General features: G+C 44.2%; 1 protein-coding gene across 4 annotated transcripts; it reads left to right on the top strand.

Moving 5' to 3' along the window:
• Window positions 1-24,792: 24,792 nt before the first annotated feature.
• On the top strand, window positions 24,793-139,870 carry GLCE (glucuronic acid epimerase). Of its 4 annotated transcripts, none has more exons than XM_075896834.1 (5): window positions 24,793-24,912; window positions 71,864-71,966; window positions 124,245-124,840; window positions 129,364-129,609; window positions 134,778-139,870. In XM_075896834.1, the coding sequence occupies exons 3-5, from the start codon at window positions 124,258-124,260 to the stop codon at window positions 135,800-135,802; spliced, it is 1,854 nt and encodes a 617-aa protein (XP_075752949.1). In that variant the 5' UTR covers window positions 24,793-24,912; window positions 71,864-71,966; window positions 124,245-124,257; the 3' UTR covers window positions 135,803-139,870. The 4 variants fall into 4 exon arrangements, with proteins under 4 accessions (XP_075752949.1, XP_075752948.1, XP_025044987.2 ...); XM_075896833.1 differs by lacking the exon at window positions 24,793-24,912 and adding an exon at window positions 25,293-25,410; XM_025189202.2 differs by lacking the exon at window positions 24,793-24,912 and adding an exon at window positions 48,985-49,082.
• Window positions 139,871-144,179: the final 4,309 nt, after the last annotated feature.

Genomic DNA, 144,179 nt, shown 5'->3' with positions numbered 1-144,179 from the left:
TGTCGACATCAAAGGCATTTGTCGACCACCCAGGTATGGTGGGGAGGGGAATGGCTCAGGGTGAGGGGATGGGCATGTGGATAGAAAGTTTGTCATAGCCGTTCTGGTTCCATTGCAGGCGTATCGTACTAAGAGCTGTATTATTTCTTTATTCTCTGGCGCCGATGGCAGGAGTTCCTGTCTATACAATCAAACAGAAGGCAGGAGTTTTTTATGGCCACACAATCAATTTAGCGACTTTCCACCATGAAAGAACAGCCCAGCCGTGTAGCCACAGTCGGTTTTTGTGCCTGGCAAGCTGCTGCTTTGTAGTTTCTCAGTGTGATGTTTGACAGGAGGGAGAGAATTTGCTGCATGACCCTCTCCCTGCAGCAGCTTCATAGCATGGTGTCGGGGCAGGAAAGCAGGTCTCCGTTTGCAGCACACATGTACTGTTTTTCTCCAAGGAGCCATTCTTTCCGGCAGCGTGCAGCGTGCAGGCTGGCAAATGTACAGCCTCGACTGCTCCCGGCAGGGCCCCGAAGCCCAACAGAGTCTCTAGGTTGTGTAGAAAATTGGAAACAATCTACCACGCCTCGTGTCACAGCTGTTGTCGCTGCGTCTCACCTGTGGCTCCCGCGGAGACGCGGCACAACATGCCTCTTCATGGCTCAGTTGACAGGAAGGAACGCTGCGGTCCAGATGGCCCGGCCTGCGTCGGCCATTGCGTGGCCTGGAACGCTGGATCTGCTCTCCGCCTGGTGTGCGTGGCTGGCCACGCGGTGTCTTGATCACCTGCCGCACAACAGCACGCCTCTGCACTTGCCCGGGGGGTTGCTCTTCTCCTCGCATGCTGGGCATCACCTTCCTTTGCTGCTCTGCTTTTCTTTTTCCTGCCACACTTTTCCTTTCACTTGGCAGCAACTTAGACACCGGAGAGCTGGCCTGGCTACAGCACTGAATGCTGGGACGTCAGCTAAGTCCACCCACAGCCAGTGCCCAATAGCCACACGACTTCTGGCCCATGACTCCGCGTCTCCCTGAACGAAACGCCTCGACTCAGATCCCTTCGTTTTCTCTTACGGAATTGGCCTCCCGCTGTATTTTCCTCTCTCTGGCCGTGCAGCCTTTCCCCTCGCTGCCAGGAACAGAAATGCCGAGGGGCTTTGGGAGCGAAACGAATCTTTCGTAGGGCGAGCGTCTCCTGCCAACACAGCCCCCGGCTCCGCCTCCCAGAGGTGGGCGCACGATGCCAGTGGCAGCTGTCCCTTCCTCATAGGAGCCGTTTCTCCGAAGCACTAAAACGCGGCAGCGTTTTCAGCACAGGCCTGCTCTAAGGGGGATGGGGACGATTTCAGATGGATGAAAGGCAGTTATGCGCGCACTGAAAGCCAGTGGGACTTGAGCCAATCTCCTTTTGTGCCTTGAAAAGTCTGGCCCAAGAGCTTCTGTGGTTGGCCCTTGAACAGGGGAGCCGACAGCCGAGCCGAGCAAGGGGCGTATACGGGGGGACTCGGCTTTGATGTCCTGGAAGGGGCGGGCCCGGGGCAGCAAGCACGCCACAGCAGCCCACCCCCAGCCCAGAACCCAGCACACCCACAGCTCTCAGTGCCCACCAGAGCAGGCCGTGCCGGACTCCAGGGGCAATTTTAAAGGGACCCGGGCTCTGGGTGCCTCTGCTGCGGTATTGGTGGTAGCGACGGCTAGGAGCTCTTTAAATCACCGGGTCCCAGGGCACTTGCCCACTTTATTCCCTCTCCCCTTGGTGGGCCCGTCCTTGAATATTCAGAAGCAAGAAATGATTGCCCCTCCCGGCTCCCTACCCCTCCCGCTAACAGCCAGGGAAGGGCTTTCAAGTACTGGTCGGCGTCCCCAGAGCCAGATGTGGGTGCCCAGCTGTCTCTTTGCAGGAACTGGCAATGGATAATGTGTCCCATGTTAAGTGGCGCACAGCGCTGCCAGCCGGAGTCCTCGCTGTCGGGGTTAAACATCCTCCCGTGTGCTGCGGGCACCAGATCGGTCTTGCTCCCGGCACTGGGGCAGATGGAGGCATTGGCTGAAGAATGAGGCGCGGGGTGAACTGTCTCTTGCCACTCATTTGTGTTCCCCCACAGAGTTCTAGCCGGGAAGCCGGCGCGCCGTTCCAGCTGAATGTACTTCACGGCCGGGTGCCGTACACGGGTTGTAATCGCTTTATCGATCTTTCAGCGGCTGATTGTCCCGAGTGATCAGCCAGCAACCCTGGACACCCCAGTTTTAATTCCTGGTTTTAGCTACCAGATTGTGCTCTGACCGGCGCTGGCTGGGCTCAGAACCCAGCATCACAGCCGGTCGCCTTTTGCTTTGCATGACCAGGCGTGGGCCGGGGATGACAACTAGCAGCTCCAGCGTGTCTGGTCTGACGTGTGGCCCGAGGGGCTGGGGACACTGGCCTGGCCATTTTAATGAGGTCCTTTTCCAACCTCTGCACTGAGCAACGATTGGCCAGCGAAGCCAGCACAGCGCCGCCGAAAGTTAGTGGGGCCTGGTTAGTGAGCAGACGTCTTTCCCCGCCGCTGGGGCCCAACCCTGCTTCCAGGGAAATAAACAAGCGACTGACGTGAGTGGGGGCAGGATCGGTCCCCATGTGGCCTTGCAAACAACAGGCCAAAGCCTCCATGCTCACACAGTCTGTTGTGCTGCCACTGGGTTCAGGGAGGGGTGATGTGAGGGAGGCCTCCAGGCCTTGGTTTTGGTGGTACAGGGGATTCTCTGATCCAGCAACATCTGTGATCCGGCAGGACCATGGATGTTCCAGGATCAGAGAGTCCCACCGTGCTGCATGGGACTGGAGGATGGGAGCCGGCCCGCAGCTCAGCTGGGCTGCGGGGGGTGGGCAGAGAGCCAGGGTGTGGCTCAGCTGGGCTGTGGGGTGGGGGGCGGGGAGCCAAGGGGTGGGGGCAGCAATAAGGGGCCTGAAATGACCTCCCCTGGTCCGGAAAAGTCCCTCGTGTGGGACCAGTTAGTACCCGAGGATGCCGGACCAGGGAGGTCGAACCCGGACTCAGACTGGTGGCTGACGCGCCGCTCTCCAAACATGGAGCTGCAAGCACTGCAGCTGGGGGCTCGGCTGGTCAGCGCTGAGCCTGCTCTGGCGAGAACTTACACCTGCAGCTGGCTTTTGCATGACCGCCGCCCCGCCCCACAGCCCGATCCCAAATGCCTGGGCTGCGGCCCCACACGAATGGGCCTGGAGAAGGTAGCGGGGAGGGGCCAGGACCCGGGTGTGACTGTGCTCAGGCTGAGATGAGGCATTGAAGCAGGAAGGAGGAGAAGGGGTTCTGGCCCAGTGCCCGGGGGGCCTTGTCGAAGGTCTGTAGCCACCCCAGAAGCCTGGCCGCCCAAAGTGAGGGTCCAGCCCTGAGAGGGGGGAACAGATTTAAAACTAATAAAAGGAAGTTCTTCACACAGTGCAGAGTCAACCTGTGGAACTCCTTGCCAGAGGATGTGGAGAAGGCTAGGACTGTAACAGGATTTAAAAGAGAACTAGATAAATTCATGGAGGTTATGTCCATCAATGGCTATTAGCCAGGATGGGTAAGGAAAGGGGTCCCTGGCCTCTGTTTGTCAGAGGGCGGAGATGGATGGCAGGAGAGAGATCGCTTGATTATTGCCTGTTCGGTTCATTCCCTCTGGGGCACCTGGCATTGGCCACTGTGGGCAGACAGGTTACTGGGCGAAAATGTCAGGCACCTGGCAACCCTACAAACACTCAGCGCTCGGCCTCCTCCCCCCCCCCCCGAAATCCCCCAGCCCCGCAACACCCCAGCCCCCATGCTTACCTGGTTCCCCAAGGCTGCAGGCCTAGGGGAAGCAATGCTTCCCCTGGGTCTTAGTGCTCAACCGCTCCCCTGTTCCTATCCCTGCACTTAGAGGGGACATGCTGTTTTAATGCTGTTGTTTTTTTTTACTCAACAACTTTGGTCTCCTCCCCCGCCCCTTTTTTTCCCTTCAACAGAATTTTTTCCCAGTGTTTTTTTTTTGCGGAGGGGAGAGGGTGTTTGGTATTTTTGTTTGAACCATCTGGCAACCCTATCCACGCCAGCACCAGCATTATGAATTTGTTCTTTTCCCCCATGGAGAGACAAGGGCAAAAACTGCCCCAGCGAAGCCCCAACCTGCAAGGACTGGGGCTGTGTCCAGGAGGAGAGGTAGAGGCCCTGCAGCCTTTCCCGTTCTTGGGTAGGCTGACGGGCGGACACAGGCTACCCTTGCAGGCTTGGAGTCTGTGATCCTTGCTTGGGGAAACATCTGCTTTCACTGGCTGTTTGACTTGAGTAAGGGTGGTCAGGTTGGGCCCTCCGGTAGGGTCACCGGGTGTCCGGTTTTGAACCAGACAGTCCAGTACTTGAGCTTTCTGTTCGGGAAACAGATTGAGAAAATAGAAACGTCCGGTATTTTCTAACTAAGATGGAATGTGGATTGTGGTGTCATGTCAAGTGTGTCCAGGATTTTTGTTGAAACCATCTGGCAACCTACCCTCACGTGACTGGTTCAAACATGCTAGGGGAGCGTTTTTTAAACTATAAAAGTCACATTTTTAAAAAATCCTTGAGTAAACAAATATAAAATAGAGGCAGGCGATTAACAATGGCAATGAGTTAATAACAGTACACTCCTCCTCTCTAAACCGAAAATCAGAAACAGCTATTAAACATCTACTTTCAACATCCTCCTGAAGTGATGGAAACTAAAGACAACTGGATTAGTAGATGAACAGAAAAAACCCTAGTGCCACGTAGACTCACTCCTTCCCTGGCTGGCAGCCAGTAACAACCACAGAGTGCTAAATAATAATAAATCTGAATTATTTATATAAGGTAGAAATTGCTCGTTGTAATCTAGAACGGGTATTTCTCTTACTGGGGGGCTTAAAAGGCCCATGACATCATGTGTCGCCCTGGGTGCTTTCCTTTTTGGCTATTACCGGCAACCGCGCTCGGCAGAAAACCGGAGAGCAGAGAACCCATGGGAGCAGGGGGTGAAAGAAGCTGTCTGTCTGTAAGTGCTGCAGTAATTACAAAAAAGAGGATTGGTGCTTTTTTATGGCTCGGTGCAAAAATAACTTGCTTGTGCTTTGGCGCCAGAGAGATGTGATGTGATCAGACCAAAGGAAGGCTCCGGCGATGGCTGCCGCTCCAAACAGAAGCGCTTTCTCTCCCCCCAGGTGAAATGCTTCAAAGGGCAGCCAAAGGGGAATTTCATAGTCTTGAATCTCCATTCTGCACCAGGGTGCCTCTGCTGATATCAGTGCAGACATGCCAGGACAAGGCTGGCTTAATGGGAGGGAAAGCAGATACCTGGGCCTGAAAAATCTCAAGCAATTTGTAACATGTACGCACACTGGCTAATCTATTGCTCTCCCGCCTACAGGAAACCCTTAATCTCTTCTGATAGACCTGCCGCTGCACCTATATTATCAGTAATCCATCACTGTAGCTTCAAATGCTAGCATGTTAATGAACAGCTCAACATAGGCGAACAGCCACAGAAAACGCATTCGCCTGCCTACATCAAGGCATTAAATGGCATTGATAAGTGAAAACATTGGGATGGACCAGATCCTTGGCTGTGAGTCACATGGAGTGAGACAGATTTACATTGGCTCAGGATTTGACCCATTGCTGGAAAAATCACCTGAGTACGGGGGTAAACAGACAACCCACAAAAATGATTAGGGGAATGAGAACAGCTGCCCTATGTGGAGAGATTAATAAGAGTGGAAGCTTTCAGCTCAGAGAAGAGAAGACTAAGGGGAATAAGATAGAGGTCTATAAAATCATGGCACGTGTGGAGACAGTAAATAAGGAAACATTATTTACTTGTGCCCATAACACAAGAACTAGGGGTCACCAAATGAAATGAATAAGTAGAAAGTTTAAAACAAACAAACAAACGGAAGTTTTTCTTCATACAACACACAGTCAACCTGTGGAACTCCTTGCCACATGATGTTGTAAAGGGCAGGTCTTTAACAGGGTTCAAAAAAGAGCTAGAGAAAGTCTTGGAGGATAGATCCATCACTGGCTATTGGTCAGTGTGGGTAGCAATGGTGTCCCTAGTCTCTGTTCGTCAGAAGCTGGGAATGGGTGGAGTGGTGTGAATCACTAAGGCACTTGGTATTGGCCTCTGTCGGCAGACAGGATGCTGGGCTGAATGGACCTTTGGTCTGACCCAGGATAGCTGCTCTCATGCTCTGCTACTCTTTTGACAGCAGCTGTTTTCTAGGTAACATGTTAATAAAAAAACCCAAACTTTCTGATAGTGGAAATATTAGACCCTAATTTAGAAGAGATTCTGTGATTAATACAAAAATTGCTTGGCTATATGATTCCCATTGGCTAGAAGAACAATAAAATAACCCATCAATAATGTAGAGTGGAGCCATTGAGATAAATAGTAGCACAGTCACAGTAATAAATTCCGAATGAAATAAAATCCTTATTTTCAAGCAATGGTGTAGTAAAAATGCTTTGAAAGATCGTGATTTACTGATATATTACCTGCAAGATCACGGTGTTTGTTTAATGACCTGTGCACCATCCTGTGTAAAACAAGCACGAGGTATGTAAATAGAAGATATTACCACAGCCAAGTCGTCAATATCTCTATTTTGCCCTGTTATCTTGTTTTTCAGTTCTTAAACTACAATACCAGGTTGCTAGTGAAGCGAGAGGACCAGTGCGTTAAATAGAACTTGATCGGAATCCCTCTCTTACTTTGCCCTACTTGCTTCAGGCACAACATAAAGGTTAATAACAGATACAGGACGCAGCGCGTTTAACCACAGTACTGCTACACATCACAGCGTGACAATTAGAAACTCCTGCGGAATACCAATGGCCGCTGATCAAACAGACTTCAGCAAAACCGGTCGACAGCACGTTATCCCTGTTCTTCATTCATCATTTATTTGGCAGGGTACAAAGCTTCTATTGACCGTGAGCGCCGCTCTGTCTCTCTTACCACCCGAAGGATCTACCCTGTCAGAAGAGGGCAGGGAGGGTGGAATGAAATCAGTTTTACTTCAGCAAGCTTTGCCAACACTTTTGAGACGTCAGTCCAGGGGAGAGGAGGCTAATGAGTTTTTCTGGGCTCAGCCAATGCTAACGAGTTTTCTTATCCCCTAGTCATAACTCGGGTCATCTGAAGAAGTGGGCTGTGCCCACGGAAGCTCATGATCCCATCGACGTGGTTTGTTAGTCTATAAAGTGCTACCAGACCATTTGCTTGCTGTTTTTTTCGGCACACCTGTAAGGCTTACTCTGCCGGGAGGGATGGGGAGGGCGAGCTTAAAACGAGAGAGCCGGCCACAGGAAGGGGTGGTGACTATGAAAAGACAGCTGAGGACAGAGACAGGTAAACCATGAAGGTGCCTGTCTCAGGCCTCACTATTTCTAAGACTGCGTGAGCCAGGCAGGAAATACAGTGCTGTAAGAGGAGAGGTGGGAGGCAGGCCCGAACTAAAGAGATCAGCTGACATGCCAAGCCCCAAAGGGGCGACCCCAAACAACTACCTTAGAGTTAGGCCCCCTTTGCTTTCCTTTGGCTTTGATTCCCCCCTCTCTCGTTGGTTATTTTTGGCTTGTAGAAATCAAGTGCTACAAATGGACAGGGATGTGTAAATAACTTGAATTGTGGTCTGATGGGGAATCGGGGGAGCCCCTCTTCCCCCCACCTTGAAATTTGATTTTTAAGGAACTGGCATTACAATCCAGGTGGTTTGTTTTTTTAAAATTAGGATCCGTAACCTCCCTGCACTACAGAAAATGACCGTCGTCTGTGAACAGCACGGACGGACGGTGACTTTCACTCGTTTCCTGCTAACAGAAATCAGACTGCTGCGCTTGGCTGCTAATGGGCCCCATTTTCTTGGCAGCCTGCAGAGCGAACCGGACTCTCAATCACATTGACTTTGCTCTGCGGGTGTCTACAATTACACGCGGCAGGCGGCACCCAAAGCCACCAATGTAGAGAACAGATGGAAACTCACCATGAAATGCATGTGGCAGATAAGTTAATTGCAGAGTAATAACTCCTCACATCCCATTTTGAGCAGCAGCTACTTCTGAAATAAATGAATGGCAGCCATTAGGTACTCAACATTTATTTAATGAGGATGACTATAAAGAGTTGTTATTTTTACTAATTTGGTATTTCTAGCTATCTGTGTTCTTAATTATTCTTCTGCTGTGATGTACCTCTCCTGTCTCCATCCAGCATATGATGCATCCTGCTCAGCCACTTCCATTCTATTATAATTTACGCTAAGCAGCCTGCCCCTATATCCACAGCAGGATGTAAATATCGCTGTCTGTAAAAGCTCCAGAGCTTAAAGCTACCACTGCAATTCAGTCTCCTACTTGAGCTTTGACTGAGAGTAGTGATGTTAACAAAACCCTTGACTGCATGTGTAAGTCAACGTGCAACCTCACTATTTCCTCTGTAGTCTTTCAGGTGTAATATAGGCACCTAACTTGCAAAGCAAAGTTTATTATTATACTATTTGGCTGAGTCTACATTGGCAAGATTTTGCACAAAAGCGATCACTTTTGCGCAAAAACTTGCCGCCTGTCTACACTGGCCGCGAGTTCTTGTGCAAGTACACTGACGTTCTAATGTGTGAAATCAGTGCTTCTTGCGCAAGAACTATGACGCTCCCGCTCAGGAATAAGTCCTCTTCCGCAAGTGTTCTTGTGCAAGAGGCCAGTGTAGACAGGCAACATGAATTTCTTGTGAAAGAAAGCTCGATGGCTAAAATGGCCACCGGAGCTTTCTTGTGCAAGAGAGCGTCTACACTGGCATGGATGCTTTTGCGCAAAAGCACATCTCTTGCACAAAAGCACATGCCAATGTAGACGCTCTCTTGCGCAAATACTTTAATGCAAAAACTCTTGCGTTAAAAGAGTGGGGTGCTTAGAAAATCAGGCCCTTTCTCTCTCTCTTTCCCCCTTTCTGTAGTGGCGATCACAGGACTACCTTGGTCTGTCTTGTCTCTTTGAGCGCTCATTCAGCAAAGCATCCCTCTTCCAGACCACATTTACGCAGATGTTTAACCCTGAGCATGTGCTTTAGTGTTAGCCTGAATTGGGGTTTCGAGTGTAATCTCTCTGGACCAGCGGCTGTCTCTTCATACGTGTACACACATGTACACTTCTTAGTAGCCTGGGGCTAACTTGGAATGCTAGGTGCTGCTCCAAGTCAGTGGGTCTCACCCTTCTCGAGCATACGGACCCCTTTACAATCTACTAAAATTGTACGGACCCCGTAAAACAATACAGCCGCTTTCACACATTCCATTACTTGATCATCATTGAGATGTAGAATAGTTCATGGTAGCTAAACACACCAGCCAGACGTGGGATCAGGGCCTGCCCGAGCCATTCGGCCCCGCCCCGGGCACCCGGCGCACGCATGGTGCCACCCTGGGCACAGGAAGCATGTGCAGTGCCGCCCCCGCGCGGCCCGGCAGCCTCGCACGGCGTCCCCTACAATGGGGCGCCCCAGGTGGTAGCCCAGTCAGCCCGTAGTTTGGGCCAGCTCTGCATGGAATGCAAGTGCTTTCCCCATGCTCCCTTAGCTTCCGGAGATTGGGATCAAAAGCAAGCCACATCCTGGCGTGCATGGCTGCTGCCCCTCCCCTCCCCTGCCATGTTCTGGGAAGGGGGCGGAGAAGAAAAGTAAGGATCGGGCCCACCACAGTGGGCCCGATCCTTACTTTTAAAAACTTTCCGCAGGCCCCCGGGATCCGCAGACCACAGGTTGGGAACCACTGCTGTAAATAACAATCCAATATTTATAACTGACAGTTGTAAGATTTGTTTTTTTCCTATTTGAGATAAATATCAACAGTCACCTAATTCCTATGATTTATTTTTAACAGCTTTGTGGATTTCTCAGCATTATAAATCAAACAAATAAGTGATAAATAGGCCTAATTCTATCTCTGTTGAAGTCAATGGAATTTTTTTCATTGACGTCAACGAGAGCCGGATTGATTCTGTGCATATTCCTCTTGTTGCTGAGATTTTAAAAATGAATTTCCTTTTTTTTTTTCCCTTCGCCAAAGACAGATAGCAGCAGTAGAGGTAGAGGAGTCATCTAATAACCACATATTAATACATGAATCATCACCTTAGAACCCAACTCGGTAAAAGACTGAAAATAAAATGACTGAACTTGATATTCTAGCTGTCTGAAGTAAAGAATTTTACAAATAACGCACAGCAGAGAATCTGTAACAAGATAATAATTGCAGTGTAAATTTCCACTCTAGCTTTGGGGTCACACACGTCCTTTAAATGTTGTTTAAATGCATTATAGCACTTAAGGCTCTACTTGAAAACCCTCTGTGCTTTGCTGAAATCTAAACAGAAAAAATCGGTGAAAACTCTCCCTTGTAAGTATATCTAATCACCTTCTGCAATAGAATTCTCACCCAGCATTTGAAAGTGAATTAGCCGCAACGAGGATAGTTCTCTAAAAGAATCTAATAAAGACAAATATTTCCATTCAAAATTAAGACACTTCCGTGTATGGAAGTTCCAAAATCTGACTTTTCCCTTAATCATCATGGTATTTGTGATACTACCAAAATAAAAAGTATATCCACCAAGGCACAATTGTGCCCGAATTCCAATGCCCCAATCCGCAAGGCAGAGTGTGGTAATGGGGATTCATTTATTCTGTTCCTGTTAAGGCAGGGGAGGGCAAGATACGAGCCTTAGGCTGCCCTGCCAGGACCTTCAGATGCAGAAACTGGTCAATGGGAGCTGAGAAGGCAGCACGCAGCACTTCCCCTTCCCCTCGGCGCCTGGAGCAGAAAGCCACAGGGAGCAGCCAGCCACTTTGAGCAGCCTGGGAAAGTGGCAGGCAGGGAGCCTGTCTCAGGGTCCTGCGACTGCTGGCCAGGAGTTGCCTACGTACGCACCTCTGGGCCAAAACTTGCCTCTGCTGCCCTCACCCTCTCCTTGCCCCAGGTCACCACCCACACCCTATGCACCCTCTTCTTCCAGGTCACAGCTTCCTCCTAGATCTTCCCCCCTCCTACATCTCTCCCCCACAGTAGAATCCTCTCCTGCACCCATACACCCTCCTGGATCCTGCCCCCCAAACCCATGCCCCAGGCCACCAGCCCCTCCTTCACCCAAAAGACCTTTCAGACCCCACATCCTCTCCTGCACCCCAATACCTTGCCCTGAGCTCCTCTCTGCACCCAACCCCTATACTCCTTCCTTAGAAAAGTGCAGCCCTTGACCAATTCGCAAAATCTTGGAGTGTCCTTCCCATCAAAATTATTGCCCACCCTTATGTTAAGGAATCCAGTAGTGTTCTTCTGATGAAGCTGATGATGAAGGACTGTAATCAACAGCAGTCCATGATGACATGCCTTTAAATGTGAGGGTGGCCCAAGACACCCGGCCTGGAGCCAGGTGTTTGAACCTGCCTCAACATCCAAGCTATTTGGATTTGGGGGCCTGTTTCCAATGGTAAGAGAATGGAAGGATCCAACAATGGTTTTCAAGGACCTTCACCAGTTGTGAAGTCATTTAAACTAGGGTTTACAGTAGAACCCCTGTTTTATGCAATCTCATTGGCTACGTCTAGACTGGCACGATTTTCCACAAATGCTTTTAACGGAAAAGTTTTCCGTTAAAAGCATTTGTGGAAAAGAGCGTCTAGATTGCCACGGACGCTTTTCCGCAAAAGCACTTTTTGTGGAAAAGCGTCCGTGCCAATCTAGACGTACTTTTCCGCAAAAAAGCCCCGATCGCCATTTTCGCGATCAGGGCTTTTTTGTGGAAAACAAATCTGAGCTGTCTACACTGGCCCTTTTGCGCAAAAGCTTTGCGCAAAAGGGACTTTTGCCTGAACGGGAGCAGCATAGTATTTCCTCAAGAAGCACTGATTTCTTACAGTAGGAAGTCAGTGCTTTTGCAGAAATTCAAGTGGCCAGTGTAGACAGCTGGCAAGTTTTTCTGGAAAAGCGGCTGATTTTCCGGAAAAACAGCCAGTCTAGACACAGCCCTCGAGGCTTGAGAAATTCATATAATTGAACATATCAAAATAAGAGCAGATAAAGTGCCTAGGTTGCATTTAGGTTGATTGCCTTCTTCTTGTCCTTCAAACCCCACTGCCAATAATTTCCAAAACACTGAAGACTTTGGGCTGCAAAGGGCTTGGTTTTGGTTTTCATCAAACTCACTTCTGTTAGGTGGGTTTTTTTTTAGTTGGGAAAATGGGTTTGTATATTTGGTCACTTGAAAGATTAAAATGTTTATAAAATGAAGGTTCGACAGCATCTGTTTTCTTGAGAGCGTCAATAGCTAGCACCAAGGATAACCTCCATATTTGGTCTCAGGAGACGCTGAAGCTCTAACAACTCCCCCGCAAAAGAACCAACTTGTGGACAAAGAACATTTAACATTTGCAACTACTGTGAAATGTGCATGCTAGAGATCTGACCCAGGCAGACTCTCGGTTGGGTGGATATCATGGGGCACGGCGTGGTTGGCTGAGCACTGTGTGCTAAACAGGAATGGCTGGACTGTAACAGAACGCGTCTCTGAGAAACGTATTTCTCCTTTGTATTTCAGTGTGACGCTGTTGCAAAAAAAGCAAATATGATTCTAGGTTGTATCAACAGGTGTGTTGTAAGCAAAACTCGTGAAGTCATTCTGCCGCTCTACTCTGCACCAGTTAGGCCTCAGCTGGAGTACTGTGTCCAGTTCTGGGTGCCACATTTCAAGAAAGATGTGAAGAAATTGGAAAGGGTACAGAGAAGAGCGACAAGAATGATTAAAGGTTTAGAGAACATGACCTATGAAGCCAGGCTTCATGAACTGGGCTTGTTTAGTTTGGAAAAAAGAAGATTAAGGGGGGACATGATAGCGGTTTTCAAATATCTAAAAGGGTGTCACAAGGAGGAAGGAGAAAATTTGTTCCTCTTGGTTTCTGAGGACAGGATAAGGAGTAATGGGCTTAAAGTGCAGCAGGGGAGGTTTAGATTGGACATTAGGAAAAAATTCCTAACTGTCAGGGTGGTCAAATATTGGAATAAATTGCCCAGGGAGGTGGTGGAATCTCCCTCTCTGGAGATATTTAAGAACGGGTTAGATAGACATCTGTCAGGGATGGTGTAGACGGAGCTTGGTCCTGCCTTGAGGGCGGGGGGCTGGACTCGATGACCTCTTGAGGTCCCTTCCAGTCCTATTATTCTATGATTCTATGATTTCCATGTAGGCCCAATGGTTTTTCATCTTAACTTGCTTCAGCCCTTTTCTTTTGAAATCACCTTGGTTCTTACAAACTCTTGAAAGCTTTATGAAAATCTATTTAATTTACCAAGCGTTTGTCAAATTACATGTTGCATTTTGCACAATTCTTTGCTTCATTTCCCTTCTACACGTTGCACTGAATTGATGCTGGTCTTTAGCTTGTCTAACAGGTTGAATTTCTTTAAAGCAATGACATTTGTCTTCTATGTGCTGATTTTTTGAAACACTCTGCTTAGGAATAATATTCCATTAGCAGACAGGCCAAATGGCGTTACCCTTATTTTAAGTAGTAATTGCAGCATTAAGTACTTTCAGTGTGCCCAGTGGTAGAAGAACTGGGCCTTTAAATGTAAAACTGAAGTCTTATTTTTTATGACTGTATTTTAATGTGGGGAAACTGACAATTTATATTGAACTATATTCCCTGTACAGCACTTTGAGAAGTTCTTACACAAAAGGTGCTAAATATAAGAAATGTATTGTAATAGGTCATATACATCTGCCATAGGCATGTGAGAGCATCATTATGGTTTTGAATTCATTTGCAATTGTGAATTTCTGAAAGTGACTTGCTGTGATGACTAAGGTTATAAGTACCCAGTGTGTTCCTTTTTTAAAAGATGGAAAAATGCAAAAACCTTTCAGAATTCTCTCCTCTCTTTGCATTTTGCATATGAGTCAACAGTGTGCCCTTGTAGCCAAGAAGGCTAATGGCATATTAGGTTGTATTAAGAGGAGAATTGCCAGCAGATCCAGAGATGTCATTGTTCCCCTTTATTCAGCTCTGGTGAGGCCACATCTGGAGTATTGTGTCCAGTTCTGGACCCCCCACTACAAAAAGGATGTGGACGCATTGGAGAGGGTTCAGCAGAGGGCAACCAAAATGATTAGGGGGCTGGAGCATATGACCAATGAGGAGAGGCTGAGGGACTTGGGTCTGTTTAGTCTGCAGAAGCGAAGAGTGAGGGGGGATTTGAGAGCAGCCTTCAACTTCCTGAAGGGAGGTTCCAAAGAGGATGGAGAGAGGCTGTTCTCAGTGGTGACAGATGGCAGAACAAGGAGCAATGGTCTCAAGTTGTGGTGGGAGAGGTCCAGGTTGGATATTAGGAAAAACTATTTCGCTAAGAGGGTGGTGAAGCACTGCAATGGGTTGCCTGGGGAAGTAGTGGAGTCTCCATCCCTAGCGGTGTTTAAGTCTTGGCTTGACAAAGCCCTGGATGGGTTGATCTAGTTGGGATTGATCCTGCCTAGAGCAGGGGGCTGGACTTGATGACCTCCTGAGGTCTCTTTCAGCTCTATGGTTCTATGATTCTACTTTATGCTTCTGACTTCCCAATGTAACTTAAAGAACAAATAATTTACAGGAGGGAGTGGTGAGTGCATTTGACCACGAAAGCGATCTTTGGAAGAAACCTGAAAAATAATTCTATTCGCATTTCCAAACGCCATCAGAATCACAATTTATTTTTAACGCCCTTCAGTTGCATGTGACTTTTGGCATCATTTTAGGTCATATAACAATGGAGCACTGCACGATACTTTTCCCTCTTCCACGATTTATCTAATAGCGAGTAATTAAGATAATGCTTTAATTAAGGCCCTTACTGAGTGTTTTTACACTTGGTTAATTTGAAATCAGTGAAAGGTCAATCTACCATTATCCTCCTGAGTTCATGAAATGCTAGACATACAAAGGGATTTAGGTGCCTCAGTCCAAAATTTAGATTCTCTAATCCCCCCTGCTTAGCTGCTGTCTAACCCTGAGGGCACCTTTGTTTCTGCTGCTACAGTCTCTCCAGTGCTTTCATCTTTGTCTTTAGTGCACTGGCTGATCCCGGTTTCTTGGCTCCCTCAGCGGGGAACAGTGGACGCCTCCAGGCAGCAGCTCAGCTGGGAGTGGGAAGCCAGGGGTAGCTACACTCTAGCCGCCCAGGTTTCTTGTCAATTTCACAGCTCCGGTATGGAGCCCTGAAAGCTGACAAGACAGCCAATGTAGTAACACCGTGGCTGCGTCTAGACTGGCAAGTTTTTCTAGACTGGAAAAACTTGCCAGCTGTCTCCACTGGCCGCTTGAATTTGCGCAAGAACACTGACGATCTCATGTAAGATTGTCAGTGTTCTAGCGCAAATACAATGCTGCTCCCGCTCAGGAAAAGGCCCTCTTGAGCAAATGCTTTTGTGCAAGAGAGCCAATGTAGACAGCTAAAAACTGTTTTGCACAAAAAAGCCCTGATGGCGAAAATGGCGATTGGGGCTTTCTTGCGCAAAACCGCGTCTAGATTGGCACAGACGCTTTTCTGCAAAAAGTGCTTTTGCACAAAAGCGTCCGTGCCAATCTAGATGCTTTTTTCTGCAAATGCTTTTAACGGAAAAACTTTTCCATTAAAAGCATTTGTGGAAAATCCTGCCAGTCTAGACGTAGCCAGTGTCTCTACCTGGGTGGACAATAATTTTTGATACAGGGCCACTCCAAGATTTTGGTAAGTGGTCAAGGGTCACACTTCCCTATGGAGGGCGTGCAGGGTCTGGGACGGAGGTTGGGTGCAGAAGGGAGCTTGAGGTAGTGGAGTAAGGAGTAGGAGAGGTGTGGGGTCTGAAAGAGAGGCAGGCTCTGGCTGGGGGGGTTTTACCGAGGGGGCTATCAGCTGGCAGCCCTGAAGGAACCTGAGGCAGACTTCCTGCCTGCTGCAGTCCCCAGGCTGCTCAAAGCGGCTGACTGCTCCCTGTGGCTCTCTACTCTGGGTGCCTGGAGGGGGGAAAACTGGCCAATGGGAACGTAGAGATTTTGCTGCGAGATGGGGGCAGCATGCAAAGCCTCTCCCTCCCCTCCGTGCCTAGAGCAGAGAGCCACAGGGAGCAGCTAGCTGCCTAAAGTGACATGGGGCTGCTCTGTACTTGAAAGTCCCTTTGGGTGGCCTGCAGGCTTGATCAGTGGCTTGTGTGGGCCATATCTTGTCTGCCCCTAGTCTGTACAGACACTGCATTGCCCTAACTACACTGACAGAAACTCTTGTGGAGTTAAGTTGTCGGTGTGGCAGGGCACTTACACTGACCGGACAAGGCTGTGGTGTAGGCTCTGACATAATTAAGTCAAGATGAGCTGCCTTATGTCAACCTAATACTGTGCCTCAGCTTACTGACTTTTGTACTACTTTTCCGTAGGTACCTAACTCTTCCCTTGGCGTAGGGAGCTGAGGCACGCACCTTGGGGCTATGGATTCCAGAAAGTGGCAGTGTGCTGAAAGGGAAGGATTACAATGGTGAGCCAGAGGGTACATCTACACCGCGGGGGTATCCTGGAAAACTCTGCTGCATTTGCTCTTCCGCCTTTTTTTTTTTTTTTGCACAAGAGCAAAAATGCTCTTTCGGGGAGCCCTGTATACCTCATTCTACAAGGAATACGGGCTCTTCCGAAAGAGGAGGCTTGTCTGCCATTTGGCTCCGTTTAGACAGGGCCTCTTCCAAAAGAGCAATCGGAAAAAGCTACACAAATCGCAGTGTGCAATTTGCGTAGCTTTTTCCAAAATAAGCCCCAAAGTGTAGACCTAGCCTGAGTGATGCAGGAAACACCAGTAACCTGCCAATGGAAGTTCATACAACATGTGAAAGACTTCTGGACCGGAAATATCCAAGTAAGGCTGGATTGAAAGGTTGGGGGCAGTTTTCTCCCTTCCTCCATCAGTGTAAATGCTGAGTTATTGCTGGTGTAATACCAGCAGAAACATGGCAGGAGAGGAGAATCAAGCCAAGGGTCTACTTGTGGGACTGACTAGCAAAGGAGGACTGACCAGACAATAAGCCAGTGAGAATGGAAAGGCAGTGTGCTCAGCAAGCTGTGCTTATTGGGCACCTGGGTAATCCCCCGGCATAGGGAAATCCCCAGACAGCACAGACCCATAGCGCTACTCTCGGTTCCTAGCAGGGCAAAACACACCAGGGCATGGCTGGAGCCCACTGCACTGTGGTTTGGGCATGGAATCATAGAATCATAGAACACTAGGACTGGAAGGGACCTCGAGAGTCATCGAGTCCAGTCCCCTGCCCTCATGGCAGGACCAAATACTGGCTAGACCATCCCTGATAGACATTTATCTAACCTGCTCTTAAATATCTCCAGAGATGGGGATTCCACAACCTCCCTGGGCAATTTATTCCAGTGTTTGACCACCCTGACAGTTAGGAACTTTTTCCTAATGTTCATCCTAAACTTCCCTTTCTGCCGTTTAAGCCCATTGCTTCTTGGTCTATCCTCAGAGGCCAAGATGAACAAGTTTTCTCCCTCCTCCTCATGACACCCTTTTAGATACCTGAAACCGGCAATCATGTCCCCCCCTCTCCAGTCTTCTCTTTTCTAAACTAAACAAACGCAATTCTTTCAGCCTTCCTTCAGAGGTCATGTTCTCTAGACCTTTAATCATTCTTGTTGCTCTTCTCTGGACCCTCTCCAATTTCTCCACATCTTTCTTGAAATGTGGTGCCCAGGACTGGACACAATACTCCAATTGAGGCCTATTCAGTGCAGAGTAGAGCTGAAGAATGATTTCTCGTGTCTTGCTCACAACACACCTGTTAATACATCCCAGAATCATGTTTGCTTTTTTTGCAACAGCATCACACTGCTGACTCATATTCAGCTTGTGGTCCACTATAACCCCTAGATCCCTTTCTGCCGTACTCCTTCCTAGACCGTCGCTTCGCATTCTGTATGTATGAAACTGATTGTTCCTTCCTAAGCGGAGCACTTTGCATTTGTCTTTATTAAACTTCATCCTGTTTACCTCAGACCATTTCTCCAATTTGTCCAGATCATTTTGAATTATGACCCTATCCTCCAGATTAGTCGCAACCCCTCCCAGCTTGGTATCATCTGCAAACTTAATAAGCGTACTTTCTATGCCAATATCTAAATCGTTGATGAAGATATTGAACAGAGCCGGTCCAAAAACAGACCCCTGCAGAACCCCACTTGTTATACCTTTTCAGCAGGATTGTGAACCGTTAATAACTACTCTCTGAGTATGGTTATCCAGCCAGTTATGCACCCACCTTATAGTAGCCCCAACTAAATTGTATTTGCCTAGTTTATTGATTAGAATAGCATGCGAGACTGTATTGAACGCCTTACTAAAGTCTAGGTATGCCACATCCACTGCTTCTCCCTTATCCACAAGACTCGTTATCCTATCAAAGAAAGCTATCAGATTGGTTTGACATGATTTGTTCTTTACAAATCCATGCTGGCTGTTCCCTATCACCTTGCCACCTTCCAAGTGTTTACAGATTATTTCCTTAATTACTTGCTCCATTATCTTCCCTGGCACAGAAGTTAAACTAACTGGTCTGTAGTTTCCTGGGTTGTTCTTATTACCCTTTTTATAAATGGGCACTAGATTTGCCCTTTTCCAGTCTTCTGGAATCTCTCCTGTCTCCCATGATTTTCCAAAGATGATAGCTAGAGGCTCAGATACCTCCTCTATCAGCTCCTTGAGTATTTTAGGCTGCATTTCATCAGGCCCTGGTGACTTGCAGGCAACTAACTTTTCTAGGTGATTTTTAACATGTTCTTTTTTTGTTTTATCTTCTAAACCTACCCCCCTCCTACTAGCATTCACTGTTAGGCATTCCTTCAAACTTCTCGGTGAAGACCGAAATAAAGAAGTCATTGAGCATCTCTGCCATTTCCAAGTTTCCTGTTACCGTTTCTCCCTCCTCACTGACCAGTGGGCCTACCCTGTCCTTGGTCTTCCTCTTGCTTCTAATATATTTATAAAAAGTCTTCTTTTTTCCCTTTATTCCCGTAGCTAGTTTGAGTTCATTTTGTGCCTTTGCCTTTCTAATCTTGCCCCTGCATTCCTGTGTTGTTTGCCTATATTCATCCTTTGTAATTTGTCCTACTTTTTACATGACTCATTTTTTATTTTTAGATCATGCAAGATCTCGTGGTTAAGCCAAGGTGGTCTTTTGCCGTATTTTCCGTGCCATATTTCCTAATGGCCCCTATTAGGATACTGGCCTTGGCCAGAGCCTTATTATCTGGCTGATGAAGTGCTTACTACTACAAAAAGATCTTACACAAAGCAATAGGTTTTCATTCGCAGTAGTGAGCGCTGTTAGCCAGGTGTACAGGAAGGGTGCTGAAGAAATGGGATGAAATGGTGCATATTTCAAGGCAATCATTGTGTGAAAACCTAAAGTTCTGAGCCATGAAGCAGCCCAGATCTAAACTTGTGTTTTTTGCAGAGAAATTTTGCAAAGATTTTGTTGTGCAATTTTCACACTGCACTAACCAAGAATATATCTGTGCTAATCAAATTGAAATGATCATGAATTAAACATACTGAAAGTATCTCAGATTTTGTTTCAATTTATTTTCCTTCTTTCTCCCCCCTTTTAAAGGCTATTAATAGAGAGAGGAAAGAAAAATGTGGCTGTTACATCCCAACATTTGTAATTATGAACCTCTTTATTTTTCCAATAATTCCTCTTGACAAAATAATTAGCACATGTATAGAGTATGGAAGCATAGAATGCTGATCTTTGAGTAGACTCTGAGGGTATGTCTAGACTACATGCCTCTGCCGACAGAGGCATGTAAATTTGGCTACCTGATATAGTCAATGAAGTGGGGATTTAAATAATCCCCGCTTTATTAAAATAAACATGGCCGCCACGCTGTGTGGACGATCAGCTGAGGAAGCCTTTGCCGACTGATCCCTTATGCCATATCCACCACTTCTCCCTTATTCACAAGGCTTGATATCCTATCAAAGAAAGTTCTCAGATTGGTTTGACATGATTTGTTATTTACAAATCCATGCTGGCTGTTACCTATCACCTTATTATCTTCCAGGTGTTTGCAGATTAATTCTTTAATTACTTGCTCCATTAGCTTCCCTGGCATAGAAGTTCAATTCACTGGTCTGTAGTTTCCTGGGTTGTTCTTATTTCTCTTTTTATAGATGGGCACTAGATTTGCCCTTTTCCAGTCTTCTGGTGTGGTATAGACTTTAGTAAGGCATTTGACGCAGTCTTACATGACCTTCTTATCAATAAGCTAGGGAAGTACAACCCAGATGGGGCTACTATAAGGTGGATGCATAACTAGGAAGGAGTACTGCTGAAAGGGATTTAGGGGGTCATCGTGGACCACAAGCTAAATATGAGTCAACAGTGTGACACTGTTGCAAAAAAATCAAACACGATTCTGGGATGCATTAATAGCAGTGTTGTGAGCAAGACACGAGAAGTCATTCTTCCACTCTACTCTGTGCTGATTAGGCCTCAGTTGGAGTATTGTGTCCAGTTCTGGGCATCACATTTCTAGAAAGATGTTGAGAAATTGGAGAAGGTCCAGAGAAGAGCAATAGGAATGATTAAAGATCTAAAGAACATGAGCTATAAGGGAAGACTGAAAGAATTGGTTTCTTTAGTTTAGAAAAGAAAAGACTGAGACATGACAGAGGTTTTCAAGTCTCTAAAAGGGTGTTATAGGAGGAGAGAGAAAAATTGTTCTCTTTGGCTTAAATTGCAGCAAAGCAGGTTTAGGTTTGACATTAGGAAAAACTTCCTGACTGTCAGAGTGGCTAAAGACTGGAATAAATTGCCTAGGGAGGTTCTGGAATCTCCATCACTGGAGATATTTAAGAGCAGGTTGGACAGACATCTATCGAGGATGATCTATACAGTGTTTGGTCCTGCCATGAAAGCAGAGGTGTGGACTTGACCTCTCAAAGTCCCTTCCAGTTCTAGTATTCTATGTTTCTAGTATTTTTAAGCTACACAACTTCAGCTACGTCAATTGCGTAGCTTAAGTCAAAATAGCTTAATTCGGCTTTTGGCGCTGTCTACACAGCAAGAAGTTGAAGGAAGAACACTCTTCTTTTGACTTCCCTTACTCCTTGGCTACGTCTACACTGGCCCCTTTTTTGAAAGGGGCATGCTAATTTTAAACTTCGGAATAGGGAAATCCACGGGGGATTTAAATATCCCCCGCGGGATTTAAATAAAGATGTCCGCCGCTTTTTTCCGGCTTGGGAAAAAGCTGGAAAAAAGCGTCTAGACTGGCCCGATCCTCCGGAATAAAGCCCTATTCCGGAGGATCTCTTATTCCTCAAAGTAGGAATAAGAGATCCTCCGGAATAGGGCTTTATTCCGGAGGATCGGGCCAGTCTAGACGCTTTTTTCCGGCTTTTCCCCAAGCCGGAAAAAAGCGGCGGACATCTTTATTTAAATCCCACGGGGGATATTTAAATCCCCCACGGATTTCCCTATTCCGAAGTTTAAAATTAGCATACCCCTTTCGAAAAAGGGGCCAGTGTAGACATAGCCCTTGTGAAATTACAGTGACCATGAGTTGGAACAAGAAGTCCTCCAGCTCGACATTATTTCAAAATAAAGGCTTGTAGTGTAGACATGTCAATTATTGCAAAATAATGCTGCTGTGTAGACGTACATAGAATGTGGATTGAGTGGCTAACTTCTATAGAGCTACATAAACTACTCTAAGGAGCTGGTCCTCAGTGTTTTCAAAGCACTGTGTTGTAGAGAAGAATCATATAGTATCTTTAACTTTTAGGATTTTAAATTTGCAGAATGAACAGAGTAGGTTTTTAAAAAGTGATAGTACTATATTCTTCCTAGGACAGAGAAATCTGGCACACCAAGAGCATGGCTATAAAAAGATTGCTTTAAAAAGATAAATTGGTTTAATTTTTATACTTACAAAATTTGTGATTCAGTGTGAAAAATTCATTCAGTAACTGTTAGATGAGACAAGTTTAGCAAAGTGCCTACGCACTCAGCTCAGAGGGCGGCTTTCTGTGATTCCTTTTGGCAGCAGTATGTGGGCAAGATGCACGACTTATGAAGATAGGAAATTCCATTAAGCTGTTGCTGGCTGTAGAGTTTTCCCTTCAAGTACTAGCGACCAGGGTCCCAGATTGTTTTGTGGATGCGGGGGGTGGAGGGTGGAGGGGGAGAAATGTCAGGTTACATGTTTTTAACTCCCACGTCATGCTGTTTCTAAACGAAGCATTCAAGCCAGCCTGTGAACATGGAGTCACCATAATAGTGCATGGTCTCCAGTCACTCAGGCCTGGTCTACACTACATGGGAAAGTCGAAGTAAGATACGCTCATGCTACATTTCAAAGGTGGAGGTGCCGCCAGTTCCCTGCTGTGACCCCACCCCTTCTCCCCATGGAGACAGTGCTGGGGGGAAACAGCTTTTAAGCTGTTCCTCCTAGCACCAGACCCTGTTACCCTCCCCTTGCTGCCTCTCTCTGATAGAGGCAGCATGAGGCGGGAAGAGGGAAGTGACTAGTCGAGTCGACTATCTGATAATCAACTAGTTGCTTACACCCCTACCTTAAATCCCCGTCAACAAAGTGGCAGGTCAATGGGAGCAAATGCTCCCATCAGCCTCCCTTACTCCTGCTAAGGAGAAGGTGTACCAGCGCTGACGGAGGTGCCCTTTGAATTCGAGCTAGTGGGTCTATGCTACAGCTGCTAAATCAAACCTGATCAATCTCGGCAGCGTTGATCTTCTGTGTAGTGTAGATGTGCCCTCAGTATTCACACAAGTGCATCCACAATATAAATCTTTAAAACGAGAAAAGGCAAGTGTTCAATGGAATTTGCACTCAACTTGTTTTTGTTAATGGGACATATATTCCTTTCCAAGATATCAGAAATTCAAAACAGACACATTCTGAATGACTTAAGGCAAGCATGTTCATATAGCGTGGTTCAAAAGGGGGGTCGGTGACTCCCTGAGGCTGCATTATGAATGCAGGAGTAGATGCTCTTAAGCTAGTTTTCCTGCCTTCTACCCTAATGGCCTTTCCTCTCACGATTTTCATGAAGCTGCACTAGGGCGTGTTCATCACATCATGCCCAGGTTCTATGGGGCAGTAAGATTGAACTGGGTGAGGCTGCGACTGAGGCTGGGGTGTGTGTGTCTGTAAGCACTTGCAGGTCCTCACTGATGAACAGTTGACGAAGAGGCTGAAGCTCAGGCTTCCTGCTGTTGGGGGCAGGCATGGCTGGGGGCTCTGTAACAGCATTGGACTGTTCCCATTTCTTATGATGTGGGTGCAGAAAAGAGGAGGGATGCCAGTATCTACGCCCTTAACTAAGACAAATGGGGGGAGAGAAGGTGTTCAAGGATTGCTGGTGAAAGAGAGCACAAAGGCCGGGGAGAACACCAGGTCTATGGCGGCTCAAAGGGGACTCCCATATAGAGGAGCTTCAAGCTCTGTGAAGTTTATTCTCCCCACCACCGAGCCTTTGGCATCTGATGACGATGTCTACACTTATAGAGGCACAGCTAAACCACTGTAGTTGTGCCACTGGAAGCTCTCCTGTAATGGTTTAATGATACCAGTAGAAATGTTGGTGGGAGACTGGAGTGCTGTCCACACCAGCACTTGTTGGGAAACGTCTGTTGGGGGGAGAGGGGGAAGAGGGGTGTTTTCATATCCCCGACTGACCAAAACGTGACTGACACAAGTGCTAGTATAGAAAGCCCAGATGAGCTGCTTCTAATCCTGGCGATGCTGCCACCGCCGCCAGCATGGGGCCTGTGGCCATTATGGCCACATTAGATCAGCCCAAAGCCCATCTAGCCCCATGTCCTGCCTGCCTGCAGTGGCCAAGCCAGGTGCCTCGAGGCAAAGAGCAGAGCAGCAACTTAGCAAGTGAGGGAGGAAAACACAAATCCCACATGGTTGTTCTGGGTTCACTTTGTGGGGCGAGGGGACGTGGGCAGGGTGTGGGTCAGGCTGAGAGAAAGTGGGGACTGAAATGGGGGAGAGGAGCTGAGATGGATGAGGTCAGATGGGGGGCTAGACGGGAGAGGTAGGATGAGGGGGCTGAGGGGAGTTAGATGAGGGGCGTGGCTGAGATGGTTGAGGGGGATTAGAGGGGGAGGGGGCTCAGATGAGAGAGAGGGCTGGGGGGGTTAGGTGAGGGAGGGGAGTTACTTGGCAGAGGGGGGTTAGATGAGGGAGGGGGACTGAGGGGGGTTAGATGCAGGAGGGGGCTGGGGGATTGAGAGGGGCTGAGATGAGGGAGGGGCTGGGGGGTTGGGTGAGGGAGGGGGGTTGGGAGGGGGGTTGGGTGAGGGAGGGGGCCGAGAGGAGGAGGATTGAGGGGCTGAGATGAGGGAGGGGGCTGTGGGGGTTGGGAGACGGAGGGGGTTGGGAGGGGGGTTAGGTGAGGGAGGGGGTGGGGTGAAGGAGGGGGCTGGGGGGGCTGGGTGAGGGAGGGGGGTGGGGGACAGAGGGGCGGGGGGGGGTTGGGGGAGGAGGGGTCGCTAGGGTGCCCGGTGCCCGGGCCCAGCTGCCAAAGGGGACGCGGGGGGGGACCGAAGGTGGCAGCGACCCCCCCCCTCCGGCCCCGGGCGCGTGCCCCCGGCCTCGCGCTGCGATTGGCGGGAGGCTCCGATCCCGGCCCGCCCCCTTGTGCGGGCGGGGCCGCGGAGCGCGGCGATTGGTTGGCTTGTCCCCGCCCCCCGCCGGGTTCTCGCGGGAAGTGGGGGCGGGGAGCGGCGGGGTCCCTCCGTCAGCGTCTCCCCCTGGCGCCCTGCGTCCGCCGCGGCCGGGAGCCGCCCCGCGCAGGTAGGAGCCGGCTGCGGCCCGCGCCCAGGCTGCGCTCTCGCCCGGCAGGGGGCGGGGCAGGTCGCTGTGGGCGCGCGGCGGGCTGAGCGGCGCTGCTTGCTAGCCCGCGTCCTGGAGCCGGGCGGCGCGCTGTGATTGGGCCGCGCTCCGCGGCGGGCCCGCCCCGGGGGAGAGCGGCGCGCTGTGATTGGGCCGCGCTCCGAGGCGGGCCCGCCCCGGGGGAGAGCGGCGCGCTGTGATTGGGCCGCGCTCCGAGGCGCGCCCGCCCCGGGGGAGAGCGGCGCGCTGTGATTGGGCCGCGCTCCGAGGCGGGCCCGCCCCGGGGGAGAGCGGCGCGCTGTGATTGGGCCGCCTCTCCCCTCCCCGCCCTCGCGGTCGACTTCTCGTGGGCCGCGCCGCCGACGAGCGGGGGGGCGGGGCCCGGCGCAGTGAGGTGCCGCCCGGGCCGGGCGCTGAGGCAGGAGCCGCCGCGCTGAGGGAGGCCCGCGCCCCGCACAGGTGGGAGCCGCCCCGTGCTGGGGGGCCCAGCTCCCCGGCACTTGCGGGGTGCTCGGGGCGGGGTGTCCCTGCGCCCCGGGGGCGTTACTGGGTCACCGGGGGGGGGGTTCCCGGGGGCGCGCTCTGCTGGGGGGGGGTCCCGGGGGCGCTGCTCGGAGCCGGCCGGGTTTGGGTCTGGCCGGGCGCTGGGCGGGGGGCTCGAGGCGAGGCGGAGACCCCCGCAGGACCAGCCAGCCGGGACACGTACGTGCCGTTCCCCCGCTTGGCTGCACCTGTCTTCATCCACACGCTGCCCCCCTTTCTTCTGCGCCTGCATCCGCGTCCGGGGCTCTGCCGAGCGAACACGCCTGCTTCGGTCCTGCCGCTTCCTCGTGTTGCTTAGGAGGGGGGCTTCACATTTCGGAGGGGACAGGGTTGAAATTGCAGCTCCTGGAGGAGAGCGAGCCATAGCGCCTTCTGGAGGAGGGGATAAAGGCACTGACTGAGGTTAGATGTGGGTAGGTTTTGTTGCTAGAGTATCCTACGAGTAACCCAATTTTGGTAGAAATTTAGCGGTGTTAGTCTGGTGCAGCTGAAACAAAAAAACAGGACTGTGTAGCGCTTGAAAGACTAACAAGATGGTTTAATAGGTGATGAGCTTTTGATCTGAGGAAGTGAGTCTGACCCAGGAAAGCTCATCACCTACTAAACCATCTTGTTAGTCTTTCAAGCGCTACACAGCCCTGTTTTTTGTTTCATTAAAATTTGTCATTCTTATGGTGATCCGCTAAAGAGACAGATAATTTTGATGAGTGAGTAAACTTTATTATCCTAGTTGCGGGGGTGTGTGGCATTTTACAAGAATGACATAACAAGACCTGCAGTGTTCTATGGAGATACTACTTGGGATTTTTTTTATGGTAGCAGTTTCCCAACATACTTGGACAAGAGCCTTCTTTTCTTTGTGTGCTTCATTACTGCAGGTGTCGCGTGGCATAGAAGAGAGTTTGTGAATAGCTCTTTGTATTCTGCCAGCACCTGTTCATGTGGAACTGAGGGGCTACGTCTACACTGGCCCCTCTTCCGAAAGGGGCATGCTAATTTTAAACTTCAGAATAGGGAAATCCGCGGGGGATTTAAATATCCCCCGCGGGATTTAAATAAAGATGTCCGCTGCTTTTTTCCGGCTTGTAGATAAGCCGGAAAAAAGCATCTAGACTGGCCCGATCCTCCAGAATAGGGCTTTATTCCGGAGGATCGGGCCAGTCTAGACGCTTTTTTCCGGCTTATCTACAAGCCGGAAAAAAGCTGTGGACATCTTTATTTAAATCCCGCGGGGGATATTTAAATCCCCTGTGGATTTCCCTTTTCTGAAGTTTAAAATTAGCATGCCCCTTTCGGAAAAGGGGCCGGTGTAGACGTAGCCAGGTAGTTTTAGTAACTCCTTAAAGGTGTGATCTGGATTGACTAAAACAGAAGTGTTGAAACCTCAGGCTGCGCTTCTGTTCCTAATTTAGCCTCCATTAAGTGGATATTGTCTGTCTTGTTGCCAGCTATTTGTGCTGTCAAAAGACTAAGTGAATTAAATATGGCGATACAAAGATGAATATTCTGACCCTTTTGATATAAGGGGCATATTTTCCAGTGGATCTTGATTCATTCTAGTTCCTGAAAGTCATAGATTTCTGTCTTGACATAGGTATTGGTTTCATAAAAGTGGAGCAGAGCATTAGCTGCTTATGTGAGACAGAGGATTTAGACTTTTTTTGGTATACTTTTATTAGGAAATATAAAAACGTAAGAGTACTTAATCATTGACACTACAGCTATTACAGTATTAGTTGTATGAATCTAACCATTTTAGTGGAGATTGCCTTTTCCTTAAATAATACCTATATCCATGAAACCACTCCAATTTGGTCTCATGGTTTGCCTTTTCCTTAAATAATACCTATATCCATGAAACCACTCCAATTTGGTCTCATAGGTTTGATTTAGAAATGTCATAAAATGCTAATGCTCTTCAAACCTAGTTGTGTGCTTGAATAGTTTTTTTTGGCAAATGATCTGAAACCATAAAGGTACATCTTTTTTTTTTTTTTTTTTTTTTTTTTTTTTTTTCCTTACTCCCTCTTGATGCTCTGTTTATAAAACAGCAGATCAATTTAGGTAATTATTTTAGTTCTAAATGTGTTGTACTGTGACATAATGCTGATTAAGGGCATAAGATATAATTAGTCTAGTAAGCAACCCCAGCAGAAAAAACTGCCATTTCACACTGTTCGTAGAATAAGTATTGGGGTCAAAATACTCTTTGTGGAATTATGTATACTCCTTTATAATCTATGTATGACGAGACAGTTTTGTGACTAGTTTGTTCATAGGTGAATTCAAAAGGTTTAGCAAGATGTAGAAGTAGCAATTGGCTTTAGTTAGCGATGTTAACTATCATTTGTGTAAATGTGTAACCACTGGACATAGTAGTAGTTATATGTTTACACACGGGGGAGGGGGCAGGCAGGAGCACTTCACCTCCTCCTGCATTCAGATTTCCTCCCAGAGCTTGCACCTCTCACCCCTTCCCACACCCAAGTCCCTCATTCCCACCCCAGAGCCCACACATCCTGCCTCAAATCAGTGAGGGTGCAGCTAGACTTCAGGAGTTTTTCCGGGATTCCAGAGAGATCCCGGAAAAACTCTTCTGCATCCAGGGATGCGTTTGTTCTTCCACTTTCTTTAGTGGAAGAGCAAATATGCTCTTTCGGTAACCCCTGTATTCCTTGTTCCACAAGGAATAAAGGGCTTCCAAAAGAGGGTTTTTTTTCTGACATTTGGTCCAGTCTAGACAGGCCAAATGTTGGAAAAACCTCTTCCTACAGAAGAATGGAAAAAAAGTGGCAGTGTAGAGTGTATAAAGGCTGGGGATAGCGAGTGATGGAGAGGAGGAGAATAGAGAGGGTGGGGCTTCACGGAAGGGATGGGGATTTGGGGGGAAGGATGGGGCGATAGATCTTGGCTTGTTCTGACATTTAAAAAGTGATCTTGGGTGAAAGAAGGTTAGAGACCACTGGTGTAGATACAGGCAGTCCCTGACTTAGGCGGATCCGACTTATGTCGGATCCACAGTTATGAACGGGGCTTTTCTTGCCCTGGAGGACACGGACTGCAGGACCTCGTGGTCCCGCCGCCCGTGTACTCCGGGGTGAGAAAAGCTGCTCCGCGTCTCCCTGGTCAGCAGACCAGGGAGACGCGGAGCAAAGCCGCGGAGGGGCTCGGACAGCCAAGACGCGTCCGGGCTGTCCCGCTGCCCGCGTGCTCTGCGGCTTTGCTCCGCGTCTCCCAGGTCTGACCAGCAGACCAGGGAGATGGGGAGCAAAGCTGTGGAGGACTTGGGCGTCCCGCCACCCCCGTCTCCCTGGTCTGCTGGGGGGGGGGGGTGCAGCTAGTGCCTCCCCCCCCAGCAGACCAGGCTTTTCTTGCCTACCCCTGGGGTAGAGCAGCTGGGGGCTGCCGGGTTGGTCCCGCAGCGCCGCTCCGGACCAACCCAGCAGCACCCCAGCTGCTCTGCCCCAGGCGTCCCCAAGTCAGCCGCTGCTGAAACTGACCAGCGGCTGACTACAGGAAGCCGGAGGCAGAGTTGCTCTGCCCCAGGCTTCCTGGAATCAGCCGCTGATCAGTTTCAGCCGCAGCTGACTTGGGGACGCCTGGGTTAAATTGAATCTGTATGTAAGTCAGAACTGGCGTCCAGATTCAGCCGCGGTTGAAACTGATCAGTTTCAGCAGCGGCTGACACCAGTTCCGACTTACATACAGATTCAACTTAAGAACAAACCTACAGTCCCTATCTTGTACGTAACCCCGGGACTGCCTGTAGTTCAAAGTGACTGATCAGTCACAAGTTAATGAGGGATGAGAAAAAGGATCCAGTGTTAAGGAAAAATTGGGTTCTAGTGACAACTCCTTGGGCAAATCATCTCAACTTTCAGTCTTTAAAAATGAGCAAATACTATGTATCCACCTGTAAGTTTTTTCAGAATAAGTATGTGTTAGTTTGTGGAACCTGTACATTATGTCAAGGCTAAAATTCATATTGTGTTCATACCAGATTGTAAAGAAAAGCCCAGTGTCCTTTTTTTTTTTTTTTTTTCCCTCCCCTAATCCTTATAAGAACTGCTTTTCATTTTGAAAGGCTAGATTAGGTTTTAGTCAAACTGTTTTCAAAGGTAAGTTTACAAATGAGTTGGTTAATAAGCAAGTCCTAACTGTCTGGTGTATGTGATGTGCACCTGAAAACCAAAGCAAAGAATCCAAGATGTGCATCAGCAACCAATTAGTGCACATGTTGTTTTGTTATGCTGTTGTATCTAAGAATGTAAACTTGTCATCTTGCAGATGCTGAATCTATAACACTGTCCTTGTCTTTAATCTATACCTAGTTTTGAGGGTTGAACAAGGCATGTAGAGTACTTGTTGCATTTAGAATTCTCTCATCTTCTCCCATGGCTCATTGCTATGTATTCCTTATTTGCCAATAGGGAAAATAGGCTGGTAGTGTGTCAGGAAACAAGCACTGAGAATGCAAGTCTCAGACTTTGAGGTAGGCAAATCTTTCTTTTGATACTGTTACTCAATGGTGGCATATTTTTATATTGGGGTGGGGAACCTCTGGCCCTGGGGCTGGATGCAGCCCCTGGCTTGCCTGGATCTGGTCCCTGATGCTCAGTACCCTCCCCAGCAATGGTGCTCCATTTCCCCCTCCCCCACTGCCCCTCTGTGGTGCTGGAGCACACCCAATCTACTAGGCTGGGGCCCCTAGGCTCTGGTATGGGAGGGGAATATCGGGAGTGTCTGTCGTCTTTTCAGTCAGGGATCACGACATCGAGGATTTATTTGTTTTTTTTTCCTTCTCAGCTGTGTGCGCAGTCCCCCTCCCCCCCCCCCCACTGATTTTTCTATGGATCACTGGCCCCGATCCAAAAAAGGTTCCCCACCCCTGATTTAGATCATCCAATAGTTGGTTTTTTTAATAAGATCCCTCCATATTTTCTACCTGATTATTACTGGCTCTGATTTTTACATGCAAAGTGGCAGCTAAGGTAGCTTTTTTTACTCTGTTAGCAATTCATCTGAAAACACTCTGAAATGTAGCCTAATACAAAGGAATGTAAATAAAAAAAATTGTCAGATGATGATTCCATGATCAGTTTCTTGAAAGTATTTGCTGATCATTTATCACTGACTTTCTCCACTAGTGTTTATATAATTTCAATATTATAGATGCTTATTTACTTTGTACTGTATAACAATTCATGGGAATAGTGCGTAATACCTTGCTGAATCATTCCCAAGGCCACATGTAAAAAGACTGCATAACCTGTATATGTAAAAGTACAGTAATCTATTGAACTGTGGCCTATGTCTATCTGATGTTTATGTAAAATATTGCCCATACCCTGTTAGCATCTAGTCTTACTATATATTTTAGAAATGTGCATCTATTTGTCCATGAGTCTGTCTGTTCAAGAACTTTTTTCCTAAATGGTAAGAGCTAGGACCACCACATTTGGGAAGCAGCTTCCTTTTACTGTATCTAAAAGCAATGTCAGGATTTGGTTGTGCTAGGACAATGGGATGTGTGTGGAATTCGATTTTCTCAAAGTGGAAAGGGAGGGGTCTGGGAAGAGGACAACTACAGGCAGTCCCCGGGTTACGTGGATCCGACTTAAATCGGATCCGTACTTATGAACGGGGCTTCTCTCGCCCCGGAGGACACAGGTGGCGGGGACCGCCCAGATGCGCCGAGGTCCCGCCGCCCGTGTCCTCCGCCCCCCCCCCCCCCCCAGCAGACCAGGGAGAAGCGGAGCAAAGCTGCGGAGGACCTGGGCGGCGGGATCTCCCAGACGCGCCACGGTCCTGCCGCCCGGGTCCTCCGCGGCTTTGCTCCGCGTCTCCCTGGTCTGGTGGGGGGGCCCCCCAGCAGACCAGGGAGATGCGGAGCAAAGCCGCGGAGGACCCCGGCGGCGGGACCGCGGCGGGTCTCGGTCCCACCACCCGCGTCTCCCTGGTCTGCTGGGGGGAGGAGGGGCGCAGCTAGTGCGCCCCTCCCCCCAGCAGACCAGGCTTTTCTCGCAGACGCCTGTGGTAGAGCAGCTGGGGCGCTGCTGGTTGGTCCCGCAGCGCCGCTCCTCGGCGCTACTGGACCAACCCGGCAGCACCCCAGCTGCTCTGCCCCAGGCATCCTGATTCAGCTGCTGCTGGTCAGTTTCAGCAGCGGTTGAATCAGGATGCCTAGGGCAGAGCAGCTGGGGTGCTGCCGGGTTCGTCCCCGCAGCACCGAAGTGCGGCGCTGTGGGGACCTACCCGGCAGCGCCCCACCTGCTCTGTCCCAGGTGTCCAGATTCAGCTGCTGTTGAAACTGATCAGCGGCTGATTCCAGGAAGCCCCCGGGGCAGAGAAACTCTGCCTCAGGCATCCTGTAGTCAGCTGCTGGTCAGTTTCAGCAGCGGCTGAATCTGGACACCAGTTCCGACTTACGTACAAATTCAACTTAAGAACAAACCTACAGTCCCTATCTTGTACGTAACCCGGGGACTGCCTGTATACTGCACAGTGACATAGCTGGCCCTTTCTCTACCCCCTGCAAGCCCCACGGAGTTATAGCTGTTCCAGTCCCCATTTCTGGCTCCTTGCTACCCATCTATCTACTATATATTTCAGAGAGTTTGTGTCAGTTTGTCTCTCTCTGTCCCCCTGCTGGGGTACACATACTCCTCCCCAGGCTGAGCTTGCAGCAACTGCAGCAGCCATGGAGAGGCATGTCTCACCTGGCCCCAAGCTGCTGCAGTGAGTGAAGGCTGGAGTTGTCCCCTCTGCCTGGGGCAGCCTGCATCCTGAGCTCCTCATCCCCATCCTCGAACAATGACTTAAATGAAGAAAAACAAAACTTACTTGAGTTCAGGACCTGAGTAACGCCAGATAAATCTCGTAGTAGATCTCAAACTGAAGCCTTGGTATAATATGGATACATTAATAATCATAGTTGAGCATTTTTATGCTAAAGGTGTTAGTAATGAAATAGTGTTTTTAAATGTGAATTTCATTCAGTTGGGTAAAATGTTTATAGCACCTTATTTATTTGAACAGTGGGGGGAGGATATAGCAGAGAGGCACGAATAGGTGATAAAACAGTTTTCTGTGGGAGGGTAAACTAAAACAATTCAAGCAATGAGATCAGCATTTGGGATGTGTTGTGTAGGCAAGTTAAAGGTTAGACAAACAGAACTCAAATGCCTTCCTGAATAATGTGGACAGACTCCAGTCATCAGTGGGCAGTATTGAATCTGGGGCTTTTGGTGCTAAATGCATTAGGGATTTAGTGACAAGTTGACTATCTGATAAGCAAATGCTTATCACGTAGTCAAGTAGGGACTCGACTAGTCACACTCCCCCACCCTTTGCTGCCTCTATCAGAGAGCGGCAGCAAGAGGGGGGGGGGAAGCAGGAGCTGGTGCTGCGGGGAACTGTCACCGTCTCCATGGGGGGCAGGGGAGGCAGAGGCACAGCGGGGAAGCAGTGCGAGCGGGATTGCTTCAGTCCCTGCTCACGCCATTCTCACTGTAGGCGCTTCTGCTTTTGAAATGTACAAAAGCCCTCTGGGGCTCTAGTACATTTCAAAGGCAGAAGTGCCACAGGGAGTACTGGGTGAGCAGGGACTCAAGCAGTCCCTGCTCACCCTGGGCTCTTTGTGGCGTTCTCAGGGTTTTTGGGGTTGCTAGGGTGAGCCATCTTAAAAGCTAGTTTCTCTTCAGCACCATCTCTGGGGTGCCACCTCTCCTCTTTCCCCCCCCCCTCCCCCCCCCGCTGCCTCTATCAGAGCTGATGGGGAGGGAGGGAGGGAAAGGTAGAGGATGCTGCTGTGAAGGGCTGGCCACCATGAACAGTGGTGGTCAGGAGCTACTGGACTGAGCACGAGCCAGGACCGAGCAGTTCCAGCTAGCACTGATCATTGCACCTCTGCATTTTAAATGGAGTAAGAGCTCACCGGCTCTTACCCCGTTTAAAATGCAGAGGCGCAGCACGGGTGGCCTACTGGAACTGGCACAAGCCAGGACTGCTCATTTCCGGCTGGATTTGGCTCCTGGAGCCACCCCCACTGTGGCTGTGCACAGTGGTGCTTATCGACTAGTCGTATAGTCAATACAATTTGTATTGACTATATGATTAGCCAGATAATCGCATTTCAGCATCCTTAAAATGTATGAGCTGCTAGTGCATGACTAAAGGCTGTTTGCCTCCTTAGCTAAGGCAGCAGCACACTTACCAAGCTCTAGATCAGTGGTCACCAACTGGTTGATTGCAATTGACTGGTCAATCCTGGGGATTCTCCCATTCCATCATGATCTCTGGGGGATGTAGAGGGACTGCTACGTAGCCAGATTTGCTCCTGGCCAGCCCTACACCACTCCTGGAAACCGCTAGCATGACCCTGTGTGTTGGAGGTGGGGGCAGGGATCTCTATATAGCATGAACACTTTAAAAAATGCAGTGTGAAAATAACCCTTTCATGAAGATTTTTGCATGAAATTTATTTATGGAAGAATGCTTTTATGTATACAATTATCAGTAAGGAGCTAGCAAAGGGAAAATCTGTTAAAAGTTGTGTGTGTGTGTGTGTACACAACTCTGATTTTATTTTTTCTTTGTAGTGTCATGCATGTATATAAATAACATTATTGCAAAATCTTAGTTGGCTCAAGCAAACACTCCATGCCTTGCAAATAGCTAGAAGAATTATGTATACAATCCTGCAGTCTTCCCAAACAACACTTGCAGACTTTGATGGGAGTTTTGCAAACGAAGGCCAGCAGAATCCAATTTGAGAGTAGTCTTTTTTTTTTTTAAAGCTAATATGAACTTGAACAATGCAGCCTGTAGATGAAGGGATTGCCAATTTTATTAATAAATCCTCAGCCAGCAGTATCGGAACAGGAAAGCCTTTAAGGACACTATGCACTTCTGAACATGGCAAGTTTGGAACAAGTGAAATGACACTATCAAAGCATGTTCTGTAAAAGTGTTTTGCCCTGCAAATATGTTGTTTGGCATTACTAACAAGCTTTTTCTGGGTCAGAGATTTCAGTTGATGTCCATCTACAGTGCTTGTTTTTGCTTCAGTGAATTTGTAAAGTTATCAGATGCCACAGTGATAGTAAAAATATATAAATGAGTCTATGGAAACTGAGTGCTATTCACTGGTATGGGTGGGGAAGGAAGGAATTTGGCAAGTTGCAACCTGAAACCTTTAAAAGAGTTTAGATATGTATATTGTCAAAACTTAGTGTAATATGTATTCTGAAGACTTGTATTGGCTATCACAACTTGTTGGCTCAAGACAAGAATGAATCTAGTTCTGTGAGTTTAAACAAAGTCATATTTACTAACACTTTTTTTTTAAAATGCAGTTTTTTGTACCCCATATGTGATGGCTTCTGCCATCCTGTTCTCAAATATGAGAAATAATTTAAAAGTAAAGGGAAAGCATTCTTATCGGGAAAAGGAAATATGGGCTTTTGAAAGCAGTGTCTTCGGAACCACCATTGCTCCTTTCTCTTAGTAGAGCCTACGATCTCTGCTTTATGGGTGGCGCTCCCAAGGATATTTAAGAGGTGGGTTTTTAAAACCCACCTATCTACATTTGGGACAAGGTGGGTTACGCTTATTGTTTGTAATGTTTCAGAGGGGTAGCTGAGTTAGTCTGTAACAGGACAAACTTAAACAACAAATAGTCTAGTAGCACCTTAAAGACTAACAAAACATTATGCTTTCTTGTTTTCCTGTAACCCACCCACTTTGCCTTTTGTTGTAAACTTGCACATGCCATACCTTTTCTTTGAAAACATTTGTTTCAATGAAACTTTGCATTTGGCATAGAAACAATAGCAAAATATTAAACCATGAGATAAAGTTCAGTTAAGTATTCTCAAGCGTCAGAAAATGACTGCCTTGGTGGTATTGTGCGATATATTACACTGCTAAAAATTAGTAGGTGCTTGAAACATTAGTGTCTGGCCAATGGCCGAGACAGAGGAAAAGCTGGATCTGGCAGCACTTGGCAGTAATTTTTTGCAAGACAAATGTCCTGAGCTCTTTTTATTGTCTAATGGATTGTTTGACAATAGCACTTCTCTTTATTATGCTGGCTTTTACAGTGCTACTTCAATAGGCAAAGAGATTCTTTTGGAGATGATTTAGTCTCTAGTTAGTTGAGACATTTCCTGTCTTTATAATAAAATTACACGCACTAGTTTGGGGTACTGTTTTTACCTGGAAAAATAAGGATATTGTCCTTTATTTGTGCAGCCTACAACAAAATGGGACACTTACCTTGACTGGCACTTAGGTTACTGCTTTGATATAAATAGGTGATGATAATTATCAGAACACTTGCTACAAACATACTGCTATTTCATGGCTTTTTTTGACCAATATCATCTTGCTGTTTTGGCATACTTTCTCATCTCTCAGTGCTAACGGTGAAACGAGAAGCCGAGTTTCAAAATTTAGGTGTCTTTCTCCAAACAATTGATTGACCCATAAGTTTAAAAGTAGATTTCTTATGCAACTACAGTGGGATTTTTCAGAACGGTTCCTTTACCATTTGGTTTGTCAGAAGAAAAGAAGAAAGTTTTAATTAATGAAATAATGTGGCATTCCAGTCTTATTGGTATTCTAAAGCATTCAAGATGTTGGCTTCAATGACCTTCAGAACAGATTGAGGAAATCTGATAATTTTACTTGGACTGTGGTATATATGTGTCTCAAGCTGTTGTGTACTGTTCTCATTTATCTTTCACTATATTAGAAATTAGCACCGTTATTGCACTAAAGGTTTTATGCTCCTAAGAAGAGTTAGGCAATCGCCATTAATTTATCTCCTAGAACTGGAAGGGACCTTGAAGGTCATCAAGTCCAGTCCCCTGCCTTCACAGCAGGACCAAGTACCACCCCTGACAAATTTTGCCCCAAATGTCCTCCACAAGGATTGAACTCACAACCCTGGGTTTACTAGGCCACTGAGCTATAGTCTTTATCATGATTTTACTTGGTATTTACTGTCCTGGGAAAAGTTAGTAGACCTTGTTTAGGGCATTTTCTATTTCAAAGTGTGTTCCCATATCATCTCCTATCATCTACATGCTATGCCTCTGTAAATGCAACTCAAAATTGCATTTGCTTTTTGTGACGGCATCATCTTGTTGACTCACCTTGAGGTTGATTCACCACAACACCCAGATCCTCCTTAGCAGTGCTGCTGCCAAGCCATTTCTCCCCTTCTGTATTTGTGAATTTCATCTTTTCCCCCAAGTGAGGCACCTGACATCTTAGTTGAATTTTATTTTCAGGTCCCTCTGAATTTTGGCTCTACCCTCGAGAGTATTTGTGGCCCCTGCCTAGATTTGTTGTGTCCGTTTGATCGGTGATGCTCTTTTCCTGCATTCAGGTCATTAATAAGTGGGTTTAACACTGGACTCAGAACAGATCTTTGTGAACTTCACTTAAGACGTTCTTCCAACTGGACATAGTTTCATTAATAGTCGCTCCTTGGAGTTGTTTAACTAGTTCTGTATCCACTTAATGCTAGTTCCACTGAGCCTGCATTTCTCCAGCTTGCATAAGAGAATGTCATGTGGGAATGTCAGGAGCCTTGCAGCAGTGTACTTAACATATCCTGGACTTTTGCATTTCCACTATCCACTGAACCAGTTACCTTGCTAGAGAGGGAAATCAAATGGGTTTGGCATAATTTGGTCTTAATAAATCCATGCTGGCTATTGGAAATAACCCTTTCATCCTTCAGGTACTCACAAATTGAATGTCTTATTGCTTTAGTAGCTTCTTGGGTATTGAGGTCAGACTCACTGATCTAAGGTTCCTTGGCTCCTCCTTTTAACATCCAATTAAATGAAAGCACCAACAATGAAGTGTTGTTGTAGGCTTGAAGCATTAAGCTAGAGGCGGGCAATCATTTTTGATGGGGGGGCACCCCCGAGAATTTGGTAAGAGGTCAAGGGCCACATTCTTCTATGCTAATGGAGCACGTGTGAGGTCTGTGGAGGTTGGGTGCAGAAGTGAGCACAAGGTAGGAGATTGGAGTACAGGGTCTGGGAGGGAGTTGTGACCTGGGACAGGGATGCAAAGGGTTTGGGTTGTGACCTGAGGCTGAAGGGGCTTATGATCTTGTGGGACTTGAGGCAGGAGTGGAGGAGGGGAAGTGGAGGAGGGGATGCCGAGGGTTTGAGTTCTAGCCTAGGAAGGGGGTGCCAGGTTTAGACTCTGACTGAGAGGTGGTAAGTGCCTCCCGGTCAACAGCCCAGCGGGGCCCTCAGGCAGGCTTCCTGCCTGTTGGGCCATGTGCTTCTGTGATGCATGTCCCTTGGGGGTGGGGAGAACTTCGTGGATATTCAGAGCTCTTTTTTCTAGAGACAGATGTGGATGCAAATTTTGTATCTAGAACCTTGCAAAACTGCATATAGCTGCTATATAGCCACAGGTATCTGCAATATTGGCAGCTCATTTTTGTGGATGCAGATACAAAATTTTGTATCCATGCAGGGCTCTAATGATTCATTCACTACAAAATATCTATCTTGAGAATAAACGTTGCATAATTTTTAGGTTACATTTTTTAATAACTGTTGAATGCCAGTTGAAATATTGGAAGTGTCAGGGAGATGAGAACCATGGTAACTAGATTTTCTAAAAGAATGCTCATTGTTAGTTTCAGAAGAAATGAGAAAATGAGGTTTTAATTGCTGTCTTTATCTTGAGTGTGCCACCTTACGCACAGATCTTCTGAATTGTTCAGGCATTGCTAGCACCATTAGTTAAAAATGATCTGGTATTCCTTGATTTGAGAGTTGACAATTTGGCTGGTGTCATTGGTGATTAAAATCTGATTTATAGGCTGCCTGATTAAATATGATTTGTTGGCTACAAATTTAATTTACTCAGCTATATTTTTGGGGGGTTAGAATTTAGTATAATCTAAAATCAGGCATTCTAGTCATAATTAAGATTTATAGTGGAGGCCATATGAGGACTACCTGAGTTGTCATTACATTTGTCTGTACCTTTTCTATGGATGAAGCCTTCAGGGCTCTAAATCTGGTGCTTTTTAAGAGCACTTGCTGTACTTGCTGTATTAAAAGAACTTCAGGCCATAAACCACTATATTAAAATAAAAATTGATTGTAAATCCCAGTAGGTTGGTTGCTATAGTAGGTAGCTAGCTTCTGTCTCAACACGTTGAATAAAATAAATGGCACACTTTGGTTCTATGCCTCAGTAGGATTAAGGCAGGACACTTGGTAGTTGCCATTCAAATGAAGCTTCCATTAATGATTTTCTACTACATACAATTTTCAAACTTAATTTTTGAGGCAGGCTTGCAATCTGAAACTACATGCAGGTTTGGTTTAATTAGGCCTTGCAGCAGGCAGACACACCCACACCCCCCCACACACACAACTTCTTGTACTAGAAACAGAGAAAATAACAGAATCATGAAGACTTACTTGTTGAGATTTTGTTAATGTAAAGAGAAGGTTTTTTGTTTTTGTTTTGTTTTAACAATTTGATTAATAACGCCCCCCCCCCCCAACCTCATAATAGGAATGTAAAGTCCTGTTTAATGATTTAAACAGGTTAAACGTTAAATTGAACATTTAACCTCTCCACAGGCAGCTGATCCCAGGCAATGGTTAACTGTTACCTGTAAGCATCACCTATTAAGGAGTTTTTTATGTCCGGGTTTGATAAATGGTAAAATGGGGAGGGCTTGAGGAGGTAATAGAATTGTTTGTGGATTATATGGATGCATTCTTTGTAGGGAATGGAAATCTACAAATGTGAGACATGTATGCTGGCATTTAATAAACTGTAGCACATTTATATACTAGCTTTCATGTATTTGAATATGTAAATCTAACTTCCCCGTTGCCTTGCACGGCCCAAGGTGAAGTGAGTGCAAAGATATGGAGAGTAGTATTAATCAAAATGTAGTGCTGATGAATTGAGCACACTGTCTTTGTTCAGATCCCAGAGCGCGAATAAACTTGATTTGCTTGTGCATAAGAACAGTCAGCATTGTACTAGGGAGTGTGTAAGCATATTAATTGACATGTCAAATTGGGTGGAGAGTGAGTCTCAAGGTTTGTTTAGTTTCTGATAGGGCTGTCAAGCAATTAAAAAAATAATCACAATTGCATGCGCCTCCCCTTTGAAATGCTGCGAAAGTGTTTCAATGGGGCAGTGCTGCATGGAGCCCGGGATCAGCTGGAGTCCACAGCTGACCCTGGGCTCCATGCAGTGCTGCCCCTTGAAAGTGTCGCCATGGCATTTCCAAGGGGCAGTGCTTTAGGAGCCTGGGATCAGCTGGGGGGCTGAGGTTGTTGGCTCTGGGAGGAGAGGAGCATTGGAGCAGAGGGCTGGGAGGTACCTGGCTCTAGGGGAGGGGAAGGGCATTGGGTTGGAGCAGGGGGCTGGGATGCCTGGCTCTGGGGGAGGGGGTGGGTGCATTGGGTTAGGGCAAGGAACTGCATGTTAAAACTTCTGGCTTCTTTGCTTTCCTGTAGGTGGCCAGTGGGTCTGTTGGTTAGATTTGGGGGTTCCAGTGTCTGCTTTGTGAGGGCTGTGGGAGCTGGTGCTTTGTGGGGTGGGCAGGGGAATGGAAGGGATTCTGGAAAGCAGGATTCCTGGATTCCTTTTCTAGCCATGACGCTTCTCCCCGTAGTGCCTTTAATTTCACGTTGATTGTACTTATATTTCAGTAAATACTGTATTGGCAGTTCTTGTATGATTTGTTAAAATTGTGAAGCCAAAACAAAAAAGTAGTCAATATGATGGTCTTCTGTTGATATGTGTTTTAGTAGTTAAATTCCTGGACTGTCATTGCTCCTCAAAAGTGCTGTCATATGGGTGGAAATTGGGTAAGTATTGTATTTTATTAATATCAGCAGAACTGACTTAAATGGGGCTTGTGTGTTGTGTATTCTTGCCTTAATCTTTGTATTTATGCCTGTCAGTGTGAAAGAAGCTGTTTGCATATATTTACATAAATATTTGCATATATATATGCAACCACACTTAAGTTGTGGCCCTCAGTATGTGTTGTGGGTGTCATTGTAGTCCCCGGGGCTTCCAAAGTTGAGTAGCTGGGATCTACAGGCATGCTTGGTGAATATGCAGTGACTGTACTTCCCAGGCTTCTGTCACTAGGGTCAGAGCTGGATGCTTTTTCTTTAGCTGTGAAGTTGGTTTCCTCCCTTCCCTCTCTTCTTCTGGCAAGGATGGGGTCTTTCTGGGAACTTTTTAAAGAAGTCTTCCTTGGCTTAACAGTAAATCCTGAGGCTACTCTAGTACTTCAGCATTTGATCAGGGCCAGTTCAGGGATCCTGCCTCCTTCCTCAGATTGGTACTCACAGAAGCTAAGACTGTGACTCAAGGCCAGAAGTCTAGCTTTTTAAAGCCACCAACCAAGTGAGGCTTGGCTTTTTTTCGTGGTTGATGGGCTTTGTTTGCAAGTTCTTTTATACTGAATGGCAGTATAACGTCCATTGGTACAACTTCGGTGCTAGGATATCTAAAATGGGATGTGTGTATGGGAAAATTAAGAGCACTAGAGGAATTGCGTTCTGTTCGGGTTCCACCTTTCTTTTGTCACTTTAATTGAAACAGTTAGTTATATTTGAACATTGAAATTCATGTTAAGAATCTGTGTGCAGATTAAAAGTTCAGTGGTTGAGCACAGGGAAGGGTTTTGCCAGGACAATGGGTTTTAGATCTAGCTTTGCAAAAGCGTGTAAAGAAGGGAATAAAGTGAAGGAAAGGTGTATCAATCTAAACATAGATTGATATGTACATTAGAAGCATCTAAAGTACATTAGAAGCAGGAAGCCTGCTAAAAAACCTGTGGGCCCCCTAGATGATCGAGCTATAAAAGGAGCAATCAAGGACGATAAAGCCATTGCGGAGAAACTAAATGATTTCTTTGCTTCAGTCTTCATGGACTTCCTGAATCTGCACCGTCCTTTGTGGGTGATGAATCCGAGGAACTGTCCTGGATTGAAGTGTCATTAGAGGAGGTTTTGGAACAAATAGAAAAACTTAATGTTAACAAATCTCCAGGACCGGATGGCATTCATCCAAGGATTCTAAAAGAACTCAAATGGGAAATTGCTGAGCTATTATCTGTGGTTTGTAACCTATCCTTTAAATCGGCTTCCGTACATAATGACTGGAAGGTAGCCAATGTGACACCAATATTTAAAAAGGGCTCTAGAGGCGATCCTGGCAATTACAGACCGGTAAGTCTAACTTCAGTACCGGGCAAATTAGTTGAAACAGTAGTAAAGAATAAAATTGTGAAGCATGTAGAAGAACATAATTTGTTGGACAAAAGTCAACATGGTTTCTGTAAAGGGAAATCCTGTCTTACTAATCTATTAGAGTTCTTTGAAGGGGTTAACAAACATGCGGACAAGGGGGATCCAGTAGATATAGTATACTTGGATTTTCAGAAAGCCTTTGACAAGGTCCCTCACCAAAGGCTCTTGTGTAATTTACACGGCCATGGGATAAGAGGGAAGGTCCTTTCTTGGATTGAGAACTGGTTAAAAGACAGGAAACAAAGGGTAGGAATAAATGGTAAATTTTCAGCTTGGAGAGGGGTAACTAGTGGTGTCCCCCAAGGGTCAGTCCTGGAACCAATCCTTTTCAACTTATTCATAAATGATCTGGAGAAAGGGGTAAGCAGTGAGGTAGTAAAGTTTGCAGATGATACCAAACTGTTTAGGATAGTCAAGACAGAAGCAGACTGTGAGGTACTCCAAGAAGATCTCACCAAACTGAGTGATTGGGCAACAAAATGGCAAATGAAATTTAATGTGGATAAGTGTAAAGTAATGCACATCGGGAAAAATAACCCCATCTATATGTACAGTATGATGGGGGCTAATTTGGCTACGACAAATCAGGACAGAGATCTTGGAGTTATCGTGGACAGTTCTCTGAAAACTTCCACACAGTGTGCAGCGGCGGTCAAAAAGGCAAATAGGACGCTAGGGATGATTAAGAAAGGGATAGAAAATAAGACCCAGAATATCTTACTGCCCCTGTATAAAACTATGGTATGCCCACATCTTGAGTACTGTGTACAGATGTGGTATCCTCACCTCAAAGATATTTTGGCCTTGGAAAGGGTTCAGAAAAGGGCAACTAAATGATTAGGGATTTGGAACGGGTCCCATATGAGGAGAGGTTAAAGCGACTGGGACTTTTCAGTTTAGAAAAGAGGAGACTGAGGGGGGATATGATAGAGGTCTATAAAATCATGAGTGGTGTGGAGAGGGCCGATAAAGAAAAGTTATTTATTAGTTCCCTAAATAGAAGAACTAGAGGACACCAAATGAAATTAATGGGGAGCAGGTTTAAAACAAATAAAAGAAAGTTCTTCTTCACACAGCGTGTAGTCAACCTGTGGAACTCCTTGCCAGAGGAGGCTGTGAAGGCTAGGACTATAATAGAGTTTAAAGAGAAGCTAGATAATTTCATGGATGTTAGGTCCATAAAAGGCTATTAGCCAGGGGATAAAATGGTGTCCCTGGGCCTCTGTTTGTCAGAGGCTGGAGAGGGATGGCAGGAGACAAATCGCTTGATCATTGTCTTTGGTCCACCCTCTTTGGGGCACCTGGTGCTGGCCACTGTCGGTAGACAGGATACTGGGCTAGATGGACCTTTGGTCTGACCCAGTACAGCCGTTCTTATGTTCTTATGTAAACATAGACCCATGTAAACTGAACTTTACACACTCAAAATAGCGAGAATGAATTTCTGTATAAGGTGGCTTCTTTAAAAGATAAAATGATTGAGCTAAAATGATGAATCAGATGTTATAAAACCAATTCTTGCACCCCTCCTTATGTGGGGTACTTAATATGTAACTAAAAATTGTGATCACAAAATAATTGTGTAGAATTGGTATAATCACACAAGTTAAATTTAATTCCAGGTATAATTTTAAGACTGCTTTAACCTTTCTCTTTATTTCACCTCTGAAATTACAAAAAGTACAAGACTAGGATAATGGGCTGCTTTAGAATTGGTGTGTATCATAGGTACTGCACACAATGGCACGAAGTAATAGCCCTTACCCTAGAAGACTTCCGTCAAGTCTGGACTAAAATTTTTGCTGGCCTAGGGCAGTGTTGGTTAGGATAGGTTTTGGATGTTTCTGTACTGGCCAAAGCTCCAGTGTACATGCAACATCATGGCTTAAAAGTACTTTTATCTGTATCGCTTGCTTTACTTGGGAACCAGTATAAGCTGTTACAGCAAAAACACTTTTCTTGTCTCATAGCTGTAGCAGTGAACTTGAAGTGTAGACGAGGCAAGATAGTTTGTGGGCACAAGGGATAGGCTGTAGCAAAAGCAAATGAACGGAGGAATAGGGTCTTGATAGTAAATGCTACTTTGTGTGGAGGACAAAGCTGGATGCAGAGGTGGGTAGAAGCATGTTTATTTACAGGAGACACAGACCCCCACACTTATGGTCAGATGAAACAATCAGTTCCCACTGAGAAGTAGCTGGGTGCTGGTCATTATTTTGGGTTTCAAAAGAAGTTGAACTTTCTTAAAGCCCAATTTTTCAGGAGCTAATCTACCATTAATGGAAATATTTCCTTTGATTTCAGTGGATCTTGGATTAGACTACTGGTTGTGTTTTTACAGGTATGCTTATTTCCGCAAAAAATTAGTATGAATTCCTCTGTTCCAAAAATATATTGTACTCATTCAGCATGGTCTTTAAGAAGATAACTCTGCAGATAATGTCAATGTAGTTTTCAGGCTTTTCTCTCAAACACCAAACAGTCCTGTTCCAAAATGTTTGTTATACCTTGTTTACAGTGTGTTCTTGCTTTGCCATAAGCAGTGAGTGCATTCATTTGAGGTGGAAATTCGAGTATGCTAGATGCATTGAAATTGCAATACAGCAACCGTAGGGGGAAAAAGACTGAATTGGAGAATTTTGATCAGCGTTTATGAATTTAAATGGAATGTCTATCACATTATCTTGCTATTCCTGCAAATAAGATTCTATCCTCTACTTACTGAAAGCATCATGATTCATGAGATTTATTAGAAAATATAAGCAGTTATAGAAATGTCTGCGGAGGTGGAGAGAATGTTATTAATAGATATGGAAAAGAGCTTTCTAGAAAGCTAAAGAATGTCATGGAGCTTCTGTTACTCTATTGTGCACGTCTGTATGTGTATATACACACGTAGCACAAATGACTAGATTTTGTTTGTAAAAAAGAAAAAAAGTAATAGTTTTTTTTATGGTAGTGTAATCAAAAGAGAAATGCCGCTAACATTTGAGTGACTATTTGCATTCAACCTAACTTTTACATTCTGCACTTGGTAAATATTTGAGGACAAAGTTTGTTAGCAATGCTGAAAGTCACTCCAATTCATCATCTTAGCTTAGTTATTTCAGAAATTTGTGTTCAACTGTAGTGTCTCAATCTGAAGGACTAATCCTTTCTTGCCATCTCTGCTGTTTAATGTAGGCTTTTAAAAATCCTAAGAAGCTTTACTCCTTTGTAAGGCTTTCAGAAGTCTTTTTTCTTAATGATAAATGTCAACAGATTATATCAGGGCATCTTTGACAACAGCACGGGAAAAATGTAATTTTCATTCTTTGGTAGGTTCTGCTTTACAGTATAGAAGCAAACTAAACTGGGTCATAACTTTTATAGCCAGAAAGGTAATGTCATCTGTGAGCTGATCTTCTCGCTGAAATCCCTCTAGCCCAGGGGTTCCCAAACTTTTTGACATAGGGACCAGTAAATCCACTCATGAGCTTTTGAAGGAGTGGTAACATTCATTTGCATATTTGCATGTTCAATAAGCAAATATTTGAATATTCAAATAAGTTTTCTGGTCCTCCTAAAGCCCCCAGTGCCAGCATTAGGAAAGTTTTTGATACAGTCACCCACAACATTCTTACCAGCAAGTTAAGGGAATACGGATTGGATAAATGGACTGTAAGGTGGATAGAAAGCTGGCTAGATCAGGGTTTCCCAAACTTTTTACTTTAGTTGGAACCCGTTTTTTTTAGTACTGTCTTTTGCAGCCCAAAAATATAAACACATATTAAATGAATAAATTTTCAGTGTTTCACCCGGCTGCATCCTTCACCCAGCCTGGGCCAGAGCTTGGGGAACCCGGCGCCACACGAGCACTTCAGGAGGCGGGAGCAGGAGCAGATTGGGGGTAGGGTATCTGGCTAAGAAGGAGGGTGCAAGGAAGGGGAGGGTTGCCAGGTACTGGATAGTCTGGTATTTGACTGTTTTGTCTGGGAAAGAAATTGAGAAATTACCAGACATATAAAATGCCTGGTATTTTCTAATTAGGTATGTTTTATTATAATTAGGTGTATTAGTCCTTAGCTGCTTGGCTGGTGTGTGTGCTCACACTGTCTGAGTGTGTCTACCTGCCAGGCAGTTCGCAACTACTCCAGGAAGGGTATGTGGTGGGGAGGGGGCAAAATGGAATCCCCAGCCAGACTCACTCGTCTGCCAGGGTCTGCATGTCCCCAGGTTAGTCCTGCTTCTCCCTCCCCTTTCTCTTCCCGATCTCCCGAGTACAGCCCTGCTGCCCCTGTCCAGCCCTGGGTTCCCCCGGTCAGCCCTGCTCCCCTAAACCTCCCCCCCCCCCCCCCCCCCCCCCGTCCAGCCCTGCTTCTGGCAGCTGATTCTTCCGTCGTCCTCCCGATCTCCCCCGGCGAGCTCCTCCTCTCCCCATGCAGCCCTGGTTCCGCCTGCCCTTTCTGATCTCTGCCGCCAGACAGCCCTGCTACCCCCAACCCGCCCGCCCCCACCCCCCATCTCTGCAGGACAGCCCTGCTGCCCCCAACCCTGCTTCCCTACCGGCAGCCATGCTGAGGCCTGGTATCTCTTTCCTGCAGCCTGGTAGCGGGCCGTGGCCCATAGTTTGGGAACCGCTGCTCTAGCCTTCTGTAGGGACCAGAATAAGGATATAATTTTTTAAAAAATGCAGAGCGTGTACTTTCTTGTTTGCATATAGCAGGGGTGGGCAAAAGAGGGCAAAGATTTCACATGGTCACTAACCCCCAGACCGGTCAGGGTCTGTGGGCATGGAAGTAGGAAGAGTCCTGGCCCTGCCCCGCCCCTTCCTGGGCAGCCCGGGACCATTTCAAAAATTTCTGAGGTGGCCCCCAGTCAAAAATTATTGCCCACCTCTGGCATTCAGTGTTCCGAAGATAAGTTTGGAGAAATTATCATCAGAGGTCACCTCTTGAATTTTCTACTAGGATTTGCAGTGGCACCAGTAGTATGGTACATGGCATATAGTCTGACACTCTTCTGTTCTTAATTTTTCTAGTTCTGTGGTTCCTTTCTTTCATGGGTCTCGGAGACTCGCACTACTAATTTACCTCAACTTTTAGATGTTTGTAACTTGTTCTGCAGATGGTGTGTGATGGGGTGGACTAGGCCCAAAGGTCCCCCCTGCTAGAGACTTCAGGCCTGTGCCACACCCATCCCTGGAAAGGAGCAGTGGAGAGGTCCTCCAACCAGGCTAGGGTGGCTGTAGGAAAAGCAGCCAATGTGGGCCCAGGAGGGCCACACGAAAGGAGCTGCAGAACAGAGCAGCAGTTAGTTGCTGTTCGGAGCTGAGAAGAAAGGACTACCTGGAAGAGTAGCAGGGCTACAGGCAGTTCAGTGTGAATAGAGACTGGGGGGAGCAAGGTGCTCTGGCTGGCTGCTAGAACTGAGTAGGGACTGAATCTGGAGAGGGCCACAGGAGATCGTGCTTACAGGGAGGAAGCCCTGGGGATACAGCTCCATATCCTCCTACCAGGTATGGGCTAGTCAAAAACAAGAGCCATGGGAGGGCAGAGAGATGCCCCGGTGAACCCTATACCCCAGAAGGGTCTGTCGTGATTAACATGCAAGAGAGTATGAGACTCATCCAGAGCACCGAGTTAGTGGAAAAGCTGTTTGAGTGCCCCCGAAGGGGTCACCAGAACTAAAGAACTCCGGTCATGAGCGGTTCACCTTCCGAGTCAGACCTACTTCTTGGTTGGTCTCTGGATTGATTGCTAGCTAGCAGGGGTCTAGTACGCTTTTCAAGCCTTGACTCCGTTAGATGAAGCCATACCTCTGATGGACATGTGTTTGGGCCTTGCCTCTACACTGTCAAGTTTTGGAAACACCACAGTGAGAACATACATGCTGCAGTGTGACTTTTGTTTCTAAAACCACCCTGTTTGGTATGACCAATTTCCACCCCTACAAGAGATTTTTCCCCTCCCTTTGTCAACAGAGTGTAGATGCCATGCCTGCTTTTATTGGCTTTCAGAAAATGTCCCACAATGCCCATACCAACCAGTCTGGTCAGCAGTTCAACCTCTGCTGCCCTTCAGCCAAGTAAACAGTCCACCTTTCCCCCTTGCAAGCCTGGGAACGTTAAATTCCATTTCCTGCTTGCTGGCTCAACATGAAGAGGTCTCGCCTTGTCTTACCAGGTGCTAGTCTATGCCTGGCCATTGCACAAAATGTGGAGCTGTTGGATCTGATCAGTATATGGGGAGAAGAGTCTGTACTGTTCCAGTTGCTATTGATCTGTAGGAATTTGGAGGCATTTCTTAAGGCTTGGGGGGGGGGGGGGGGGAAGGGCTATGATTGGGGCATTTCTCAGTGCAAGAACCAAGATAAAGGAGCTGAGGTAGGTGTACCATAAAGCCAGTGAGGCAGGCAGTTGCTCTAGTTCTACAAAGCTAAGACCTACTGTTTCTAGAAAGAGATGGGCGCTATTTTTTTAGTGGTGATCCCACCTTCCCCGCTAAGAGCCCCGAGGGGGGGCTAACCTGGAGGATGAAATTATTTGAAGAGGTTGAACTAGATGAAGATGTGGAGCTCCCAGCTGGGTCCCCTGGTGGGACAGGAAGCTGGGAGCTGTTCTCCACTCCTGAGGTACATAGCCAGTCTCAGCAGTTGCTCTTGGGGAGCAAGAAGCAGGAGATGAGACGTAGGGGAGATGGTGTGGTTTGTAGAGTGCAGAGGTGGGCGTATGGTATAGAAAAGTGGGTTTCTTGCTGTGTTTCTGTGAGCTGAACGTAGCCCTGTGTAGCTCATCGGTATGGTCAAATGGGGTGGTGATGGACACCTAGATTTCAATGGAATCAGTAATGTATCCTGTTTTCCCTGCGTACCTTCAGCAGTGAGATGTCTGCTAGAATGATCCCTGCCCGTGGAAAAAGGTGGGATAACTGTAGAATGCATTCCCTGCAAAGCTACGCTGCAAACACTGTATTGTCTTTTTCCGTACACACAGCCCCCTCCCTGCCCTACAACACTTGCCGCTCTTTGGTTGCTTTTAGAGATGTGTGCTTGGCAAGGGTTAGTGAGAAAGTGATTGGTAGATTGCAGAAGGTGCTGGTAAGTGAAATGTTTCAATGCCGTGATTGAGTTTAAAATTCCCTCTTCTGTTTGTTGTTGGCTCGTGCTTTAGCAGATGTGTCCCTGAGGTACACCCCACATACTCCTGCTGACCGTCTTCGGCAGATAAGAAAAAGGACAAGAGGCAGCAAAGACGACCTGTTCAGGAAGGTGATGCAGCACTCCTCTCTGGAGAAAAGGGAACACAAGGAGTGCTGGGAAGCTGAATGTCAGGACAGCAAAGAGAATAACATGTTTTCTAGGGCCTCAACTGAGCGGATAATTAAATAATGGAGGAAGGAGATGCCCAAGTCTTTAATAAAGCTGCAGAGTGAGCAGATCCAGGTGTGACCTGCACTGCAGTGCACATGCAAGTCTTTCTCTAGACACCTCTTCTCTATGCCTACTTATTCTGTTCCAATTTCTGGAATGACTCAGTTTCAGCAATGATAGCTGGACCTGTACGCAGTAGTGAGGTTATGCTCTTTCCAAGCCCCTCCTTTACCAGCAAACACGTTTTGGCAAGTGTCACTTTCTCTTGATCAATAAAGGCAAAGTTTTTTATAACGGTAAATCGTTTTTGTGTTCCACAAATTCATATAGCAATCACTTCGATTGCAGGAACGGGCTTTTTAGTCTTTTTAGTAATTTTCCTCACAAGAGTACGTGGCCCCCCCAAAATTTACCTGGCATCCACCAAAAAAGCAACTCAAAACAGCCCCCACCTCCCCCCCCACCACCGCCAAAAGCACCTGGCATCTATAGAAGTGGCTCCATGCACTACCCCTCATCTACAACAGGCCCTGACCCCACAGCCTCCGCTGGCCACAGATCTCCATTATGTTACTGCCTCTCATTATCAATGTGCTTCCTCAAAGCCCTTCCTGTATCAGTTGCAGCCCTCTGTGCCTCCCCTTGTACCTGGCTGCTCAGACTCTGCACCCAAGTGCTTTGCCTCAGCGCTCGACCCCTGAGCAAACATTTCTACCTTAGATTCACACAGATTATGCAAAGCGCAGTACATGGCTATGACTATGGGAATGTTTTCCTCTGTAAAGTCTTAACCTGCCGTAGAGACATCTCCAGCCAAGGGCACATTCGACTGCCATGAAACACCTGCTTAGCCTGTTAAAAAGCTCCTTCCTGCTGTCCAGGTGCCCGGGTAAGGGGTGAATTGGGTCTCCCAGGATTACTATGAGCATTTCCACATCCCCCATTGTAATCTTGTGGTCTAGAAAGAAAGTCTCCTCTTGCAGCTTTATGTACAGGCTGGTGTTCCTGAAGATATACTTGTCATGCACTTCTGGTGTGCTCTGTTGCAAGGTGATCTGGTGCTAAAATTGAAAGGTGTGTGCCACACCCCCCCACCTCCAACCCCAGTTAGGGAAGCCCATTTCTGCAAAGCCAGCCACTATCATACATATTCCCCAGAGTCACAGTCCTCCATAGCAGGATGTGAGTTTATTGCCCTGCACACTTGCTTTAATACAACCCCCATGATAGACTTCCCTACTTCAAATTGATTGGCAAGTGACTGGTAGCAGTCTGGAGTCACCAGCTTCCAGATAGCAATTGCTATACACTTCTCTACTGAGGCCAGCTCTCATTCTAGTGTCCTTGTGCCGCAGGTGTGCAGCTAGCTCAGCAAACAGCTCCAGGAAGGTTTTCTATGCATCCTGTAGTCACTGCTCTTCATCACGCACCTGCATGACAATGCAATCCCACCAATCAGTGCTGGTTTCCCTAGCTCATAGGTGATGGCTGACCCTATGCAACTGCTCTTTTGTGTGCCAAAAGCAATAGAGAGTTGGTGCCCGCCACTCTTCCCCTGTTAGTAACTTCCTGATTAACTCCACTGCCATGTATGATGCCTCAACTGAGTGTAGAAGAGAAGTGCGATATATCCCTTCTCGCTGCAGATGTTGGAGTACATAGCAAAGGATGGTAGGTGAAAGAAAGGTGGAAACCAGCAGAGGTCTGGGAAAGAAAGCAGTGCCTGAAAGGGTGTTTAGCACGGTCCCAAGATGCACCGCGCTCTGTCCTGCCTTCTCATAGAACCTAGCAAGAGAAGGTGTTGCCAAACACTCAGGGATACATGCCTTGCACTGCTGATGATGGTGCCCCCCAGTGGACACGATCTGTTGACAGAGAGAGCAAGAGTGAACACCGGTTGTCAATTTTGGTTTTGTTGCCTTTTTTTTTCTCCGTGTTGACATGAGTTTTGTCAACAAAACTTTGTCGCATAGACAAGCCCTTAGTGTGTGTCTCCTAACTTGTGGGCAAGCTTTAAAACTTAGATTTAAATTTAGAAAACTCACATGTCTGGGAAGTGAACTTGATATTTCAATTATCTGTATGTTATGTAAACACTTAGCTCTTGTTTCTAGGTTAATTTAAATGTAGTGCTTGTTGTTGAGAAATTGAACATCTGGTTTTTAAGTATGGAAATCAAGTTAATGCATAACTGAACACCAGGCTTACTGGGTTTAGTAATATACATGTCCAGCGTGGATTGCCAGGATGGCTGCTAGTTTTTATTAGATTTTTTGGTGCTGTTTGTGTAACAACTAGTAGTGGAGCACTTCCTGTTGGCATAAGGATTAATACACAATCTAATGACTCCACGTATCTAAATCCTAGGCGGCCATGTAAAGTGTAAATAATTATTTTATCAATGACATTTTATAGGGATAGTATGGTTCTAAAAAAAACACGTCAAACAAACTTGGTGCATTTAAAAAAATAGACATGCTAATCACGTGGCACTTAGAGGTTTTGAAGTAAGTCCTTTCTAAGCTTCTGGATAGAATCTAAATATTTTTCTTTAACATGTTTTAGAGCAGAAAATCTTTCCTGTTGTGTAATGCTTCCAAAACCTTTGGGAGCTGCAGAATTTTGTATCTGAACATTTTGTATTCTTATTCATTAGAAAAATGGAGACAGAAGCCCAGCAGCAGAGTGGGGGCTATCCTGTTTATTGCGTCGGGTGTAACATGTATGATTACCTGCCCTGTGGGCGGGTGGCGTATGTGTGCACCCGTTGCAAGGAGCTCCTGACCCTCAGAGACAGAGTTCGGGCTTTGGAGGCCAGGGTGGCTGAACTGGAGGAGCTAAGGAAGTTAGAGAGTTATGCTGATGAGACTTTCCGGGACACTGTAGTACTGTCCCACCTCCAGTCTGAGAGCCCCAGTGATCTTAAGGAGGATGAGAGTCTCAAGGGAACAGAGCATTCAATGGGAGCAGAGGGAAACCATCCCGTAGTTGGGACCCTCCTCCCAGAGGATGTTGCGGTATCCTCTCGCACTGAGGATACCTCTGAGGGGAAGGGAACGCCAGTGAGAGAGGCAGGTGTTAGTAGTGGGTGATTCGATCGTTAGAAACATAGATAGTTGGGTTTGTGATCACTGGGAGAACCGTATGGTCACTTGCCTGCCTGGTGCGAAGGTTGCGGATCTCTCGAGGCATCTAGACAGACTTATGTGTAGTGCTGGGGAGGAGCTGGTGGTCGTGGTACATGTAGGTACCAATGACGTAGGGAAGGGTAGGAGAGATGTCCTGAAGGCCAAATTTAGGCTGCTAGGAAAGAGACTGAAATCCAGGACCTCTATGGTGGCATTCTCGGAAATGCTTCCAGTTCCACGCGCAGGACCAGGTAGGCAGGCAGAGCTTCAGAGCCTCAATGCGTGGATGAGACGATGGTGTAGGGAAGAGGGGTTTAGATTTATTAAGAACTGGGGACACTTTTGGGAGAGGGAGAGCCTATACAGGAAGGATGGGCTCCACCTAAACCAGGGTGGAACCAGACTGCTGGCACTAAACATTAAAAAGGCCGTAGAGCAGTTTTTAAACTAAGAGATGGGGGAAAGCCGATTGGTGTGGAGATGCACGTAAATCGGAGGGAGACTTCTCTTAGAGGAGAATCCATTGATAGAGATTGTCTAAGATGTAGTCAGAAAGAGAGGAGGGGAGAGGGCAAACCATGGGCCAGAGCAGACAAACAACCGCATACAAAGGAATCCACTGCATCAGGGAAGGGCAGACAAATAACCAGTGGCAAATTTCTAAAGTGCTTGTACACAAATGCTAGGAGTCTGACTAATAAGATGGGTGAACTAGAGTACCTCTTATTAAATGAGGAGATTGACATAATAGGCATCACTGAAACCTGGTGGAATGAGGAAAATCTGTGGGACACAATCATACATGGATATAAAATATATAGAAAGGATAGAGCAGGCTGAGTGGGTGGCGGAGTGGCACTGTATGTGAAAGATAATGTAGAATTAAATGAAATAAAAATAGTAAGTGAATCAACATGTTCAATAGAATCGCTATGGATAGTAATTCCATGCTCTAATAATAAGAAATTAGCAATAGGGAAGTATTACCGACCACCTGACCAGGACAGCGATACTGACATTGAAATGCTGAGGGAGATTAGAGAGGCTACCAAAATAAAGAACTCTATAATAATGGGGGATTTTAATTACCCCCATATTGACTGGATACATGTCACCTCAGGAAGAGAAGCGGAGATAAAATTTCTCAATGGCTTAAATGACTGCTTCTTGGAGTAGCTGGTGTAGGAACCCACAAGGGGAGAGGCAATTCTCGGTTTAGTCCTGAGTGGAGTGCAGGATCAGGTCCAGGATATAACTGTTACCGGACCGCTTGGGAATAATGACCATAATATAATAACATTCAACATTCCTGTGGTGGGAAGAACACCTCAGCAGTCCAGCACCCTGGCATTTAATTTCAGAAAGGGGAATTACACAAAAATGAGGAGGTTAGTTAAACAGAAATTAAAAGGCACAGTGACTAGAGCCAAATCCCTGAAAGCTGCATGGAAACTTTTTAAAGACACCACAATAGAGGCCCAACTTAAATGTATACCCCAAATTAAAAAACATAGCAAGAGACCTAAAAAAGAGTCACTGTGGCTTAACCACCATGTAAAAGAAGCAGTGAGGGACAAAAAGGTATCTTTTAAGAAGTGGAAGTCCAATCCTAGTGAGATAAATAGAAAGGAACATAAACACTATCAAATCAAGTGTAAAAATGTAGTAAGAAAAGCAAAAAAAGATTCTGAGGAACAGCTAGCCAAAAACTCAAAAAGAAATAACGAAATGTTTAAGTACATTAGAAGCAGGAAGCCTGCTAATAAACCTGTGGGCCCCCTAGATGATCGAGCTACAAAAGGAGCAATCAAGGACGATAAAGCCATTGCAGAGAAACTAAATGATTTCTTTGCTTCAGTCTTCACGGCTGAGGACGTTGGGGAGATTCCTGAATCTGCACCGTCCTTTGTGGGTGATGAATCCGAGGAACTGTCCCGGATTGAAGTGTCATTAGAGGAGGTTTTGGAACAAATAGAAAAACTTAATGTTAACAAATCTCCAGGACCGGATGGCATTCATCCAAGGATTCTAAAAGAACTCAAATGGGAAATTGCTGAGCTATTATCTGTGGTTTGTAATCTATCCTTTAAATCGGCTTCCGTACCTAATGACTGGAAGGTAGCCAACGTGACACCAATATTTAAAAAGGGCTGTAGAGGTGATCCTGGCAATTACAGACCGGTAAGTCTAACTTCAGTACCGGGCAAATTAGTCGAAACAATAGTAAATAAAATTGTGAAGCATGTAGAAGAACATAATTTGTTGGACAAAAGTCAACATGGTTTCTGTAAAGGGAAATCCTGTCTTACTAATCTATTAGAGTTCTTTGAAGGGGTTAACAAACATGCGGACAAGGGGGATCCAGTAGATATAGTATACTTGGATTTTCAGAAAGCCTTTGACAAGGTCCCTCACCAAAGGCTCTTGTGTAAATTACATGGCCATGGGATAAGAGGGAAGGTCCTTTCTTGGATTGAGAACTGGCTAAAAGACAGGAAACAAAGGGTAGGAATAAATGGTAAATTTTCAGCTTGGAGAGGGGTAACTAGTGGTGTCCCCCAAGAGTCAGTCCTGGGACCAATCCTTTTCAACTTATTCATAAATGATCTGGAGAAAGGGGTAAGCAGTGAGGTAGTAAAGTTTGCAGATGATACAAAATTGTTTAGGATAGTCAAGACAGAAGCAGACTGTGAGGGACTCCAAGAAGATCTCACCAATCTGAGTGATTGGGCAACAAAATGGCGAATGAAATTTAATGTGGATAAGTGTAAAGTAATGCACATTGGGGAAAAATAACCCCATCTATACGTACAGTATGATGGGGGCTAATTTGGCTATGACAAATCAGGAAAGAGATCTTGGAGTTATCGTGGACAATTCTCTGAAAACTTCCACACAGTGTGCAGCGGCCGTCAAAAAGGCAAATAGAATGCTAGCAATTATTAAGAAAGGGATAGAAAATAAGACCCAGAATATCTTACTGCCCCTGTATAAAACTATGGTATGCCCACATCTTGAATACTGTGTACAGATGTGGTCTCCTCACCTCAAAAAAGATATTTTGGCCTTGGAAAGGGTTCAGAAAAGGGCAACTAAAATGATTAGGGGTTTGGGACAGGTCCCATATGAGGAGAGGTTAAAGCGACTGGGACTTTTCAGTTTAGAAAAGAAGAGACTGAGGGGGGATATGATAGAGGTCTATAAAATCATGAGTGGTGTGGAGAGGGCTGATAAAGAAAAGTTATTTATTAGTTCCCTAAATAGAAGAACTAGAGGACACCAAATGAAATTAATGGGGAGCAGGTTTAAAACTAATAAAAGAAAGTTCTTCTTCACACAGCGTGTAGTCAACCTGTGGAACTCCTTGCCAGAGGAGGCTGTGAGGGCTAGGACTATAATAGAGTTTAAAGAGAAGCTAGATAATTTCATGGAGGTTAGGTCCATAAAAGGCTGTTAGCCAGGGGATAAAATGGTGTCCCTGGCCTCTGTTTGTCAGAGGCTGGAGAGGGATGGCAGGAGACAAATCGCTTGATCATTGTCTTTGGTCCACCCTCTCTGGGGCACCTGGTGGTGGCCACTGTCGGCAGATAGGATACTGGGCTAGATGGACCTTTGGTCTGACCCAGTACGGCCATTCTTATGTTCTTATGTTCTAAATTCTTCAGCTGTTTTATGGCATAGAATTTTTCAAGTAATTACAGCATTTTTACTGTGCTTCTAGCATGTCCGCTCTAGAACTGGAAAAATAGGATTTCCATACATCAATAATTAAAGGGAATTAATATTGTAGTACTCTGAAGTGTTTCTGTTATTGCTCCCCTTGTTATGGGAATGGGACTATTTTAGCATGGCCCTCATTAGGAGGTTAACTAACAAATTTGATAGTCTCCGTGTAGGCTTTCATTAGGATTTGTAAGTCACTTTTAAACACTTGTGTTAACAAACCTTTCAGCTTTTTTTAATCAGTCATTTGCCTCTTATTGTACTCACCAAAGGTAGTAATTGGGACATAATTTTATTTTAAAGTTGTTTTTAGTAACCTTGACATTTAAGTGCTATACTTAAATCTGACAACATGGGATTTAAGAGGTATTAATGTGGAACTTCGTTGTGACTACAGGAATAAAATACAACTTTTCTGTTCCAAATCCCTACCCCTTACATGAGCGCTACTAGCACTGAGGCCTCTGACAGATGAGCTATACATATTTCATACTACCTAGGAGTGAAAAATAGCCAAGAGTGAGAGCGAATTTTTTCTACCTAGGCTGTAATGTGTTTTACCAGTGCTCATAAGTGCTTTTAGTTCCATTAGCAGACTGAGAAAAGAAAAAAAAAAAAGTGAAGAGCTTTGTTACACTAGCTCACACTGAAGTTTCCCTGTCTCTCTGGCAGGTGGAGGGTTTAGGTCCTGTTGTCTAATGACATTGCTTTTTCTGAGGCGTTCTCCAGGTAAAAAAGCAGACTTTTCTAGTGTGGGTTTGAAAGAGTTCTCTGAGAATACTGTACTTCAGTTCGTGTACTGGCTTGCTTCAGGAATCTATTGCAGCTGACTATTTTGGGTGGTCTTTTCCTATTGGATGGTATCTAACCTATCTAATTATTGAAAGTGAGGCAGAGTATATGTATCCTTTGAACTTTGAATTGTTTGTTCATGGGTCATGGAAGATTTTTCCCATGAGTGAGCAACCTCCATTAGCTTTATCTTCAACCTTCATGTGTGTTTTGAAACAGTCTGCTGTACAGGTGGTCCATGCTAGAGCCCTGCAGATCCACAGATACCCACTTTGTATCTGTGTCCATGGATGTCAAACTTTGTATTCGCGCAAGGTTCTAGTCCAGTGGTGGTCGTGATCCCCAATGGGGTCGCAAATGTCTTCTTGGGAGGTCACCATAGCGGTGGGCATAGGCCCCAGCTGGCCCGGCTCTAAGCACAGTGCTGCTCAAATTACCTTGGGGATCGCGACACGATTACAATAAAATATGGAGGTTGTGGATGAAAAGTTGTGCATCACTGCTCTGGTCCATAGTGTTATGTCTGTGGTAGAGTATGGAGTTCCATGAGCAATTGTAGATCGATAATTCTTAAACTTCAGGTAATTGTAGTCTTAACATCTAATTATGGTGATTTTAAAAGCAGAAGGGTGAAATTGATGTAGTACATTCTAGCCATGTGGATTTTTCTACATAGCTGAAATATGTTTCCAGTCTGAATATACGGCGTCATTAGACTGTCCTCCAGTTCTCAGAAGGTGGTGGAAGGCAATAGTACTTACAGGCTAACGTCGTACTTGCTAGCTGTCTCTTCACATGCTTTCTAGAGGACATATACTTTTCTAGAGAAGTGTAAATGCTCAAGACCCAAGCTAACTTCAGTTAAAGTCTGAAATGTAATGCGTATTGACTTGAGCCCTAGAAAGTAAGTGGCTGTTTAAGATTGAACTGCTGTGGAAACTAAGAGTAACTTGCTTCAGAGGGGTGGCCAAGTTAGTCTGTAACAGGAAAAACTTAAACAACAAATAGTCTAGTAGCACTTTAAAGACTAACAAAATATGTAGGTGGTATTATGAACTTTTGTGGGCACAAACCACTCCTTCAGATGAAGTCTCACTTCACTTCACAACTAAACTCTCGTGATGGAAAATAATTCAGCACTAGCTTATCCTTTCTTTAAAAGACAACTGAATTTCTATTGTTTGGGCCAATAGACAATGTTCATAAGGTAAGATGAATTTTTCATCACAAAAAAATCTGCAAGAGGCATTTGTAGGTGCTCAAATGCTAATTTAGTAGGTGCCACCTTGCTCAGATGTGAGGTCATTTGACTCTGTGAGAACACAGTCCACTAAACAATTAACTAGTTTCCCATATGCTTGACTTTCTGTTAGAAGCTTTATCTGACATTTAAAATTGTCTGAAATGTGAGGCTTGGTGTACCAATCTGTTTTTAAGGCTCAGACTTTCAGTGCTGCTCTGACACAACCTTGCTGCGTAGAGCGGCTCCAGCAGGGGCCTTAAATTGGTATTTATCAGAGCCTGTGTCTACTCCAGCGACTATACTGATGTAGCTGTGCTGGATGGCCCCATATATAGATATGGCCTTTGTTGACAGAAGGGTGTCTTCTGTTGGTGTAGGAACACCAACCCCCTGGCTATGTCTAGACTGGCATGATTTTCCGCAAATGCTTTTAATGGAAAAGTTTTTCCGTTAAAAGCATTTGCGGAAAAGAGCATCTAGATTGGCACGGACGCTTTTCCGCAAAAGCACTTTTTGCGGAAAAGCATCCGTGCCAATCTAGACACGGTTTTGCGCAAAAAAGCTCCAATCACCATTTTTGCCATAGGGGCTTTTTTGCGCAAAAGTTTTCAGCTGTCTACACTGGCCTGTTTGCACAAAAGCATTTCTAGAAAAGGGTTTTTGCCCGATCGGGAGCAGCATAGCATTTCCGCAAGAACACTGACAATCTTACATGAGATAGTCAGTGTTCTTGTGGAAATTCAAGCGGCCAGTGTAGACAGCTGGCAAGTTTTTCCGCAAAAGCACCTGCTTTTGCAGAAAAACTTGCCAGTCTAGACACAGCCCCTGACTTTAGTTCGCTGTGTTGATGGGAGCCCTCTTTGGAGAGCACCTGAATATGTGAATATCCTGTTCATTTCAGTAGTGACATCATGCATGCCAGTAGTGCATCAACGCTCAGCGCTGATGAGCAGCAATAGATCTGACAAAAGTATGAGTATATATTTTGAAGATCAGGAAAGGCCTGGGTTGCAGTGTGTGTGACTGCAGGTTGGGCATGTAAAGCAGGAGTTGGGAACCTTATTTGTCAGGGGGGCCACTGACCCACAGAAATCAGTTGGGGGCTGCATACAAGTGAGAAGCAGGGGAAAAAACCCTCAGGCTATGTCTACACTAGCATATTTTCTGCCACAAAAACTTGCAATGAGAGACTCACTAGCATGTCACGATGTCATTAGCATATTTTCTGCTGATTCTTTTTCCGCGAGGTGTTTTTGCGTAAAAAGAAGCAGTGTAGCTGCTTCCGTTTTGCACGATAGATCCATATGCCTCTCTGCAGAGGCATAAGGATCTTGCACAAAAAACCCTTTTGCACAAAACGGAAGCGGCTATACTGCTTCTCTTTGCGCAAAAAGAATCGGCAGAAAATATGCTAAAGACATTGTGACTCATGCTAATAATGAGTCCCTCATTAGTGTATTTTCTGCCATAAAGCCTCATTGTGGCTCCTGCATGAGGAGGAAGACACTCCCCACATTCCCCTCGCACACCAGAGCCATGCGGGGGCCCAGCCTAGAAGAGGAACAGCCGGGGGACTGAAGCGCCAGTTCAGGCTCTCCAATGCTGGGCGGCTGGATCCAAGGAAGCTGAGGGCTGCATCTGACCCCCAGGCCTGAGATTCCCCACCCCGGTATAAAGGATTTCACCAGTTTCCACTTTACCACCAATTTCACTGGACCAGTCCACATAGGAGACCCACTTCCTGGACACTACAGTGCAAATAAGTGATGGCCACGTAAATACCATTCTGTACCAGAAACCTACTTGTGGAATAAAGTAAAAGGTTTGGGAATGGGGCTAGTCCCAGGGAGGTGCAGAAACAGGCAAACTATTACTAAATATCTTTTAAACTTTTATTAAAGGACTTCTACATATAAATTATAATTTTATCAATTTTGTACATCTGTAGGCACCAAATAATTATTAGAATGACTAATAGGCAAAATGCAATACAGTAAAGAAAATTCCTTGAGGTTTCTTTAAATTCCAGTAGTTAACAAGGGACCAGAGATTATTAACAGTTACATTTACAGGCAGTCCCCGGGTTACGTACAAGATAGGGACCATAGATTTGTTCTTAAGTTGAATTTGTATGTAAGTCGGAACTGGCGTCCAGATTCAGCCGCTGTTGAAACTGACCAGCAGCGGCTGAATCGGACACGCCTGGGGCAGAGCAGCTGGAGTGCTGCTGGGTTGGTCTGGTAGCGCCGCTCCTCGGTGCCACTGGACCAACCCGGCAGCCCCCCAGCTGTTCTACCCCAGGCGTTGGCAAGAAAAGCCTGGTCTGCTGGGGGGGAGGCGCACTAGCTGCGCGCCCCCCCCCCCCCCCGTTCGCAATTAGGAGTCTGACTTAAGTCAGACCGACGTAACCTAGGGACTGCCTGTACATCAGTCTTACTTATAAGACTAATCATTTATCTAAAACTCTTAGCACTACTACTTAACAATACCTCTAAACAATTTCAGATAACGATACTTACATTTACAGAGACACAAACTACAACAACATATTTGGTATACGTTATGTGTGGTATACGTTGCGCTCTACAGGAACTCATTTGGTTCGCAGAGCAGGAGGTGGCCCTCGGGTGATTAGTCCTCGGACCTGGCTCGTATTCTGCCTTCCGATGTTTATTCAGGATTCCTCAATTTGATACAGGAGAGGAAGCTGTTTTATAGAGAGAGCTTTTGCACACTTCTTGTCTGTTAATTGACAGGAGTAAGGGGGTGAGATGGTTTCCTGTTTTTCCTTTTCTGCCTTATCGGGCAGGGCACAGCCAGCACAAACAGCACAAACTTTACATTAACTTCTCATGTCTGGTTTAGGTTCCTGTTCTTTGCTGATCTTTAAGTTACATAGTGTAAAGTTTTTCCATCAAGGGGAAGTTGACCTGTTGCTTGGATGGCAACACGCGCGAGAGGCCTGGCCAGTAAAGAACCTGATTTCACACTACTGACCACTCTACATTCTATATGCCTCAGGCTTTCATCCAAAGCACATCACACAATCCATTGTCTACAGCTAAGCCCTAAGATACAATATTTGGTCTAATCTCTGAGAGACCTACAAGACCTCTATCGAGCGTTCTTAGAACAACGCTCACCTGGAGAATTGAAGATACAGATTGATAAAGCCAGGCGAACACCCAGAAGTCACCAATCCTTGCTTCTAGACAGCCCCTCAATGTGAAGTGAAATACTTGCCACCGACTTCATGCCCTACAACAGAAACACTAATCCAGGAACCAGGGCCGGATTAAGCGGGGGGGAGGGGACTAGCCGGGCAGCTGCCTGGGGTGCCAGCCTATGGGGGGCGCCTGATGGCAGCTGTAAGGGGGCGGAGGCGCGTGTACGTCACGTGCCTGCTGCCTGGGGCACAGGAATGGCTCGAGCCGGCCCTGCCAGAAACCTGTCTTTGCAATAAACCCTGTTGCCAACTTTGTCCACGCATCTACCTTAGTGAAACCATCACAGGACCTTCAAGGCTCATTCACATGCACATCTTCTAATGTAATATATGCTATCTTCTGCCAGCAGTGCCCCTCGGCCATGCACAGTGGACAACTAGAGCTGTCTTTACACAAAGAATGAATGGACTCAAATCAGACCTCAAGAATGGCAGCATACAGAAAACAGTGGGGGAGCACTTTAGCCTCCCTGGATGCAGTTTCTTTCTTGTAAGTTGCCTTTCTCAGGCAAAAAACCTTTTAAAACCAGACTGCTGTCTTGGCATTCATATGCAAATTTGACACCCTGAAACAAGGTTTAAATAGAAAGGAGCTGTTCTCACATTACAATAGACCATTTTCCATTCAGATACTCTCACCTTCTCATCACTGTTGTTGATGAGCCATATCCATTCTGATTTAATTAGCACTGATGTCACACTCCCATCTCTGTATTCCTTCCTTTTCTGTTTTCTTTTCAGCATCTGAGGAAGTGAGTTGTATCTTACTCTAATTCTAATACATTTGTTAGTCATTAAAATGTTTTCGGACTCTTTGTGTTTTGGTAGAGGCCTACACCTAATAATGAATACAGCTCCAACATGTGGGTGCCTTTATTTTCATTTTCCTAAAAGGGGCTTAACTTTCAACATTTTAGGAAACACTGCTTTGAGATCGGTAATGTTTTAGATGACACTTGTGTCCAAATACAATGCCTGGTTGAGGAACTGTGAAGCTCGATACCAAAGTTCCTTGGCACTAGTGTTGAGACCTATTGAAATGTTCTCTCCAGTACTCATGCATGCTTCAGAACTTCATGTAGGCTTTGCCCCTATAACATACAAAGCTATTTCTGCTATGTATAGGTCATTTAAATATTTTTTTTCTTTGGTAGCGTGCATTTAGCTTCTTGCAACAGACTCTTAGAGCATGTACTAATTACACTAAGGTGCATGAAAAACCAGCCTTTTTTTGTCTTTCTCCACTACAAAGTTTGCCTTTTTTAGTTAAAGCAACATGTATGTAATCCATTTTGTCCTTCATTGTGTACTAGTGCCCTCTACTGGAATGAACACCAAAGCTGTTAAGTGTGGTCACTTTCCTTTGTAGAGACTGCAGCCAGAGGATAAAATATAAATTACTACAGCAAAACAATTGACATTGCTTTTATATTATCTTCTGTGTATCATGAAGGAACATCCAATCATATGAGAGTGCATTTTGTTAATTTTATTTTAAAATGGTGCATTCCGGTTCTAATATTTTAACATTATTTGCGTGCAATTTAAATTAAAAACACATTCCAAACAGCATCTCCGGACAGTTCATAGAGGCAAAATGGGTGGTAATTCTGCCTTGCACGAATTTTGTTCTGAACACTGAAAAAGCTCTTCTGAATTTGAAGAGAAGCTGATTACTAGATGCCAGTAAAAACCAGCACAGCTGCAAAGTCCAAAAACTGCACAGTGCTGCCCTTGTCTGAGGAAAGTCCTGTCTCCACTTCCTAAAGCTGAAGGAGCCTGACAAATGTTGTTCCATGGAAGTGTTAGGGCTAGAGTGGACCTGTTTCAGGTTGGTTTTGTATGGAAACCATCTCTGGAATATTCTTCCTTGTGAGCCTATTTCTCATAAGATATGAGTCTGCAGCTTGAAGAAGTGGAGACTTTGCATAATACAGGCAAGTCTGTTTTCTAATCTGATGTTTCAAACCTTGCAGTACGCTCCAGTTTAACAAAGATGATACTATAAAAGCAAACATACAAGGATTAACATTAAATTCACTGCCTGAAGCTCCAGCCTCAGAAGTCAGGAACATTGAATTATAATTTCCAGATATCTCTAAGATACATGGTTGAGAGAGTCTGATAAGCCTTATTTGAATGCTGATTGAGGGGGGTGGGGGTGGGGTGTGTGTTCGTTCCACACCTGGGGTTGTGTGTGTGCGCCAGATACCCAACTCTAGGGATTCTATTAAATTGTCCATTGGAGTGCATATGTGCAGTAGATCTCCCCATGCTCAAGAGCATGAGGTGCACTGTGGCCTAGCATCTCTCCAGCTCTTTCTTGCTGCCATGCGGTCTGAATTGGAATCGTGTGCCCTCAAGCTTCTCCAGCTTTTAAAATAAAACTTCTCACTAGTATAGATAGTTTCATAGCCTAGTTCATGTACCTGGTGACCCCCAAGGGTGCTGGAACAATTTTTATAGTGGGGGCATTGAGCCATTGAACCAAATTATAAACCCTGTATACAATGTAGTTCACTTCAAGATGGGGGGTGTAGCAGCATCCCTGTCGCCATGGCCTGGTTTATGCCCAAAGTCCAGGGGTTCAAGAACTGCATTTCTTGCCCTTTCTCCTTCATCAACAGCTCTGCCTCTACTCCTTGGATGAGACACGTCTCTTCAAACTGTAACATCCTTGTCATTTCCACCAAGAACTCTCAAAACTCATGAGCTTCACCTAAGGAAACACGTGTTCAAGAAGGAGCTGAGACTCTTCTGATGCAGGCCAGGGAGTCTCACCCTCTCCACCCTCCCAGTACATTGCCCTCAAGTGAGAAGCAGCGCTCCTCCAAGCATGTGCTTTGAAGAAAATTCTTCAATACCTAAACCAAAGGACTAGTCTCAGAGGCAGGCCTGTGGGAAGAGTCCTTGGGTTCTGGTATTGAAGAATAAGGGTCACTCTCTTGGTTACAAGGACAGATCCCTGTCAAGAACTGTCCACAAGAGATGCAAGTCCTTCTCAAGCCTGCTACGGTGGGTGAGCCTTCACGTGTGGACCGGAAGGAACTGACATCACTGAAACCCTCCATGCTGGGGGCTAAAGCATGCAGGAAGAAAGATCTGCTGGTTCTGTCTGGTGACTCCAGCACTAAAACATAAGGATAGTCATCCAGCAAGCCCATCTACAAATGCAGGTTTAGATTTGTCATTGATACCAACTCGTTTGTCTAAAGACCACACACTACCTCCATGTGTGCACTAGAACTGTCATGTCCATTGGGACCCCCCCAGACATCAGTGTATATACAGAGATGTTCCCCAGTGCGGAGTCTGTCTTCCTTATTCTCACTCTCCTCTCCAGCCTGCTGCTCCTGAGAGACCCTTTCTACAATGGGAGATGGTACTAAGGTGCTGTCTCAAGTTGTCTGATCACCAGTCCTCAGGCAGGAGTGCCCAGTATCAGTGGTCCTGCCATTACCAGGAAAGTAGTTTTCTGGTTTGGACGAATCAGATGTGCTGGTTGCTTTTGCATCTCCCCGAACCAGAGCCAAGCCTCCTGACGAGCAGTCAAGGAGTTATGGTCACTATGGTTCCAGATAGAATTTCCCCAGGGACTGTCTTACCAGATACTTTGGGGTTCACAACAAATGGTTTACCCATCTTTCTGGACTTATTGGAGACCATGGGATCCCTATGGTGTAGGACTGGTAGTGTTGTCTTGAACTCTCCTGCCCCCTGGTCCAGCACAGGGGCTGAGGGTAAGGGGTTTGGGATAGGGGAGCTGTTTACCTTGGCCTGTGGCTGACAAGATGGCAAACCCCATCCCTAGCTGGCTACTCCCTTGGTGGTGTGGCTGCCGTCAGTGGTCACTCTGCAGTATAAATGCCTCATCTCCCCCTCCCCCTGCACTTGCTGCTCCCCCCTGAAGACTGAGAGTAGTGTGTTCCTCTGCTCAGCCCCCTCCCTTTCCATGTGACAGAAAACAATAGAATTCTAGGCACATCCGATTTTTTTCTGGCATAACCAAAATCTGACCTTGCTTTAAGTTAGAATACGAGGAAGCTGTATCCCAAATGTGATGGTCCTAGCTCTTACTGTTTAGGAGTTCTTGAACAAATGGACACGCAGACCAAAGGACTCTGACGCACAAATCTCTAAAATACATATATGGATTAATATTAATGTAATAGATACTGAGCAGTTTTGGTGTCATCCATACTTTAAAAACCATATTTAAACTGAATGGTGCTTTTAGTAAATGACAAATGTCAGGGAAAAATTGTGTGTTCTCAAATGTAACTGTACAGGCATCAGCCTTCTGACTTCATCTGCCCTACCATTACTTGATAAGTAATCTTTAACCTTTTAAATTTTTGTGCTATTTGGATAGCCTTTTAGATCAAATGTTTTCCATTACATCATTGCTGCCTTCACTTTGATAACACAGGGACCAAAATAGTACCCTAGTCATCTGGGAACCAGTAGAGTGTTGAAGTTATTGAAAAGTAATCTGCCTGCCCTATCTCAGTTGTTGGGCAAAAATGGAACTGGACAAGGGCAGAAAATGAAGAAGGGGGAGGGGGGGGAGAGAAGGTGGAAATTTGAGGGGAATAAAGTCAAATGTTAGATAGTTCTCTATTAAATATCAAAACTACCTTACAATTTAGTCTCCGTTCCAATAGAACGCTAGCTGCTGTCTCTTTCTCAGCACTGAAAATGGATCGACCATAAAATTCATATGACACAGCAATAAGGATACTGAACCTGACATCTGCTAGCACTGTAGAGATGGTGGTGGGGTTGGAGGGAGGAATACTCGTTTTTCCTAGTATGAAACACAGATTGGTGCTGTCAGTCAAGTGCTGTTCGAATATCACAAAAATCATCAGAAAGGTGCAACAGGAAGCCACAATGACTTCTGCTCCATTTAAAAACGGATGATGGTTCCCAATCTGAGGATGAAAACACCCAGGGTACAACCTGGTTTGCAGACTTTCATGAGGGTGTTGCAAACAATTGTGGGTTTTTATGAGTACCTGGTGATAGCCCTTTAAACTGAACCCTTCTGCTTTTTTAAAAAATTGATTTGACAGCCTACTCCAAATTTTTTTGACATAATCTGATATCTGTAGGAAATGTCATTTTTAGGGAACAACATAAAAATTGTTCATTAACCTAGCTATCCTTTTTGGCATAATATATGAGATCTGGGCGGATTGCTGATACCTTACTGGGGGTACTGACTCTTATGTAGGCTCTTCAGTCTTGGAAAGGTAGAATGCAAGGAACTTGAAGGTAGACAAATTCAGACTGGACATAAGGCATGAATTGACTAATTCACCATTGGAGCAATTTATCAAGGGTCCTGGTGCTGAATTCTCCATCAGACACAACTTTTAAATCAAGGTTGGATGTATTTCCAAAAGCTCTGCTCTAGGAATTAGCTTAAGGAACTTCTCTGACCTGTGTCAGACAGGAGGTCAGAGAGATGATCGCAGTCGTCCCTCTGGTCTTGGAATCAATGAATTTGTGTGCTGCTTTCATTGTTGAGCTATTATTAAAACCAGATTACTCATAGAGCTTCTATCAGCTTATCTTTCTCCGACTCAGCTCTGCCTGCTGCCCAAAATTATTGCTTTACCCTGGTGTGAGACACTGTCACTTTATAAGGAAAAATGTCTCGAGTGTCTTTTTTCTGTAAGAATGTGGAGCTGATTAAATGAGATGCACAATGTTGGGGGTAAAGCTGTATGTCAGGGTCTCACTGTCTGGAATAAAAACAGTTTTTTATTTTGTTTCTTAATGTCACTTTGTAGATGGCATGCAACTATTTTGTAACTGGCTAAGCCATTCCATTGGTATGTTAATGCCACATATTGCTGGCTGAGTGCAGCACCATGTCATGTAATTCCTTAAAGTTTAGAAGGAAATGGCATCCTTCGGAAATCATGTCAGAGCCTGGTCCTGCTCGAGAGAGAGAGCTTGGTGCCGTTGTGATTAGTTCTCTGAAAACATCCACTCAATGTGCAGTAGCAGTCCAAAAATCAAACCAAATGTTAAAAAAGGGATAGAGAATAAGACAGAGAATATCTCATTGCCTCTATATAAATCCATGATACACCCGCATCTTGAATACTGCGTACAGATGTGATCGCCTCATCTCAAAAAAGATACCTTGGTGTTGGAAAAAGTTGAGAAATGGGCAACAAAAATGTTTAGGGGTTTGGAATGGGTCCCATATGAATAGAAATTTAAAAGACTGGGTCTTTTCAGTTGAGAAAAGGGGAAATGGGGGAGGGAGGAATATAGTCTATAAAATCATGACTGGTGTGAAGAAAGTGAACAAGGAAGGTATTTATTTGTTCCCAAAATATAAGAACTATGGGGTGCCAGCTGAAATGAATAGATAGCAGGTTTAAAAGAAACAAAAGGAAGCTTTTCTTCATGCAGTGCACAGTTAACCTGTGGAACTCCTTGCTGGATGATGTTGGGAAGATCAAGACTTTAACAGGGTTCTAAAAAGAACTAGATAAATTCATGGAGGTTAGGTCCATCCATGTTTATTAGCCACAATGGGTAGGAATGGTGTCAGTAGCCTCTGTCAGAGGCTGGGAATGGGTGACAGGGTGGATTATGTGGTGGTTCCCTGTTCGATTCATTCCCTCTGGGGCATCTGACCATGGTGCTGTATTAAGAATAAAGGGATCTAAAATCTTCAAGTTTAAATGCCTGACCTATTGGAGTATCTAAGGAAAGGTCTGACGTCTATCTGGGATGATCTACATGGTGCTTGGTCCTGCTATGAGGGCAGGGGACTGGACTTGATCTCTCAAGGCCCCTTCCAGTTCTAGTGTTCTATGATTGGTCTCCTCACCTCAAAAAAGATATTTTGGTATTAGAAAAGGTTCAGAAAAGAGCAACTAAAATGATTAGGGGTTTGGAACAGATCCCATATGAGGAGAGGCTAAAGAGACTGGGACTCTTCAGTTTAGAAAAGAGGAAACTGAGGGGGGCGGGGATGGGATAGAGGTCTATGAAATCATGAGTAGTATGGAGCGGGTGAATAAGGAAAAGTTATTTACTTGTTCCCATAATATAAGAACTAGAGGACACCAAATGAAGTTAATGGGTAGCAGGTTTAAAACTAATAAAAGAAAGTTCTTCACACAGTGCACAGTCAACCTGTGGAACTCCTTGCCGGAAGAGGCTGTAAAGGCTAGAACTATAACAGAGTTTAAAAAGGAACTAGATACATTCATGGAGGTTAGGTCCATAAAAGGCTATTAGCCAGGGGTAAGGAATGGTGTCCCTGGCCTCTGTTTGTCAGAGGCTGGATGGATGAGAGGAGACAAATTGCTTGATCATTGTCTTCGGCCCACCTCCTCTGGGGCACCTGATGCTGGCCACTTTCGGCAGACAGGATACTGGGCTGGATGGACCTTTGCTGCATCAAAGAAACATAAGAACGGCCATACTGGGTCAGACCAATGTTCTTGTTCATGAGGGCATGCCTTGACAGGCAAAATGGTTCTTTTCAGTTGAATCAGCATGAAGTGGTCTTGATAGCAGCTTTCTATGGCTGAAGAAATAATTTCTCTAGTTTTCTGTCCCTGCAGAAGGTTAAGGGGATATTTGGGATTCACTGACCATTGTTACGAAGAACGACTGTATAAAACTCATTTTACCTTAGTAGTTGGATTCTGATTTTGAAGCAGCTGACATGATACTACTACTAATCCCTCCATTCCAATAAGGAATTGGTGTGGCAACATTGGCAGCTCTCTCTTGGCTTGTGTGTTTTTGTCAGTGGAATGATTAGTGCAGAAAACATGCAAATTGCAGTAGCATGCAGTCACCAGGAATATGAAGTTTGTGGTGAGTAGCCCACTTATACCTTTCAAATAGCCCATCTCTGAGAAACTTCTGAAGGCAGTAACAGAATTAGATTAATGGAATTGATAGCGTGGTTATTAAAATGACTGACTCTATTACTCTCTAGTGTCTTTCAAAATGAATAGTGATCAGTTGCTAGTGTTTCGATTCAAAACGTGAGATGTGGTGATACCCACTTCAGCCTCTTACTACTGTGGTGTGATGTATACCTTCGGAGCATGTTGCCAAAGAACCTGTTCTCCGTGATCACTAACTTCTTCAAGGTCCTAGAGAGCTGTGTAAGCATAAGGCGTCGCAAGATTGAATTTTAGGTTGGATGCTTGCTTGTTAGGTATGGGTATTTCGCGTGCCTCTGAGGAAATGCAAGTTAGTGTTCTGAAACAATTTCTTATTGTTCAGTTGTGTGGATTAATACAATGCACAGTTTAAATGCAGGGGACTGCTTGGATTATGGTTTGGGACTAAAAGGAACCTTGGGATGCAGATGTGAATAAAAGATTCATTTAGTTTAGATTTATTATGTGGCAAGATTGCAAGACCTAGCTTTCTCTGGGTTTCCCAAAATAGAGCCTATATAAAACATAATCAGATCAAAACTAACGAGGACCACCTCCAGTAATAATAATGCCTGCCTCTTATATAGAGCTCAAAATGATTTACAAAGAAAATCTGGTTCACTGCCATTTTATTGATCGGAAAACTGAGGCATGGGGCAAGACATTAAAAGTATCTCCAGTTTCACATACCTTTTAGGCACACATAATGGATCAGACCATTTCTGCTTTGTAAAGCTGATTTTTGTGTGTGTGTGTGTGGGGGGGGGGGTTAGTTTTGGGCTATTGAAACTTGAAGCCTGTAGAGGAATCCTGTAAAAATTATTCCTGGAAAGTAAAGTAAGGCTGTTATAAAAATAAATAAGGATGCCTTTTAGAATTTTAGGGGCTTTTGAGGCGATATTACCCTAGTGTGCTATAATCTTTAAAAATCCACATTCCACTATATGCAGTACCTTAGGGTTTGGGTTTTTTTCTCTTAAACTGTTCCTCCCCGCCTTAAACTTTTGATGGTTGTAAGAAAACATGAAGTGCTTTGTAAGCTGGTTTCTGGTTTTGTTGCTTCAATTTATAAATAAGAAATGCTGCAAAAATGAACATTTTGTTGTAAAGATTTTTTTGAAGGCCACATTTAAAAGACTCGTAGAAGAAAAATGACAATTTAATGGTGCATGATGCAGTAATAAAAATGCCTGTGTGGTAATGTTTAATCCTTTAAAGGAGAGAAAAGAAACACTGTAGTTATCAGCATTCAAAAGGCAAGACACAGGCTTAAATATATGCAAAGCCTTGGAGAGACTGAAGAAATTTACTGACTATATTGCAGAAAGCTTCTGACAGGCGCATCGCATCTTTGAAAGTAAGATTTGAATTATTAAAGCTGTCTTTGTTTATTAAATTAGGCCTCCAGTGAGAAGATTATATGAAGAAATGTCATGCAGACTTGAGCTGAATTGGGCATAATTTGTAATGGGTATTAAAAGTAAATTTACCTTGTTGGACTAGAACAGGGAGTTCATTCAAGTGCTTCAGAAAACTGAAAATTCTAGTTTCAGGTGTACAGGAGATTTGGTATCTGAAGTCTGCTCCTGCATCAAGTAAAATACAACCCTGTTTAAGGAGACCAGTTTATTTGTTAGTGAAGGGTAATCTCTTAAAACCTAGAGACTTGAAGGCAAGCAGTTTAACAGAAGAGTCTTTTTTAATTTTAAATCAGGAATGCAAGGGAAAAAGATGAGAACCAAGGTGTGGGGGGGGGGGGGGGGGGAAGAGGGGATAATTTAAATTGCTACTTTTTGGAAAAAATAACTGAGGAGTTTAACAAATTAAATGAGATCAGTGTAAATGTTTTTGGTTGTGAAAAAATATTTTTACACCTATTTGATTCAAGTATAGCATATATTTGTAATGTTATGCACTTTGTGGTTCATCTTCTGTTCTTAAGAAAGTAGTTTTACTGCATTGTGAAATACTTTTTCTTATTCATGTTCTTTGTTGGACTGTAAGAAATAGACAAAATTGATGAAGTAAGTGGAGAATCTTCACAAATACTGTGGGGCCAGTACAGACAGTGCAAACAAAGTACTTCATAATGTTTCATTTAGGATCTTTGTAAAAAACAAAACTTAATTTCAGGGTTTTAGTTGTTGCCGCTGTCTTCAATGCAGACAGTCATAATTTGTTAGTCATAAACTGGACTCTGCTGTTTTTGTTAGTCTTTCTAAACAAAAAAACTCTATTCCTTTTATGCTGTTTCTCAAGTGGAACACCACCATGGTTTATTTTAAAATTGAATCCTATAAATATGGGATTTAAATCTGAATTCTTCAAAAATGTTTAATGAAAGCCATGAATTTTATGATAGCATGAGGCAGATGTCAGGATTTACTCTTCAATTAGGTAGGATTGTGGTGGGAATAGCAGATTAGACTCTCCTTTGCAGCTGATGCGTTGTCTGGAGGAAGTGACATTTATGCTCTTGATCCTTCAGTGATTCTGCATGTCAAGAACTGAGCCTTGAAATTCGTCAGCAGTGCTGTCTTAAGAGCAGACAGAGCTGAGTAAGAGGATTTTTACAGACAGAAAATTTTAAGTGCAAAACAGCAGGTGCTTAACTATATTTTTTCTTTTTTTCCTAGGAGATTGGAAAGGAAAATTGTAGGTGATTATTTGAAACTAATGAGTATTAGAAATTTTGAAATCTGAGATGCACTAGAGTTTAGAGACCTTCGTTTGATTAAGGTAAGATTATCTTAAAGCCCCTTTCATCTTTCCCCTTTCATCTTTCTGCTTAATGTTTGTTTAACTTCTATCTAATTGGAGATTCTGTAGTGTAATGCATTTAAAATGTACTTTGCACTCATAGCATTTAAATGGTTAATGTTCATTCAATTTAATAACTTTCAGCTGCAAAGGGCAGATGGGTCTATGCCTACATAAGGTGGTGTCTTGATAACTGGGTTCTGTTTGCGCAGAGGAGGGAAGGCAGACTACTTATCATGAGGAATAAACAGTGTGATTATAATACCTTTATTCACAGGAGGATCTGGGTGGTTGTTTTTATCTTACAGTGGAGGGTCTATCATTCAGATTGGGTTAAATTAGCTCAGTAACTAAAAGGAGTTGCAGGGGAGAGGAAGTGTTTTAGAGATGTTAGTTCTATATAATAAACCAATGAAACATGAGGTCAGGTTAGCAGCAGTTCAGTAATTTTATGTTGCCATGATAACCTAAGTGCTAAATGCATATTTATCTTGAACTATTTAAATTTTTTGCTAGCTGTCCTTTTTTCTTTATAAGATATATGTTAGATAAAAACGAGTAGTAATATACTGCCTCTTTGTTTCAGAATAAGAATGAAGCATTGCATATTTGTACTAATATAACTAGGTTTTTGGGCAATAGCTCTTTTTACCATAAAATACATTTTGACAAACTAAATCTAGCTTGGTTAGAAGTGTGTGCATGTAATGTATATTATCAGGAACATACTTAATTATAACTAAGTATCCTTCTGATATTTCTCATGGTGGAGTTGTATTTAAACTGTTTCCTTGCAACTGTGTGGTGTAGTTAGCCTCACACAATTTTAGAAAACCAAATTGCAAAGGAGGAAAATCAAAATTAGAGGCCATCAAACCTTGTCTGAACTTCTGGTGATCCTGTGAGAGATTTTGGCTGTTAAAAATTTGAAATTCGAAGTTTTATATTAAAGAAATATTTTAATCATATGTCTAATAAAGAATAACCCTTTTTATGTCTAAGGAAATAGAAAGCTATTAACGTTTTTTCTTTAAAATGTAACTCCATCTAATGAGTTTATATGGCTTATGTAAGGTACTTACTGTGTATCTCAAAGTAACCTGAGCATAACTTCCTATGTTCATAACCTATATTGAGCTATGTGATCTGTCATTAATGAGCTGCAAGAATGTCAGATAAAAGAGAGTTTGTCTTATTTTTTTAATTTGTAAATGATAGCAGGGAATAACAGTTGAACTGTTTAAATGGATACTCTGTTCAGGTGGTGGCAGAATGTTACATAACCAGAGAGAAAAATTTCTTCCTTTCAGAATAGTGCTAGTGTATAAAGCATCCATTTTGTGTTAAGAGTATTGTGCATCGTTCCCTCTGTGCAATTTCTCAATGTAAAGGAATGCAGCAGATCTCGTTTGGAGTTCTTTTATCAATCACTTCACATGTATAGCATCCCATCAGTTTACTATATTCACTACTAAGTCAGCCTCTGACTTTCAGAAAAATTTGTTTGATTTGTCAAAGTAATCATACCCCCCCAAACCAACTTAACTGATTGCAGAATATGCTTTTTTATTACCTTCCAGGCAATAGAACTTGACTATTTTGGGAGGAAATAAAGTTTTGCTGTTGGGTTTTAAATATATATCCTCTTAAACATGCTTGGCAATCTGCTTATGCAGCCATGATGAGTTTTATATTTAAATTGGAATGATTTTTCTTGGGATGAAAGTGCTTGCAGATGTGAATTGTGAGGGTAGATGAAATTATGCGGTGAGCACTGATGACAATCTACAAAGCTTTAATGTGTGAATGTAGTCGAAGCATTATCCGTATTTAGAAGCGTTCTGGAAAGAATCCTGGAGAAATTGAGATTCCTGTCTTGAGCGTGCGTCTTTGAGCGATGGATGGGGTAGAACAGTAGTATGAAGGAGCAGCTAATGATTATTTTGCTATTGCTATAGATATTTCCAGAAGCAAATTCCCCTAAGTTGAGTATTGGTTTAAAAAAATAAAACTTGTGTGCGCGTGGGGTGGGGGCAATGAGTTTGTATAATCCTGGTCTTGCATAGAAACCATTTTTCTCTTCATTATTCAGGTTTTAAAGTTTGCTATGTTGCCATATTAAGTTACATTGAATCAGTTAATACAATAAAGGGGAAAATCAAGGTTTCTTGATAAATTTTGTCAGTTGTACAGTGACTGAAGTTGGATGACTTAACTGAAAAGTAAATTTTATGACCAAAACACTTGGTGTTATCTCCAATTTAAGGCGGGTGGGCAGATCAGAACGTGGAGACCCAAGTTAAGCTCTTTGGGGCAGGAGACCCACTATGCTTTTAGTACAGTGGTCAGCACAATGGGGCCCTGACCATGTTTGGAGCTTTTGGGTTCCTTGCAATATTTATAGGACTTTTAAAAAGCCTAAGCTAGGGGGAGAGGTGGATATGCTGCAGAGTAGGGATAGTGTCCAGAGTGACCTGTATAAATTGGAGGTTTGGGCTAAAAGAAATCTGATGAGGTTCAACAAGGACAAGTGTTACCTAAGATGCATGCCCAGGCTGTGGTGTTTGAACACGTTACAGGTGGGGAAAGTGGGGGCTCAGCCGAGCAGCTCTCTGTTGTCTCCAACTCCCCAGGACTGCGTGGTTGGCTGCCCAGTTGCTCCTGGGGCGGGGCCGCATGGTGAGCAGCTGTCCTGTGTGCTGGAGCCGGGCTGCGGGGCGGCTGCTCTGAGGGCTGGGGCTGTGAAGTGGCTGTCTCCAACCACTGTGCCCCGGCCCCAGGAGCAGCTGCACCGCAGCTCCAGCTCTGGCAGCCACGTGGCCCGCCCCAGGACCAGCCTTCCTCAGAGCCGGAGCTGCAGCCAAGGCTGTGTGGTGCCTGCCCAGCTGCTCCTGGGATGGGCCTTGTGGCAGCTTCCCTCTGCCCCAGGCAAGGACTCGCAGCCAGCCCAGGAGGGAGCAGCCTGGGGCATCTCCTACCCTGCACACCAGCTACCCTGGGAGCAGCAGGTCTCACCTTCTCCCCAATGGGGGGGAGGGAGCGCTGCCTGGGAGCAGAGCTTGGGGTCCCAGCAAGGTCTCTGCTGGGCAAAAGACAGGACTATGCAGCACTTTAAAGTCCTGTTTTTTGTTTCAGCAAGACCAGACTAACACGGCTACATCTCTTTTACTGTTCTGCCGGGCAAGGCTCTCGGGAAGCAGCACTCCTGGTGGGTGCCACAGTGGCAAACATCCGAACATGCGCATGTGACCTCAGTGTTGGTGCCCAAGACAAAACACTCAGCTCATGGGTGGAAAATCTTAGCGGGAACACTGAGTACTAGTGTCACATTGCCCTGGGCTAGTACTTGAATGGGGTAGTGAGGTGTTCTCAACGTGGGCAGCACAAAAGCCATTTTATAGATTGCAGCGTGACTAATGAGTAACCAACCCTAATGCACTCATTTGTCAGAAGAAGGGTATTGTTAGAATGTAAGCCTAGGCCAGTGCAGGCACTAATAGGATACCTGGAATCCAAACAAAAAGGAGCAGCATGCAACCTTTCCGTGGGCTTTTACAGCTGTCAAAAGATAGCTGCGAGTTTTCAAATGTTAAATATAGAAGGTGTTTAAAAAAAAAAAAAAGAAGAAACCTCTAAAAGATCCAAGGAAGAGATCACTATTTATTTTGCAATAAACTTGGTTTGCAAGGCAGTAGCTTTAGCACACACGTTTATAAAATCCCCTCATAGACAGTAGTGGCCATCCATGCAAAAGGAGCATGAATTTTTAGTCCCTGGTGTTACCTAATATGCACGCTCAGGCTGGGGTTTGAACACATCGCAGGTGTGCCTGCACGTGCTTTGTGTGTGCCTTACAGAATTTGAATGCTGCCGTCAGCTGTGTGGGATTATCTGCACCCTCTGCCCACTTTGGTATGCCAAAGTTGGAAAATTTGGTCTTGAAAATTATTTCGGGTCTTTCTGTGTAGAGAAGTGCATTTGTCTATTTGGCCTTGTGTGCACTGGTGGCTGTGCACAAGGTGCGTATATGTACTAGCGTTGTAAAACTCGGTTGAATATAATGTTTAATCAGTTAACCGATTAAACAAGTGTGGGGGGGATAAGGGTGATGCTTACTGGCTCACCATTCGTATCCCTAGTATATACATGCCCGAATGAAAAGCTGGCTGCGTTGACACTGTAGTGTGGAGGTAAAAGCCTATGACAGGCAGAGGCAGTGAGGCAAGACACTGTTAGTAGTACATGACACTGCTAACAATACCATTGTAAACATGGGAGGCCTAACTCTCGGCTTTGGGTGTGTACTCTACTCACCTGAGTAGAGCCTCGCTGTCTACCCTATTTATACCCATTCTGGATGACGGACAGTGTATGTACTGTATGCGCCACCATAAATGTAGAACATAGCAAGAGAAGGGAGCAAAGCTGATTTCAGCTTCCCAGCCGATAATTATATGGAAATATATACCAAATAAAGGTCAGTCTGCACAGCTGCTCAGGTTTCTGCAAATGGCCAAAGCAAAAACGTTTCCTTGTTTATTTCAAGCTCTCTTGCTCCTCTAATGCTGAAAACAGACTGAGGCATGTTGCATGTATCGTTAAAGCTGGAGCTACAGTAAGACAATCCTTGCTACCAGTTGCAGATCTTTCAATAAATCTTTTATCCTCTGTTCTGCGGAGTTTCTGGGAAAGCATCAGGCTGTTCAAATCAATGAGTAAAAACACAAGTCAGATGAAGGCAGAATAACAAAGCTGATTCTTTCTGTCCTCTTGCCTTCCATTTGTAGGCTCGACTAACAGTTTTTTCAATTGCAAGTTTTGTGACTATTTTAGGAAATAAAGTAAAAGAATGCCTGATATAAAATAGTGTGGTAGAGACATAAAGAAGGAGAAATTGCTTCCTATTTTTGGTTAATGATCTGTGTGCAGATCATTGTAGAAGTGTGAGAGGCTATTTTTTGTTGGCTACATCAAGTCTTACTTTCTCTGTTTTAACTAAGGAACTGGAATGGGGAGCTGTCTTTTGATATCAATCCATAGAATGGCATGTATAAATCTATAACTGCAAGCTTTTCTCCTAAGTGTTCATCAGAAGATTGTGACACTAGTATTGCCTGCCCTCCCCAAAAGGACAATTTTAAACACCGGCTAAAAGTCTCTCCTCTTAATTGTGCACTTGCCTGAAAGGATCTCAATTGTAAGTAAGGGCAGTCTCTTCTGTATGCTACATGAAATTCCTAGCATGCGGGCTTTTAAGAGCACCCCAAAATTTGTTATGGTATGAATAACCTGCTATAGTTGTGTAAATAAAATAAATTAATGGAGATTGCCTGTCTCCTAGAACTGGAAGGGACCTTGAAATTCATTGAGTCCAGTCCCCTGCCTTCACAGCAGGACCAAGTACTATCCCTGACAAATTTTTGCCCCAGATGGCCTCCTGAAGGATTGAACTCACAACCCTGGGTTTAGCAGGCCAATGCTCAAACCACTGAGCTATCCCTCCCCTCCTAATGTACCTTGTAAGTTGTTACTAGAGGACTCTATGGACAAGACTGCATAATTTTAATATAAGAACAGGCATGGGAAAATCCTCTAGTTTTATTGATAAAGAATCTGGCTCTTGCTCTTTGTTTAAAGGAATGCACCTGTCTGCTTTCAACTCAAAACACTGCTGCCATGGTTAGCTGCTGTAGCAACGTTACTTCTGTGTTCTATTGCTACTGATTCTGTTGCCATTTATCTCAAGAGTTAATATTCTGTTGAGTCTTGTGAGAAAATTATCATCTGGAAGGGTATACAGAGTCTAAATCTACTTCAGCTGAGGCAGGAGGAGGCAAGATTCAGTGGAAATCTATAATGGCGCAGTCTGGTTCCCACTGCATGCTTTCATATGACATTATAGGATCAGGGTCTGCCTCTGAAGCAGCCTCTGGACGAAGATTCCTTTCAAGCTGCAGCTCAGCCCTAGAGCAATAATTTTTTGTCCCTTTTTGCCTATTCAAGTTCAGAGTGAGTATGGGAGATCTCTCTCTTCTGCATCTAAAGGTATGGCTGAGATTTTTAAACTAATGTTGTGCCCAGCAGTACACACGTACTTTTAAGAGATTTTTTTTTTTGCTAATCTGTGGCATGTCCAATCCTTTGTCTTTCACATAAAATTATTGCATAGTATGAGTGAATTTTGTTTATATCTATAGCCAGGTCTTTAGAGCAGTGGGTTTAAGTCTTAGCCTTATCTGAAGGTACATAACAATCGTCTTAAAAATGTAATCCTGGAAACTATCTTGTGTAAATGCATCCAGAATGTATTCCCTTCCTTGATCTGTTATCAGAGAGGAATGCTCGTCAGGAGATGGAAGGCTAGAGATTTTTTTTAATTGGCTCAATTCAAAACAAAGTCTAGCATTTCTTATTAAACTAGCTTTTGGGCTGTGGCATATTTTTAATACATTTCTTTAATGAATTGCTTTAACATGTGAAATCTATATCCCTTGCTCTCTTGCATAGCAAGTTAATGCAGAAAAGCAGATAATTTAGACTAAACTGATTTTTTTAGATAAGCTTAGTCTATTTTATACTTGAAAGAGTTTGTCTGTTCAGGAACTCCTCCTAAAAGGTAAAAGCTAGGACCACCAAATTTGGTGTGCAGCTTCCTCTTACCACTTCAAGTAAGGTCGGGGTTTGGTTGAGCCAGGACAATGGGATGTGCCTGGAATGGGATTGCGTCTCATAAAACCATTCAGAAAAGACAATCACTAGGCAGATGAAAGGGGCTCGCTGGAGCATGCCTCCCTCCCCCATCTGGGACTGCCCCAGCCCCAAGTCCCCTATGCCCCAGGCACTCTTAAAGAAGGTTGGGGGGGGGGGGAGAGCTGAAGCTCCTCTACCCCCGAGTTGGAAGGGGACATTGCTGGCTGTTACCCCTCACTCCCTGTCCAAGGGGAAGTGCACAATTTGCCTTAACTCTGGCTGGGATGTGCAGGGACAGATGAACCTGGACCTGCCCCAGCGGGGGAACATGCACCCCTCCTTGGGCTGTGCCCACTCGAGCACAGCCCCAAGCCGCTGGGGATGTCCTCTCTACCCGGGGCAGCCTGCATACTGAACCTCCCCATCCCCATCCCCATCCCCCATCCCAGGGCAATGCCTGAAATGAAGAAAAAACTTGAGTTAAGGACCCGAGCAGCACCAGGTAAATCTTGTAACTAATCTTAGTGGATTCAGCAATATAACTGCTTAGATTTATTTTTTTGCTTGAATTTCCTCTTTTTAACACAGATCTTTTTATTGGGTTTTCTTTCCTGATAAAGAGCCCCACGCAGTCACATATTTTTCAGGTATCTGAAAAGGTGTCCTAAGGAAGAGGGAGAAAAATTGTTCTCCTTGGCCTCTCAGGATAGGACAAGAGGCAGTGGACTTAAACTGCAAGGGAGGTTTAGGTTGGACATTAGGAAAAACTTCCTACCTGTCAGGATGGTTAAACACTGGAATAAATTGCCTAGGGACGTTGTAGAATCTCCATCTCTGGAGATCGTTAAGAGCAGGTTAGATAGACATCTATCAGGGATGGTCTAGACCAGCGGTTCCCAACCTTTTCCAGATGGGAACCCATTTTGACAATTCAGGAAGACTTGGTGACCCAGGGCAATTCAAAAATGGGAGGAGGAAGGGGAGGGCAGAACCACCTGGAGAGACACTTGGTGACTCTTTTGAAATGTAATGGTGGCCCATATTTGGGTCTCGACCCATAAGTTGGGAAACCCTGGTCTAGACAGTACTGGATCCTACCGTGAGGGCAGGGGACTGGACTCGATGACCTCTCGAGGTCCCTTCCAGTTCTAGTGGTGTTTGATTCTATGATATAGCATTGTAGGTATTTTTTTGCATAGGAAGGCTAGTTTGGTTACTTAGAGCAGAAAAATACCTAAACTAACAAGTATTTGAAACCTTATGTTCATGTTAGGAAAACAAAGTTGATCCATATGTTCTTTTTGGCCAAATGCCTCTGTAAATCAGTCAGGAGAATAACTGTATCCAAGTATTACAAGAAAGCATTTGATGCAATTTATTTGTTGCATTTTAAATATCTTGGTAAGCAGTGCCTAATCAAACGGATAGTTTTTGGTTTGGGATGTGATTATTTGGACTGATATACTAAGACTAGTGCAATATGTCACATGTAGCGGAGGCTTAATTGATGAGAGTTGTCTGAAGATATTGCAGTTCTTCATAATTGGTTTTCCCCTTCTATAAATGAAAATCTGTAAAGCTTAAATGTTAGTAGAAATAGGAAGATGCAGCCCCTGGCATCTTTCTTAGAAGAGGAATATTGTATCAGCGTCTCGTCTGGCACATTTGCTAATTGGTGTGTGTGTGTGTGTGTGTGTGTGTGTGTGTGTGTGTGTGTGTGTGTGTGTGTGTGTGTGTGTGTGTGTGTGTGTGTGTGTGTGTGTGTGTGTGTGTAGACCAGTACTTGACTTGTCTAATGGTGTTAAATAGATGCTGAACCTTTAAAACACATTTATTGTAATTTGATGCTAACTTCAGCTAGAACTAAAATTCTTTCAGATCTAATTAATCTGTCTGTAGCTCTGTGCCTTGACTTTCATTTGAAAACTTTTATGCTGACAAAGACACTTGGCCTACCCATCCTGGAATGGTGTTGGAACCTACATAGAATAAAAGGGTGAGCTGACATTTTCAAATTAGAAATCCTCGGAGCAAGCAAACTGGAGCAAAAGGTTTATATTGGACTCTTTGGATCCAAGTTCTTGGATCTGGACTTCCAACATTCCGATCATCTGAAGAAGTGGTTTGTGCCCAGGAAAGTTCATGATACCATCTACATGTTTTGTTAGTCTTTAAAGTGCTACTAAACTATTAGTCTGTAACAGGAAAAACGTAAACAAAAAACTCGGCTACCCGTCTGAATGTTTTTAAAGTAACTTCTATTGTTGAATCTGCGGTTCCTGAAAATGAGCGAGCATAGTACATGCTAGGTAAATTGTTACAAAATTTCACAGAATGCTGTAAACTGTTCTGCCAATAAACTAATTTTATAGTAGATCAATAGTTTCCATTTGTAGAGTGATTTAACACAGTCTTTAGTTGAATAGCTCTTTTGCCTGAAGTAATGCTACATGATCAAGATGAATGTGTAGATATAGTATCCTTGTCAGTTTCAACACATTTTTCTTTATATGCTCTCATTAGATTAATGACCCTATTGTAGGATGCATGTAAATGTGTCGATAGAGCAATCATTATGAATTTGTTTCTAGTATATTTATGATATTTTTGAAGCTTGCAAATCAGTAAATATTGATACAAAAAGTACTCTTCACTTACATCGGAAACTGAGATTCAGGTGATCAATTCTTTATTCAGTTGAACCGTAAAAGATATCTGGATTTCAGCCTTGGTCTGAGTGAAATCTCACTTACTTGACAGAGCGCCTGCTCTCTAGCACATATATTTTGGATGCAAGCTATTCATAGGTTCAGAGATGGTAATTTTAATGGTCCGCAGCTCTTACCTTTGGCTGTGATCTCGTCAGCTTTTTCAAAAAAGGCAGTTACTCAATGTCGTCATATGAGAACCAAAAAAACTTCATCTTTGTTGCATTATTTGCATATAATGTTCCTTCTTACCTACCTGTTAATGCCCATCTGTTTCCTGTTTTGGGGTTTCTAGTACAATAAAAATGCCACCTCTCCAGAGATCTAGATTCTCCTGAAGCATGGTTGTTTTTTTTTAAAGCAACTCTATCAGTAGTCATAATGATTGTACCTCATCCATTTGACCTGTGATGACAACCCATTGCATGCCTGTATTGTGCTTACAGGTATGAAAACTGTTTTTATCACAATGTACACCATCCTCCAGTTCCCAGTAAACATGTAATATATTATCTGTATCAGTAGAGAAATTGAACAGTACTGAGGATATTCTATCGTCTTCAGAGAAGTTACTTCATCCACTCTGTCACATATTGGCTGTAAGACACACGTTGTAGCTACTTAATCCATCTTTCCCATGTGGCTAAAAGACTCCTTCAAAAACAGATAAGTACCTTTGGGCCTGTCCAGGCCATTAAAATACATCAGATAGCAGGGACCACAGTTGCTGAGAGATGCCCTAGACAAGTAGCTAAAATTCCATGATTTTCATGTTATCGGTGACGTCTTGTATGCCGTTTTTTATAGATTTGAACAGGAGTGTGTGTCAGAGTTGGTCCTATTTCAAGAAACTTTAAATCTAAACTGTCTGGTTTCTGAACTTGACTGAGGTATGAATTAAAGCTGTTGGCAAATATGTATATTCAACCCTAATTTAACTGAACCAAGTAGTTTTTCCTGGTAAATAACTTGATACAAACAAAAAAACACCACAGCCTTAAGCATTTAGTACTGAACTTTGGTTTGAATGGGTTATGTATCTTCATAATTTAAACAAACACAATGCAGGAGGTGGGGGGGAGGAAGGGTATAACTTACAGATGTACTACACTTGAAACTCTGTGCTCTTCAGTGTATGTTTGCTGCCTTAAAAATTGACTATTTTAATTTTTGACATGGTACTGTGCAAGATTTGTCTTTGCCTCAACTCAGTACCATTTGAAAGTTGAAAAGCTTGATGGTGAATATATTTAGCTGAGGAAAATACCTTTTCTCTTTGAGTAGTTTCTTAAATTCATCTGTTATGGTAAACATGTCTCTTTGGGTGAAGAAAAACAATGAAATACTCAGGCATTTAAAACTAATGTACTATTTGAAAGTTCTGCAGAATATCTCCTGTTACAGAGATCTGGAATCTCTACCTTGCTAGTCCAGGCATGTTTAATCACTGCACTGTGAATATTGTAATAAAACAAAGCTTCCAGACATGCAGAAGTAAGCATTCTGTTGCCAGTTTAAAATTGGGAATGCTTTTAATTATTCCCGAGACCTATACAATTAGTGCAAAAGCAAATCTTTATCCTAATGTAAAATCAATAAAAATAATGCAATTTGTATCTAGTCAGGTGCTTTAGGAATTGTTAATGCAAAAAGTGTTCTTCCTTGATTTAGCAGCAACAGGGCTTCTAATAAATCCAAATCAAAGACTTCAGACTAAAAAATGTAATTTTAATTGATTCATTTTTCCCCAAGAGACTATTGCCAGTATGACTCTTAAAATGCAAATTGCATAGAAGAGACATTTTACTGAAACAGTTGTAAATAATGCCTCTTTAAAAAAAAAAAAGTTTAATTGAATTTTTATTGTAAAGTCAATTTGATTAGTGATCTTCAGTAATTATTTCAGTTCAGTTAAATATTTATGGGTTTTGTGCTGTTGGCGAAGGCATGATTGGATCCCAGAGAGGTTACACGGAACATCTTAAGCTTTGGGTTTGCTTTTGTAGCCGCTTCTGAAGCAGCAAAAGTCCTTGTTTTTTTTCAAGGAAATGAGTGTCCATTTTGGTGAAAATTTGTCTCTTTAGAAAATGTTCACATTGATATGATAGTCACACATTGAAAATCAAATGTATTTAATTTGACAGCTATCATAAGCCTATAAGGTTTATAGTTAGCTTCACATTTTCCATGGCTGTGAAAGCTTGCCTTTTCTCTGGCAAAAATGTAACAGTTTCATTTGTAGTTCAGGAGAAAGGTTTAATATGAAGTAATTTACATATCAGAGGCAAATTCATAAAGCTAAAAATATTACATTACAAAGCTTACTAAAGCTATTTTTCTCGTGTCCCAATAAAGCTAGATTAATTTATTTTAAAAGTGGAGGGGAAAAAATAGGATCGAAGCATTTTTTTCCTTACCATTTTGAGTGTGCCATAAGGATAAGATTGGGCTTTCTTAAATTTCCTTGCAATAAGGAGAGCTGTAGAAGTTCCTTTTTAATGAACTTAAGAACATCTGATGAAGAGATTTAGGCTACTATTGGCACTTCTAGCAGTTCACAAAACCAGAAAGCAAGTAAAGATGATACTGTGTTTTAGGATGACAAGATTGCCGCCTTTGACAAAATGGAGCCTGTGTCTGCACACCTACTGGGAAATCAGTAACCCATACAAATGAACAATTGGTACCCCCAGTGTGTTGAGAGTGGCTGTAAGAAGTAATGAATGAAACAGTGATGGTAAAACTAACTTTGGGGGAGAAATAACCTGGGATTGGGAGAAAACATTACCTGGACATGTGTTTAAGGATATTGTAATGAGTGCATATGCTGAATGGACAAATCTCAAACCAATCTGGTAGCATGTGATAGCATATCAAGCCTTGTGGATAAGGGAGAAGTGGTGGACACAGTATACCTAGACTTCAGTAAGGCATTTGACAGGGTCTCACATGACCACCTTATCAGTAAACTAGGGAAATACAACCTGGATGGGGCTATTATAAGGTGGGTGCATAACTGGCTGGATAACCATTCTCAGAGAGTTGTTATTAATGGTTCACAGCCCTGCTGGAAGGGCATAACAAGTGGGATTCTGCAGGGGTCTGTTTTGGGACTGTTTCTGTTCAATCTTCATTGACGATGTAGATGATGGCAGAGAGAGTATAATAAGTTTGAAGATGATACCAAGCTGGGAAGGGTTTCAAGTGCTTTGGCAGATGGGGTCAAAATGCAAAATGATCTGGACAAACTAGAGAATTGATCTGAGGTAAATAGGATGAAGTTTAATAAGGACAAATGCAAACTGCTCCGCTTAGGAAGGAACAATCCGTTTCACACAGACAGAATGGGAAGTGATGATCTAGGAAGGAGTCCTGCAGAAAGGGATTTAGGGGTCATAGTGACAGTGACCATATTGTTTGAACCAGAAATGTGGACACATTAGCCATGTCCTCTGTCACAATCAGCCACACCCTCTAGCCCCTTAGGCCCTGCCCACCTGCCACAGGGATTCCCACCACTGGGGAGGTCAAGATGGACACGTGATTGGAAGTAAAGGGTGTCACGTGACCCCTCTAAGAACTCTTCCCATCGTCCTCTGCCAATAGGGATAAGTTTGGGCACCATAGGCGTCCCCCTTCCCAGGCATGGAACTATACCGCGATTGCATTAACCCAGACCTAGGGTCCCGTGACACTGCAGCACTAGGGTTCCAACCTCAATTCAAGATAAGATCCGAGACCTAGTACTTTGCATTGTAGGTGCAGCCCCATTTGACTCGGGGCCTGGGAATCATCCAGAACGATCCCGCAATTTTATGGGACAGCATCCTTAGTCCTCTTACCGGATGATGCTTACCGGTTCCAATTCACAGGTAATCAGAGGGGGCTGGAGCGGTGTCGCATCTGCTGGGGACTGCTCCAGCCCCGCAGAGGGCCCACTGCAGACAGGAGTTGCTCTTGTCCAGAGCAGCTCTTGTCTCTGGGAAAACTGGCGACCCCACAGACAGGGAGTGCGCCGATGTCCAGAGCAGCCTCCCTCCCTGGGGAGTACAGCTTGCTGTGGGCAGGGGCTGTGGGAGCTGGCGGCAGCCCGTGTGACCTAACGTTAACTGGTTCATGGGAATTTACATCCCTAATGAGAGGTACTGCAAATGCATTTTTTGAAATTACTGCGAAACTATCAAGTGCCCTCCGTTTCCACAAGCCAGAATGACAAGACTGAGCTAACCATGACCGTTACAGGGTGGAGAAAACCATGTCACTAACCCTGCCCACCACTGTGTGAAGGGTACGTTGCCCGTGGAGGTCGATGGGGCTGGGCTGTTTTATATGTAAAGCTACTGAGAAATGTCTATGCCAATTCTATGATGGCAATGCCTATATTATGTAAATAGTACCTAATAATGATTGCCAAAAGAGACCACTTCCCCACCTCCTTACAATTTAAATTCAATTTAAATTTTAAGATTGCTTTGGGCCCAGTCCTATCTTAATATTACCCAAGAAAATCCAGTTAACGTTTAGTCACCCATCAAAAACATAAGGCATGGGGGAGTGGTTCTGACCCTGTGCACATTGGAAATCAGGCTGTAGGAGGATTGTCTCTGTTGCTGCTTCTCCCTGTAGTGCAGGGGTGGGCAATAATTTTTGACGGGAGGGGGGCACTCCAAGGTCTTGGAAAGTGGTCAAGGGCTGCACTCTTGCATGAGATTAATGGAGGAGGTGCGGGGTCTGGGATGGAGCTTGGGTGCAGAAGGAAGCTTGGGGTAAGGGATTGGGATTCAGGAGGGAGAGTGGGTGAAGGAGGCAGTTGTGACCTAGGGTAGGAGGCTGGAGTGCGGGGGTTGGTTTGTGACCGAAGGCATGGGCCTGCGGTGCAGGAGTTAGGGTTGTGACCTAGGGTAGGAGGGGATTGGGCTGCCAGAACTGGGAAGAGGTATGGGTGTAAGAGGGGAGCAGAGGGTTTGGGTAGTTTGGGGGAGTGGGGGTGGAGGGCTGGGGAAGGGAGGGACTAGGGTGACAATGTAAGCTCTGGCCAGGAGACTTACCAGCCAGCAGTTCAACCTGACTGCCTGCAGAGCTAAATGCTTGCAAAGCTTAAAATGTTTGCCTGCCTGCCTGCTTTGTGCCTGCACAGGCTGCAGGGCCATGTGCTTGTGTGAATAACTGAGCTGTAGGGGATGGGGGCATGGTGCTTCATGTGCTGCCTGTTGTTGAAACAGGCAGCTCCCGTTGGCCAGTTTCTGGCCAGAAACCGGCCAATGGGATTGTGCTGGGGTGGAGGCGGGGCCTGAAGTCTTCCCCAACCCCCAGGATCACAGTTCTGAAAGAGAAACTGCCTGGTAGCCCCTCTTCTGTGAGGCTGAGGGGCAAGCAGGGGAGCCTGCCTGGGCTCCCCGTTGTGTCCGCAGGCCAGATCCAGTGGCTTAGGGGGGAGGGGGCGGATCTGACCCGCAGGCTCCTATTTTGCCCAGGCCTGCTGTAGGGCTTCCCTGTCAAGCAAGTGAAACAGATGTGACCCTACTCAAGGAAGTTCTGTGCAGGGTCATCAAAAGCTTGTTAGCAGAAGATCATGTCTGCTACACTGAAAGCATCTTGCTAATATGGCTCCACCGAAGCGGAAAATAAGGTCCCTGCATCTAATAGTAATGGGGGATTGAAACAAAGGTGGGGAAAATGGAAACCTGTAGGGAAAATTGGGGGAAAGACATAAGCAGTGTGTGTGGGGAGAAGTGAGAAATGGACCTTAAAAAGCTTTGGGAATCAAACTAAGGCTGTCCTTGTGTTGAGCACTCTTGTTTTTTTTGCAAAGCAAACTGTTTCCTGTCCCGGTAGATTCAGAATAAAGTCTGTTCCTCCTCCCCCCAGTTTTTGAGTGAGTTGGGGTGCCACATGCAGAAGGGATCAAGACCCAGTTATTAAGACAAAACTGTTTTGTTAAAGATGATCTGGAGAATAGACCCTTGCGTTTTAATCTCAATTAAATGGGGATTTTACAGCCATGCTCTATTTTAGTGTGTGCTCTGTGTGGCAACATTTGAGACAGTTGAGTAATTAACAGTTGTCCTGTAAAGTTTCACAGTCTGGCACTGTCTGCAGTATGAGGAGGTCTGCGTAAGATACAGAGAGAAACAGTTCCATTAAGAATTCAGTGCAACTTAATAGTGTTAGAAATTCTCTCCCAGATCTGTCCTCCTTACCTTCCTGATTGTAACAATCTCTACTCTGTTCATGCTTTGGACAGGGCCATCCCAACAATAATTAGAGAGACTGTCTATTGGTTATAATTTAATAGAGGGTAATGCAGGGTACAGGATAGCTTTTTACTGCACTGCCAGTCTTAAATAACCAGTGGTTGCAGCTAGGTTTTCTCATATGACACTACAGCTGTGTCAGATCCCTCCAGTGCACTTACTTTCTATAAAGCATGCAAATAATTCAGCTGTGGAACGCTGCTGACTGGGAGCATCTCACTCCTAGTCTGTTAGTTTTTCCTCAGCTGCTGAGTAGAATCCTATTAGATGCCACCTACAAAATATCTCCCCTTAACTATGCGGTTCTAAGAACACTGTGCTAGAAATGTAGCCGTGTTAGTCTGGTGTAGCTGAAACAAAATACAGGACTATGTAGCACTTAACCATCTTGTTAGTCTTTAAAGTGCTACATAGTCCTGTATTTTGTTTAAGAACACTGTGTAATTTGAAAAGCCTTGAGGGCAGGTCATCTTTTCTCCTCCTGTGAGGCAGCTCACTTTTAAGTCTTTGTCCTTTTCTTTAGTTCATCATTATTAAACATATAGATATAATCCCTCATTCAAACCCTTTTGTTAAGTCAAAGAATAGGCTATCCTAAGCCTTGATAGTACAGGCCACTACGTCTACATGTAAACTACCTACTGCTTGTGAGTGGTAAGAGCAGAGCTTTCCAGACTGCTGCATTATAAGGTGTTGGACTAATCTAATAGCTATAGGTCTCTCCTCCCACACTCCATCATTCCATCTGTAGAAGGACCCAGAAAGCAGAGAGAGTGGAGTAGTATCCAATAAAATATCTTTCTGTCCTGTTGATGGCTGACACGTTAGAGTAGGATGTCAGTTGTGTAGAAGGGTGTGCCTGAACGTAATGGTAATGCCATTCTTTTAGGTTCCATAAGGACAAACCACTTACATTTGCTAATCTCCTAATAGTTGATTCAAGGAGTGACATTTGGACATTAAGTGATTGCTAAAGCAATTGCTGCAGGGGATAAAAAACTAATAAAACTTTGTCTGAGGGAGTATTTAGTGATAGCAGTTAATCTTGAATATTAAGCTCTGCCTGTCTGGGTTTGTCCACCTGTCTATACAAATCCTTGCTGAAAGGGACCTAATCCCATCTGGGGCTCCTGGTAATACCACAATGCAAATATTAATAATTAGCAACCTGATAAAACAGAGTAGTCACTGGCCTGTAGTTCTCTTGAGAATATTGCCTTTGTCTATAGGTACTTGAGAATCAACATAACTGGTGTTTATTAAGCCCCGTGTTTTGTGGAGAAGAAAAGGATGGGCATGAGGCCGTACAGAGTTTTTTGTTTGTTCTTCCACTTGCCTGTACTCTCATTCCAAATTCCTGGGCATGTTCATCGCTGATATAATTCAAGACCACTCTTCCTGAATAACTGACTTGTGTACATCTAATAAAAGTACTTACTCAGATCTTGACTTGGTAGGAAGCTGTCCTTTTTCCCAGAAATTATGCTTTGTGTTCTATAGAAAGTGTACACAGCAAAGCAGTGATTCTACTTCGAGCAAGGTCCCCGTGGGTGCTCTGCTGTCAGTGTGGGGCTCATCCCAGCACTGCAGATCAGAGATTTTTTTCCAGCAGTATATGGTCAGGCTGTGCATGCATACCTTTGGAGTTCACGCATGCGGCTCAACTCCACCCAGTTCCTTTGTACCGCCCTCGGTCGCAGATGGAGCTCAATCCCTCTCCTCCACCGTCCATTCTTGTGAATGAGAAGACAGTTTAGTTTTTAATTTAGTTGAGTTGTCAGTTTATAATTCTTGTTCGTCTAGTTGTTGTAGGCATAGTTGTTTTTTTTAAAGAGGACCATCACAGTGAAACTGGGCCCACCGCTAAAGTAACGCCAAGACAAACCCAGTTTAAAAATACAACTCTCCATGGAAGCGTTTTAAAAAAAGAAAATCCAACCAAATAACATACTTCCGCAGGGAAGGACTGGACATAATGCCTGGTTTACCCGACTCTAAGAAATGCAACAAGTGTCACTACCTGATGCCCGCTTCAGATGGCCATGGGTCTTGTATTCGGTGCTTGGGTGAGGTGCCCACCCCTCAGAAATGTGAGTACTGTTGTGCCTCACTGCCAGGGTGGAAAAGGATAGGGAGTTCAGATTGAGAATGCTCCCCTTCAATAAGGCCTTTCAGCCCCAAGCACCCAAACGGGACTATTCAGCAAGAGAACCCCAGCAAACAAAAGAAACAGGCAGGTTCCCCGGCATCTAAGTTGCTGGCAAATAAGAGGGTCTCTACAGCCTGTTCCTTACCTCTGAGTCAGCATGAGACACAAACCAGGCACCTCCAGCACCGGGCACCCATGTGTCACATCAGTCGCGGAACTGAAACCACGAACCTCACAAACCACAGCACCAACTGCAACAGCACCGAAGTTACCGGAAGGAACCGGGTAATACCTCAGTACCACAACTGCTGAAGAAGACCTCGACACCACTGAAAGCGAGGGCAAAATCCACCAGACCCTTGCTACGCTCACCAAGCCCGGAACCAGCATTGATGCATCCTCCATCGGCGCCGCATTCACTGGCACCGCAGGAACTCTCTGATACTTGGCACCACTTGACTCACAAGTGTCATGCTGACGTACCATGCTCAAGATCATCGCACGATGCAGTCCATGCTCAACCTTCACGGTCACCATTGTCAGCAAGAGACACTTCCTGTTTACTGAGATCACTGGTGCTCTCACATTACTCTGACAGTGACTGCTGGAGTGTGTTCTCTTGACACTCCTGCTTAATCAGACCAAATATATCTTAGGATACATTGACCACAATACTCTCACTATTCTTCCTGGTATTCTGACTGGTCATACCACCCTCATCAATCATCACAGTGATCACTATGCCATCATTGTGTTCCATCCAGGCACTGTTCAACAGCACCATCTACACCTGCCCACAAATCAGTACTGGCTTCCTGTCTTCATGGTCCTCCTCCCTTGACAAAGGATTTGGACACAGAGGAGAGGGGCAGATTAGTGATTAACCTGAACAAGACCAACAAGGTGTCTCACCAACAGAAAAGTCATTTCCCTCTCCCAATGAGGCGATCATCCCAGATGATACCTCTCCAACCTGCGATCTGAAACAATTCCAGGAGTTTTTCAAAGGGGTCACTACTAGCCAGGAGGTTACCTTTTCTGAGGTTCAAGAAAAGAACCTACAACCATCAGCCAAATAAAAAATTGTGCTTCCAATTGATGAAGCTATCATGGAGGCAGCAGATGAGGTGTGGCAGACACTGGCCTCCGCTCTGCCTACCAACAAGCGGGCTTTATAGAGAGTATTGTGTACCCTTGAAGGGCATGGACTTTTTATTCTTGCATCCACAGCCGAATTCCCTAGTAGCAGATGCAGCAAACCAGAGATCCAAAACCCCTCGGTATATGGCTTCCACCCATGATAAAGAAATTGATAGAAATCAGATATTTTTGGCAGGAAGATGTATTCGTCCTCCACTTTGCAGCTCCGGATAGCTAATTACACCACGTTGCTTTCTAATCCTGATTTTGACAATTACGCTAAGTTCACTGAGTTAATGCAGTGTTTACCAGATGACAAACGACCCATCCTAAAATCCATAGTTTAGGAGGATTACGTTCATGCACAGCGCTCCCGATGGCACTCAATGCTACCGATAATGGCAAGAGCAACAGCTACCTCAGTGGTCATGAGGCATACGTCTTGCTTATAGGCATCTGGCCTGCCAAAGGAGCTACAAATCAAGGTCGAAGATCTGCCATTCGATGAAGAGAAATTCTTTGCAGCGAAGACAGGCGAAGTCCTCCATTCTAGCAAAGATATCCGCATCACATTATGCACTCCAGGAATGTACACACCTCCTTATCACAGGAGACATTACACTTCTTACCAGAGGCACCAAGAGTTCTCCTACATCAGGCCTCAGCAAAGACCATTTGAGCAAAACCAATCAAGGGCAAGAAACCAGTGTTGACAAGGCACTAACAGCTTCCTCCAGGCAGCAGGTTTGAGGTATTGGCTGAGGGCCTGCAAGACTTCTCCATTCATAGAATCATAGGGCTGGAAGAGACCTCGGAAGGTCATCAAGTCCGGCTCCTTGCCCAAAGCAGAATCAATCCCAACTAAATCAACCCAGCCAGGGCTTTGTCAAGCTGAGACTTAAAAACCTCTAGATATGGCAATTCCACCACCACCCTAGATAACCCATTCCAGTGTCTCACCACCCTCCTAGGGAAATAGTTTTTACCTAATATCCAACCTAGACCTCCCCTATTGTAACTTGAGACCATTGCTCTTTGTTCTGCCATCCGTCACCACTGAGAACAGCCTCTCTCCTTCCTCTTTGGAACCTCCCTTCAGGAAGTTGAAGGCTGCTATCAAATCCCCCCTCGCTCTTCTCTTCCGCAGACTAAATAAGCCCAAATCCCTGAGCCTTTCCTCATAGGTCATGTGCTCCAGCCCCCTAGTCATTTTGATTGCCCTCCGCTGGACCCTCTCCAATGTGTCCATCTTTTTTGTAGTTGGGGGCCCGGAACTGGACGCAGTACTCCAGATGTGGCCTCTCCAGAGCCGAATAAAGGGGAATAATCACTTAGCTAGATCTGAAGCCAATGCTCCTCCTAATTCCACTAGAGCCTCATGATCATGCCACTTTTCACCAGTCTGCTGCTCATTGATCGTAAAAAGTGCAATTACTACAGACTGTTGGATTCTAGATATCATCAGATGCGGATACTCTATTCCCCTTACTTCAATTCCCCCAGCCTCCCCACGGACCCCCTCTCACGAAACACTTCTATGACAAGAGATGAACAGTCTCCTATATGTGGGCGCCATAGAAAGGGTGCCTAAACAACATCAGGGCAGGGGATTCTACTTGAACTACTTTCTCAAAAAGAAAATAACGGGGTTGGAGGCCTTTCCTCTGTCTTCACCATCTCCGCAGATGATTCAAAATTATCGCATTTGCATCCATCATCCTGGCACTAGGAGAAGGGAGACTGGTTTTCAGCCCTCGACCTGCAAGATGCTTATTTTCATGTCACCATTCCCCCAGCACATAGATACTTCCTCCGATCATTTCCAGCATCGAGTCCTACCGTTCAAAAAGACTCTGGGAGCAGAAGAAAGTCTGAAGACCCTAGCTGTCATGGTGGCTCATCTACACTGCGAAGGCATCATGATCTTTCCTTAGCTGGATGACTGCCTCATACGAGGTCCATCACAACAAGCAACACTAGACATGCTCCTCTTTATCAAGAGGCTCTTTGAATCCCTCGACCTCATCATAAATGAGCAGAAGTCCACTTTGTGCCCAACGCAGTCACTAGAATTCATAGGAACTCAACTGGATTCCTCTACAGCACAAGTATACCCTCCTGTCCAATGTTTCAAGGCCATAAAAAGTCTCATCTCTATTATGGCATCCAGTCCCACTGTGATAGTGCTCACCTGCCTCCAGCTCATGGGACATATGGTGGCCGGGAGGTGAAATGTGGGGTACACAAGACAAATCTGACTCTTAGTACTCTCAGAAAGTTGAGAACCACTGCAGTGAAGCATAGGTTAAAGCAGTGCAGCCCACAAATATTTACATAATTAAGACCAGGCTAGTCCTTTCCTAGACTCAGAATATAAGGTTTGTAAAATATGAAACAGTTGGCCATTCCTGGCAGAGCTGCAAATAGAAATGGCAAAGACTCAAGAAATTAGAAAAACTTAAAGCTACTGTACAAAGAGTTTAATAGCAAAATCAGTGGAGCAGAAAGTCTCAAAGATCAGGAAAGACTACTGGTTGTTCTAATGAACAAATTATAAAAGCTTGAATCTGGACATTAAAGAAGATGTCCTTCCTGAGAGAGAGCTTATGGGAGATGTGTAATCAATGTATATCCTACGCAAGATCTGCCTCTTCTTTTGAGTTAACATCCTTGACCTTCAAGCAGACAGACTTCTCAGAACAGTTTGGTACAATATAAAAGCTTTGCCCAACCAACTCAAATTCCTAGCAGACAAAATGAATTTAGAACTAGCATCCCAGTAGTATGCTCTGTGTGCTGTTAGTTTTCTGTTTTCAAATGAGGAAAGAGTGATTTTGGAAATGCTACTGTTTCCCCCCACAAAATTCCTTTAATTGTAAATTTGCTTCTCTTCTTGAAGTCAAAAAGCTTCACTGCAAAAGTCTTGAGACTTAGGGTACAATAAGCTCAAAGTATATATGGCAGGGGAATTCTTTGTTCTATAGCTCATACAGAACAGAGGTTGAAATCCTTTTGACCTTTTCTTTGCACCCCTTCATAAGTCTGTTTTGTCGATTGGATATTAAGTAGCTGCTTCCATTATAACCTATTTATTATAAAGAAGTTAGTTTTGTCTGAAACTGTTTTGCTATCCCGACGAGGAGTCCTGTGGCACCTTATAGACTAACTGAAGTGTAGGAGCATAAGCTTTCGTGGGCAAAGACCCACTTCGTCAGATAGCATGTTTTGCTATCCGTTGACTTTTAACACATTTTTATATAACCTATAATTTGTTCTGCCTTCTAGCTTTTTCATTAGATTTCCTGAAGAACAGAATCACTAACTCTAAGAGGATACTGTACCATCTTATACCTTATTACATATGCACTTGTATGGGACATATTGTGGAACATAGCATAGTAAGCTGTTTTTATTCTGTTTTTAATATACAAGATTTGCCTTTGTGGTGAGTTTTCAGTAGAAAAGAGGATTTGCATGTTATCTTAGTCTGTTTCCTACCCAGTGCTTGGTGCAACCTAATAATCTCTGGTTTGCAGGATATGAAAAAATGTGGAAAGAAAATATGTCCTGTACACATCTGTCATAGCAGTTAGTGCTGGAGTCTAAACATACAGTAGGGGGTACCAGACAGAGCTTGTTTTCAGAAATTAAAAGGAGGAAGTGCAGCACCCCTCCCAAACATAGATACACCGTAAGTGGGAGACTCCATTGTTGAATGCTTAACATTCTAGCTCTTGCATTTTCTCTGTTCATCTATCTAAACCTTGGACACTGTTTACACTTACTTACATACCAGGCTAGGTCTTTGCAAGCAAGATTTCACAAAGTGACGTACACTTTTCACTGTGTTTGAGCTGCTTGTTAACTCAGTAAAATACCTGAGGAGTAGCACACTGACATATTGCAGTTACATGCACTCAGTGTGACTTTGTTTTTAAAGGAATCTTTATCCTTTGTTGAACATGCCATTCCAAGGGGTCATATGTGGGAAGTGAATGAAGTCTGCTTCTGAGCTCAAGTTTAATTTGATTTTGAACCATCACAGGTTCATGCTTAATTCTCATTTATCAGCGATAAGGTTCACAGTCACTGCCAGTATTGTATATTCTGAGAAGAGAGGGAATAGCTACAATTGTTGATTTAGCTCATAATAGAGAACTGGGGGGGGGGGGGGACACACATCAGGGTAGGTAGCAGCAATCAAAGCACCAAAACATCAGTGGAAAAGTGTTTTTGTAAACTTTTCCTATTTTACAACATCAGTGGAAAAGTGTTTTTCTAAACTTTTCCTATTTTACAGTCTTCAGTGTTCTGCAGACCATTTTCTTTGAAGATATTTAATTGGAAGCAGCAAAATTTCACTGAAACATTTAATACATCTGCTGCTGATTAAGTGCCAGCCATAGGTCTTTCATGCAGCACCAGCTGTACAGACCTCCAGAATTTCCTAAGCAATAAAGTATAGTCAACCAATTATTTTAGCTATTGACCTAAGACAAACTTTCCAATAGGCAGTCTTATTTTTGTTTTTTGTATTATATGAGAGCATAAAGGAAGGAAAACTCTTCTAAAATGAGCATATGGTCTCGAATTACGTAGGCTGCAGATTAGGTAACTTTCAGAAGAAGAGTAACACCACGAATGTTGCACTCTTCTGTGTACAGGAAGTCAGCTTCCCACGAGCACTGGTTCATGCCTCCGTTCTCCTCCCGGCCCCACTGCCTCTGATAGAGCCGCCTGTCTCTCGTGCTGCTGCCTCTGTGGGAGCTAGTACTTGTGGGGAGCCAGAATTGAAAGCCACTTTCTACATGTATCGGTTCCTCCTTACCTCCCTCATCCCCCGTGCTGCTGCCTCTCTATCAGAGGTAGCAGTGCAGAGAAGTGGGGAGGAGATAGCTCCACAGGAAGCCACCCACAGGCAGTGGCTCCCACCTCTCCCCCACGCTGCCTCTGATAGAGGGGGTGGTGCATGTAGCTGATATGATTACATATTAGGGATGTTGGCGTGTAGTCGTTTAGAAGTAACTGGTAAGTCCAGATTTATGGGTTAATCATTTAAAGACTACACATGCTTCCCCACCCCTACCCCTTGCTGCCTCTGTTTCTAAGAGAATATGTTGAATGCGCCAGTCCACTCTGTCCCCTTGTGCATATGCACTATGACATCATTGTGGTGTTTAACTACATGACCACATACTGTTTCTCCAATGTAATGGAATATATGCAGTCTTGTCCATAATTTGATTTTATAATGTTTTAGTGTAGGTAGATAAAATGAAAAAAGCATTCTGTTTTCCTTGCACTGAACCATTGGAACATCTTTAATTTTGGCTTAACCTATACGATCTGTTCTGTGTAAGGTAGGGGTGTGTGTGTGTATTTTAATAATTTAAGCAGCACCCCCCCACACACCATCGTTTCTAAACTTAAACCAGGTTTTTCTGTCTTCATTTCTCTAACTTGAAGATGGTCAGAGGTAAACAGGATGAGGTTTAATAAAGAGAAATGCAAAGTGCTCCACTTAGGAAGGAACAATCAGTTCCATACATACAAGATGGGAAGCGACTGTCTAGGAAGGAGCATGGCGGAAAGGGATCTAGGGGTCATAGTGGACCACAAATTGAATATGAGTCAACAGTGTGATGCTGTTGCAAAAAAAGCAAATATGATTCTAGGTTGTATCAACAGGTGTGTTGTAAGCAAAACTCGTGAAGTCACTCTGCCGCTCTACTCTGCACTAGTTAGGCCTCAGCTGGAGTACTGTGTCCAGTTCTGGGCGCCACATTTCAAGAAAGATGTGGAGAAATTGGAAAGGGTACAGAGAAGAGCGACAAGAATGATTAAAGGTCTAGAGAACATGACCTATGAAGCCAGGCTTCATGAACTGGGCTTGTTTAGTTTGGAAAAAAGAAGATATCATTTTCTAAAGAGACAAATTTTCACCAAAATGGACACTATTTTGACAGTTTCCTTTCACAGCTTCCTATAGCAAGCATTGATGGTTGATGATTTTATTTCCTCAATCAACTCCTTTGTTAGTGATGCAGTTAGCAATGTTGTAGTCTTTTCAGTGCTTCCTGAGATCAAGTGTTTCATCAGCTTCCAGCACATTACAAATCTGAGCAAAGGTGTGCCTAGTGTAATAGGATGTAAAAAAGGCCGACCTTAGGTCAATTCGCCCGATTCCCCTGAATCGGGCCATGGCGCCCTGAAGCTGGAAGTGTTCCGTGGGCAGGGGGGTAGAGGGTTGGCCCCAGGTTTTGGCAGGGGAGGTAGCTAGAGATTTTTTGTGTGCCGTTTTTTTTCTTGACTTTCTCAACAAATATTCCTGGGGCCCCCGTTGAAACTTTTGTGTGCGGTGGTGGTGGTGGTGGGTTTCCCTCAACCAAAATTGCTGGCTGCTGTGGGGCCTCGTCGAAATTGTTCAGACTGGGCCCCGCACTTCCTAAAGCTGGCCCTAGATGTAAAGGTAGCAATGACACCCTGGTCCAGAGTCTGGATGAGGGAAGTTGTGTTAGGTGGCAGGAAAACCACTCCCATGTCAGGATGGGGTGGTCTGAGGCATCCTCCAGGATGAGGATCATTTTGAAGGGCAGCTTTAGGTATTTTTCTGCCTCGTGGACGAAATAGTTGTGGAACTAGTCCAAAAATATGTCAAGTATGGCCCACGCCCTTCTGTTCGACCTCCAAAAAACTGGCAAACATATTGGCTTATTCTTTCCCTTTAATGCGTTGGGGTTCAGTGTGCAGTAGAGGTTTCACCAGGCAGTCTGTTATCATGGAGGGGAAGGGTCAAGCTATCTTTTGCTAACTTGATGCCTGAAGCTGTCCTTTCCTTGGGAACGTGTATTCTTGTGGGCATCCTTTTCCGATACAAGGCCGTTTCATCTGCATTGAAAACTTATTGAGGGCACATCACCTTTATTCTCAATTTTAAGAAGCTGTGAGGAATAATCCTGTGCTGCTTTGTGATCTGCTATTGCCGATTTCCCCCATTAATGTCATATGTAAACTGTGCCTCTTTTGAAATTTGTCAAACCATGCCTTGCTTGTGATGAATGACACTACACTGTCCTGACTTCCCCCCTCACCACCTGATGCTTGCGCAAAATGCTTCCACGGACGCATAGCCTAACCAGCGCAGAGTAGAGCGGAAGAATGACTTCTCGTGTCTTGCAACACACCTGTTAATACATCCCAGAATCACGTTTGCTTTTTTTGCAACAGCATCACACTGCTGACTCATATTCAGCTTGTGGTCCACTATAACCCCTAGATCCCTTTCTGCCATACTCCTTCCTAGACAGTCGCTTCCCATTCTGTATGTGTGAAACTGATTGTCCCTTCCTAAGTGGAGCACTTTGCATTTGTCTTTATTAAACTTCATCCTGTTTACCTCAGACCATTCTCCAATTTGTCCAGATCATTTTGAATTATGACCCTATCCTCCAGATTAGTCGCAACCCCTCCCAGCTTGGTATCATCTGCAAACTTAATAAGCGTACTTTCTATGCCAATATCTAAATCGTTGATGAAGATATTGAACAGAGCCGGTCCAAAAACAGACCCCTGCAGAACCCCACTTGTTATACCTTTTCAGCAGGATTGTGAACCATTAATAACTACTCTCTGAGTATGGTTATCCAGCCTGTTATGCACCCACCTTATAGTAGCCCCAACTAAGTTGTATTTGCCTAGTTTGTTGATAAGAATATCATGCGAGACCGTATCAAAATAGCTTACTAAAGTCTAGGTATACCACATCCACTGCTTCTCCCTTATCCACAAGACTCGTTATCCTATCAAAGAAAGCTATCAGATTGGTTTGACATGATTTATTCTTTACAAATCCATGCTGGCTGTTCCCTGTCACCTTGCCACCTTCCAAGTGTTTACAGATGATTTCCTTAATTACTTGCTCCATTATCTTCCCTGGCACAGAAGTTAAACTAACTAGTTTATAGTTTCCTGGGTTGTTCTTATTTCCCTTTTTATAAATGGGCACTATATTTGCCCTTTTCCAGTCTTCTGGAATCTCTCCTGTCTTCCATGATTTTCCAAAGATGATAGCTAGAGGCTCAGATCCCTCCTCCATCGCCTCCTTGAGTATTCTCGGATGCATTTCATCAGGCCCTGGTGACTTGCAGGCATCTAACTTTTCTAGGTGATTTTTAACTTGTTCTTTTTTTATTTCATCTTTTTCCCCCCTTTATTTTACCCCCTTCCCACTAGCATTCACTATGTTAGGCGTTCCTTCAGACTTCTCGGTGAAGACCGAAACAAAGAAGTCATTGAACATCTCTGCCATTTCCAAGTGTCCTGTTACTGTTTCTCCCTCTTCCCTGTCCTCACTGACCAGTGGGCCTATCCTGTCCTGATGGTAATTCAGACTTCAGAAAACTCCTAACGAGGAACCTTGAAAGACTTTGCTGTTACAGTGTGGTGGTATTCGATATTAGAGAGACAAGATGAGTAAGGTGATACCTGCTGTTGGACCAACTTCTTCTGTAAGAGACCAGCTTTTCAGTTTATTCACTGTTTGTCTTCAGATGCTGCTGTCAGTTTTCTGTAGAGTTACTTGATGTGACTTGGCAAGCAGTTTGAGCACCTGTATGCTGCTGTAGTGTTACATGAGCTTAATGTAAAGAACGCAGGTGCCAGTACATGTGATTTATGCTTTCATGGATTTTCATTTGAAGGGAGTGAGAATGAATGAGTACAAGGCTTGAACAAGGGCACATGTCTCTAGGCCAGGGGATTGCAAACGTTTTGGTCCACTGCCCACCCTGTTCAATGTAGACCTTTCCGTGGATCACTAGCCAATCACCCATGATGACAAAATGAGCGCAGGAGGGGATGGGAGAGTGGGGTTTGGCCAGGAGGTAGGGTGCAGTAGCAGGGTTCTGGCAGGAGGGAGGGTGCAGCAATGGGGTGGGGGTGCTGGTGTGAGCATGAGGGGGATGGGGCTTACCTGGCTTTTGTACCTCCCTCTGCCCCTGTTGGCTGTGGTTTTGCCAAAGGGAGCAGCAGGGAAAGCCGTTAGGTGAGTGCCTTCCTGCACTGCCATTCCCTCGGTCAGGTGAGCGGGGCCAGCATCAGGAAGTCAGTGCTGGCACTTGTACTCTGTGGGGGAGGTCAGGGCTGGAGCACCAGTGCAGGCTCCCTGCTGTTGGGGGGCAGGGCGAGCTCTGAGCCTGCGGCCCGCCTGCAAGACGCACACACACCACACTTTGAGAACCTCTGCATTACAGGACATGCTTGCTGGAGCTAACCTAAGGCAGCAACCTTAGGAATACGGAGTGGCTGATAGAGCCTGTCTGGAGGTCCATATGTTTCTCCTTTTGTGCGTCTCTGAAACTCCCAGTAGTCTGAGTCATTGTGTGCCCCTTTTTTTTCCCTCCGCCCCCAAGGGAGAGTGCAATTTGTTTCACTCAGGGTAGATGGATTTAAATCAAGGCTGTTTTAAATCAACTTTTTAAATGATCCATTTTGTGCTTTCATTTTTTTAAATGGGAAGATGCGTTCTCATTAGTTGGTATAACCATTAAAACATACTGACTTACAACTAACTAGAGCCTTTACACCAAAAGTGATCTCTTTGCAACCTAAGGAGGTACTGTGATGGGTCAGGACCCCCTGGGACTGTTACCCGGTTTGCTGAGACCCTGCTGTGTGTCTCTTCTCTGCCAGCTTGGGCTCCCATACCCTATCTTGAGTCAGACATGCTGTCTTGCTGCAACACACATGCAGGATCTCAGCCACGGCCCCAAAGCTGCAGACTTTAACTGAAAAGAGCTTACCTGTCTCCTGCTCTCAGGTACACAGCCTCTAGGAGCTACCTGGAAACAGTGAACTGGGAGCTGAACCCTAGAGAAATCCATCTTGTGCTGTGTAGCGATCTGTACAGTATAAGCTGGTGAAATTCACCCTCTTTCTCAATGCAAAAAGAGAGCTGCCCAGACTTCGTGCCCTCCCCAGCTAATAATCAGGGCCGTAACAAGGGCAAGGCGAGTGAGGAACTTGCCTTGGGTGCATAGCTGATGGGGCGCAGAGAAGTCAGATTCTACGCTGTCTTCGCTCATGCCTTATGCCACGTCAGCACCCCCACCTGTGCTGATGATGGTCTTGCGTCAGGCGCCAAATTAGCTGGTTATGACTCTGCTAATAATTACTTATCCTACTTTTCTTCGTTAATAAACCCAGTGTTTCAGTGATCACGAGAGAGAGAGAGAGTATGCGGAACAATATAGGTTACCAGGCAAAATAAAACAGAACACACAAGCTAAGCTTAATGCACTAAGTTACCCTCAAAGTTGTTCTAATGGGCTACATCTACATTGCCATGATCTTGTGCAAAAACTCTTCCAGAAGAGAGCGTCTACACTGGCATGTGCTTTTGCTCAAGAGATGTGCTTTTGTGCAAGAGCATCCTTGCCAATGTAGACACTCTCTTGCGCAAGAAAGCTCTGATGGCCATTTCAACCATAGGGCTTTCTTGTGCAAGAAATTCATGTTGCCTGTCTACACTGGCCTCTTGCGCAAGAGGGCTTCTTCCTGAGCGGGAGCATCATAGTTCTTGCACAAGAAGCACTGATTTCACACATCAGAACGTCAGTGTTCTTGCGCAAGAACTCCCCGCCAGTGTAAACAGGCAGCAAGTTTTTGTGTTAAGCGGCCGCTTTTGCACAAGATCGTGCCAATGTAGACACAGCCATGAGGTTCTTTCATAGCCTAGAATAGAATGCCTTCCAGCCTAGGCCCACTCTTCCCCCAGTTCAGTCTTAGATGTTTCCAGCAGTCACCTTGGGTAGAGTAGCAAGGGAGAACTGACTACTTAGATTACCTTACCCCTACCCTTAAATAGTCTTTGCTTAAGGCTGGAATCGGTTGTGTGCAGCCTAAACTTCCCCTCTGCTCTTGTGTGGAAAAATACAGTATTCAAGATGGATCCTACCATCAGGTGACATGTTCATATGTCTCTGAAAGGTCCACAGATCTGCAGGAAGGTTAAGTCCTGTCATCTCTTGCTAATGAGCCATTAGCCCAGTGTCTGGCTTCCTCATTGTTGCACCTGGTGGGCTGATAATAGGCTTTTCCCAGCATGAACATATTGGGAATTAATCTACAGTTCATGTTCCTAAATCAGATACAGAAATGATACTCATATAGTGCTTATTTCCTAGATAAGTAAATAAGGATTTGTGTTAAGCTTCATTAGGATAGTAACTGGAATGTAACATTTCTGATTAAAACAGTCAGGCTATGTCTACATTGGCGGGTTCTTGCGCCAGAAATATGCAAATGAGGCTAAGCGTGGACTCTCACCGAGCCTCATTTGCATATCTAATGAGCCTCCATTTTTGCGGAAGAGACTCTTGCGCCAGAAGGAGCATCTACACTGCCCCTTCTTGCGCAAGAAAATCCCTCTTGTGCTATGCCGTTATTCCTGGAAATGATCAGCATACCGGCATTGCGCAAGAAGGTTTTTCTTGCGCAAGAAGGGGCAGTATAGACAGCTCCTTCTGGCGCAAGAGCCTCTTCTGCAAAAATGGCGGCTCATTAGATATGCAAATGAGGCTCGGTGAGATTCCATGCTTAGCCTCATTTGCATATTTCTGGTGCAAGAACCCGCCAGTGTAGACCGCCTCAGTTTTGTTTGAATACATAAAATTATCAAAGCATGTTTTGAATTTACAGTAAATGATATAACAAAGGAATATAGCTGTAATCAGTGAGCTAAACTAAAAAAAATTCAAAAACTCCAGTCACTTTTGCTGAGGCATAAGTTCCTACTTGCCTAAAGCTGTGTCTCTGCTTGTGGGTTTGAGGCTGTGGCGGTTGATGGTCCAGTGTTTGATTCAGCGGGGTAATAAAGACCTGCTACATTGAATGCTGAGGGCACCGTCAGGGCCAGTACGCCGCCTCCTCACAAGGAGTAAGGAAAGCCAACAGGAGCCTTTCTCCCATTGACCTCTCAGTGTGAGAACGGCACCAAAGCTGGGCTGACGGTACGTCAGCTCCAGCTATGTTTTCATTTAGCTGGAGTTGCGAATCTGAAGCCGACCTTCTCCTGTAACGTGGAGCTGGCCTATGTCTCTTAAAAATCAGACCATCTCTTCAGTTACTTGAGGCTGCCCTTCAAACTTAAAATGAGTAGGTCCCCCTGCCTCCTCGTTCCAGGCCCATTCGTGGGGGGTGCGAAGGGTGTGAAATCACCCCCCGTGGTGCCCCGAGTAAGCATGCTTCGGATAGCATGGGGAGCAGCGCCTGAGCCTCCCTCCCCCATGTTCTAGCCACATGGGGAAAGTCTGGGGCTGATTTCTCTGCTTACTTGGGGGACCATACGGGTGTGCATTCACATCCTTTTGTGGTCCACATTTACGAAGAAAGCGCCTCCCTTGCCCCAAAAATTCCTGCATAAGGACCTGCATTCATTATTTCCTGCTTTTTTCCAGCTCCCAGTTTCTTAACTTTGAATTAGTTCAGATAAAGAAACTGTGCTCTCTGTACTTGCAGAAGAGGTTACTGCTGTCAGACAGTGGTTTAGCACTTCAACAAACTCTGGTTCCAAGTGCTGAGCTAGTGAGTTCTGCCAGCTCAGTGGTGTGACTTTCTTTAACATCAACAAATATGTATGGCTCGAATGCTTCACCTCCAGCCCTGAAATGTGTTATAGTTGGCATGATTGAGTGTCACAGCAGCAGCATCTTCAGCAGTTAGGCATCTGCCCTAGTATTTTCGATTGAGGATATTGGCAAGAAAACGAGGTGGAAGAAGCATTTGATCCATCTGCTTCTCCGCTGCCTGCAATTTAACTTTGTTTCATATGTCTGTCTTCAGTGTCTTCAAGTTCTTTCCAAATTTCAACAGCGTCAGCAATACAGCAGCAATCTTTCTGCAGTTTGTCCAAGACTATCAGTATATTCAGCATATCCTCTACATTTCACTTTAGTCTGGTATTGGCTTCTTTGGCTCTGAGTTCCACTTTATCATGATTTTCTTCATGTCCTGTCATCAGACAAAGCCAGTTCTTAGTAAATATCTCAGAACAATTAACCTCTGAATTCCATTTTACAATTTGGGAAAGGATGAGTTTGGCTCTTTCTACTTTTTTCTGTAAAGCTGGAGCAAAGCAGTTTACAGAAGCATTTTGCAGTTTCAACATTTTCCTTAATTCCTGGTGCAGTACTTACGTTTTTGCACACCTCCACGCCCCCCCCCAAAAGCATCAAATGAGCACTGCAAGCATAAGTATCGGGTTCCCTTCATTATAATCTTCTAGATTTCTTCTCTGCTGCGTTTGCAGCATTGTCTATGACAAGCTATGCAGTTGATTGTTTAATCAGTTTGCTATAACATTTACTGCTGCTTCTTTTACTCGCTATATGCTTCCAAGGGCATGAACAGAATAAGCAGTTATTCAGTGATCCATCCAGAGTCCTCCAATCTCAGTTTCTATACATCAGAGGTTTAGGGACATCCAGAACGTCAGTTCTCACATATTGGCTGTGGTATATTAAGTACTTTGTTACGTTTGTTTGGAGCCTGGTGCCTGTTAAATTCAGTGGATATTTCGTGGGTCACAATCATAGATGTAACATTTCACTTCAAAAATATCTGATTTTAAATTAAAAGCTAAATTAATTTGTTCCTATCTACCCTTTTCTGACCCTTCCATTTGCTGGAGTGAGCAGGAAGCCACGTGTTCTTACGAAACGCTACTACAAAGGAAGACCGCTTCTGTTGAATTAGAAAATACAAAAATCTCAGATTTGCCATGAAAAAGCTTATAGGATATGCAGATGTGACTGCATAAAGATGCAAACCCCACTCCTCTGCTTATGTAGCCTGGGTGCTGGGGATTACAGTGGATGAGAAGCTGGATATGAGTTAACAGCGTGCCCCTGTAGCCAAGAAGGCTAATGGCATATTAGGTTGCATTAGGAGGAGCATTGCCAGCAGATCCAGGGAAGTGATTATTCCTTTATTCAGCGCTGGTGAGGCCACATCTGGAGTATTGTGTCCAGTTCTGGGCCTCCAACTACTGGAAGGATGTGGACGAATTGGAGAAGGTCCAGCGGAGGGCAACCAAAATGATTAGGGGACTGGAGCATATGACCAATGAGGAGAGGCTGAGGGAGTTGGGTCTGTTTAGTCTGCAGAAGAGAAGAGTGAGGGGGGATTTGATAGCAGCCTTCAACTTCCTGAAGGGAGGTTCCAAAGAGGATGGAGAAAGGCTGTTCTCAGTAGTGACGGATGGCAGAACAAGGAGCAATAGTCTCAAGTTACAGTGGGAGATCTAGGTTGGATATTAGGAAAAACTGTTTCCCTAGGATAGTGGTGAAGCACTGGAATGGGTTACCTAGGGAAATGGTGGAATCTTCCTAGGGAAATGGGGGAGGGATAGTTCAGTGGTTTGAGCATTGGCCTGCTAAACCCAGCGTTGAGAGTTCAATCCTTGAGAAGGCCATTTAGGGATCTGGGGCAAAAATTGTTAGGGGAGGTACTTGGTCCTTCTGTGAAGGCAGGGGCCTGGACTCAATGACCTTCAAGGTCCCTTCCACTTCTAGGATATAGGCGCATCTGTTCATTTATATTTATATAGGATTTTAAGTCTTGGCTTGACAAAGCCCTGGCTGGGTTGATTGAGTTGGGATTGGTCCTGCTTTGGGCAGGGGGCTGGACTTGATGACCTTCTGAGGTCTCTTCCAGCCATAGGAGTCTATGATTCTATGAACGTTGTGTGGGATGCTATTTCATTCTCATGCCTCCTGCAGACTCAGGGCTTCTCTCTTTCTCATGGAATGGGACAGGATGAGCTGCAGTCTGATGGATCCCTTGGTCATTCATGCCTCCATCTTCTCTGTTGTCCTGCAAGAGGCTCATGCATAGCAGGTCTCCAAGCCATGCTGAGGTCTATGCACGGGCTCCCACCTCAAACCCTGCCTTCATGCTTAATGGCACTGCGCCAGTTCTGTTACAAAGCTGATGTTTACATTTGACTAGTAATTGATGAAAACTTAAGCAAATGGTCCTGTAGCACCTTAGAAACTACCAAAAAATCTAGATAGATAGTATCATGATCCCCTTTTTCAGATCAGTTGTGCCCATGAAAGCTCATGATAATTAAACTGATTTGTTAGTCTCTAGGGGTGCATTTACACAGCAGGACTCAACTTGAAATAAGCTACACAAATTGAGATGTCAATTGCGTAGCTTATTTCAAAATAGCTTATTTAGAGTTTTGTTGCTGTCTACACAGCACCTATTTCGAGATAGAGCACTCTTCCTCTGACTTCCCTTACTTCTCATAAAATGAGAGTTGCCGGTGTCGGAGTAAGAAGTCCTCCAGCTTAACAGTATTTCGACCTTATGTCGAAATAACTGCTGGCTGTGTAGACGCAGACTATGTGGTTTCAAAATAACGCTAGTTATTTCGAAATAACGTTTCTGTGTAGACATAGCCTACGGTGCTATAGGACCACTCTTTCTTTTATTTTTTTTAAGTTAGACTAATGTGACTCCCCCTCTGAGACTAGTAATTGATGAAGTAGTAAACTAGAAAAATAACTGTTGTTGTCAGGATCTAGGGAAGAACTAAAGTCAATAATTCAATTGTTAACCAATTGACTGTTTGAACTTACCATTTGATTTCCTTAACATATTGTAGGAATGGCTGAACACAGTACCCTAAAATCTGCCAAGTTTGCATAGGTGGACATTTTGGTGCTACACATCTCGTCAGCCTCTATGCTGAGAACTGGCTTCTGGGTCCCCAAAGACTGGCATTTCCTCGTGGGGCTAGATAAGTATTCAGAGGGCTGCTGCTAAGAAGGGAGAAGTATCTTTGTGAGCTATTTAAAAGGCAGCTTTTGAGCTCAGTGCGCTAGTCAGTGGAGTTCTGAGTCGATAACTTCCGTATAGTGACAACAGTTTTGCCCAAACACACCAAAAGACACTTTTTAAAAAACAAGAATATGAATTTGTGTGCAGTTTTGCCTGTCTAATGAATGGACCCTGCCTCCTGAAATTGTATATTACGAGATAGGGTGGGAGATTTTTCTTTCCCTGAGAGGCTAGTTACAGTGATTTAGATATTGCTATCTTGAGATTTGCATGGCAGTTAGTATAGTACGGGTTTTAAAGCATGAAATAAGAGAGGGTGATGAAACTGTTTCATCTATTTGTGTAGTAACAGTGTAATGCTTGCTTGCTGAAAAAGCATAGTATATTTTTGTAAGAAGCTGCTAGATTTTGGAGTTTGTGCCATAAGTGTTTTAATAGGCTAATCCACCTGGAAACTAAGATTTATTAGACTGTTTAATGAGCTCATAATTGACAGCAATTTCCACTAACTCTTATTTTGCCCCAAACGGTGCATAAATATGGTACAAAATTTGAAAAAAATTGTAACAAAGCTATAGAGACAAGATGATAGAGATCTTTTATTGGACCAAATATTGATGGTGAGAGACAAGTGTTTCACGTTCACAAAAGAACTTTTCAGGTCTGGAAAACTCAGTGTGTTGCTGCTGTATTCAAGGTGGAATAGGTTTTTAGTCGTAGTAGTTGTTAACAAGGTGAGTTTTCTAGACTTGAAGAAGAGCTCTGTGTTAGCTCAAAAGCTTGTCTCTTACTAAAGTTGGTTCAGTAAAAGATATTTCCTTACCCACTCTGCCTATGTAATATCTTGGGACCAGTACAGGTACATTGCTGCATACAGCAGAGACATCTTGTTCATATTTACTTTCATAACTGAAGGCCTGATTTTTAAAAATAGGCATGTAGCTGGATGTCTGCATTGCACATCCTTTTAGCGTATGTGTGCACCCAGCTGGGTAATTGTGCACACATACGCTGAATTCTGGTTGTACGCAGTATGACTCCCAGGCATCTCAGACTTGGATATCCAACTTAAAATGATCAAAGAAGTAGATGAGATTATGACTGCATTTATTTTAATATACTCATTTACAGAGGCATTAAAATAGCCTAGTAATGAATAGGTTTTTAGTTGAATGCTAACCTACAAAAACTGGTTTGAGTATAGAAGACTAGCACCTTAGTAATAATTAATTGCATTTAAATCTATATGATTTAGATAAAAGAAAGTTCTTCTTCACACAGTGTGTAGTCAACCTGTGGAACTCCTTGCCAGAGGAGGCTGTGAAGGCTAGGACTATAATAGAGTTTAAAGAGAAGCTAGATAATTTCATGGAGGTTAGGTCCATAAAAGGCTATTAGCCAAGGGATAAAATGGTGTCCCTGGCCTCTGTTTGGCAGAGGCTGAAGAAGGATGGCAGGAGACAAATCACTTGATCATTGTCTTCAGTCCACCCTCTCTAGTGCACCTGGTGCTGGCCACTGTCGGCAAACGGGCTACCGGGCTAGATGGACCTTTGAAATGAAATAATAGATCCAATGTTTTTTTATTAGGGTAATGATTACAAATGCAATCATATGAAATTATAGTATGCTTTTTTTTTTTAACCCCTCTTGTCACACAATCTAATGGCAAGTAGGTTTCTGTTCTAAATCTAAGCAGAAGGTGGAATTTGGTGAATAATATAGGAAATTATATTAAGCTGTAGTCACAGAGAATTGTTGGGTATATTACTGGACACCTTTTAAAGTAAAATGACATTTTAGATCTTCCTTTCACCTGGTATACAGATGGACTATAGCAAACAGCCATAACTAAATAGTAAATCTATCTTTGCCACCCAGTATAGAGTAGTGATCTTGATTTAATTATGTTAGGTCTATTCATTTGTATTTGTACAGTATTATAATTTCTTAGGAAAAAAGAAATCCTATGCATTGTATAAATTAACTTCTGATTATCTTTAGTTAAAACTGTTAAAATGCTGATTGCATATAGATTTAAATGCAATTAATTATGAATAAGGTGCTAGTCTTCTATACTCAAACCAGTTTTTGTAGATTAGCATTCAACTAAAAAGCTATTCACTACTAGGCTATTTTAATGCCTCTGTAAATGAGTATATTAAAATAAATGCAGTCATAATCTCATCTACTTCTTTGATCTGTCTATTTCAGAATTGTACTTCTAGTTTTGTTGCATCATCTACTGCTCTGGGAATAAATATGTTGTGAAGGAGAATTTGGCAAACATAGTCATGAAGCCAATTCTAGTAACAAATTATCTTTAATTAGCTTTTGAAGGGCAGACTTTGAGAGCATTGCAGAATTTCTGTCAGCAAGGCTCCATAAATGCTGGAGAAGATGTGTTTTTCAAAGCTGAAGTAAACATCAGTGGTACAGAAGTATGATGGAGATTTTATTAAATTATTTTCCTATGGAGGAAAATGATCACAATTGAGACAAATGGAACTGTTTCTGTAGTACTGTGTGACAGCTTAAATACACACATTCTGCTTCTAATTTTTTCTTCTCTTATGTACCTATAGTAATATTTAATTTCTCCGTTATTTTTTGAATTCTAGTCTGTCCAATTTATTTGGTTGCTGAATTGTTACTGGAACATGGGTTTTGGGGTGTGGTGTGTGTGTGTTTTTGTATCCTAGTTAACATTTAAGATTGGCAGTTACTATTCAGTTTTTTTCCCTTGACTAAATACTTTAGCTTGGTATAGAAGCTGAAAAGTAAATAGGCAGCTTATCACTATTCAGCAGAAATCCCTGGTGTTAAGTAAAAATAGTCTTTTTCCATACATCGTAAGCAGGAAGGTCAGTATACTGAGCTATTCTGAGAAGTTAAAAATCTCAGTGGGCAACTTTTGTAAACAGATATGAAGCCTTCTCCTACATACATGCCCAGATCTTCAAAAATAATAATAAAAAGATCATTTCCTGACACCCCCAAAGGTTTTGTTTGGCTGGTTCCAAGCTAATGTTTATGGGAAAAAAAATTCTACCAATGCTGCCATCAGTTCACCTGCAAGAGTCGGAGCCATAGTGCAAATAAGGAGAAGGCAGCTTCCAGCATCTTACAATCACTTCAGTTGCACCTATGGACATGTATTGCATTTGCAGGCCCCCTGCTACCACAATCAATGGGTATTTTAGCACTGGAGTTCTCTCTCTCAACATTGTATAGATTAGTCTTGAATGGACTAAATTCAATTATTAATAAAGCAGGGGTGAGGAACCTCACTTGTGTGCTGCCCCCAACTGATTTTTCTGTGGGTCAGCAGAACCAAAATAGGTTCCCCACTTCAAAGCCTCTTCAAATGATTAAAAAAAAATCCTATATTGCTGAAGAAAATGATTGGGAAAGACTGCCTACATGCCAAGGAATAGCACAGTGTTTGTAGTACTAGCTATAAGGAAGGTGTGAACTGTCATAGTGGGGTGCTGATTGCAAACACACCAATGATGATTTCAGGATTAGTATGGTTGACCATTTCATTGCTGAATGTTAGAAGAGAAACATTCAGAGGAACAGTCTCTCACTGCCTCCCACCTATTCCCCGGCATCATAAGACACAGCTGTGTTCTCCCCAGCTGCAAAAACCTCCAGCTTCCCCATGCTTTCTGTAGGGCCATTGTGCATTTTCAGCAGACCAGGTCTGCATCCCATTCAGACTCTGAGACCAGTATACAATTGATGAAATACTGTATTCAATAGCACAATACCAACTGCATTCATTTTCATCTTAGGATTTTTAACAGAGCTATTTTATCTGAAAGTCGCCCTGGAATTTCCAGTGGAATGCTGCGAAATCCAGCCCTTTAGCTGCCTGACTTAGACCATGCTTGCTAAGGAGTGACCAACAGAGGTTAATAACCAGTTATCTAGCTATGTAAACATTATGGTAATGACTTCCTCACGGTAACTGTGCACAAACCGCTACTGTAGCTTAGATTAGGAATGGAATACAAAATCTTGCAAAGCAACTGTCTAGAGTTTGAAAAGAATACTTGCTAAGCAAAAAATAGATGCATCTTCTCTGGCTGACTCCTCTTCTCATAGGCTGTGTCTACATTGGCACCCCTTTCCGGAAAAGGGATGCTAATGTAGACTTCGGAATAGCAAAATCCACGGGAGATTTAAATATCCCCCGCGGCATTTGCATTAACATGGCTGCCGCTTTTTTCCGGCTTGGGGATAAGCCGGAGAAAAGCGCCAGTCTAGACGTGATTCTCCGGAAAATAAGCCCTTTTCCGGAGGATCTCTTAATCCTACTTCGAAGGATTCCAATAAACAGACTCACTTTCTAATTTAACAAAATATATTGTAAGACACAACAGGTAAAACACTACAGTCAATAACAATAAATCAATACTGAACAACTCCAACCCCTCTCCCTCTGGTATAACAGGAAACAGCAAAGAGAAAACCATCGGTTAGCAGTGGAATACTGTACTCAGTCAGAGGTCCGATGGAACAGGAACAGGTGCTCAGGACCTTCTACCCTCTGGCTATGGACAGGCGTAGGGGAGGAACTTGGAGGAGTCCTCAGGCATGGTAAACGAACAGTTCAGTCTTTGCTTAATCCTCGCCTTGGCGATGGAAAACACAGCTGCTCGGAAATCACAAAGCTGTTCTAATACTGCAGAGGGCCTTCGCCACAGCAGCAAGCCTTGCTTCATGTAGTTGATGTCCGATGACTTCGGATGCAGGTAGCTATGGACTCGCTGTGTTGGGCAATTGCCACAACGGTGGGTCCAAGCACCCAGATATGGTGGCAGTGGGATGAGGTCTGTCTGTAACTTGAGATGGTCCCAGCCTTCGCCATGGCTCTCAGGTACAGCAAGCGACTCTCCTCCATGGCATGATGAAGAACTGCCAACCTGATCCTCTCAGGAATCAGTGTATTTGAGTTCAAAAGGTGGGAAAACAGCTGGAGTCCCAAGTGCAGAAAAGTAGAGTGACTTGTGCAAAGTCTATGTGCCTTGTGCAGGTTTCCGTGCCGTGTGCACACACTTGGTGTCGTGAGCACAGCCAGGTGCTGTATGCAACAGTGTTTTTGGCGGCAAAGTCTTTGCCGTGCATGACAGGTTCCATTTTGAATTCCCTTTCCAAAACCCTGACTCCATTTTGATGTTACCAACTGTGTCTTAACGCTTTGCTTGTACCGTATACCTTGCTTTCTTAACTGCAGACTGTTCGCTATTGCTACAGTCTGTGAAGGAGAGTAATGCAAGTTCTGACGCTGCCCTTTTATCCCGTAGTAAAGTCTTCCCCTCAGTTGTACCTCTCCTGTATCTTTCTCACAAGTGAGACTTCTTCAGCTGAATAAAAAGGAACCCTATATCTTTAATGGCAAATAGGACTGGGAACAGCTTGTAAGGTGAAGTTGTCAGAATTACATTAGCACTTCAAACTAGCAAGTACAGTAGCTTGGGTGGGGAAACCAACTTGCCTTTCTTAGCACATATTAAGGAGCACTGAATTCACCAAATGACAGCCCTGTTCCAAGTTTTGAAGGTATGGCAGAACTGCAAACCAAGGCTTTTGGCCGCTGAATTGCAGGATCTATGTTGCTACATTTACTTAATACCAAAATGTTGTAAGGATGAACTGTTTGGTTCTGATTACAAGATCAATTTGTAAGTTCTATTTTGCTGTTTGTCATCATATGACTAATTATCAGTCTTTTATGGATAAAAATGAGTGTGCTGCCCTGCCTGCAAACTATTTCTTAGTTTAAATGTAGCATAGTGACAGTTGTAAGTCTCAGAAGGGTAGCCATGTTAGTCTGTAACTTTAAAAACGAGTAGTCCTGTGGCATCTTAGACGCTAAGGGTATGTCTAGACTGCACACCTTTTTCGACAGAGGCTTTGTCAACAGATACTGTCGACAAAACCTCTGTCAAAAAAGAGCATCTAGACTGCAACCAGTACTGTCAACAAAGCAAGCCTATTTTTGGAAAAAAGTCTAGATGCTCTTTCGAAAAAGCACAGTTTGCATGCAATAGCGCCTCTTTTTCAACAGAGTACTATCAAAAAAAAGGTGTTATTCCTCGTAGAATGAGGTTTACCGCTGTCGACAAAACTGCCGCTTTCTGTCGACTTACTGTTGACAGAACGCAGCTGTAGTGTGAACGCAGGTATAGTTTTGTTGACCAAAGCCCACTTTTGTCAACAAAACCCTGTAGTCTAGACACACCCTAACAAATATATAATAATATCATGAGCTTTCTTGGGCAAAACCCACTTCTTAGCTTGAGTGGTTGATAAAGGACAACTTCATTATTTTTTTTAAAGTGCTGAGGATCTGGCTTCATCATCTTCTATATTTTTTTCCAGAACTTCTGAAAAGAAATCAAGCAGCCTTTTTGTTCTCTCCAGCATTAAAAAGCAACTTAACTTATCTATCTGCTGATATCATGCACTTCTGGAGAATAGGCCTGATATGGTAGCAAAGCCCTTTTTTGAGACATTCTCTTGCCATCTAGCACTACTTTACAAGAGAACTTGTTATGGTTGCAGTGAAGAGGCAATAACTGTAGCCCCGAACCTTTATCATAAATAGACCAATTTCTTACCTAGAACAATCTTTTCTTATTTATCACTCTGCACTTTGAGTTAGTCTGCTGTGACTTCCTGATCCTCAGGTACATCCTGCTGACACTACTCAGGCAAGCAGCCTGATTTGGTATCAGCTGAGCCGTTTGCTTGCATAAGGGGAGGAGGGCTAGCCATTTCTGTGGAATTCCTTGGTACAGATTGGGCGCCTCTGGTCTGTCACCCTCGGGACCTGAGCTGTCCTGAACCAGGGAATTTGCTGGACCAGGGAAGGTCAGTGCTCCCCTGTTGGCTGCCCTGCTCCCACGTTCCTCTCCCTTGGGCTTCCTGCCCTGCCATTGGCCTGGCACGGGCTCTGCATCCTACTGCCCCAGGGTCTCCTGGAGTTCCCAGCTGGAACAGCTTGGCTGCTGCCAGCCACGCTGTCACACGGTGTTCCCCAGGGTTCCCAGGCAGGAGCCGCCCAGCTACTGCCACCAGAGATTCCACGGCTGGGATCACCCACACCCTGCTGCTGCTAGGACCCCTGGTGTTCCCCAGTTGGGGCCGCCTGCCTCTGCCAGCTCCGCTTCAGCCACAGGTTCAGCCCAATGTGGCCCTGCTGCCATCAGGGTTATCCTGAGGTTCTCAGCTAGGGCCACCAGGCCGCCTGCCTCTAGAAGCCCCGCTGCAGCTGGGGTTCCCCAGATGGGGCTGAGATTCCCTGGCCGCCTGACCCAGCTGATGCCAGAGTTTCCCTGGCTGCCACCTCATCCGGCCACCTGTATTTAGTCCAGGACATAGAATGATGGGTGGACAGTCTAGTATGAGGGGTTTGCAGAATGTGTTTAAAGATCCTTGACAATAACTGGCTTGGGTCTGTCTGACTGAAAAATGGAATTAAAAGTTAGTTTGCAGTTTTCAACTAAATCCATCATTCTAATTAAGCGTATACCTTACTAACGATACGTCTGCACTATGCACTTATTTTGAAATAAGTTATTTTGGAATAAAAACTCCAGAAATAGCTATTTTGAAATAGCACGTCCACACTACAAGTGTCCAGCGAAATAGCGCAGGTCTATATAGAAATAGCGTCCACACTGATTGGAGGCTGAATCGCATTGAAAGCCCTCCGGAAGCACTTTGGGTAGTGCGGTCACTTCCTGGAGCTGCTGCCTGAGGTTATCTGAGAGATCATCTACACAGCAGGGCTAAACTCAAAATAAGCTACGCAAATTGAGCGGTGTCAATTGTGTAGCTTATTTCGAAATCGCTTACTTCAAGCTTTGGTGCTGTCTACACAGCACTTATTTCGAAATAGAGCGCTCTTCCTCTGACTTCCCTTACTCCTCATAAAATCAGGATTACAGGAGTTGAAGTAAGAAGTCCTCCAGCTTGATATTTTTGATATGTCAAAATAATTGCCAGCTGCGTAGATGCAGACTGTGTTATTTCGAAATAATGTTGCTGTGTAAACCTAGCCTACGTTATCCTGACACCTTTTCCCCATCCTAATGCTTCATTAGTGTTGAAATTGCCTTTGTAAACTGGAGCTTAAAAGATTATTTGTTTGAATTCAGAGCAACAATAGTTCCCTCTAAAGATCCATTTGCATTCTCTGTTTTTAAACGCTACTGCATTGGGTCAGCGTGTTCAAAAGCTGGGTGAGTGTTTTTGTGCACTGCTCATTCTTTCACAGGATGGGGAGTTGTGAGCCAAATCAGAACTGTGACAATACCCTCAGATCATTCCAGACTTCTCAAATTTACAAGCTACAGTAACCACTTGAAGTGTGACTTCCACCCCCACCCTCATTACATCTGTCTTAGTGTTCCGTCAGAAATATCCAGTATTGATTCGCTTGGGTCACTGTGTTCTGCGTGCCTGTTTCCTCCCAGAAGCTTGTCTTTAATTCTTTCACCAATTCTCTGTTGTTTCCAGGCCTCAGAATGTCTGTGCCCTGGAAGCCCTGAGAGATGCATACAGAGCCACGATTATTTCCCACCTGTCTTCAAGGCCTTTGCTTGAATACAGCATCTGTCCATCCAGGAGGCCTGTTGAGGAGTCCTTTCTGAGCCTGTCTCCTGCCGCTGCTTAATCATATGGAGGTCTTACATTAGCTATTCAAGAAGCCCCTCCACATCTTTGCAGCTTTGCACATTCCATCACTCCAGCCCCCGAGGACCTTCAGAGCAAGCGAATGGGGTGAAATCCTGACCCTGTTGAAGTTGATGGGCATTTTGATGCTGACTTCAGTAGAGCCAGCATTTCACGCCAGCATTCAAACATGGGTCACCCGAGCAGTCGTACTATGCAAACAGACCAGTGTGGCAGCCCATGCCCTGTGACCCTCCACAGAGGACCGTTTGTGACGGCCATACATGACAACGCCCATTTTCCTTTGGGCCACTGTCACTGTAAACTAGAACTACCGGCTTCTGTTCTTACCTAATGTCACTCCCCATGGAGATCAACTAGGACAGGTCTTTAACTGTTCAGAAAAAAAAATTGCCGTTTACCCAAATTCCTGAAGGATAGATACTTTTTTGTGCTGTGCTCATAGCTACATACAAATGGACTTCCTCACAGATGTCCACTTCCTGCTGGACACATTTCCGTATTCCCATGGCATGTCAGTAAACCATCCTGTGCTTTTTAGTTTGCTGGGATCAATGCATTTGAGAGTACAATTATGTCTAGTGTGTATCCATGGCTCAGCCAAACCAGTGGAAGTGTATAAGGCAGGCCTCTGCCATTCCCTTCACATGTTCTGTGGTGCATGTTCTCTTTTGGAACCCTGTCCTAGGTACCTCATTAGCTCAGACAACCATTGTCCATAACTTGCGGACTTGATTCTGAGCTTTCCCTTTCTTTGTGTGAGTCCTTTCTCCAGGAACAAACGATTCCTGTTCACTCTGTGCTGTTTGCTTTCTCTTTCTTTGGGTAATGTTTAGTTATTGCTGCTCCAATCCCATCCATCCGTACTAGTCTCAGACAGCTCAGAAAAAGGTCTTGACTGCTTTCTTCTATAACTGCTTCCTTCTTGAGACGCACACCTGTCAGTGTGACTGATCTCTAGTCAATAAATTGCTCTGTGAAGGTTGATTTAGAATTATGTTTAGTCCTGCAGTTTCTCCCCTGATCTGAAGAGCAGATAGTTAGATTTACTGGAGGCTCACATGTTTAGCTGTTCCTGGGTGTTACCTGTTCGCTGTTCTGGTGTGTGCAGCTCTCTGGCCTAGAGAAACCTAGTCAAGAAAAGATTTAGGGGGCAATGAGACGAAGAGGCTTGAACAAAGGAGCATCTGCAAAACAAACTGTTACAAAGATGCATAGGCTTCCTGTTGGATTTGCTTTGGATTTGATTATTGCCATTGATAAAATAAGAGGAGTTGATGGCCAGAGGGTGTGAAAGGGTTTGCATCCTCCTGTACTCTGATCTCTATATAAACAGGTCTTTTGTGTCCAGTGTGCAGGGAGCAGCCTGCACCTTGGTAGATTTCCAATGCCAGGTATCCCTGTATATGGGTTGTTCGCAGTGTTGTAGCTGTATTTATCCCAGGGTACTGGAGACAAGGTGGACAAGGCAGTGTCTGTTGCTGGGCTAATTTCTGTTGCTGAAAGACAAGCTTTCAAGCTTACACAGAACTCTTACAGAATAAGAAATTACCTCACCTACCTTGTCTGCCTAATTCAAGGGACCAACACAGTTACACAGATACTGCATTCTGGCATTTTCAGCCCAAGGTCTAAAGTGATTACGAATTTATAATTCATAGCAGAGTACCAGACTTCCTTACTTTTACGGTATAATAGGAATAGTTTCTCTTTAGCCTAGTTTTGTATTCTTTCTATTCAAAACAAATAATGTTTGTACTTCATTTGCGTGACCAAAATAAGTTGTTCCAGGTTATATCCATTAACGTATGTTTTGAAATTGACTTGTTGTTCTCTCTCAAATATTGAGTATTTCCATGCATATTAATAAGGATTCTGTGAAGTAATTTTTGCTTCAACAAAAATATACTTTCAGATGGTAATTTGGATTCTCTATTTTTAGAAAAGTATTCTTTAAGGGTAACTTTATTTCTGTTATGATAGTACCTAAGGACTTCAAGTTGGGGAATAGAGTCCCCATTGTATTGGTTAATATGAAGACAAATTAGAGGGGATATTGGTCACAATATCAAACAGGCTTGTGCATAGGTTAACTTGTAGGTCTGTCACAGGCAGTAAGAAACAACTTTTAAAAGTGGAGCAGTTGAGAGGTTGTCAGGAAATGCTGTTTGGAAATATCTGAATTTTGCTAATGACTATAACTCTAATATTAATGGAAATGTCAGTGGAAAAAGATGCTGCACCTTTATGAAAGACAATCTGTACCTTCAGTTACAGTGTGAAAACTTTTGGCACACACCTAGAGATTCTGCTAGACTCCTCTAGCAAAATTCATGAAGACCAGACCTCATATCCCTGGTCTTTCTCAGATAAAAAAAGAAAGCAGACTTGTTCTCTCATATATATATATATATATATATATATATATATATATATATATATATATATATATATATATATATATATATATACTCCTTTCATTCTGAGAAACCCTGCAATAAAATGTATTCCTTTATGTATCATAATGAAGAACAAAAGGTCACAATGTCAATGTAAAACTCTCCTTTGAAGGTTTGCTTTACATTATTGGGACTTGTATAGTTTTTGATGCATCCATTTACATCTAGTATATACACTTACTGTAAAGATTTAAAGAACGTGTAAGTGATACTGGGTTTTTTGTAACTATAGGCATTTTTCTGGCAATTGTTCCTCTGCCTTTTGTTTGTTCTGTACCCAATATCCTATCTCTGACAATTTCACAGCAACCAGCTGTGAAACCAGAAACAGGAATTGTGATGTTATTGGAAAGGCTGATGAACTGTTCAAAAAAGTTATCTTTACGTGTTAAATACAGATTGAACCTCTCTGGTCCAGCAACATCCATGGTCTGGCATGATTTTAACTAGCCCGATGTCCATGTATCATGGGTGTGGCCAAGTTTCCTGCAGTCCCATAAAGTTTGTTTACAGCCACCAGTCCTGGCTCTCAGTGTTCTCTGCTGTTCATTAGCTCTAATTTACACCTAAACACTTTCTCAGAGCCTAAGAAGCAGTGGAAGTGTTGGTAATGCTGCTAGACAATATTGACCTCATGTGGTTTGGCAAATTCTCTGGTTTGGCACTGGTCGGGTCCTGAAGGTGCCGGACTAAAGAGGTTCAACCTATATTTTTTGTAGAGGAAAAAGGTGACCTGTAGAAAATATGTTGGTTAATAGAAAAACGTGCAGCCCTATCCATAAGGATTTGTCGGTAGCACTTTTAAACCCTTGCCCTTTTAAACTTCAGGGAGCAGAGTTGTCTCTGCTGCCAAGCATTGTACTAGGTGAGAGCCAGCAATGCGTGTCAAGATTCAGCATTCTGAAATGTGACAAGCAGGGGAGGAAAGGGACTTGTTGGTTGCAGATATTTTCTCTGTGTCTTAGTGGAGTGCTGGTTTTGTGGTGTCTTCAGCTCATGTTCATAAACATTGCATGTGGTTTTAAATGCTATTTTTGGGTGATTACAAATATTTTTGCAGCATTACATTTAGACTGGAGCAAAACAGAAAATACCTAATGCTTCCTTTGGGGCTTGCATACCATATGTTGCAACAGTCAGTCTGGAATGTCTCAAGAACCCCTTTCTCCTTAGCCTGATGCAAAGCCCACTGAAGTGAATGGACAGACTTCCGTTTGGTTCAGTGGGCTTTAGATGAGGCCCTGTTCAGTGCACAATTAAATCTACTATGATGGTTCTTCCAGAATGGTTCACTTTTTTCTTTCTAAATTGTTCTAGTCAAACCTTATTGCTTTTATGAAAGCAAAATATACTGGCATCAGGCAACTTTTCCCACAAAACTTCCTGTGCACCTTAACCCCCAACTGAAGCCGTGTCTATTCCTCCACTTGTAAGCTTCTAAATGGAGATGAACAGTCGTCGCTGTGATCAGATATGCTCACCATCCTGGACTGTGAATGCCATCACTTCCATTTGCAATGTGAGTCTCCTCTACAAATGGTAACTAGAAGATGGCCAGCCATGCCACCGCCATCAGTCTGAGCTGTTATTTAGGAATGGCATGTATCAGTCTGTGTGACCCACGTCCAAGAAACACACCAGGAGGGTCATATTTCATAGGTGATAACTCAGAATATTGGCAGTATAGGATGGCAGGTCTTGCTCGTGACCATAGAATTCTCTGTGGAGGTTACCGTTAAACAGGCATTCCATCTTAACGTTCAGTATTTTGAAGATGGTGGCTGGCTTTTGTGAGCGCCCGTCCCAGAACTTACTGGCATCTTGCTTTTGGTCATCTTACAAAAATGTCGGGTTTCAATTTAATACTTGACGTTCCTGTTTTTCATCTGAGGATCTCAGTGCTGTCACAGTAGCGAGAATCTTCTCCATTAAGCAGAGTGGCGATCCAAGCATCCCGGAGCTTGCCCGGTATTTCTCCTCACAGTGGTGGAATCAATTGAATAGAAATTTGCTGTGCTTAGTCCAAGTCTTCTGCTCTAACCAGCAGACATGCAGCCTCTCAATGCACTGGACACGCACAGATTAAAACAAATCTGTTATGTAATTGGAGGGTAGCCGGGACCTATTCTTCCATAAAGTGACATCTAATAGTCTGTTTAAAATATGCAGTAATAAGCATGTAAAATGTATTGAGCTCTTCTCTTCTCTCCCCATTCTCTCCTCCCCCCCTCCAATGGCTTAACTGAATTTAAAATGTGCTTTATTGGCTGGGGGTGAAGTGTGTAGGAGATGTTGTTCTCCATTTAAAAGTGAATTATCTCTCTCTCTAAGAGAAGCAAAGAGTACTTGTTAAGGTCATCCTGAAAGCATCATCACTAAAAATTATCTGCTGATGCAGAAAATTAGATTTATTCTTATGTTAGCATTTCCATAAAAATACAATTATATAAAAATTTATATTCTCTAAAAGCTTGTAGTAAACTAGGCTTTCAGAAAAATAGGACACTTATCTTTTGAAGTCCAGTTTCAAATGGCCAGATGGTGCTTCCAGTATGGAAGCATAAATTTAGTGAGGTGATTCATTGTTTCTGTTTTTTAAAAAAAGGCAACCTGAGCTAAGCACCATGTTGCTCAGTCTCACTCATGCATATTTGTCTGTCACGGAAGCCACGGTCATTGCTGCAGCGTTCCAGTTAGTCCCCTTCAATCGATTCAGACAGTTGTGTTTGTAGTGAGAAGCATGTGTAGCCGTTGCTTTGCCTTCGAAATGTAACCACCAGCTCTGCCCAGTCAGTTGTGTTTCAAAGAACATCAGGCGCTTACTTGCTTGTTTCACTGGGTCTTCCTTTAGGTTCTTCCTGCAGCTGCCCAAAACCAGTATATCGCACCAGGATTTTATACCGTTATAGCATTTGTTAAAATGTTGGAGGTCAAACGTTGTCTCAGTTCAGAAATAAATTTTAGAACCTGCAAGCTGTTTTTCATATTCCTCGATTGCAATTAAATAGATACAATTTGTGCCACTAGATACAAGAAATCTTATGGTTGTCCTCATACCATCGTACTGCAGATCTCTGGCTGGGAGTGGGTCTGTCTTTAGAACACCAGTCTGCTAAGGGGTAGAAAGCCTGCGAAGGAAGGTTGCATACAGTAAGATTCTTGAAATGGTAACTGTTCTTGGCCAAGCTGGGGCTCTTGTACATTTCAAAGGAGGAATGTGGAACTCCTTGTGCAGCATTTGCTTATCGGATAGTTGACTAGCCTTTAGCATCCCTAGTCAGTCCCCACCTCTACCCCATCATTTCCGACTGCTTCTCAGTTATGTAGCGATGCCTCACCTCCATATTGAATTCTGCGTGAGAGTAGCCCTAAGACATTTATAAAAGCATCTCGTCCAAGCATGGTAAAGGCAGCTCTTGGAGCACCACACTAAACAAAAGCTCAGCTCTGTCTTTCACAGCCAGATCACGTCGTTAAATGTTTAATCTTTGGGCATTCTTTGGCATCAACTCAGGAGACGTTTCAAAAGGGAAAGGTGTTGAGATGAAGGATATATGTGAATTAAGCTTTTGATTAAGCTCCTTGGTGAAGAAGAATCCAGGTATTAGAAACAGTAATCTGCAACACATTACATAATTCAGTGAGTTTTTTAAAAATATTCCTGTGTTTTCCTTGTGGTGCCATGATTTTTGCTTCACTCTTGAGTAAAACTAGATTTTCATGACAGTATGCTTTTAAAATTAAAATGTATTCTAATTATTCCTCTATTTCGCAGTCTGGGGTCATCTGATGTGTTCTTTCAACTAGGGATGCTAAATAGCGTTTAATCAGCTAATCGACTAGTTGGAATTTTCATCGACTAGTTGATGGGGTGGGTGGCGGGAGACTGCAGAGCCGCAGCAGGGTTAGCTCCCGGCCCTGAGAGCTATCCCCACTGAGTCTCTGCCTTTTAAATGTGTTAAGAACTGTCAGGCTCTTAATACATTCAAAAAGCACAAGTGCAGCAGGGGGAACCGGGCCGGGCTTGTGCCCAATCCCCCGGCCAACACCTCTGTGTGTCCTCCCCCCCGCAGAGATGGTGCTGCGCGGGGGAAGAGGGGAGACTGGCTTTTAAGCCGGCTCCACTTAGCGCCAGAGCTGGATCCTGCTCGCCCTCCACCCCGCTGCCTCTCTTGATAGAGGCAGCAAGGGGAGAGGGGAAGCAACACTAGTCAACTACCCAATAAGCATATGCTTATCGGATAGTCAACTAGTCATGTACATCCCTGCTTTTCAATATGATCTTTCACCTCCTGTAATGTAGAGTGCGGAGGGGGGGAATTTTGGGCAAGAAACTTGTAAGAGGATGTGGGACCTTTGCTATGAGAGAAACCTTTCCAGCTAATGTTTCCTTTGTTCTTAGTAACCCTGTGGAAACTTTGTACAAGAAGTCTGGCCCCAAATCACATCAGTTAGGGCTCTCATCCCCTGGGACATTCTCACATTTTCCTAGTTCTGTTCAAACTTTATAAAGGTCTCTTCACTCCCTGGTGGGCCGCTAGAGTTGTTTGGCATCCTTCCCAGCCTGAGGTCTGCTTTGAATAGGGACTCGTTAGCACTGCATATTCCAGTTGCCTGCCTGCTCTAGTAATAAAATGTAATTCTGAAACCCATATTTGAGCCATTTAAACTTAAAGAATTGATCTAGGCTTGAATGTCAAGTTCCGCACCAGAACAAATTCATATATTTCCTGTTGTTTTTGTTCTTTTACATGAAAACCCTTTTTTATCAATGTCTGAACACTTTAAAAAAAGTACTTACAAGCATTAGCCACTAATAACTCAAAAGCATCCGTGAAGAAAGCAATGGTTGCGTTTTAGCCTTTGAAATAAGGCAGTTTAAAATGAGCAGCAGTGACTTTAAATACAAATTTCACTCACTCTCTTCTCCGAATACTTGCAAGTCAGCAAGTGTGCCAGCCTGTCACAGGACTCCAAAGCACAAAGATTTTTTTTTTAAACACCAATTAAAACTTTTGGTGACGTCTCATTTCAACTAAAGCAGAGCAAATCCAAGTTTAGAACTTGGTCTTTCGTTTGTCAGAAGCTTCAGGCTCTCAGAGAGTTTTATGTGTATTGTTAGAGTCTAACATATTACTGTGTCTATTACTTGTCTAAGCTTTAAAATGTAGGCGTCGTTCCTCCCTATTCTTCTTTCTGGAATTGGAGTAGAAATGATTCATCATGTCACACTTGGTAGTGACTGTACTTTCCGTGACTTCTCTGTGTGTGCTGCAGAGCGGTTGCTATGATTAGTGCTCTTTTGCAGCTCTAGCTGCCTGCTGCTCAGCATTTCATTGCTAGATTTATGGTTTTTTACTTGAAAATATACTGTGGCTCTAAAGATTACTGCTAGTTCTGGCATGTCCTGCTCATGCTGCACAACAAAAATGTGTTGATGGATGCCTTTCAGTTATAGTCCGGAGTTGATGTGCACTACTAATCAGTAAGTTCATGTTGAGATTTGTTTGGAGGGAGGTGACCTGTAGCAGTGGTTCTCAAACATTTTGGCGTGCAGCCCACTCCACTCAATGCAAACCTTCCCATGGACCTCCAGCTAACCATCCATGATGACAAAATGGGTGTAGGAGAAGGTGGATGTGAGGTCTGGATGGGAGGGAGGGTGCAGGAATGAGCTGGGGGTGAGGGTTTTGGGCAGGAGGCAGGGTGCAAGAGTGGGCTGGTTGTGGAGGTGGGGGGCTCTGGGCTGGAGTGGAGGGTTCAGGAGTGGGCTGGAGGTAGGGGGACCTGGGCCTCCCCCAGCTGCCTCCAGGCACCATCCCCCACTGCTCCCATTGGCCAGGATTCTCGCCAATGGGAGCAGCAGGGAAAGCCTCCAGGCGAGAGGTTTCCTGTACTACCATTCCCCCAGCTGGAGAGTGGGGAAACGGCAGCACATGGCGTCTCTTCCTGCCCCCGCAAGCTAGTTCTAGCCTGCGAGGCTTGGGGCCCCCCTCCTGCAGCAGGAAGTAGATTCTGGTGGGGAGGAGGTGGATGCGGGCTGGAGCCTAGCCCTGCTGCGAATCCGAGGGGGCAAGCCCTGAGCCCGTGGCCCACCTGCAAGATGGTTGCGGACCATACTTTTTGAGAGCCACTGACCGAGAGGGATCTTGACGAATGCCCCGTTATACGGTGCTGCTAATTGAGTCCTGCCTGCCCTGCGTGCAACCCCGCTGCATGAAAGGCGTCAGTCAGAGCTGCTAGTTCCTTTGTTCCCATCTGCGCCACGTTTATACTTGAGGACGTCTCCTTATGTTTTGTAGGTATGGTCTGAATATGCGTTGCTTGGCAGCTCGGGTCAACTATAAGACTTTGATCATCATCTGCGCTCTCTTCACGCTGGTCACGGTCCTGCTGTGGAATAGATGCTCCAGTGATAAGAGTGTTCTGTTTCCACGACACCTGGACAGCGGCTTCCGAGCAGACGGATTGGAAAAGCGAATAGCTGCTTCTGAAAGTAACAACTATGTCAACAGCCTAGCGAAGCAGCAGAGCGAGGAGGCCTCGCCCCAGGAGCAACAGAAAGCACCTCCAGTCGTCGGAGGGTTCAATAGCAACGGAAACAAAATTTTGGGACTCAAATATGAAGAAATTGACTGTCTGGTCAATGATGAGCATACAATTAAAGGGCGGAGGGAGGGCAATGAGGTGTTTCTGCCATTCTCTTGGGTGGAGAAGTACTTTGAGGTTTATGGGAAAATTGCCCAGTATGATGGCTATGACAGATTTGAGTTCTCTCATAGCTACTCCAAGGTGTATGCACAGAGAGCGCCTTACCACCCTGATGGAGTATTCATGTCCTTTGAGGGCTACAACGTAGAGGTTCGAGACAGAGTGAAGTGCATAAGTGGTGTTGAAGGTAGGTGGTGAATGTATTTTTACAACTGAAATAATTTGAAAATTGACACACTATAATTTGAAATTCGTAGTGTTTGAATGGGAATGAGACTGTCAGTTATGACCCACAAGTTTATTCTAGTTTGTTCCTTTTACTATTCCTCCTTGCATCTCTCATTCTGGTTTGTAGCCGACATCTGCAGTGCTAGCAAGTGCACTCGGGTGCTTCCTGAACACCCAGGGAGGGGGATGATAAACAGTAGAGCCATGCAGCTGCCTATGGCTAAACTGTCTATTGGTATTTTCTGTATGTTGTATTTAATACGTTCAAATTGTCTATGAGAATGTCATGCTTTTCTGGGTAATTACAGGAGAGATTTCGAAGAACAGTGTGCGTTGAGTGGGAAGGCACTTAAGCCATTAAAGCTTCATGTCGTAAGACCGAATAAAATTACAGTACAGTACAGCAGAACTTTTCTAATTTGCAATTTGCTGAGCCATGCAATCGATAATTCGTACACAAACAGCTCTTTCCACTTCATAGGAAAGATTTAATAGCAGAAAACTCCAGCAAGATCTCATAACTAAGAATTAATTACTTTTACAAAGCATACTATAGAAAACTTACTGGCATACTGTCACATACTATAAATAACTAAAACTAAACTGCACTTGTGAAATAAATGAACAAAGTGCATTAATGTGCTGATGTATTCTTGAGTTTTCCCTAACAATAATTAACTTGCTGGTGTCATTTGTGATGTTACGCTGTATGCTAGTAGCAACTGGACTTGCAGTGTAGGGCCACTTCTAAACCCCTGCACATCAGAAGATTAGTTTATTTTGAAAGATACAGGAATGAATGACCCATGACTGAATTACATGTGATAGCATGTGCTGTGATCCTTCCAGGTTATATGTTTATCTGCCCACTACTTTAGGTATCAAACAAGCAAATTTTATTACATCTTTCTTCTCGGTCGATATATTATATTTTTAGTCTCTGGAATATACTTCAAAAAAATAAGATGCCCCATCAAAACACATTCCTAAAAACTACTCTTTAATGGACATGGTGTTAAAATATCCCTTCCACACTATTGAATTCAGTTCTTTACACGAGTGTCCTTTCCTGGGTTCCATTTTGGATTCACTGAAGCTGCTTTTAAAAAAATTCACCTTAGCTTAATGTTGAGCATTTTCCAGATGACATCCGAGCTCTAATATCTTAAAATGAAGAGGTATTCTCCCATTACTAAACTGCCACCTTGCTCTGTAATGGATGGAAAGAGAGGGGGGGAGGAAATGTTGTGCCCTACAAGAAAGGGGCTACCACTTCTACCACATGTCCTGATTCAGTTGAGTTGCAAGGTGGCCTAGGTCTGAATGGAGGCTCTTCTTTCCCCGAAGGGCTTTTCTGTTTTAAAAATGCTGCAGTGGTGCTTCAGTGTAGATGCTACAGCTTTGCTGACAGGAGAGGTTCTCCCATTGGCACAGGTAATCGACCTTCTCAAGAATCCTTCCATCAACTTAGCCCTGTCTGCATGGGGGGTTCGGCTAGCATAGCCACGTGTGTCAGCGGTGTGGATTTTTGGCACCCTAACTCATGTAGCTATGCTGATATAAATTGTGATCATACACCAGCCCTAAGATGCCTGAGTAATTCATCACTGACCTGTCGGGAAAGGGGAGAGTCTTGTGACTCCCCCAAAATTATAAATAAACTAGCGACCCAATAAGCATCACCTATGCACTGAGGGTACTTGTTAGTGAAACAGATGATCGGTTAGAAAGTCCAATATGAAATTTTGGTTGTGTACATCAGAGGTTCTAATCAATCGTCTGCTTCATTAACTAGTCCCCTCTTTTGACCATAGGTGAAGCGCAGTGTGTCAGTCTTGAATGTTAAATGTAGAATGCATCTGGAAGATCACTGCTGTTGGCCACTTTGCAGAACTGCTGCCTTTTATGCTGAAAAGCAAAGTGAAATACAAAACTACGCAGGACAAGTTCTGCAACCTCTCCACTTGCAAAATATGTCGGCTCCATGTGGAACAGAACTAGCTGCTGTATATTTCAGCCACTGATTTCTTTGAATCAGTTAAATCAAATTGTCAAGTGTCATTTACCTACAAATTTGGCTTTCTGCATTAAACCAGTTAGTGCTGTCATCGTGCAGTGTGGTGCCAAGAGCCCCGATGAGCTTGAGGAAATAGAATTGCTAGTATCTGGCAGACAGGTTTCAGCAGAACTACTACTACTGGTTTGTGGTAGAGAAGATGGGTATCAGTTAAACCATTTGAAAAGGTTTTACGTTTCAAATGTAAACTAATAGTATGCTGCAAGACGACTGTCTATATAGAGTAGTTCTTGTCACCTGGATGCGGAGAAAAAGTCATGGTATATTTTACCTCATGTCTTTTGTACCAGGTTAATATGTTGCTTTGTGTCCCGTGACCTGGAGAATTTACTCATGTCATCATCTTAAATTAACAGCTACAAGTAGAGCTTTTACAGCAGTTTTCATTTAGTGTGTTCTACAATCCCAGTACAGGCACCCTTAACTGAGAACACTTAGTATTAATGAGTGAGCTAGCTTTCAGCAGTGGAGAGAATACATAGTACTTAAATATTTCCCTTGATGCTTTTACCTGTCAGGCAGAAGTAGTCCATTAGGTTACTTTCATGAATACTTACTAGTAACATGCAGCACCAAAAATGTATGAAAATATATCATCTTTAACTTAGCTGAATCTTTTTATTGCACCAGGGTCTAGGGATAACTAGCTTCCGAACTGGACATTTCCAAGGGACAAAAATGGTGCAAAGGTGATAACGTATACTTTCACTTTTAATTTTCTTCACTTTATGCCGTTCAGAGATTTGAAGGACTGGGGTCCTCTGTTTGAAGGGCAGGAGTTAGGGGAAAGAAGTCACGACACTTTCCATGTTAAGATTCAGCATCAAGACTAAGTTGAAAGAATAGTCAGTCGAGTGTGTTAAACTCCAATGTGTTTTGGAAAAGTTACTTCACTGCTGCTTTATGCTGTGTGCAGATTTTCTTTCCTATTGCCATTTATTCAGCTACTGGCATGTAAATCAGTCTGAGGTCTGGGACAAGGATCCCCTTACAGAGAAACTAGGGATGTAATAGTGTAGTCGATTAACCAATAAGCAAAAGCTTGTAGGTTAATGTTATAGATTACATGCATTTCCCTCCGCCCTCTGCCAGTACATTTTTTAGCAGGCTGGCCAGCAGCCCAGCTCAGTCCTAGTTTCTGATGGGTCTGGGACCTACACCTGCTGCGGCTCTGCATTTAAAGTGTATTTGTAGTCAGGCAGGCAACCTGGATCAGCTGGCTTGTGCCAGGTCCAGGATCTCAGACCCCCTTCCCCTCCCTGACAGGGGCTGCTGCTGCCACCCCATGCTGCTGACTCTGATACAGAGGCAGCATCATGGGGTGACAGGCAGCCGGTCCGTGAGGGGAGCTGGCTTTAAAACTGGCTCCCCTCATGGACCGGCGCCCGCCTGGCACCCCACGCTTTGCCGGATGGCAGAGGGCTTCTTGGGAGTGAGACCTGAGTGCAGTGGCTGCCAGACCTGCCCTGGGGACTACAGAATAGTCGACTAACTGATACCAGCAAGATAAGGCTATGTGAGAAACACCTCTGCATGGCAGCTGCTGCTGCAGCAATCACAGCCAGTGGAGGGGGGCAGGTCCGGGTCTGTCTGCCCCCTGTATTCCCCAGCCAGAGTAGAATGCAGCAAACTGGGCACTTCCCCTCGCTCCCTGAGAGAGGGGAACAGCCAGCCAATGTTACCATATGAATTTGTGGAGGAGGGGGGTTGAGCTTCAGGGTTCCCCTCTTGCCCCGCTCTCTCTAAAGGGTGGGAGGCTTGGAACTGCAGCAGTCCCAGGTTGGTGGGGGAGGGAGGACACGCCCCTAGCCAGCCCCTTTCACCTGCTTGCTGATGTGTGTCGTATGCTTTTATGAGAAACAATCCCATTCCAGGCATATCCTGTTTCCCCAGCACAACCAAACTCTGAACTTGCTTAAGTTATGATCAGAGGAAGCTGCATCCCAAATTTGGTGTCCTAGCTTTTACAATTTAGGAATTCTTGAATGGACGGACAGACAGACAAACTCAAATCTATAGTAGATTTAATTAGCAAAAAAATTGTGGGGTTAGACAGATTTCATGGTCTTGAGTAGAAGAAAAATCCATAAAACTTTTAATATATATTAAAGTATGGAATTTCCCTAAACTAAGTAAATGCCCATGTATGGTAGGACATGGTGAGAACTTCACTTTGCCTTCCACATCTGGCTGGTTTTGATATCAGGTTTCAATATTTGCAGATCTTGGTTAACGAGGGGAAGTAATTCCCCTTTTTTGAACAAGGTTTCATTGTGCTTGAGAACTAATGTTGAGAGTTACTTCTGGTGAATGGTATTTATGTGAGGCCGGGGTACAGAGAGGGAGACCGAATTTTAATGTGCGTTTCAAATGTTCTAACAATTCATGTTTTTCCTATCCTATAGGTGTGCCATTATCCACACAGTGGGGACCTCAAGGCTATTTCTACCCAATCCAGATTGCACAATATGGGCTAAGTCATTACAGTAAAAATCTGACTGAGAAACCACCCCACGTAGAAGTGTATGAAACAGCTGAAGACAAGGACAAAAACAGCAGACCTGTTGATTGGACTGTATCAAAAGGCTGTTCTGTTTCGACAGTACCTGATAAATCCAGGTTCACTAATGTTAAACAGTTTGTCGCACCAGGTGTGTTAAACCACATCCATCACAGATAAGCCATTTGTCTTAATTTGTGCAGATGTTACCAAGGGAGTACTTAAACACGTCTTTTCTGTCTGTGAGTCTTTTTTTTTTTTTTTTTTTCCCTTCTGACTTGTCTCTTGACTTTGTAACTAACTCTGAAGTGAACAGAAACTGAATTATGGAAGAGATTTTACTGAACAGGTAACAGAGAAGCTCCAGATGAAATTCTGCAGCCTTTAGCAGCCATGCCTATCCTAGAAATAGGAGGAAGCAAACAACCTTGGAAACTGTCTGTAGGACAGGAAATGGGACAAAAATAAATACCGTAATCTTTGTGGTAATAGGAGTTCATGCAATATCCTCTTTATAGCCTTAACTTCATGTACTCCATCAGTGTTCCATTATCAATCTCTGCGTTGCCAGACTTTTCATTAGAATATAAATTTTTGTGTTGTGCTGAAACATGGCGTACAAGTTTTACTGCTGTACTTAATTTGTCAGTTCAGGCCTTCCTAAGTCTGAGGGAAGTTGGACTACATGTGGCTTCATTTTTTAATATTCTCTTGTGCTGTAGCAGTACTGCAGATTCCTGCAGCAAGGATTATCCCTTATGGTAGGTTTAGCAGACTTTGTAAATTACAGTACCCTTTCAGTTCAAAACTGATGTGCTGCCGTTTAAATGGAGGAAATCAAGGATGTGTAATTCTGCATCCTACCATCTGTTTCTTTGTACGTGAGCTTTCATGCGCAGGATGGCTGTGTACTCAGGCCCACGATGCTCAAGAATTCTTATTTTGGCCCAGATCCTAAGGGATCTAGCACAGTTGCTTTATGCTCCATTGCTGATCCTAACACTCCAAATAGCTGGTCATTGAAGGGCTGTCCTAGCATAAGACGTATCCCTCCTAGTGGCTTTCTGCTGCCAGTATAAGGGGGTATGGTTGGGGGAAGTAACTAGGCCTTCCTTATGGCCTGATGAACCCAGCTACCATATCAGTCCCTTGGGATTACGGATGGCTGATGTAATGCCAAATAGCTTTCAGGCTGCTGTAAGGGACACCCAGCTACAGCTAGCCTAGGTGCCTAGGTGGGGCGCCAAAGGCTACCTTCCTAGCTGCGCTGTTTGCCTCTTGGTTATAGCCAGTGTTTTGAGCCTTTGTTCTTACCCAGGCCTGTGAGTTTTCCTGGTCGGTATGTAGCTAGCGGTTACGACACCATGTGTCTCTGGCTCCTTTCTCCATTCCCAGTATTTTTAAATGTTTGTATTTCCTCTTGAGTTGTCATGTTCTGTTTCATACTTAACAAAACAAATCACGGATCAAACAAAATGCATTATGTTATGCAACATTTTCCCCTTGCGCTAAGACTGCCTCATTAGTAAGGACTGAATGTATTTTTCTCCCTAATCAATACCCATTAGAATTAATGAGTCCATTACTTAAAAAGACAATGAAGTAATTTTAGTCAGCACCTTAGTCCTGGGTCTCTAAGGAAAAAGTTGTCAGGACGCTCGTGTCTTTGTAGTAGATAAATATAAGGAGAGGAAAGGTTATAAGATCTCTTATGTATTCTCCCCTCATCCTTTATTGATGGCAGAGTAATCTTCAGACCTTGAAGGCCACAGTACGAAGCCACTCATCTTAGATGGCCTTAAGTAATGGATTTATAGGTGCTTAATGCAGTGCAAGTAATGGGCAGCCTTTACGTTTTTATTTGATTCTTAACGTTTTGCATCTCTTCCCATAGGATCTTGTATGAGAGCAAGCAAAAGGAATAAGTAGAAATGATAGGTGGGGACACTCAGATTTTAATATTTATTGTTTTTAAATCTTTTTTTTTTTTTTTTTTTTTTTTTTTTACAACATTTTGTTGGTAGCATTTGAGTTAGATGGTCATTCACAGAAAGAAGAGCACTAGGGTAACACAACATTGCTATTTCTCTACTCCAAGGTTCAGAACTCTTTAAAAAAAAAAAAAAAAAAAACTAAAGTTTTATTTAAAAAAAAAAAAAATCAGTCCGAGAACAGGGATGGTAGAATTGTACAGTGCAGAAGGTGAAATGACAGTTTTGGTGCAAAGTATAAGGAATTATTTTGAGGAAAGGCTCATGTTCTTGCAGGAATAAGGGCCAGATCGCAGTTACACCCTAAAATATTTCTAGGTGTATTTCACACTGCGAGGAGACAAACAATCAATCACATTTCACACGTGAGAACTTAATTCCATTAAAACCATTGATTTTAAATGACTATCTTGAAATGTTTATCAAACCTCTGTGCCTTCAAAACTACACGATATGTTCAGCCTTACAAACTAATTAGCTCTTTTGGGCATTACTACAATTTTGGAGGGGATTTGGTTTTATACTTAAAAGCTAGCATTTGAGGAATGAAGATTTCCTTATTGCTTTAGAGCCTTATTGTTAACCTATCTTTTTAAAAAACAGACAGCACTGAGTTTTGCCCTTGTAGAAGCTAATAAATTATTTTGTGTTCATTTTTCCGCTAAATTGATCCGTTTCCTGGTATTGGAACTGTCAAGCAGGCAGAAATTCGACTAATAGATTTTAACTTTAGTCCCACTGATATCTGACTACCTGTTTCTATCTCAGCGCTCCAAGCTGTTTTGCTCAATGTGACTCTAGTCTGAAATGTGACTAAAAATGGCATCGCTGTGGCTCCAGCTTTCTCTCAATTTCCATTTCAAATCATTTTAGTTTGCAACTGGAAAGAGTCCTTTTCAAATAAGCTCAGTAAAATCTCTGCAAATCAAGTGGGGTCCTTTTCTTCTGGTGCAGATGTACTGCAGGCCCAGTTAGGTCTTCAGTTATGCTTGTGTAGGTAGGGTTGCCAGGTGTCCGGTATTGACCCAGACAGTCCGGTATTTTCGCCTCCTGTCCGGTAAAAAAAAAAAAAAAATTCAGAGAACACCGGACACCTAAATTGTCCGGTAATTTCTGATTTCCCTCCTCCACTCCCCCCCCCCCCCCCGCCCCCTCCTTCCCCCGGCCAGAAGCCGAAAATGCCGGGCACCCGGCAACCCTTCAAACAGTGCCCCCCCCCAGCTCCCAACGCCCCCAGCCCCCATGCTTACCTGGTTCCGCATGGCTGCTGACCTAGGGGAAGCTCTGGGTCTTAGTGCTCAACTGCTTCCCTGTTCCTATCCCTGAACTCACTCTTAAAGGGGACATGCTGTTTTCATGCTGTTTTATTTTAATTTTTTTTCTTTCCCCTTCAACAGAATTTTTTCCCTGGTGTGTTTTTTTTTCGGGGGAAGGGGAGATGTTCAGTATTTTTGTTTCAACCGTCTGGCAACCCTATGTGTAGGCCTGATGCCCTCAGTAGCCTTGTACATTTAGCTGGTGGGCTTTGTGGTGGAATTTGATAAACTAAGCCGTTGACCATGGAATCTGCCATGAGCTGTGTTGCCTGTTAGTTTTGCTATATAAGCAGAGGTGCTGAAATCATTTTAGTGGGGTGCTGAGAGCCCTTTAACCCAACTGTAAAGCCTGTGTGGTGAACCCCTCCCCCCCCCCAGGTCACCCCTTATTCCAGCACCCAGGATACAATTTTCTGACTGGGGAACTGAAAAGAGCCCAGTTGATTATCTATTGGGACAAGTCAGCTGCATTATGTGACGACAGTGCCCAGAACATGCAATCCCAAATTAGTGTCAGACACCCAAATTGTACACACCAAATTGGATTTTTTATTGAAAGATGAAATACAATGTAAAGTAGGGATGTTAAAAATCGTGTAATGGGGTAACTGTGTTAGAGAAGAAACAGGCGACCCAGGAACGGACGGAGTAAACTAACTGCTTTATTGCTGCTGCACGTTTACCCCCAACACAGCGTTCCGAGTGGCAATGATTTGGCACCAGTGACACTCCTTGATCCATTTTAGTATGTCAGTGTACATGTCTATCACTACTTCCCTGAGCCCTTATTTAGCAAAATTAACTCCCATACAATGAATGTTAATAAGCAGGTGATAAATACAATTATACCTGCTACTGTTTACTGGTTTTTAGTTGAATTAGCATTACATATGGTCTGAATTAGCAGCTTACGGGGAGGAGGAAAGAGCTTTGACCCTGAAAATATTTTTATAGAGCAAGGGAAGTCAAAACAAGGCGCTGTTCAGTGTAACTATTTCCCTAGGCACTTCCAAGGACAAAGGAAAAAAATATGCTGAAAGGGCAATGTCTGCTACAGCTGGACCCCTGTTAACTTGTACATATCCCAACACGTGTAACCGCTGGAAAGCTGGGCGGTTACGCGCACTGCCGACTCTGCGCTAGAAAGCTGTGCTTACTGGTTAATGGTGATGCTTTATGCTGCAGCTCCACAGGGAGGCGCCCTGCAAGGGGCCACAAGCCCCTGCTGGCCCCGCTCCCGAGAGGGAGGCTTCACTGCCCTGCCACAGCAAAGCCTCCTCCCGGGCAGCCGGCTGAGTGTAACGGAAACCCTTAACCGATAATAGCAGATGCCTATCCGTTAATTGGTTACACTGTAGCATGCCTACTGTAACGTCACTTCGTTCTGCCCTTTCTTTCTTTCTTTCTCTGAATCCTAACTGGCTGGAACAAGTGGCCCAAATGGCGTGACCGGAATGCCACGCTTGATTAGGGCTAGAGGGGTTTTGTGTTTTGAATTGTGTTGCTTGCTTAGCGTGTATCGCTGTTGTCTGTAGCTAGCTTAGTGCTACCAAATATATTTCAGGGTCTCAGTGATGCAGCCCATCTACCTTTTCACATTGCTCCCTCTGTCTCTTCTCACACAGCTGCCCTCTGCCTGAAGGTTGCCTTTCAGCATCTGCGTTGCAGCCGAAGTATTGATCAGCTAGCGTAGGATCCCGAAGAATCAGTTTGGCCAGCGCCTTGGCATGTCTCCTGGATAGTGATGCATTAATGAGCATAGAAGAGGGAAATGTTCCTTGTCGTACAAGAAGTCATCCTTGACCCTTAAGTGTGATGCCGTGTTCTTAATTTAACAATAAATGGACGGACACACAGTGAAAACAGAGATTTTAGATGAAGTGCCCTTGAATTATTTCAGATTTTCTGGCAAACCTAATAGCATGATGTAACTTCCTTTTAAATGTTTTATTAAGTTAGCTCCTGGAAGATCATGTTTTACCCCTAACCCGCTTCTTTTTTTTCCTCCCCAGAAAATACTGAAGGGGCGTCTCTGCAGCTTGGGAATGCAAGAGATTTTATTATTTCTTTTGACCTCAAGTTCATCACAAATGGGAGCATATCTGTGGTTTTAGAAACCACTGAAAAGAACCAGCTCTTCACCATACACTATGTCTCCAACACTCAGCTAATAGCTTTTAGAGACCGAGATATTTACTACGGCATTGGAGCCAGGACCAGCTGGAGCACTGTCACAAGAGATCTGGTCACGGATTTAAGGAAAGGAGTTGGTCTGTCCAACACAAAAGCTGTGAAACAGACAAAAATAATGCCTAAGAAAGTTATTAGGTTGATCACAAAGGGAAAAGGTTTCATTGATAACATCACTATATCCACAACTGCCCACATGGCGGCTTTTTTTGCTGCGAGCGATTGGCTAGTGAGGAACCAGGATGAAAAAGGTGGCTGGCCAATTATGGTGACCCGGAAGTTAGGAGAAGGGTTTAAATCTTTAGACCCTGGCTGGTACTCTGCAATGGCGCAAGGGCAGGCCATTTCCACGTTAGTCAGGGCTTATCTGTTAACAAAAGACCACACATTCCTCAACTCAGCATTGCAGGCCACAGCACCTTACAAGCTCCCGTCAGAGCAGCATGGAGTGAAAGCTGTCTTCATGAGCAAACACGACTGGTATGAAGAGTACCCAACCTCCCCCAGCTCATTTGTTTTAAACGGTTTCATGTACTCTTTGATTGGACTGTATGACTTAAAAGAAACAGCAGGCGAGAAACTAGGGAAAGAGGCAAAATCTCTCTATGATCGAGGCATGGAATCCCTCAAAGCCATGCTTCCACTCTATGATACTGGCTCAGGAACAATCTACGACCTCCGCCATTTCATGCTTGGCTCTGCTCCCAATCTGGCCCGGTGGGACTACCACACCACCCACATAAACCAGCTCCAGCTATTGAGCACGATCGACGAGTCGCCTATTTTCAAAGAATTTGTCAGGAGATGGAAGAGCTACCTTAAAGGCGGCAGGGCAAAGCACAACTAGAGCTCACAACCAAAACCACGGTTCAGCGATCTGCTGTTGGCGGGAATGAATGGACTCCTTAAAGCTAAACAAAAGTACATTTTAAAAGGTGGCATACTAAGTTTTTGTGGACTCTTTGAAAGTGGTCCTCAAAACTGATCTTCAGAAGTAATTGCATTCCAGCACGGGAATAATTCTGTCTGGGAGGTGGAATTTGAAACAGGGATCCAGTCAAAGGACTGAATAAAAGCTGGTAACCTTAACTTGTTTACCTGCCTGTAGTGTTCCACAGCGAAATTATTCACACTGAAAAAACTCATTTGTACTCCTGAGTTTGTTGGGGAAGATTTTTATTTTTCCTTTTTGTAGGAAAAAGATAATTCACGGAAGCCATATAGGTCTTTAAAGTCCAGTACTTGCCTAAAAAGTTAGTATGTGGCCTCTTTTAAAATGGAATAATCTATGTATATGTTTGAAACAAAACTACAGATCATGTGGTGTAATGCAGTAAATGTGTATTTACTTGTAGCCTGGGTAGTCAACAGTGTATCTTTTAAAAAGTGTTTCTTTTATATACATTCTTTTCTTGGGGGAAGGTGAGTACACAAAATTTGTTTTTAAATTCTATATATTGAGAACTACGTTGAACGTACGGTTTCTTTAAAGACGTGTAAATGTAAAACGCAGCCAGCGTTCAGGCTCCTTACGTTATGTAAGCACAACTCAAAGTGGGACTAGTTGACTGCACAAAAACTGCAAGCATACCATTTCAATTCAAATCTACAGTCCTGCCTGAGGCTTGCTAATCAACATTCCCTCCCATGTAGTTGGAATCTCTGGTTGTGGAATCTGAAGTTTTGTACTGTTTTCATCCACACTTCAGAGATTTCTGTATGTGGTGACAACTGAGTTCTTTGGGAAATGTATATTGGAAACCTAAAAATGTGGTGAGGGGCTAATTAAGTAGTTAATAGGTAACTTGATTTAAATGACATTAGTATCAAAATATTCTTTTCTAGTGAGTTAATTTTTAAACTGTTTCTAAAAAGTGGATCAAACATTTTAAATGTTAATATTACAATCGAGCTCTCTAAACTGTCATACCCATAATATTGGCTTAGTTTTTATATTAATTCTCAGAGGTTCTGACAAGCGAGGAAGAGTCCGTGTGCAATAATTAAATGGTCAGGACCCATGCCTTCTGTGACCTACATTATTCAGAATAACCTGACATTTTCTTTTGATTTTTATAAAGTCTTTCCACTAGTCGCTACAAACTTTCATTTCAACATGAGTAGTGCCCTAGCAGATTCATGGCCATAAAAAACCCTTCACGGATCATGAAGTCCGATCTTCCCCTTCATGTTTGACTATTGTAGGGAAAGGTTGGGGGTGTCTCACCTAGGGACTCCTACCATGGGCTAGGGATGTAAAAGTTAGCCAGTCAGCCATTGGCTTATCAGTTTCTGATACGGTGACACACTTCGCTGTGGGCTCTGCAGCATCACTTTTATTCTGCAGAGCCCACAGTGAAGCTGGCTACCTGGGAGCAGAGGTGTCAGGGGCTGTCGGCCCCGCCCCCAGGGAGCGAGCTGTCACTCCGTACTGTAGGCTCTGCAGTACACGTTATATATTGCAGAGCCTGCAATGCCTGTAACCGCTGGGATTTTTAGCAGTTCCGTTTTTACACTAGTGTGTTACCGGGGCCTGGCTCCAGCTGCTGGTCCTTGCCCCGGAGGGAGAGGGAGGAAAGGTCCTCTTCCCCTGCAGCAGCTGGAGCTGGGTCAGAGCCACCTCCTGGAACCTTCCTGGGCTGCAGGAAGCTCTGCCGCTGTCAACTGGGACAACCTCCTGCCGCGAGCACTGAGCCGGTGGCCCCGGCTGTCAGACGGAGTAGTTGCAGAGCAACCCCAGACATGTCTCCATACTTAGAGACCCTCACTCCTGTTCTGTGCGGGTGATGGTGCTGGCTTTACAGCTTATTGTCCAGCCAGCAGCCACTGCCTCTGGCTTCCCAGCTCTGCCAGCAGCAGCACAGAAGTGAGGGCAGCAATCCCACACGTTCCTGCAGTAGCCATGCAGTTCCCCCGCCCTCCTGGCCCTCTCTTGGGTCAGGACACCCACAGTTACACCACTGTGAGCTTTCAGATGTAATCATCTGAAACTGTAAAACTGACAAGTTTTTTTTAATCCCGTGACTGTGAAATTGACTAAAATGATCCATGAATTTAGTAGGCTTCTAAACATGTGTATTGCCTTCTTGTAGTTCAGAGAGAGTAAATGAAGCAACTCATCACATCGTTGGACCAATACTGTTCTTTCTAGCAGGCTAACTAGTTGGTGCAGGCTGCATCACATGTGCTAATATTTTGGTCAGTGGAGATTATGAATATGAAACCTTTAAATTGTAGGCCCATTCCAGTATGATAAAGCAAACACGCTAGTTAATGGATTTTTTTCCCCCATTGGTCCTGTTGTATTTCTTATATGTGGTTTAAAAAAAATTACCAAGAAGCATTTTGAGAGATGTTTGTTTTTGGGTCAAAATAAATTCAAACCACTGAGAGGACAGATGTGGCAGATAACCGTCAGACTTGAAAGCCTTTTCTATTTTGCGCCCCAATGTATTAAACAGGTTTGTAGTTCTTTTGATCTTTCAAATACATAACATGATTGCATTGATTAGGACAAAAAGTAGATGTCACAGCAGAACTGTTTTGAACCCTAAAATCTTTATCAATACCAAAGTGTTCAGAGAGGAGATTTCCCTCAAACTACTATTATATTAATAATAATTTTCTGCAGTGGCTGATCACAGAGTGAAAGAGCTCTTTTCTGGTGTGTTTCCTCACTATTATCCCCATTTTGGATTTGGAGAATCAAATAAGAAAGGTTGGGTACTGCTTCTGTGACAAATATCGGTGCCTTAATAATGTGGACACCTTTTCCTACTGAATCAGGAAAAGAGCGTTTAAAAACAAAGTGGCATTGATCTCCCCATGTTTCATACCTCACATTGGAGTCCATCTGGCAGCAGACCAATAGATTTATTAAAGGGATGTCTACGTTACGCAGCTTTTAGTGACCAGGCTGTGTCGACACAGCCCTGTTGATAAGTCGATATGTGTGAATGGTGTTTGTCGGTACTTTTGCCAACAAAACACTTCTAGCCCCCGCGAGAGGCTTTCCCTTTGTTGGCAGGAGAGCACTTCTGCTGACAAAGCAGCATTTGCGCTTGCCCCCACAAAACTTTTTTGTCGTTTGGGGAGGGGGTTAAGCATCCTTGAACGACAAGAGTTTTGTCAGTCATTTGCATGTGTAGACATAGCCTAAGAAACATAGGTTAGTCATTTCAGATGAGAAACTGATGTTGTACCATTCTATTTTTAACACAATCTTCATTGCATTTTTGTTGAGTGCATATGCATGCAAATTAAGCAATCAATCAGGAGTGCTTATGGAACCTAACGCATGGATTCCTCTTAGTTTTTAAAAAAAGAAGGGGGCTATGGGAGAGAATTAATAGATGCCAGTGCCGGTAATTTCATTTTATTTGATTTCATTGTATAATGATCCCTTTTGTGTGTGTCTGTTTTTAAAGTGACAAAAGACCTTAGATGCTAAGGTCTATTTAACCCATTCACTGGGATTATTGTACATATATATTTCATCAGAAACACAGTGCACGTGGGTATATGCAAACCAGTGACACACAAGCACAATTATAGAAGTGTGGCAGTGCTGTTTTTCTTGGCCATTGTGCGAGACATTCACTGAAAGCTGCTATTTTCACTCACTTTGTAATTGTACTTTTTCTTTTCGACATTTTACATGGGGGGTACACACCATGTGTTAAATATGCAATAAATTGTTTACAGGATGCCCTTCTAAAGGGTAGTCCTTTGTAAAGCTGTACAGACTTTGCAGTTTAAGCACAATGTGCACATGTTAGTTTTATATACAGCAAGACATGATTTTTTGCAGAGGGAAAGAGGTACTATTATGTTTATATACAGAGTAAATGGCTCAACATTTGTGCTTAATGTAAAGCTGCTTTATAAAATTGTAAAATAAAATTTTTTATCTTAAGTCACGGTTTTGGGTGTTGTTTTTTAATTGGTATATGAATCCCTTGCATGAGAAAATGTAGTCACTTGATTGCACATCAGTAAAAACAAACCCAGTATCTGGTTAACAGTCTTCTTAATGGTTTGTTAAATGTCCCTTTTTGGGATAGAGTATCCTCCAGCCAACGACCCTCTGCAGCGAAAACAGCACAGTCCCTCCTTGTTACTAGCTTGCTTGTTGGGGCTTCGTTTCGTCTTGGAGATGACTTCCACTCATACCTCTGATTCCCAGCTTCCCACATAGATCCTTGCAGTCTAGACAGACCCTATCGGAAAAAGATACGCAAATACACTCCGCATTTTGCATATCTTTTTCCCATACTTTTGCCAGAAGAGGCTTTTCTGAAATTTGGCCTGTCTTGACTGGGCCAAATTTTGGAAAAAAAAACCTCTTTCGAAAGCCCTCTTCTTCCTCATGGAATGAAGAACACAGGGTCTTCTGAAAGAGCATGTTTGCTCTTCTGCAAAAAAACCGGAAGAGCAAACGCATTCCCTAGACTCAGCGGAGGTAGGTTTTTTTTTTTTTTTTTTTTTTTTTTCAGGATACCTTCTGCATCCCAAAAATCCCCCGCAGTCTAGCCATACCCATAAGCTTGATACTGAGAGTTATTTCCATTAAAGGTCCCCTAGAAACTAAATGCATTTAATTCTCATGAAGGGTGATCATTCTAAACTTGCACTGATGATCATTGGACAATGAACTAATGAAGCAATGGCTGGTCTGCGTTTGTGGTACAGATTGAACCGCTCTGGTCCAGCAACATCCGTGGTCTGGCATGATGTTAGTTGGCTACATGGTAAGTGGACATCTGGCTGTTTCCCACGGCCCCATAAAGTTTGTTTACAGCCTCCAGTCCTGGCTGTCAGTGTTCTGGGCTGTTATTTAGCTCTAATTTACCCCTCAATGTCTTCGAAGAGCCCAGTCAACAGTGAAAGTGTTGGTGATGCTGCTAGACAATATTGACCTCCTGAGGTTTGGCAAATTCTCAGGTTTGGCACCGGTCAGGTTCCAAGGGTGCCAGAGTAGAAAGGTTCAACCTGTAATCTATACAAGAGCATTACCAGTCTTGTTTTTAGCTGTAGCTTAAGCTAAACACGCCTCGTGTATGTCTGCCTTATTTGTAGGTATAAACGTTAAACCTGTTTGGGGGGGAGGGGGTTGTTATGCATGTTGGGTTTTTTGGAGGGGGTGAGTTTAAGGCTACTAAACTTTAACTTACCGCACTTGAAAATTGTAACAAAAAAGGAAGAGGAGCCTCTTGAAATGTGTCCTACAAGACTTTTTCTGTTCTGTGTCTGACATGCAACTTCCTGCTTAACGCACAGGGAGAGCAAATTGGCAAATATTTTGCTAGTTGCTGCCATGGCCTTAGTTAGTATTAGCTTGAAGGTGAAAACTCAGATGATTTTTAGTCGCAAAGAACATTCTGACCTACATAAGTGTAAAACCGCGACTTAATGTGTCTTAACTTTTTACAATTCAAATACCTAGAACATGCCTGTACTACAAAGAGGCAGACTTTCCAGCACCTTCTTGTCTATTTGGGCAAAAATATTGATTTTCATTACTTTGCAATTTGTTGAGCATGTCTGAACTGAAAATAGAAGAGAATTTAAATATGTTGTCTTGGTGATGAATCTGAATGTTTGCTGCTCAATTTGTGGTGAAAGGAGATACATTTACCATCTGCCTAGAATGATTGATAACTCACACGTGTGCATTACATTTCCTGCATGTTAAATAGTTCTCTTCTATCACTTACTAATCCTCTTCCGAGAATGGAAGGCGCTATTTAAATGACACAACTGCTCTGCATTGTAGTGTGTTAAAGAGGCTGATTTTTTTTTTTTTTTTACTATGGTGACGTGCAAACAATGTGACAAATAGGGAGTCTTTAGGACAGTACAAAGGTCTTCAAATATAGCATTCTTTTCTGTTTAATCTGCATCCAGGAAGAATTAGGTTAGATACTAAGAGAACTGCTCTATCTATAAGGGTATTAAGCTCAGGAATATCCACAGCTTTCCTTAGTGCAATTCCCATCATTGGAGTTTGAGAATGGGTTGAACTGTTTTAAGAACGGTTGATCTCTCAGGATTGGTTTAGGTTTACTTGGCCGTGCCTCAGCACAGCCTGGATTTGATGACTTCTCAAGGTCTCTTCCAGCCCTGCGTTGTGTAGGATTCTCTAACCCTATAGGTCAATGAGTTGATCAATAAGTAACTCAGGTTAAAATGGTCACCAGAGGCTTCACAATGTGAGGACCACAGCCTTTCCTTTGCTGTTCTTCATTGTTGCTTTAAAAATGTATCCTAGTGGGAAGGCCGGGTGGTGGGGATGCGGGTTGATCCAGAGAGTGCTTCGTTATATTGAGAGAATTCCTTCTCCTTGCTTTACCGTAAGTCACACACGGCTTTGTTTTTGTTAAATCATGTAGTGAAACTGCTCTTTGCACCTGCTGTTTTGCATGCCTATAGCAGCTTTTGCCTAAGGACTTTTTAGTGCTTCATGCTTGTGCATAAATACTCTCCCATTCAGTGGCTAGATCCAGGCTCAGAGCTGTAACGTGCCTGTGCTCTTACAGAAAATTACCGTTGGAGTTGACCGTAGAAATCTGGTCTTCTGCTCTGAACCACTTGGCCTTTGATGTGAACAATCTTTTAATAAAAATGGCAACCAGTGCGGCTCCATCTGACCTTAAATTGGTGTTTCTTGTCTTCCAAAGGATCTGTGTGTAACCCAGTGAAATCAAGTGACATTTAAAGAATAAACAAGATCTCCTCAGAAAGCTAGAGAGAACCCTCCAATCAACACGTACTGTGTATTTCTGTTCCCCGAGCAAGGTGACCATGGAAGCTCGTATCTGCTCTGACTGTCTCCTAAATGGTTTGTATATTTACCTTGATTGATCCCCTCCCAGTGACTTAGGAAATCACCATTTCTGGAGAAAAAGCTTGAAGTCTGGTGGAGACGAGTCCGTTCAGACTTGTGGCCAAGAGCCATCTCCTACTAGAAATCAATGCCTAGGAGCCCGAATTGATTCACGTTTGGCACTGGTGCTCAAACCACTCAAGGGGGTTTGTTTCCCCAAATGTCTGCATGTTCTAGACCAGTGTTTCTCAACTTTTTTTATAAAGTACCCCTTTAAAAAAAAAAAAAGTATCCCCAGTGCCTACAGTTTTCAGACCCACACTAGTTTTTCTACAGTTGCCACACATTTATTTAAACAACTTAATTGTTGCCGGGAGGGTGATGAAATTTTTGGGTGTAAAAATAATAAAATACAGTAAAACATAAAACAAATTCAGTTTTCTCCAAATTTCAGTTGTTGACGTATCCCCCAGACGTTTTTCGAGTTACTCCTAAGGGTACTCATGCTACTGGTTGAGAAACACTGTTCCATACCATCTGGCCCCTTCCCTAGGGCAGCTAGCAAAACAGACGTCTTGAGGAGTCCTAGAAAAGGACTTATCTGCTTGATAAGATTTTCTCTCTTGCCCCCTTCCAAAGAAACCCAAGAAATTCTCAGGCCTAAGTATGTCAGACAAATTGAACAAGTCTGGGCACAGTCCGGAGGAGAAAGCAGTGGCTAACCCAGCCCTAAGGTGCTCCTCATGAGTTGTGTACGTATAAAAAAGGAAGCGTAAAACAACGAACAGCTTGTCAAAATGTAGGCGTCTACCGAAAGTAAACCTGACAGCCTCTCAAACCAACCACCGTCGCACCCGACCCAACGGACTAGTTCTAGACAAGAGACTGGCTGTGGCATTTAGAAGCCCATGTAAGGTACAGGCTTAGTCTACATTTAAAACGTGTACTGGCGTGGCTATGTCAGGGACGTGGAGAAACCCTGCTCAATTGACAAAGCTGTGCTATGCCGTCAGCTGTGCCAACAGAAGGGGGCTAACATTGTTCAGAGAGGTGCTGTTCCAACACTAGCCCAAAAACTCCTGTCAGGGTAGTCTGCAGCTATATTGGCACAGGCTCTGTTGAGTAGACACCCCAAATGTCTGCAGCCAGGGCTTCCCACCAGACACCGCAACCATTGAGCATTGCTAGCTCCCTGCCGAATGGGACAAAGGACCTGCTCGGTTGAGAGTGGTGGAGGATTCCTGATCCCTGTGAGAAGATAGGGAGGGTTTCTAGGGTTGAAGCTCTTACCTTTACCCTTGCTCTCCTCAAGAGCCAGTTTGTCAAAGCTAAGGAAAACTGAGTGTAATTGGCTGGAAGGAAATGTTTTTTAAATAGTGAACGAAAACTGGGAGTCCCC

Source organism: Pelodiscus sinensis, chromosome 14 (assembly GCF_049634645.1).
Source record: "Pelodiscus sinensis isolate JC-2024 chromosome 14, ASM4963464v1, whole genome shotgun sequence".
Lineage (NCBI taxonomy): Eukaryota > Metazoa > Chordata > Testudines > Trionychidae > Pelodiscus > Pelodiscus sinensis.
Note: the sequence above shows the minus strand (reverse complement) of the source record. Positions and strands in the feature narration are given on the sequence as shown.

What these genes read in the sequence shown, in the direction of transcription:
- GLCE (XM_075896834.1), top strand. Translation starts at nt 124,258, where the DNA reads ATGCGTTGCTTGGCAGCTCGGGTCAACTATAAGACTTTGATCATCATC. An exon ending in GTGCATAAGTGGTGTTGAAG is followed by an intron (nt 124,841 to 129,363) that starts GTAGGTGGTGAA and finishes CCTATCCTATAG; the next exon opens with GTGTGCCATTATCCACACAG. An exon ending in TAAACAGTTTGTCGCACCAG is followed by an intron (nt 129,610 to 134,777) that starts GTGTGTTAAACC and finishes TTTCCTCCCCAG; the next exon opens with AAAATACTGAAGGGGCGTCT.